Source organism: Haliotis rubra, unplaced genomic scaffold (assembly GCF_003918875.1).
Source record: "Haliotis rubra isolate DU_JTF1 unplaced genomic scaffold, ASM391887v1 Scf161, whole genome shotgun sequence".
Classification (NCBI taxonomy): domain Eukaryota; kingdom Metazoa; phylum Mollusca; class Gastropoda; order Lepetellida; family Haliotidae; genus Haliotis; species Haliotis rubra.
The window spans coordinates 890,439-1,016,583 of NW_025765570.1; the positions used below are offsets into that span (position 1 = coordinate 890,439).

General features: G+C 42.6%; 2 protein-coding genes across 2 annotated transcripts; one reads left to right on the forward strand and one right to left on the reverse strand.

The window, feature by feature from the left end:
* Window positions 1-3,380: 3,380 nt before the first annotated feature.
* On the reverse strand, window positions 3,381-101,191 carry LOC124271547 (myosin-11-like). Its single transcript, XM_046706689.1, is given in 36 exon segments — window positions 3,381-7,239; window positions 9,532-9,691; window positions 25,231-25,657; window positions 32,778-32,913; window positions 33,852-33,892; window positions 37,169-37,242; window positions 37,634-37,726; window positions 38,180-38,280; window positions 38,282-38,323; window positions 40,903-40,944; window positions 41,817-41,931; window positions 44,068-44,248; window positions 45,753-45,877; window positions 46,121-46,176; window positions 46,335-46,469; window positions 46,778-46,841; window positions 47,602-47,687; window positions 47,919-48,015; window positions 49,921-50,000; window positions 50,649-50,810; window positions 51,188-51,253; window positions 55,608-55,652; window positions 56,043-56,114; window positions 56,912-57,079; window positions 57,374-57,499; window positions 58,960-59,127; window positions 62,049-62,174; window positions 62,510-62,635; window positions 75,134-75,278; window positions 78,871-78,953; window positions 80,314-80,328; window positions 80,436-80,519; window positions 81,904-82,156; window positions 82,929-83,065; window positions 100,190-100,253; window positions 101,148-101,191. Coding segments are annotated over 33 exon segments (3,774 nt in total). The 5' UTR covers window positions 83,036-83,065; window positions 100,190-100,253; window positions 101,148-101,191; the 3' UTR covers window positions 3,381-7,239; window positions 9,532-9,558.
* A 14,968-nt stretch (window positions 101,192-116,159) lies between these two features.
* Window positions 116,160-118,656, forward strand: LOC124271527. The gene is made up of 3 exons (XM_046706671.1): window positions 116,160-116,266; window positions 117,710-117,953; window positions 118,531-118,656. Exons 2-3 carry the CDS (start codon window positions 117,744-117,746, stop codon window positions 118,642-118,644), a joined length of 324 nt encoding a protein of 107 aa, XP_046562627.1. The 5' UTR covers window positions 116,160-116,266; window positions 117,710-117,743; the 3' UTR covers window positions 118,645-118,656.
* The last annotated feature ends 7,489 nt before the right edge of the window (window positions 118,657-126,145 follow it).

Consider the following 126,145-nt stretch of genomic DNA (forward strand, 5'->3'; position numbering starts at 1 on the left):
TATTTCAACCATATCGTGACGAGAATTTGATTCTTAAGAGTCGGGCTCTGACTTAACACATAAGGAATAAAAACCTGTCATCGATGGACAGTAGAATAACCCGATTATCACAGTTATAAGTTACAACTTGTTGACAGCATTTAAAAGAATAGATAATAAACAACACATCGTAAAAATGGGCTGTAGATTGACAGCAACTGAAGGTAGATCACCATGCTAGTGACCTTCAAGTTGTGTGTAATGTGATCGGAGATCCAGTCTCCTATTGGGTACAAGTGTTTTTAGGGATGTTCAGTAACCTTATTGTACAAGCACATGGCACTTGACATCAGGCCTATAAGTACAACACAGCATCACTGTTACTTGCCACATATATGATTAGTTTAAAATGGTATTGTTTTGTTTCAATAAACTAAAGCTAGGAGTTGTCAGTTATATTCTAATGTTTGAGTAAAATTTATGAAATAGTACAAATAAATAATTAGTAAACCTTTATGTATAAATTAATTATTTATGGTATAACATGTATCATTAGTGCATGCACTTTTAGTGTATGCCTTTGCAATTGTATAAAAGTGGCAAATGTTGTTTGCAGATGCCAACAGGGTAGCTATTAAACCGCCATTCCATAAATGGGTAAGGTTTATCATTTTTCAAGTGCTTGAGTGTGAATGTTTTGACTGTGGTGTGTGTATTTGTATAGTATAAATATATTTTAATGAATGTAACCTGTAAAAATTATCTGAGACCTATTTATTATATACTGAACCGCAAAAGAAACGCCACGCCGATAGAGGTTTCTTAAAGCAAACACTTTAATTCTCTCTAATTACCAATCAAAACGGAGGATTAATTTCAAACTTGACAGTTATGGTTAACACATTTTCGGGAATCACATTAAGAGTTCACACAAACAAAATCACCAAGAATGGTACCATAAGAATACCTCGAAGTCAGTATCGTGTGTGGCATCCATGGGCATCGATGACGGCGTTGCATCGCCTGTACATGAATGAATGATCGAGTCCAGCCGCAGTTGTCGGCCTTGGTTGGACGTCATTCAGTCTTCTTTAAATCTCGTCCCAAAGGTGTTCTATTGGACTTAAATCCGGACATGATTAACACTGCGTTACGTAAACAGATTCCCGAATGCAGCAGATCTTCATACAGAACACTTCAGTGTTAACAATGTAAGGATTTCCAGGAACACCGTTCGTCGGCGTTTAAGGGCAGTCAGACTCCGCTGTAGGCGACCTGCAGTTCGTCCAGCACTAACGCCACGTCACAGGCAGTCGCGTTTGAGATGGAGTAGACATCATGGCCACTGGAATCAACGTCAATGGTCTCGTGTGCTCTTCACAGATGCAAGCAGATTCAGTTTATCCTTCCATGATGGTCGGCAGAGGATTTGTCGTCGCAACGGAGAGCGAATCACAGATGCAACTGTGGCCACGCATAACCGATTTGGCGGGGGATCGGTCATGGTTTGGGCAGAGATAACACCTACTGGACGTACTCCACTGCACGTGATCGACGGTAATCGTACCAGACAGCGTGGGGTGAGATTCTGGCTCCTACAGCAGTACCATTCCTGCAAGCTATGCATGTTTTTTATGGTCGACCCTCTTTACTGAAGGACGCCAACGCCAGGCCTCATAGGGCCAAGACTGTCACGGAATTCCTTAGGCAGCAGGGTGTTGAGCGGATGGAGTGGCCAGAATGCTCGCCAGACTTCAACCCAATTGAGCATACCTGGGATGAACTCGGTCGACGTGTGTACACACGTCACCTCGCACTAGTGAATCTTCCAGGACTTCGCAGAGTTCTAGTAGAGGAATAGAATGCGATTCCCCAAGCTTTATCAAGTTGATAAGGAGCATGAGAACAAGGTGCACCTGTCTTGGACGCGCGAAGAGGGTACACACGGCACTGAATGACCGAGTGTTTCATGTTTGTCATTTTCATTTTGGGGGACTGGTCTATACAACTAGATGTTTGCTTGTGCTGTTTGAACTTTCTGTCTGTATACCACGATGTGTCACGTTTGTCAACACATTAAACATTATGATGACGCTCTTAGTTCTATTATTTCTGAGAAACTTTTCTTTACATGTGCTATATATGATTTGACCCTTCATTAATGACGCCTTGTATATAACATTCACCTGGTATGGATTATTTTGCAGTCCATTTACAATTTGTTAAATGTTGCAGGGGGATTTTGTGTACTCATCTGACAACCCGAGAAATTACTTGTTTAAACTAAAGTATAAACTATACATGTTTACATACACACGATTACATAAACACACAAAACGTGATCAAAGCTTGTTACTAGTTCTTAATATTGGTGATGGGAGGAATTCGATTATACATAACTACGTCAGAGATACGATAGTATCATGTTGGCACTTTTGTTGGCATGTACATCTTTCAAACTTGGTTGTTCATACCAAGAAGACGGAAGTGCCTGCACATGGGGATAAACACTAAAACTAGCCGTGTGCCATGTAGTGTTATTTCACGTTCCCAAAAGCTCTTCATACTGGCGCTTTATACAGACTGCAGAGCGTTAGTATTGTGAGAAACCTTGGAACCGGAACGATTCAGGCTTTCAATCATAAATAAGTCATATACAAGACCTGAATATGCTCATACATTTTATGCTTATTCATTCAATCATTTCTTCTTTCATTCATATTTGATGTTAATGGCCGTGGACAGAGTGGTGGGTCAAGCGATTTAATGGGAACTCCACCAGGTTGCAAGTCAGTGACCGTCAAGAAGTTAATAGCTATTTGAATGCTGCTTTTCTCGAGCCCATTATATTGCTGCTACAATCTTGATGTACTGTGAAAATGGGCAGGTCATATGGATAACTTTGTGTCTGTTTTGTTTGACTGCCACTTCAAACAAAATGGTTAGTATTACACGTATCACAACATCTATCCTATGGTGGCAAAACTATTGTTTAAAATGTCGGGTAAGGGACCGTTCATAATTTATGGCTTTTTTTTCTTTTTCTTTTGGTGTTGTGTGTGTGTGTGTGTTTTGTTGTCACCCATATTGTTCTGGGGAGCTAGGGGGGTCAGCAATTTTGTACGCATGTACTAGGAGAGGGGGTAGCAATTTTGCACATAAAAATATGTTTCAATTTATGCTTAGAAATTATGGGATGGGGGGTCATTGATTTTGTACATGACATGCAAGGGAGGTCACTTATTTTGTACATACATTTTAGGGGGTCATTCACATTGTACATGCTTCTCCATAAAATCCATCATCACCCCCCTAGCCATAATTATGAACGGTCCCTAAGTACTGTTTCCCAGTGCTGCCATATTTTACCAATACCATGAAAGAAAGGACAGAAACCTTGCTACATGTGTATCATTTTATTTGGAAATAGAATTATCCAGATTATCTTAACAATAAGCATATGTCAGACACAACTCTCTATACATATATATCACATCATACGTCACTGGTAAACATGAACTTGACTGAACCCGTTGTTACATGTAGGCACTTATTACCAAGATCACAAGTCTAATGGTGCGTTCCTTAAATGTCACATTCGTGACGTCAGGTTGCACCCTTGTCGATTTACAAATCATCCTTCTTCTTGTTGCTGTCAGCAACATATTACTACCATTTTCAAACTAAATTTCTCTGAAATTTACTTCAGAAAAAATTTGACTGGTTAAAAAGAGAACATAGTTGAACAGTCCAGCCATTAAATGTCCGTATTCTGACTACAGGATTAAGGGTGCAAGATCAGATTTCAAGGTTTTGGGGTGAGTGCTTGTTGCAAGATCAGATTTCAAGGTTTTGGGGAGAGTGCTTGTTGCAAGATCAGATTTCAAGGTTTTGGGGATAGTGCTTGTTGCAAAATCAGATTTCAAGGTATTGGGGCGAGTGCTTGTTGCAAGATCAGATTTCAAGATTTCAAGGTATTGGGGCGAGTGCTTGTTGCAAGATCAGATTTCAAGATTTTGGGGATAGTGCTTGTTCAGCATCACATTCAGTGATGTGCTAGCCTGTACAAAGGCCAGTGTAGACCTGACAAACCAGAGGCTGATATCATGAGCAACATGCCACATTGTTGTGGTGCGTTGACAAGCAATCAACGAAGCAACCTAGCCTCACCAACCAATCTGTGGATCTGCAAAGCAGTTGGTCAACGGGTCTTTACGAAGCCAAAAGGGGCTTCGATTTACACCTCTGAATAGTATTTCAGTTATCCCAGTGAGTGGCAGCTTCATGTGGAGGCACAACCTGAGGAGATGCAGGTGTCGTCACAGATTTTCAGTGATCCATTCATATAATCCTCACAGCTGTTTTCCCTTTACATCGAATTTGTTTGTGAGGATATTCAAGACTGGGTATTATTTTATGCTGACGTTCTATCTATTGACATGGGAGAACCCCATATCCACCATCACCCCTTTACCATCGTCGGATGAATCAAAACAGTGGGACCAGTTTAACCTGAACATACTTTGCATAAATTACTTTTGTTTATCAAGTGTGAAGATTTCGACTTTCAGATATGTAAATGAGCACAGGACAAAAGAAACAATTGCAAATCTGACCCCGCACCTTAGCATCTGAAGCATAGGTAATATATATTAGGGTGTATACAGAGATATATCATGTCACTACTATCTAATCATAAGACTACACTTGTCTTGACGTCATATATATATGATGTTCACCAACTGGTTAGAGCTAGAAGACATACACTACACTTTCACCATCATAGATACTTAAACTTGTAGAAATATATTCGTAAGAAATTGCAGCAGTGCTATTCCTCAAGTCTAGTACGATATGAGAATATTTACTTTAGTGATTTAAAAATGCCAATACCAACAATTAAGATATCTGAAAACAAAATAAAATTCATTCATCTCTATATTCAAACAAAAAATATTATAAATAAATAATTCTTGACAACAGAAACAAATTCACATAATGTTTCATAATACTGAAGTTTAGCACTTATATAGTGTATGCTGTCAGACACATTCCTGCTGCTGCTGCTGCTGTTGCTGCTGCTGCTTGCTACACCTGGTGCAAAGAGCTGACAGGTCAAACATACCTTGACCTGACAGTTAAGCATACACTGGCCAAACTTGACCTGTGAACCAACTCTACACCGACCTCCCATTCACCAGTATGGGCACAACATGTGGACCACCTTGGTGAGGATGTGTATACTGCAAGGGGATCATATGGTGAATCCTGTCAATGCTCATCCAACTTTCCTCATTCTCATAAAATAATACAAATTTCTTGTCTTGAATAAAAGAATAAGATTACATTCAATTATGGACTTTTATCCGTGATCCTGTGTGAACTGGTAGTACTGTTGGTTCATGATTAGTAGCTTTTCCTTCACAGGTGGTGGCAAAATATTGTGGTTCAAATCTGTTTCTTATTCAGAAACAGGTGTGCAAGTGTAACATCCAAATATATTCATGTGAACAGGTCCTAATGTCAAAATGACTTTTGGACAATACAAATTACAGCAAACTGCAATGGTGATATTAATTTTCGAGAGAGAAACTCAACACACAGTTCTCTAAATTGATGCTATGTTTGGTAGGGTCCAGTTGCAGGACACAAGAAACGGGCCACCGCCTGTTAGGAGAACAGGAACCCAATCCCTGCTATGAGCTACCACAATATATTTCAAGAATATTTTGTATAAAGGGTGACCTTTTGATTCTCTCTTTGTTTATGACTTACCATCCCAACAAAATTTCCTAACATGATGGAAAAACAATGTTCATCACACAAGATGACAATGTGATGTGTATCATGATACACAGTGAAGATATGACGTACATATCACAAGTCAAATGAAGGAATGTGATGGACACCCAGATTCTAGTTTGAGGATACGATACTGTGTTATAATACTTCAGGTCCATGTTGACACATTACATGTATACACATTTAGGCCACTGGATCAAGTGTTTCATTGAACCTAAGGAGCAGCAGGATTGTGTGTAGTCGAGTGGTTCTAAGAGAAGGATCCGGGTTTGGTCTGGTTACAATATCACTTCATGCATTTCATCTTCAAAAAGTTATAAAAAGTTGGCACGACAACCTTGCTTGACACTGGTATGCAAGCAACAGCTAGGGGGAATAACTCATGTTCTGCAGTTCATCCCCTCGGTAACTCTGTTGTCAAATAAATACATCTGTTTGTTTGCTGAAGTTTAACTTCCACTCCTCTTGCATGCAGTGGAAAACAACAAACCTCTCCAACATTTCATATCTCATGACTGAAGTGAAACATGAGAAGTGACAAAGACTGATGGTACCCCTGACATCATTGCTGCTGAAGAGGTGCGTTTCCCTGCTCTATGACAATGCATGAAGAATTGCCCTGGGACCACCCAGACAACTGTAGATGAGTACATGGAGGTATGAGCGGAAACTACAATAAATATATGCACATACACTGACAATAAATATCCTCTAAAAGATCTATATGACTTCAGATATCACAGATACGCTCCAAACCTGATACAAGAAGACAGACATGTCCCTCTAAAACAAGAACAACCTGGCTATTCAAACACTATGCACAGTAAGAATACTGCTGTGACTTGATGTAGGCAGGAAGAATAAAATGCATCATTTGCTGGCAGTTCACAAGTTTGTTACATGGGCAAGATAAGTACTGCTGAATCCAGTCCAATTTGCATCAGAACGTCTTACATAGAGCTTCATTACAAATTATGTTATTGTTGTATAGAACTCAATAGTGATAAAAGGAATGTATGTCCATTATCATCAAACAGATGTGTCTCTTGTCGAACCATCCCTGACATCAGATCTACATTTCTTAATATTCTGAGACACAGAATCGTGTGACCTTCCTCCCCATGCTGTGTGAGGTTACTGTCTGTGTAACAGCAATCACTTCCTGCAATACTTAATACCAGAGCTCAAGCTCAAGGTCATCACGGTTGCTCCACTTGTGTTGAATATGACTACCATGGATGTGTCTTCATCTGGCGTGATGAAGTCTTACTACTGATGGCAACTTTATTCACCACACACCCTACACTACTTCCTGTTGGATAAGTAGTGCTGACGAGTGATTGTCTCTGTTCTGTTGGTGTTGTGAGGCATCTCATTGGCTGATTGCTGCACTTCCCCTGTGTTTGACTGGTTCATCATCTCACTTGCCACGTTTACATTTCAAGTACTTTGAGGTACCTGCACAACAAAGAAGACAAAAGTTAAAAAGTCAAGTAGACCCTTGTAGTTTGAAGAAACTGCCAAGGCTGTTACAAGTGACATGGAGCTTAATACCTAGGTCTGCAGTTATCACCCATCACCCATACAGAGTACCACAATACAGCAAGCTTCTCCAGCCCTGCAGTATGACCACAATTCTTTGTCTTTAAAATTGTCATTGTAAGACAATACCATGAAAAATCACCACTTATTCCAGGTAAACATTATCCAAAACTCCAATCTAGTGTTTAATAAGATTCTCATGTGAAGGAACAATAGTTGATGTTTGATCAAATATGTGGAACACCTTCATTCAGGTAAATTAAACACCTACATTGCAAAGGCATATTGCCAACATTGAGAGGGGAGTTTACCAACATTTAGAAAGGTAAAGTACCTCACTTGAGAAAGGCACATTGCCTACATAGAGAGGGAAGAGTACCAACATTTAGAAAGGTAAAACATATCTTACTTGAAAAAGGCATAAAGTCAACATTCAGAAGATAAAAGGCAACATTGAAAAAGACATAATGCCAATATTAGGAAAAAACATACTTTGAGACAGAAAAACACCTATATTTGAAGTAGGCAAGGCATGCCTACTTAAAAAAATATCTACATGGAAAAAGGCTTAATGCTTATTTACAGAGGTAAAATACCTACACTGAGAAAGGCTTGCCTACTTTGAAGGTGGAAAATACCTTCAATGAGAAAGGCCTACTTTGAGATGGTATAATGCCTACATTGAGAAAGGGTAAATGCCTACACTGACAGTTCTCTCCAGCCTATACATTAAGGTAAACGTCCTACACAAGGAAACAAACACATTTCAATGAAATGCCAAACCATCACAGAAACAAACCAAGCACATTCATGTTGAAATGTCATAAAACATTTGCAAATTCAGAACAAAATGTATGCAAAAACATGAAAACTAAAATTATAGTCTATACAACAATGAAAGCATTATGACTTAAGACAATACAAGGATGCGGGCACGCTTGTTCACGCTTTGGCATGGCAGTAGTCATTGTCTTCATGTTTATACTTCTATCCCTCAAACTAAACCTCAGATCTTGAAGTAAGAGCATCAGCCAACATCTATTCCTGACATGTGTGTTCCCCAGCTTTGTCACCTTCACCCTCGGTATCAGATTCTATGTATTCTGGCTTTTGTGAAAGGGGATACAACAGTAAGCTGTTTTCACAAATATGAACATGAAAACTGCACATTGTGAAGGGTTATACAGCATTTGGCACATGTTCAGTACAGTTAAGACATAATGCCACTGAACATTTAAGAATTTCTGCAGAAAGCAACTACAAACATCTGAGGCTACATTTTTTTCCAGATCTCAATGTCATGCAAATAATATAAACAAATCGGTCATGATGACATATTTTTTGAATATCCTAATTTCACCTACTACTATAAATCATTTAAAATATATACAGTGTAGATCTGAGATAAGTGAACAATGCCGGTTGTCTGTCAGAGCCGTGTATGCAGTATGCATCTGTCAGTATCAGGGAGCACCTGCAACTAAACACAGATGACGCACAGCAGGGAAACACTCGGCCAGTCGCTGTCATACATATAACAGTAACAAATTAACATGTGAAAAGAATACAGTGTGAAACAAAACTACTTTCAGTCATTCTGTGAACTACAAGGGTACACTTGCACTGATAGAAAAAGTATACCAATGACATGCATGACATGAGTGCCTCTTGGACAAGACTAACACAAGTACTCAAATACATGACATGGAACATACTCCAGGACAAAATGAAGACATTATTGACATAAGGAGTTTATTGACTAGACATGACACGCAGAGGCACATCGTGGTGACAGACGGACATCACAGGGCAGAATCACATCAGCAAGTTGACACCTAGGACAAAGAGAGACAGTCTGTCTGCCATCAGACTTTATACAAACATCATGCCCAGAAACATACATGGGTCTCATTGCCAGACATGGAAGTGGTAGGCATCGCAACACAATGACTTGGTCATCAGCAATATGTGTACTGGAAACATTTTCTTACATGGCCCAGGAATGGTACAGAAGGTCTCATAGGGTACTCTTTTCATAAAGCATCAGTTCACATATCTCTCAAATTCTTTGATGGCAGAACGATGGTCAAGTTATAATGCAGCGATTAATGTATTTGCTGGTGTGTCTGTGACAACCCCACCACTTCCATGTCGGCGATGCCCCCACGCCACAGCTACATCTACACCGCTACTTATCTACCCAGTCACCTGCTCTGGCTAGCACCTCTAGCTCCTCTAACTACTGCAAAGCAAAGACTTGTCACTCGACTTGCCGCGGCCGCGTGGACGCAACAGCTGAGCTATCACCTTACTTGTTAGTTTCGGTGGGTTCACTGATAGAATAGGTTTTGGATGGGTGTTACCACGCCTGGAAGGCAAGCACATGCAAATGGCAGGTTAAGACTTGGCTACACACAGAGGGTTGTCACTTCCATTTGCACATAGCCAATGTCAAGACTTCTCAATTTGAAAATGAAAGCAAATGCTTTTTTGGAAACATTCCATATGAAATAAATGCAATATCTTTCGATATTATACATGTGTTTCATTTAACAACTGTATCTGACGTGAATGACCATATGTCGGTCAGTGAGATGCCCGGAAAACTGTATTTCCAGATTTTGTGTCAAAGCAGTTAAATACATGAGCCATGGTGAAAGTGGAAGTGACTTGTGTACTGACCATCACCACCCTTTCCTGGACTGTTTCCTCCATTAAGAGACATGGCCTTGTTGACTTAATGTTACTGCTTAGCATGATTGTTCTTGAAACCTGCTTTTATTTTAGCCCAATCCCATATTCCTTTCATTTTTGTGTTGGAGTATTGCAAAATGAGTTACTAAATTCAAATTTTTAACTTGGAAGTTGAAGTTTAATGTATCCCAATGTGTCTCCCTGACTGAACATAGAGTAAAGACAGTTTAGTTCAGTCAACTTAACGTTATTCGACCGGGGAGACACCATTAAGTGCAGGGTCTTACCAGAGTCTTCCTGTAATTTTTTACTCTAGGATCAAGCCAATAGTAGAGGCCAGTCTGTTATTAGAGGAATACAGTACTCTATACACAGGCATGGAGGGAGAGGATCTTTATAACATGGAGGAAACATATGGACATGATATGCTTGAAAATGGCCTGCAACTGAAGTTAATGATCTCAGTTTTATACAACATGATAAATGACTGAAACATAGCTAATACTGTAACATGAGAATACATGGAATTCTTCAACTCTTCTGAATGATGTATGGCTGAAAGATGAGTGAGGAATGACTGAAACAAGAATGAGAAATGACTGCTAATCTGAAGTACAAATCCAATGACGATTTCTGACCAGAAAAGTGGGTCACAAACATTCATATCAGCTCCAGTGTAGCAGAAGAATCAGATACATTTGTATGTGATAGTATGTGATAGAATTTTACCAGAGCGTCTTTTGATATCAAATATATCACAACGAGTTGATAAAGGCTTGCAGAGGATATTTTACTTTTATCAACGAGTGTTGATATACTGTAATCGTATATATTTTCACAGGGTGAAATTTTTGCAGTAAGTTCACAAAAGACCTGTTAGCACAGTTGTCTTTTTCGCACGCATTTCAAACACCCGAGTGATGGTCTCCACCACAAAGTTTTCACAACCCATAGACATGCAATGTTGTTATCTAAAAGAATAAACAAATTGCATGTTGTTCCTACTTGAGTATTTGTCATGACTTGACCATGAATATTTCGCTTGGTATGATTATTGACGCACAATCTTTTTGCTCTAAAAGCACGAAAATTAATCCAACGCGAAAATAACTACAATTACAGTATTTGATATCAGAAGACACGAGGGTGAGATTCTATTTATCATCAAAAATCACTCTTCATTAGTTTTCAATGAAAAATGTACATCAATGAACACAGTACTGCCATTAGACTTGCAGTGCAGCGATGTCATGTGACGTCATTGTGACGTCAAGTTCATGACGTCATAGCATTGTCAGGGCATTGTGCAAAATCTACTATCAAAATGATATCTCCTTGGAGATATCGTCTGATCTCACACAAGCAATATCTCCTGTGGAACACAGTTTTGGATGATAAAGTATGCCTCAGCCCTGTGAAGGTATACAAATGCCTACAATGTCATCAGACTACAGACTAACGTCTAGTCTCTGAAATAAACCTGTTTTACAGAGACAACTAATCACAATATCACAAATTGCAGTACACAAGCAGGGATTGAATCAGCATATATCTGACACGACAACTTTCTCACAAGACCTGTTCCCTGAGATGTGACCATTCTGTTCAGATACCCTTCTCTTGACATCCTCATAATACCCTTCTGGGAGTCGCTCCACCCATAATTCCCATCACTGAGACATCTACCTCCTGATATCCCTACCCCCTTTACCCTTCTACAGGAATATAATTCTCCCAAATATCCAAGACTCCCCTCTCCCATGCTACTGAGTGTTGAAGATCATTGGGTTGGTTTAACACGGTTCATCAAATGAATTCTGTGATACACTTGTATTTGTTAAACACTATTTATGTAATTACTGTGATGTTACTGAATTTGACAACAAAGACTTTTCCGACCTGTACCTTCACAAATACAGGTGGACTTTTAATGCAATCTAATTCAGCAATGTTCCTCTTTGCTTTCATCTCTTTATGTGAAATCATCAAACAAAAGGGCAAATCTCCAAGAAAACGGACGTATTTTCTAACTATATTGCTTTGTAAAACAGTTCATCAGAAACCCTTTCTATTACAGCAAGCATATTTCAAAAGAGAAGAAGGTGAGGTTTGCCATTCACTATTTGTAAGAGTATCTGACAAATATGTAAATATAGTAATTTATTAATTACAAACTCTGTATTCAAAATTAGAAAGAGGCATCAGTGTATACCAATTAATGATGTCTGAATACTACACAGAAGAACATGCAACCGGACGTCCTTCAGGTGTATCCCAGATCAAGGGTGATACACTGGTATCTGGCTTGCATATTGGTAGGTCGTTGATTGAAATCAAGATCCAGGTACTAAACGCATTCCCAACAGGTCCTGCTTTTATTACAAATATCAATATCAGACAAGCAACACAGTAAATTATCAGCCCCTTCATCCTCAAGTCAAAGCACAAGTCTTCAGTCCTGCAATTTCAGCTCATATATATTCAAAATATGTTACTTAAATGTTAAACTGCAGACCATTCAATAGAAGCAAATAAACCATCACAGCAAAATATCTGCATTCAGGGCAAGCCCTGATGAGTTATCTGCTCAGCATGACCTTCACCCTGTACAAGCCAACTGCAGACCTGAAGCAGGACCACCTCCAACCACCACATCACCCTGCACCAGAATCTACATTACAAGATGCAACAGTGACTTGATGTTTTGTTTCTTCATTGTTAACTAGCAATATGATGGCCATCTGTTATCAATCAAGTCTGGGCCAGACTATCCAGTTGATGATATCATATGAATTGTTCCACACAAGTGTGGTGCGATGACATACCATCTACAACATCACCAGATACATTATGTTTAGGTTACTGGGGTATAATATACAACAACCACATAATTCATCAGATGCATTAACCATATTTGTGTGATGCTCCCTTGGAACAATTTGGGTACTGACTTGTGACTTTATATACACTAAGGGCCAGCCCATAGCTCTAGTGTACATCCCAAAACCGGGGCCTTGACACTGCCACAGTTGGGTAGTAACTATGGTGCAGTATTTGTCAACCTGGTTCTATATGCAACAGAACCCGAATTTAGATTTTTTTTGTCTTCACCATCTAAAACTAACCAATTCAAAAGAATAAAGCTCTCTTTTTTTTGTGAATCATTCTGTTTACATATGTGTAGTTTGTGTTGGCAAGTCTATGACAATCAGGACAGTTTTTATGGATATACAACTTCCTTATTCTGTATAGGCAACATTTCAACATAAATTCTAATGTCGTTGTCAAGCAAGTGATACCTTGCTTGACAATGACATTAGAATCTATGTCGAAACGTCGCCTTTACAGAATAAAGAAGTTGTATATCCACAAAAATGTCCTCATTCTTCATCTCCTCAACTTCTAGAATGCCAATCAAAGAAGAAATCTTTGACAGGTTACCTGGATTACTTATCTCACAGTTTTCATAGTTTAGAGATTGGCAGATGGATTGAAACCAAGTCAGTGATGCTAATTTACTGAAGAATACGGCTGATAGCATGACAAAAGGCACACACGCCATCCAACTGTGAAGCACCACTAATATACAAGGCAACAATACATCCAGCGTCACCATTGCTTTGATATACATTTACACCATTTACACAATATATATCTACATGTATCTTTTTCAACAAATACTTCTTAATGTAGAGCAAGTCAGTATGTTTGAATACACAAAAATGGATACTTGTTTTAAATGTAACTGGTGTTTAAAATTCATATTTATATGTTACTTAATACTGAAGCTATGACCATTAAAAACAGATTTAAAAATAAATTAATGTCATTTTTACTTCATAAATACTTCAAATACACACAATTAAAACAACATTACATTCATAATTCTCAAACAGACACCACAATGAAACAACATTTCTAACAAAACAAAAACACATTGTCAATTGTAAAATTCAATATTCAAACTTCAACTCAGTAACAAATGCACAAGTTAAGGGAAGACACCCATGCTAGAAACGTCACCAACAGATGAAATTCATAACCAATGTTAATAGACAACATGAACAATTGTTAACAAGAAACGGGGTTAAAGTCTCACCAAGGCACCACGCACACCTTAATTCTTGGATGTTTCAATCACCACGGCAACGACCCGACCTCTGCAAACCTTTACAAAAACACATAGATGAGTAACAATAGACAACTGAGAACAAACTGTGTGAATCCAGCGTGACAGTGAGTGGAAGGAACAGGATCTCTATACTGACTGTGGAAATCTTCACAGGTAGTTCACAATTACTTTACCCGGCACTGATGAATCTACTTGGACCCAAGGCTGTTACATGACAGGTACGTTCTGCAAGCTTACAGAACTTCAGTTATATCAGAGCATATCAACTTTTTGTTGGAGCCTGCAAGGACAGAGGTCTGAAACGTTTTACATTCATTGAATTTCATCAGCAAGATGGGGTGCTGACAAGCCAAGAATCACAATCAGGGCCAACTTTGAATAGTTACTGGTTCTCCAAATATATATAATAATACTTTTTTCAGTTATGATTTAATTTTTCAAGAACATGGAAAGAATATGGCTGCAATGACAGCCATGTCTGAATCTTAATCAGAATATAACAGATATCACATGCTGGAAAAATAGTAATTTTATTGAGAAGTACCTCTCAGTATATAAATTTGATATTAACAAATGTGAAGATTTCCACAAGACTATCAATCTACACCAGATCCAGGAGCAGGTGCTTGTTCTGAAGACTACAGAGCCCACTTCACAAAACAGTGTTGGCTCTACAACTGTTGTAGCTATTATACTATTTCTTACACTTACAACACTAAGACCACTTGTGGAACCAGGCCCATGTCTACACGTGGGGCTGATAATTTCATTCAGGGGCAGTAGCAGGTGCTTGTTGTGAGGACATTCCATCAGATATTTATGCTTCATAGGGCAAACACACATCTATATAATCCTTCAAGGGCAGTAGCAGGTGCTTGTGATTAACACACCCATTGTTGCTTGGAAAATCTTCCACAACTCTGCCAGAAGTAATCTGAGATAGATTTCAATCCTGAATGTCCATTCCATTCTGAGAGTCCTATAGAATGGTTGCTGCAGTGGGTACAAGCACCTGCAGAGGAGTCTACAACACACCACTATCATCTAGTCATCACATCTCAGAAGCAGTAGCTCTAGTTACTAATGAAAGCTATTCCCACTATATGACACTGAATAAAGATTGAGGATTCAGCATCATTTGTCTTTCCTTATCACTCCATTCCTTCTCTGCTATAATGGGAACAATTTGAAACATGCAAATGTTTTTGTTTCTTTTCTCTCCATACTCCTAAGTACCATGTTGCCTCTGACAAACATTTTCAAATCTGGGACTGGTATATTGATACTTTCAAGAAACATCAGTACTGTTGGACACATAGATATTCCAGAACGGGCATCCTGGCATTATTATGCAAGAAGGAATGGAGAGAAGCATTAAGGTCTATACTGCTGCAGTTGCCAAGGCTACAGGTCTACGTACCTATCAACACACAATGCTACAGACTGGGCTTGGGGAAGCCACTACAATGTTGCAACTAGGTATTGGCCTCATGCCTCTGGTGGATGTTATTCCATATTCAAGATGTAAGAGTAATTAATGAATTTACTTTGTCTTTCAACAACTCATCTTCATGATGGACAGATAAAACATATATTTGTGAGTAGATGGTTCCGTCTCTTCTAATCCCAGGGTTCATTTCTGAGAAAATGTGGGATTCTTGATCTGATTTGAACACATCAACACATCCAATCTATTGCCTGTGACATCATAAACAAAGGATGATGTCACCTTCAACTATCTGCAACAATGCACTGATTTGATGCCACATTGCCATGGGCTGCTTGGCAAAATATGACAATTGGTGTCTACTAACAAATCGATGTGAGCCAAGCTTATGCCATCTTCAGTGAGATTTTTCCAATAACCCTGTCTCTGGTTTGTTATCAAGGACATAAGTGGTAACATGTGCCATGAATTAACTGCAAAATGTCATTCATGTGAGCTAAATGATATCTTGTGAAGATGTTTATCAGTACTGCAAGTTCATCTCATAACTTGGGACGGGAGGGTAGCCCAATGGTTAAAGCATTCACTCGTGGGTTTGATTCCCCACATGGGTACAATGTGTGAAGCCCATTTCTGGTGTCCCCTGCCATGATGTTGCTGGAATATAGCTAAAAGCAGCGTAAAACCTAACTCACTCACTCACAACTCAGAGTTGGGTTTATACAATGTGGAACAGAAGAAAAATGTAAACCATCCAAGAAACAATGTAACGGTACCAGTAGAATGAATGGGCTGGACACACTGTAGCCATGTGATGATGATTGCTGGGCCTGCATGCAACCTCTGCATGATGGCTATAGACAGGTGAGAGACATGTTTAACACTTGGTAACAAGCAAAGGCACACAGTCAGAATCTTTGACCGAATCCATGATCAGCAGATCCTGGCATAGTGATGGGACAATTGTACACATCGCTTCGCCTCAGACCACTTTCCCTCCAGTACATGAGGAGTGGATCCTAGCACAGGGAGGAGATAGTTGTACACATGAGGAGCGGCAGCACAGGGAGGAGACCTCAGACCACTTTCCACTTTCCCTCCAGTACATGAGGAGTGGCTCCTAGCACAGGGAGGAGACAGTTGTACACAGAGCCTCAGACCACTTTCCCTCCAGTACATGAGGAGCGGATCCTAGCACAGGGAGGAGACAGTTGTACACAGAGCTTCGCCTCAGACCACTTTCCCTCCAGTACATGAGGAGCGGATCCTAGCACAGGGAAGAGACAGTTGTACACAGCGCTTAGCCTTAGACCACCTTCCCTCCAGTACATGAGGAGCGGATCCTAGCACAGGGAGGAGACAGTTGTACACAGCGCTTCGCCTCAGACCACTTTCCCTCCAGTACATGAGGAGCGGATCCTAGCACAGGGAAGAGACAGTTGTACACAGAGCTTCGCCTCTTACCTCCTTCCCTCCAGTACATGAGGAGTGGATCCTAGCACAGGAAGAGACAGTTGTACACAGCGCTTCCGCCTCAGACCACTTTCCCTCCAGTACATGAGGAGTTGCTCCTAGCACAGGAAGGAGACAGTTCTACACAGAGCTTCGCCACTTACCTCCTTCCTCCAGTACATGAGAGCTGATCCTAGCACTGAGACAGTTGTACACAGCTTCGCCTCAGACCACTTTCCCTCCAGTACATGAGGAGTGGATCCTAGCACAGGGAGAAGACAGTTGTACATAGCGCTCCGCCTCAGACCACTTTCCCTCCAGTACATGAGGAGCGGATCCTAGCACAGGGAGGAGACAGTTGTACACAGCGCTCCGCCTCAGACCACTTTCCCTCCAGTACATGAGGAGTTGATCCTAGCACAGGGAGGAGACAGTTGTACACAGAGCTTCGCCTCAGACCACTTTCCCTCCAGTACATGAGGAGTTGATCCTAGCACAGGGAGGAGACAGTTGTACACAGCGCTCCGCCTCAGACCACTTTCCCTCCAGTACAGAGACCACTTTCCCTCCAGTACGGATCCTAGCACAGGAGGAGACAGTTGTACACAGAGCTTCGCCTCAGACCACTTTCCCTCCAGTACATGAGGAGTGGCTCCTAGCACAGGAGGAGACAGTTGTACACAGAGCTTCGCCTCAGACCACTTTCCTCCAGTACAGTCCTAGCACAAGGAGGAGACAGTTGTACATAGCTCACCAGACCATCCCTCCAGCACAGGAGTGGCTCCTAGCACAGGGGGAGAAGACAGTTGTACATAGCGCTCCCACTCAGACCACTTTCCCTCCAGTACATGAGGAGCAGATCCTAGCACAGGGAGGAGACAGTTGTACACAGAGCTTCGCCTCAGACCACTTTCCCTCCAGTACATGAGGAGTGGCTCCTAGCACAGGGAGAAGACAGTTGTACATAGCGCTCCGCCTCAGACCACTTTCCCTCCAGTACATGAGGAGTGGATCCTAGCACAGGGAGGAGACAGTTGTACACAGAGCTTCGCCTCAGACCACTTTCCCTCCAGTACATGATCAGCATAACACAAAGAGACAACCCTGCATCCCTGAACTGACTAAATATTTGAATGATAATACCATGGTCAAAGCTGGACTGATCTAACCTCAAGAAACAGACAATAAATGTCAAGCTGGTCCAGGAACATGCCACAGCATGTGTCGTCCAACAACCAACACAGGTATAATTATAATGGTGGTTAATCCTGGAATGTATTGAAAGTATTGACCAAGCTTAAAACTGTAATACTGGATGCAACCAAACACCAAACAATAAATCCCAATACATATCAACCCAATTCTAGAAAACCAAATTAACAAAGGCCACCCATTCAAGGTGATGACCATCCAAGATTCCCACAAAGACTGACAGAATATTGCAATGTCAATTGTTTGACAACTAGAAGAAACATGAGGTGTATATCTGCATACTCAACTTCACTTTGACAAATGACTGCAACTCTTGATAAGAGAAAAGTCTTAATGAACTGACAGTGTTATGAACTCTTTATAAAATATATTACCTTTATTGCAAGAAAAGGAAGAGGTTTAAGAGTACTATAATTATTTATCATGTCAAACAACAAAAAGGGAATAAAGTGATATCTGTTTCATTGTATGGGTACTTTATGGATAACCTGATCAGTGATACAGAGCAGATATACACCATCTAGGATATAAGCAAATCTATGCCATTATAGAATTATTTTTGAAATAACAGAAAAATAAATCTCTGAAATCTTAATCCGAAGAGATATCTGATGTGATTGCGTGATGCTCTGCAATAATTCAATGTTGTAATTAACTTGCAATTAAAACAAACAACGATAGCATGTTATCACGCAAACACAACAAATATTTCCCTCTATTAATGCTGATGAATATATGGATAATGAAGTGAAGCTAGTTGGGATTAGACCAGCTTAAATATAGCAACATGCAAAGATTATGAAACATGGGTTTCTATCTCCCCATGTCTTTATACAGATTGTAATAATCTCTGATACATTCTTCTGTTATTTGAGCTTGGAATTACACAGAATTTCTGCAAAAATCCCCTCATGATATGAAGAAAACTATTGCAGCTGAAAATTTTGCTAGTCTCACACTTTAAAACAATAGATGAACTTCATTTCCAAAAGATAAAGTTTGGACGGAAACCTCTATATACAGGAATGTGTTACACCAAGCATGCAAACTTAGTAATAGAGACCCAGATGATGCATGGATGAGACATGGAAAGTCTTTGCTGATATAACACAGGGAATGTAAAACCAAGGTTCATTATCACAGAGAATCTGGAACCAATGAAAAACAGATCCCCAGCAGTTAAGGAGTTTAAACACCATATCCTATGTCCATGTACATGAAATAACAATAGTGGACTGTACTCTTTGGATACCTTCAAAACAACCTTTCCCTGTACAAGGCTACTTATTCTTTGTTGGTTTTCCAGTAGAATGGGTTTCATTATCTTGTCAAAAATTGCCCTGAAGAAGAATATGATGATTCAACAAACCATTTTTGTTTCATTTTGCAATGACAAGGGGAGATAACCAGGGGTGAATAATATGGAGATAGGAAAAGACAGCTTGTCAGTACATGTCAGAGGTTGATCTTATCTTACCTCGACGTTCTTGCAGAAATTTTTCCTGGAGGTCACAATGTACGCCAAGCACATACAAAACATGTGACCGATAACAACTGTGAAATAACATGTACAAAGAAATATGTTACTCTATCTGCAGTTGTGCAAAAGATGGATTAATATGAATGATTGAAAAGGTGCAACATATACTCCATTTGTTTCTATCCAACATAATATTACCCTCAACCCTGCCACCTCAAGCCTACACTAAATCATATCCATAACCTACTCATAAAAAATATGTTGGAATTATATTTAAAAAGTGGAAAAGTGTTGGTGGAGTTTGATACAATATTTACTCAAGGAGAGAAACAAATGCAGAAAAAAGTTGAGTGTTGCAAACCCAGGAATATTTTAGAAAACTAAAACAAATTGTGCCTGGAGCAGACAATCCGAAGATTGATATTATTAGCAATAATACATGCAAATGAAGCACAAGGAGCCAGTTGACCAATCCTGACCAGAGGATAAATCAGTCGACCAGCACAGGCTGCTTGGGACCAAATCTAACCAAGAACCGTCACAGACTTACCACTGCAGGCTAAAAGTGATTAATCTTATCCCTCATGTCAAATGACCACCCTATCAGGACCCTCATCAACTACCACACCCACAAAAAACAATGCAAAGTAATGGGGAGAAGCTCCATGCAAAATGATGGTAAGTAGGTTTATGCAAACAGATGTCCTGGTATGTGAGCTGTCATTGAAGGGGAGTTATTAACACACGGTCTTCATCCCAGGTCAGAAAGGAATGTACACTGAAAGATGCAACACAGGTGGTACTGTGTGATTGAGGGTGGGGCTATCTACCTAAGGTGAAATTCAGTATGGCAGAAGACAGCTCCATGCAACACAGGTGGTACTGTGTGATTGAGGGTTGGGCTATCTACCTAGGTGAGATTCAGTATGGCAGAAGACAGCTCCATGCAACACAGGTGGTACTGTGTGATTGAGGGTTGGGCTATCTACCCAGGTGAGATTCTGTATGGCAGAAGACAGCTCCATGCAACACAGGTGGTACTGTGTGATTGAGGGTTGGGCTATCTACCTAGGTGAGATTCTGTATGGCAGAAGACAGCTCCATGCAACACAGGTGGTACTGTGTGATTGAGGGTTGGGGCTATCTACCTAGGTGAGATTCAGTATGGCAGAAGACAGCTCCATGCAACACAGGTGGTACTGTGTGATTGAGGGTTGGGCTATCTACCTAGGTGAGATTCAGTATGGCAGAAGACAGCTCCATGCAACACAGGTGGTACTGTGTGATTGAGGGTTGGGCTATCTACCTAGGTGAGATTCAGTATGGCAGAAGACAGCTCCATGCAACACAGGTGGTACTGTGTGGATTGAGGGTTGGGCTATCTACCTAGGTGAGATTCTGTATGGCAGAAGACAGCTCCATGCAACACAGGTGGTACTGTGTGATTGAGGGTTGGGCTATCTACCTAGGTGAGATTCAGTATGGCAGAAGACAGCTCCATGCAACACAGGTGGTACTGTGTGATTGAGGGTTGGGCTATCTACCTAGGTGAGATTCAGTATGGCAGAAGACAGCTCCATGCAACACAGGTGGTACTGTGTGATTGAGGGTTGGGCTATCTACCTAGGTGAGATTCAGTATGGCAGAAGACAGCTCCATGCAACACAGGTGGTACTGTGTGATTGAGGGTTGGGCTATCTACCAAGGTGAGATTCAGTATAGCAGAAGACAGCTCCATGCAACACAGGTGGTACTGTGTGATTGAGGGTTGGGCTATCTACCAAGGTGAGATTCAGTATGGCAGAAGACAGCTCCATGCAAACACAGGTGGTACTGTGTGATTGAGGGTGGGGGCTATCTACCAAGGTGAGATTCAGTATGGCAGAAGACAGCTCCATGCAACACAGGTGGTACTGTGTGATTGAGGGTGGGGGCTATCTACCTAGGTGAGATTCAGTATGGCAGAAGACAGTTCCATGCAACACAGGTGGTACTGTGTGATTGAGGGTTGGGCCATCTACCTAGGTGAGATTCAGTATGGCAGAAGACAGCTCCATGCAACACAGGTGGTACTGTGTGATTGAGGGAGTGGGGCCATCTACCTGGGTGGTGAGATTCAGCATGGCAGAAGACAGCTCCATGCAACACAGGTGGTACTGTGTGATTGAGGGTGGGGCTATCTACCTAGGTGAGATTCAGTATGGCAGAAGACAGCTCCATGCAACACAGGTGGTACTGTGTGATTGAGGGTTGGGCTATCTACCCAGGTGAGATTCAGTATGGCAGAAGACAGCTCCATGCAACACAGGTGGTACTGTGTGATTGAGGGTGGGGCTATCTACCAAGGTGAGATTCAGTATAGCAGAAGACAACTCCATGCAACACAGGTGGTACTGTGTGATTGAGGGTTGGGCTATCTACCAAGGTGAGATTCTGTATGGCAGAAGACAGCTCCATGCAACACAGGTGGTACTGTGTGATTGAGGGTTGGGCTATCTACCTAGGTGAGATTCAGTATGGCAGAAGACAGCTCCATGCAACACAGGTGGTACTGTGTGATTGAGGGTTGGGCCATCTACCTAGGTGAGATTCAGTATGGCAGAAGACAGCTCCATGCAACACAGGTGATTGGGGGTGGGCTATCTACCTAGGTGAGATTCAGTATGGCAGAAGACAGCTCCATGCAACACAGGTGGTACTGTGTGATTGAGGGTGGGGCTATCTACCTAGGTGAGATTCAGTATGGCAGAAGACAGCTCCATGCAACACAGGTGGTACTGTGTGATTGAGGGTGGGGCTATCTACCTAGGTGAGATTCTGTATGGCAGAAGACAGCTCCATGCAACACAGGTGGTACTGTGTGATTGAGGGTGGGGCTATCTACCAAGGTGAGATTCAGTATGGCAGAAGACAGCTCCATGCAACACAGGTGGTACTGTGTGATTGAGGGTTGGGCTATCTACCAAGGTGAGATTCAGTATGGCAGAAGACAACTCCATGCAACACAGGTGGTACTGTGTGATTGAGGGTTGGGCTATCTACCTAGGTGAGATTCAGTATGGCAGAAGACAGCTCCATGCAACACAGGTGGTACTGTGTGTTGGGTTGACGGGTGGGGCTATCTACCTAGGTGAGATTCAGTATGGCAGAAGACAGCTCCATGCAACACAGGTGGTACTGTGTGATTGAGGGTTGGGCTATCTACCTAGGTGAGATTCAGTATAACAGAAGACAGCTCCATGCAACACAGGTGGTACTGTGTGATTGAGGGTTGGGCTATCTACCTAGGTGAGATTCAGTATGGCAGAAGACAGCTCCATGCAACACAGGTGGTACTGTGTGATTGAGGGTGGGGCTATCTACCAAGGTGAGATTCAGTATGGCAGAAGACAGCTCCATGCAACACAGGTGGTACTGTGTGATTGAGGGTGGGGCTATCTACCAGGTAAGGTGAGATTCAGTATAACAGAAGACAGCTCCATGCAACACAGGTGGTACTGTGTGATTGAGGGTTGGGCTATCTACCAAGGTGAGATTCAGTATGGCAGAAGACAGCTCCATGCAACACAGGTGGTACTGTGTGATTGAGGGTGGGGCTATCTACCAAGGTGAGATTCAGTATAACAGAAGACAGCTCCATGCAACACAACAGAACGCAGTATGAAGGAGGAGCATGCAAGGGATGAGGCCTCGTAAGTTGACTCAGAAATAGAAAAGTCCACCATGCAAATTATATGTAAGTTAATAGCAGATGAAGAGAACCACGATGAACAGCTGTTAATTGAAACACTCTTCCAAGAGTGAGTTCTTAGTGATAGATGTGAACACTATCTATTTTGAAAAGGAACTGGGCTCAGCCCAAACTTAGTGTAAAGTTTCATTCAAGTCCTTGAAAACCCATTTATTGTATGCTGTAATTCTAATTATAATATACCAGTCAATGCTTGCTTTTGTTTAGTGTTTAAAGCTGCACAAAGCAATTTCCTGCCATACTAAAGCTGTCTGCAAACAATCAAGTCTGGACCAGACAATCCAGTGATGACATCAGTGAGGGACAAGCACCTACACGTTTGGATACAATGAAATGCATCAACCAAGTCATAAAGCCTGACTACCCGATCCTGTTAATTGACTCTTATGGCACACATGGGTTGCTGAAGATCAGTTTTTACCTGGATTTTCATGGGTCACCAGTTAATGATATTCCACTATAAACACAATGTCAAAGTTTGCCACACAGCTACAGTTACAAGACCTTTACTGTGTATGGGCACCAACCTGTGAAGGCCCACTTCAGACATAGATGCATCATTGTATTTGTCACAGCCAATACCTAGAGGCAGATAGGACATGTTCCTATATGTTGTGTCTATAGACTTGTGTCTATATGTCCTGAAGATGTCCCCAGCATATGTATTAGTCTACAGTTCCCGACACTGCCGTGTCCACTGTTTCTACTCACACCCTACAGCTATACACACACAGAAGAGGAGCTTTAGTACAGAGCTACAGGAGGAAGTACAGTGTTCAGAGTTGGTGCAACACAAAAAGCTTACAGAGAACAGTGTGCTGTGATTATTATCTGGCTGTGTGCACAGGCTGAAGGTTCTGGGACTAGCATAGGGTTGAGTATTATAGGGTTTCGATTATCCTTGGACCATGTACACAGGAAGGGATTCAACTGATCTTGGCCCATATAAATAAGATGTTTCTATCATCAATGGGCCGTAAAAACAAGAACCGTTTTTGTGACAATTATAGATACAGAGAAGGGTCTATTTCACTCTCGTAGGGGTCATGTACACAGGTAGTATATCTATGCCTACTGTAGGCTGTTGTATACAGAGAAGGGTCTATTTTACTCTCGTAGGGGTCATGTATACAGGAAGTGAATCTGTGGCTATTGGGGTGTTGTATACAGAGAAGGGTCTATTTCACTCTCGTAAGGGTCATGTATTCAGGAAGTGTATCTGTGCCTATTGTGGGGTGTTGTATAAAGGAAGGTGTATAGCAAAGACCTGGGCCCCACTGCACAAAGCTATCTCAGCACTAAGATGATCACAAATCCCATACATTAACATAGGCTTACGATGGTTGTAGCGACAAGACTGGTTTGTGCAATGGGCCCCACAACAAGGTTAGTGAACACATAACACTGGACACAGAACTAGATCAACACATTGGATAAATTCAACATGGATATACTGGAATCATTTACCAATCAAAGGAACAGGTTTATGAATGTTTAAATGAATAATTACAATATATCACCAACCAATGACTACCCATATATGACCCATTCCATGGTGGGCTGAATACATCTGTGCAAGAAACAAAATCAAACATGACCAGGCTAAAGCCTGTCAACAATCAGTTACCAGCAATAGCCTTTAACTTTTGCTGTGTCAGAATGCCTTACTAGGTGTTCCTTGTCAGGAAGTGTGTCAAGACTTTCCTGTAAACATTTTGTCATCAGCTGCAGATACTCACTTCTGTATAAGAGCATTAATATCCTTCTGTTCCTGGGTGTCCTGCAGACCACTCTGTCCCTCCCCTGCCTCGGCTCCACTAACAGCTCCTGGCTCCGCTCCACCCTGTTGTCGCAAGGCTCCAGCCTCCATCTCCTGCCTCACCTTGGGTTTGGGGAGCGTTGGAGGAGGAGGCCCCTTGGATCCCAACCGTCCTGCCCCCGGTTTGGTGAATCCAGGCTGGTCTGCTGATGAAGGTGTTTTATTGTCGGGGACTTTGGGGGCGGTGAGTGTGACTCCCTTTCCCCTGAACCCTAAGCGTCCAGTTGTGAAAGAAAATGGTTTTACTTTTTTCTCAGGCTCCTCGGTTGTGGCATCACTGTGACTTCTGTACTTAGAAATCAAGCTCTGCAGTCGGCCGGAACCATCAGTTGCAGATTTCTCAGGCTCTGTAACAGTACAAGAGATTTATTGAAGGAAACCTTAATACTATCCGGAATATATCTAAATATCATATTTTTGTTTAAAACTGAATCACAAATGGTAAAAATGGTCTATCTTTGAATTCAAAAGCATTGTTAGCAGTATGACATAATTCCATTTCAAGTTATAAGTGCCGTAATATTCCTAATGATTTTGATTTTTTAAGATACCCTTTGAAACTTTCATTCAAGTTAAAATATCACAATTGCATATCATTAAGTTATATGAATATAAATTTAATATGACATACAGTATTTCATAAGATTAGCATTCTTATCAGTATTCCATAAGATTAGCATAAGTTATATAAGAATATCCAAGAATATAAATTTAATATGACATACAGTATTTCATAAGATTAGCATTCTTATCCAGAATATTGTGAAGACATTTGCAATCATTTAAAAAAAACAATATTCTATAGATTTCAAGGTGTACACGAATACCAAAATTATGAGCATAGAAAAGCCTCCAGCCAAAATCTGACAATAAAACCAAAGCAAGAAACCCAACATAGAAAGTTCCCCAACCCTCACTGACATAATGCATGGTGGTGTGCTCATTAGAATCATTGGAATTGTCAAAGAAACTGTGCATGTTAACATCAACTGTCATGCAAAAGTGCTAGTTCTTGATACACAATAGATAACTGTCCATCTGTCCATCTGTCGTGCTGACATGGAACTCTGCAACTGCTGCTTCATACAACAACCTGACACAGCAGTAGGACCATGGGCTGTCTCCACATAGCGCTGGCCCTTCACATTCCAGTGCTCCGTTCCACAAAACATTCTTAACACAACAGTGGTAAGCTCATGTCAAGGTGCAGGACTAAGGACCTCCTTTACGCTAAGACAACACAGAGCCACAAAATGATATCACCACTAACAATATTGTAAGCTTATGTCCAAATACAGGAATATGTAATTTTTCAAGTAAAATTTATATTTTATACTTATCCTGACTCATGATCTTTTGCTTATCTCCCTTTCCTTTATGAATGGTAGTGGAACACTTGAATCCCTTGAAGCTCCCAAAGCGGACGTAAAAATACACTCACCCGTGAGTTACCTCCCTTTTCCCGTGTAAACAGTCATGTGACCAGCCTTACTTGTCACTCTCCTGATTTTTCTGCCCAAGCACTTGGATCTGCTGTGCAATCCGAAGTGTTTCCAGCGGGGAGGGCTTGACCTCATGAGTCAGGATAAGTATAAAATATCAATTTTACTTGAAAAATTACATATTATTTCTTATCCTGACTCATGATCTTTTGCTTATAGAATCCTGTGGATTGGTGGTGGGTAAGGCCACTTCCTGGATTCATCAGCTGTCCTTTAGATACGTCCTGTATCCCCATGGGAACTGCGTAGCGGCATTTCCGAGATCCTATTCTTCCAACTTCCGTTATAACTCGTAGGGACCACTTCTTGTCTTACTTCAATCTCAGACAAGTTGAATCATCTTGATTCATGTGGCTTCAGATAAACTAGTATCTTCTTATTACTAGATATCTTATAACAACCCATAGATTATGATAAGATCTTTATCATAAATGAGTTGCAACCCCTTCACGTACAGGTAAGATCTTTACCCGTACAGGATCTTTAATCACTCATGCTAGTCTGTCCTAGACTGTGTGCATGGACTTTCAAACTAATACTTTTCCTTAGTAAAAGTTATCAACAAGTCAACATGATAAAGGGTGAGATTTTCCAACTCAGCACCTTTGAGGAACCGTTAGTTGCTGTGCTACAACGAGAGGCCCAAATTGGTGAATGCCTGAGACGTCTTCAGTGGCTATGTCTCGGAGGTAGTGGTTGGCAAACACCGTATCCGACTTCCAAAAGCAGCCCTCCATAATTGCTGATATAGAGCAATTTCCGTGCAGAGCCAATGTTGACGCCAGTGCTCTGACTTCGTGTGGGTTGGAAGCTCTAGGAGGTTCTAGTCCTGCTGCTTTATAGGCTCTCAATATGACGGCTCTCATCCAGAACGATATCATCGTTCTTGAGACTTCTACTGATGTCTCTGTGGATAATGGGATGAACAGGTGCTTGAATTTTCGTCTCCTTGTCTTAGTCTTTGAAGATATATCTTCAGGGGCTCTGACCGGACACAAGGATAGGGTCCACTATATCCTCTGGTCCAAGGATTGTAGATAAGCTGGTGCGTGGAACTGTCTTTTCTGGCTGACCAGGTAGTAGGTTCTTGGCAATGAAGTCCCATGTAAGTCCTAGATGATCTGCAGCATGTTGCCCCATGTCGAATCTGGTTCGACCAAAGTCCAGCGTATGTATCTCTGATATTCGAGCTGCCGTGGCTAGCTTAAGCAGGAACAGAGTCTTCTGTGTCAGCAGCTCGAAGGTAGTCTGATCTAGAGGTTAGAGGGCATCACTTGTAAGATGACGAAGAATTACATTCAGATCCCAGGCCGGAGCTCTGAACTTCTTTTGCTGGTCCTCCAGTTTAAAAGATCTCAGCAGAGCAAGTAATTCTGCTACTTTTGTCAACTTGATGCCTGTTTTCATGGTAATCACTGTACTGATGGCAGCGAGGTATGGTATGTCGAACCTTTCAGATGTCTGGTCTGTCTAAGATGACACAGGTATTCCGCCACTTGAGGATGAGTAGCTTTCATAGCAATGAAGCCTTTCCGCCTTGCATAAGTCTCAAACTTCAGCCACTTGTCATCATACAGGTTATGAGTAGATCTGCATAACGATAGCATTACTGCCTTGGCTGCCCTGGCGGAGTATCCTCTTTTCCTCAAACATGTTTTGATAGGGTCAACACGTAGCTGGAACAGTGTTGGGTTCCTGTGGACCTGCATGGTGTCTGGATGTATGAGTAGGTTCGGCCAATCTGGTAACTTGATTGTTGGACTTCAAGATCTTCTATTATGTCTAGGAACCATACTCGCTGGCCAGTATGGCGCTACTCAAGGTCAGTTGTAGCACCTGTGTCTGTTTGATCTTCAACAGTACTTTCGGTAGTAATATCAGTGGTGGAAACGCATAAGCGTTTAGTCCTTCCCATGATATGTTCAGTGCATCTGTTGCCCAGGCTTGAGGATCTGGAACTGGTGAGACAAACGTCTGTAGTTGTTTGTTGAACCTCATGGCAAACAGGTCTGTGCATGGGGATCCTATTTCCCTTATGATGAGCTGAAATGCTTCTGGATGGAGCATCCATTCCGTGAGGTGACGGGTGCAGTGGTCGGGAGAGCGCCTGCAAGCACGTTCTTTGCTCCGGGTATGTGACACGCTTTATCCAGGTGTTTGCCTCCTCCGTGATGTCAAACAACTGGAATGTGAGCTGTAGTAGGTTTGGTGATCTTGTAGATCCTTGCCGATTTATGGAGAATGCCACTGTAGAGTTGTCCGTGTGGACCATCAGCATTCTGTTGATCAGTGAGCTCGACCATAGTTGTAAGGCGTTGATCACAGCTTTCATCTCCAGCAGATTGATGTGAAGATGCTACTCTGTTTTGGACCACTTCCTTGATGCAACTTGATTGTTGAGATGTGCACCCCAACCTTGTATCGATGCATCTACATAGAGATGTGTGTCGAAGGCCGGTTCTTGTAAATAGGTCCCTCCGCAAGAGACGCTCGACCTGTGGGTCCACTAAAGTAGGTACCTCTTGAGATTGTCTGGCAGCAAGATAGGGTCGACGCTGTCCAGATGTTTTGTCAGGAACTGTTGCAGCGGCCTTAGTTGTAACCTTCCTGTGCGAGTCAAGTCCTGCAATCGAGGTTAGTAGACCAAGTAGACATTGCCATGTTCAGTAGTGTTAACGGAGAGATGACTGCTTGTGGAATCATGGCTTGTATCTTGATCCAATGATCTTTGGCGACAACAATTTTATTCTGTGTTGTGATAATTCTTATTCCCAGCAATTGAAGATCTTTTTGATTCTAACTCCAACTTCATCAGGTTCACTAGCCATCCTAGTTTGCGTGAGCAACTTAATTGTGAAGTTCAGCTGCTGTCTGAGTTGATTGGCACTTTGAAGAACCTGTATGCCGGGCCGGGTCAGATAACCGCACTGCGCGAGACCTCGATGCTGCAGATAGGTGCAGATAGGTGCCGATAGGCTTGGTTATTCGTATGAATAATCATAAAGCCGACAACATTCCAAACAGTAGGACGTTCCATTGGAAATGCTAACCCCTGATTGCAGTGACGATACATCATTCTTCCCCTTATATGGGGGACTGACTGAGGCGATCTGGCGCTTTTGATCAGCATACATCGGCAGAAATGGCATTGCCTATTTAAAGCAAGGCTGGCTCCATCTGTGTTGTAGCATATCGCGTTGGGAACAGGTACTCATACCGACTTTTATCATCAGCGACAACTTCCAAAATAAACATTGTTTATCCTGCTGTCAAGGCTAGACATCTATTAGATTCCCATGATGATAACAGGCCGTAGTTGTATACTGTTTCCAAAGCTGCCTGTGAAGTATTCCCCGCACCACGGGTTTGTTTACAAGTTAGTAAACTTGCTGGTACCTGCTCTGTCAGTGGGAGGCGTTGTCTGACCAATCAGCTTCAAGCATGACGTCACTGGTGTTGTAGCAAGTTGGCCTACATAAAATCTGATGCAATTAGTTGGTTGAGTAAAAGCGTGTAATTCTAATGGCCATATAATCCCTCTTGAATAAGGGTTGCTCCAAGTGTAAAATCTTGTTCAGTTGAGTGACGAAAGTGTTAATAATATCATCTGTACGTCTGTTCAAGGATTCTTGAAGGCGTTATTAACCCTTAAGCCCTTTACAAGGTCACCTTGAGGTTCTCCAGTACTTGAGATATCAGCTTCATAGGTGATATCATATTGGAGTTGAAGTCATCAGCGCATATGCAGTCCGAAATGCCTCTGTTGGGTTGGTGAGTGAGTGAACGACAATATCAATGCAGGCCATCTGCTACCCGGTGATAAGACCCTCAGCATCTGCGTGTAGATGAAGGGATTCCTTTCATCAAGTAGGTTGTCGTCGAAACTGAACCTACTACAGGTGTAAGGTTCTGAGATCCCTGGTTGTTCTGCGTAACTGTATCCCTTCTCGAACCTCCATCATCCCTTCACGAACCTCTGTCTGAAGATTCCTCCCTTCGCGAAAGTCTATCTTGAGAGTCCTCTCATTGAGCGAACCTCTATCTGTGGATTCATCTCTTCGCGAACCTCTGTGACGTGAGCCTTAACCTTGAGTGACTTCGAACATCTGTGAGAGATATGAGATCTTGATCTAGAGCCGCTAGATGTTGGAGATGGATCCTTCGATGTTCTCGAACGCTGGTGAGGGTTCCTAGATGTAGAACAGTGAGTAGGCGTCAAACATGTCTTCTATCCTCCTCCAAGATGACAGAGTCGTGGAAGCCAGACTGTGGAGACCTTCGTAAAGGTGTAATGGGTTCGCCAACGTAGTCTTGAGACGTAGTTCTATGTGGAGTAGGACTTTTGCGCGAGGTCCGTGAGGGTTTGGCGGACAATGTCAGTAGATGAGAGGCTTCGAGTCAACTGGGCGCGTTGTAGCCTTCGCTTCTTCCTAACCTACGCTTCATCATGGCCATCATCTGGTCAGGGTGAATTGTCTCATAAATTCACCAGGATCAAAGTTATGACACAAATACAAATAATGTTTTCAAATCTTTTACATATAACACAATGTAGTTATAGCCAAATCCATACACAACGTAATTTTGAAGAATAGGACCTAAATAAAAAGGATGTAATGCCGTATACGGGACTCCAGTGCTCGCCCAACCATCCACCTGGGCGAAAAGGGAGAGAGTGACAAGTAAGGCTGGTCACATGACTGTTTACGCAGGAAAAGGAGGTAACTCGTGGGTGAGTGTATTTTTACGTCCGCTTTGGGAACTTCAAGGGATTCAAGTGTTCCACTACCATTCGAAAGGGAAAGGGAGATAAGCAAAAGATCATGAGTCAGGATAAGAAAAAATTACAACAGTCCTAGTAATTACTTCCTCAGTGCCTACAAAAACAGCATTACAACTACTGGAATCAAATTCACATCATGGGAATTAAAAGTCTCATGATGAAAGTGCGCATATGTGTCAGGCCAGTAGAAAGTATACCTGTCAAAACAGGAGACAAAGGTTTCACCTGAGTTAGTGAGTGAGTGAGTTGAGTATTACGACGCATTTAGCAATATTACAGCTTTATGGCGGCGGTCTGAAAATAATCGAGTCTGGACTAGACAATCCAGTGATCAACAGCATGAGCATCGATCTGCGCAATTGGGAACCGATGACATGTGTCAACCAAGTCGGCGAGCCTGACCACCCGATCCCATTAGTCGCCTCTTACGACAAGCATACTCGCCTTTTGTGGCAAGCATGGGTTGCTAAAGACCTATTCTTCCCCGGATCTTCACGGGTCAAACATTCACCTGAACAGATACTAATTAGGTGAATGTCTGTAATGACAGATGTAAGTTTAAAGATTAGCACAGATGTAGACAGACATCTACAGAAAGATAGCCATATTGATATATGAAGACAGATGCATGACAGTTAACACACATATGAGGCTCTTGAGAGGCATATAGAAGTTGGTATTAAGTATGAGACAAAATATTATGGATGTCAACTTCTTCTTTATTGTATACACAACGTTTCTGGGGTTTTCCTTGCCAGGTGAAATGACGAAGGGGCAAGAAATAGCCCAGAAACGTTGTGCATACAATAAAGATGTCTTATAACATACAGATATTGATAGGTGTTTAGCTATTCATGTTCAAGACTAGCATTATGAAAATTAAGTGGGGAGAATGACTGGCCTTAACAGCAACAGAACATCATTAAGAAAGAAAGTGAAAATTAAGATAAATTACTTATATTATTACAATACACTGTGAAAGAAATTTGTGATAATACTATGAGAATTCTTCTCAAATGAATGATGTGTTTATTTTCTACAGAAAGCAGATCCAAACAATGGTGACCTACTCGGTGATACTTACACACACAGGTGAGAGAACAGAACAGTGCTCCCCTCCCTCTAACACACACTAGCCAACACGGCAGCCTGCAACCGGACACAACCAACAACATTACTTACTGAAAAAGAACTGGGCACCATACAATCCTGACGCAGGGTTGAGTTTACCTTGCTCACTAGGGGGCGCTGGTTTGGCCTCCAAAAACTTCTTACTGAGCAGAGGATCTGTTTGAATCACTCTTGGAACCGAACTTTCCTGAAAAATAGATTGAAGTTCATAAGAGCTAAACATTTGGTCAGTCCACAAGCTGTACAATCTCTACTACGTGGTCTTGTATAAGTTCCTCCATCCCCCGGTAACTGATCTGACAGCTGACTGTTGTAGTGGTGACACATTCTGCTGTTAGCAAGCTGATGAATTGAGGCCATTTATTACTCATAGACATCAGATGAACCTGACAAAGCATGAACATTGTGAGACGTCAAACACTGGCACTGAGGCACAGCAGTCGCACACTCTGACACATTGCACATTGGTCAGCGAGAAACAGTACCGTTTGTGCAACATAATCTCAGTAGTCATCAGAGTGAGGGCTCTTAGGCTTCCTTTCTCACTGAAACCAAACCATTTCTTGACTTACTGGTCATAAATGGCAGCTGTATGTATTCACTGGTCATGGAAGAGTGAGTGAGTTTAGTTTTATGCCGCTTTTAGCAATATTCCAGCAATATCACAGTGGTGGAATCGAACCCGGGTCTTCGGCATGACGAGCAACCATTTTAACCACTAGGCTACCCCATCGCCCCTGGTCATGGAAGAAGACAGACCCATAAGTTACCAATGATTGTCACACCATCTTTTAGTTTTAGAAAATTCTGGGTTTTGTTACCTGGCATATTTTGTTTAAAAAACTGGGTGCTTGTATCTATCACATCTCGCAGCACATCTCACCTACTTACCAATGAAGGTCCGGGTTAGAATGAACTTTCAGTAACCCATGCTTGTCGTAACTAACAGGATCAGGTGGTCAGGCTTGCTGGCTTGGTTGACACGTCATTGGTTCCCAATTGCGCATGCTGTTGATCACTGGATTGTCTGGTCCAGACTCGATTATTTACAGACCGCCGCCATATAGGTGGAATATTGCCGAGTGTGGCGAAAACTAAACTCACTCACTCACTCACTCACTCCACCTTCTTCTTCAGGGCATCCTGCAGCTCCTCCTTCAGGGATCCTGTAGCCAGAAACAAGTCAACATAGCAGTGATTATACTGAGGATAATGGTAGAAACTATAACATCATCTGTTTAACCCTGTATTCAGCAATATTCCAGCTAAAAGACTGGACTTATATGTTATAATGCGGCCTGGATCAGATAAACCTCTGATTGACAATAGGAGATATGAAGTAAATTATTCTACTGAGAAAAATACTACATTTTACTACAAGCTGTAAGGGACTAATCCTAACATAGAATCCTGAAGCAGCTTTGTGCAACAAAGGTACAGCGGAAATAAACTTGCCACTGGGTTTTAAACCAGTCTCACATATATAAATATACATTCCTAAACATTCTTTGTTTCCTTCTTTTATATGACTGACTGAGTTTGGTTTTCAACGCTTTTAGCAATATTCCAGCAATATCAATGGGCGGAGGACACCAGAAATGGGCTTCACATATTGTATGTCTCCCCATGTGGGGATTCTAGAACCTGTATGTCTCCTTCGCTGTGTTACGACAGAGCCAACGCTTTAACCACTAGGCTACCCCACCGCACCATATGTTATTAACAAAGTAATACCCCCACATCGCCTCTTTTATATGATGTTATAGACCACAGTCAGAATGTAAATCAGTGGTTAAATCAACAACGTGTTATACCCTCGTGAGCTGCATGCCGAACACGATCTCCCCATGACACACGCGATGCTGTGTTACTATGTCCAGACTGGCACACACACAAACAGTATATAAAGGGGTATGTTCCTTATATTCTTGGTCTGCAGACCTGTCCATCTTATTTCAACCCTGGGAAATAGTAGTCCTTGTTTCACAAAGCTCAGTAGGCCTAAGAACTCAGTAGTTTTCAGTAGCATTTGTACTTCCTATACTGTAACAAAGGAAGTACAAAATGCTAGGAGAAAAGTTATGGAGATCTTAGGCCTACAAGAGCTTTGTGAAACGGGGCCCTGGATATGCCGTCAACAGTGCTCAGTGCTAACAAACACACTCAGCTAACAAAAGTTATGGAAGCATATTAGTATCACAGTCTAGAAAAATATGTTGCTGACATCTTGTGCTTTAGTGATTTGAACCAAAAATGATGACATGAAAAGAATTATGCATTCCAACATTTAGTGGAAAAGAACTTTACTGAGCCAAAAATGATTTTTGAGAGAATTTTAAAGCTTGTTCAAAAAACAAACATTAATATTTTCCAAATACTGCATAAAACAATAATTATATGTGTGTAAGAGGTCTTGAACCATCTTAAAATGTGATTTCAGATCTCTCACCACAGAACATTTAGAAAAGAATATTTTCTATTTTCATTTAAAAAATCAAACATTGCAACCTTTGTTTTGCAGCCATATTGAAAGTCATGTTTTATGCCCATAATACATTTAAATGCATTTACAAACTTTTACACACATATTTGAACCGAATCTATAAAGTCATTTCCTGAGAAGAAGTCTACAATGTAAACTGTTAATTGACTATCCTGACACAGCAGTGACAGTCTCACATGGCCTTTCAGACCAGGAGAGCTACAATTGTGCAGGATCAAAAAGTTATAAACCAAGCAAATTAATACCACAAATCTAAAAGTATCATGTATAATTTGCACAGCAAACACTGATGTTATTCCTTACAGTAAACAAACACATTGTATATGCACACTTCAAATGTTAGTAACTGTCTCAACAACCATGCTCAACCTTTTCTTGGCAGAATTATCTCCCTTCGTCCACCTGACCTTTTCTATATGAAGGGATCAAAATGACCAGTGACTGGGGTTATATACTGAGGCAGCCTGTTATCAAGTCTTAGGGATCTATATTCTGACCTTGTATCAAGCAGACATGTGGGAAATAGATTCAAGCAGCACTTAATGGACCTGAGGATAATTGTGATCTGTTTCACTGGCATTTTATAAGTGGATGAGTGACAATAAGCCAAGATAATTTTACGAATCACAACTTCCTTTTTCTATGATGATGTAACATTTCAACTCAAAAAGATCTAAGCCAGTGTTTACAAAAAGCCAGCTCACTCTGATGAATACATGTATCTTGAATCCAACCATCCCTAGAGAAACAAAACTGGCATAGTCTCCACCCTCACCAGTCATCTCTCCTCTACCATTCCTACCACAGAAATTGGGCACCTCCATCATGAAGTCATCCCATTCAAGCACTACCCATCAAAGCAAGTAGACAAAATCATCAACACCACTCTCCACCAAGCATGTAAACCAGCTGCCACCAAACCTGAACAGCAATTATCTGAATCTCTACCTAGGTAAGACCTCCAACCACATCATGTTGCTTCAGTTAATCTCTATAAGATGTATATATGTCAGACAACAGTTAAAAGGATGAATGTTGCATCATAACAGAAGGAAGGGGTTGTCATCTATACAAAAGTCTTACCTTTAAAAGACTAAAAGTTTAACACAGTAGTTAGATCAAAGTCCATTCTATTGTAACTCTAGGCATAAAGCAGCATCTGCATCCATCTTCTCAACTATTCCTGACTCTCTCTCAAACCCTTCACAACCATTCCTGACTCTCTCAAACCCTTCACAACCATTCCTGATTCTCACAAAACTATCCAACCATTCCTGACTCTCTAAAACCCTACACAACCATTCCTGACTCTCTAAAACCTTACACAACCATTCCTGACTCTCCCAAACCCTTCACAACCATTCCTGACTCTCTCTAAACCCTTCACAATCATTCCTGACTCTCTAAAACCCTACACAACCATTCCTGACTCTCCCAAACCCTTCACAACCATTCCTGATTCTCCCAAACCCTTCTCACAACCATTCCTGATTATCCCAAACCCTTCACAACCATTCCTGACTCACTCAAAACCCTTCACAACCATTCCTGATTATCCCAAACCCTTCACAACCATTCCTGACTCCACTCAAACCCTTCACAACCATTCCTGATTCTCCCAAACTCTTTCACAACCATTCCTGACTCACTCAAACCCTTCTCACAACCATTCCTGATTATCCCAAACCCTTCACAATCATTCCTGATTCTCCAAAACCGTTCTCAACCATTTCTGACTCTCTCAAAACTTTCTTAACCATCTTATATCCTCCAACCCATCTTGACTCTCTCCAAACCATGCCAACCTTTCCTGGTCACCCCAACCCAACCTGACCCGTCCTGATGCTCTTCACTCTACCCCTGACCCTCCCCAACCCAACCTGATTCTATAACACCCAGCCTAAGCTGTTAGTACTATGGTGAGGCAAAGCAACTGTACTTGGTGCAGAGTTAGATGCAGGCTTTGGCAGTTTACTTCCACGAGTCAGCCGGACAGTGTTACCTGAGTCCAATCTGAGAACAAACAAACCTCATCAGTCACATGTAATATCTTTGTTTTACATTCATCTAAGTAATCCAATTCATGCTTAAAAATAAAAAGTACTTTTCCGAAAAAAGGATAAAGATGGAAATAGGAACTAGGAAATACATATATTATTATCTACTTTATCTGCAAACAATCGTGTCGCCAGAATTTGCTGATTTAACGACAAACACACAAAGACTGACCAACATTAAGCCTCAAATGAAATTTTAATATTTTATATCTGGCAATGTGTTTATTATTAATGATTCTCCATTAAAAAAACTGTGATTAAATAGAAGTACACTAAATGTCATTCCAAGACCAGAAATACTAAATAGTCATAATTCAGAGGAAGTGTGCTATCAAGGTAACACCTACTCATCATTCTGGCTGCCCCTGTTCCGTTTCAGACTTTCAATCTGCTTCTCCAAGTCCTCCACTAGTTTGCGAAGGTCACCAATTCCATGATCCCTGAAACATAAAACAGAGAGGGAACTTAATGTACAGAATGCTGGGACAGAGAAGAGAAGGTTAGATATAGATCCCCAAAACAGAGATGCTATAGATCCCCGAAACAAAGAGGGAACTTAAGGTACAGATTCCTGAAAGGTCATGTTGGAGCAGTTATCCAATGGATCCCTAAAACAGAGTGACAGATATTGTATATCTATGGTCTGATGTTCCCAGCCACTCATTATTTCATAAGCTTACATTTCAGAAATTGCCATTTTCATTATTCAATCCAAATTTTCAATAATCTTTCAGATCAGAATTTACTTGCTCCCTGTGACAAGATTTTCTATTCATGTAGATCACGAGCAAGTTGTCCCAGATCTGTGTCCATCAACCACTTGCACCAGGAGATAGCAATGCTACAGTCATGTGCAAGATGTCCTTGATCTGTGTCCAGTGGCCACTACCTACTTGAGATCTAGTTCCTCCTTTGTCTTCCTGAGCTCATTCTCCAGAGATGAGATCTCCCGGTCCTTCCTCTCAATCTCCTCCATCAGCTTGTGGAGCTCCCCCCCTCATCTGGTGCAGCTCTTCCCCAACATCTTCCAGCGACTCCTGCAGCAACGACAAGAACAACTGTAACAACACACCAACTCCCACAACAATCAGCAACTGCTAGAATAGAACACAATAACCACTGACCCCTCAAGACACTGCTGCAGTCAGAGGACCTCATTTCAGACACTCAAAACTGGGATGTAAATGACCATACATAAGCATGTGCACATGCATATTGATAAGAAAGAAAAGGAAAAGAAAATATTACAAGCAGACGGATAAAAATAAACTGAGCGAATTAAAACAAATCTGTGATAGTTACATTTGATATGCTTGACTCCTTATGACAAAACTGAAAGGCACAGTATACCCTTCCTTACACAGCCGACATCATTATCCCTTCATCATTGTGCAAGTCCCTACAATAAATATCATCTACTATCCCTTTCGCTTATTACCCCTACCTGATCAACATACCTCACCCCCCCTCTACTGCCTATTACCCTACCCCTGATCAACATACCTCACCCTCCACTCATCACCCTACCCTGATCAACATACCTCACCCTCTACTCATCACCCTACCCTGATCAACATACCTCACCCTCCACTCATCACCCTACCCTGATCAACATACCTCACCCTCTACTCATCACCCTACCCTGATCAACATACCTCACCCTCCACTCATCACCCTACCCTGATCAACATACCTTACCCTACACTCTACCTCATTACACCTACCCTCCCCCTGATCAACATACCCTACTCCACTCACCCCTACTCACTCATGGCCCCACCCTGATCAAAATACCTCACCCTCCACTCACCCTCCACTCATCACCCTACCCTGATCAACATACCTCACACCTCCACTCATCACCCCTAACCTGATCAACATACCTCACCCTACTCATCACCCTCACCTGATCAACATCATCACCCCCTACCTCATCCCCTCACCCATTTCTACCCCTGATCAACATACCTCACTCCTCCACTCATCACCCTCACCCTCCACTCATCACCCTCATCACCTCATCATCATACCCTCCTCCACCTCCACACCCTACCCTGATCAACATACCTCATCCTCCACTTCCCAAACACCCTACCCTGATCAACATACCTCACCCTCCACTCATCACCCTACCCTTGATCAAACATAACCTGATCACCATACCTGATCAACATACCTCACCCTCCACTCATCACTGACTTCAACACCCTCATCCTACACACCTCACCCTCCACTCATCACCCTACCCCTGATCAACATATAATCACCCCTCCACTCATCACCATACCATGCCTCACCCTCACCCTCCACCCCAAACTGATCCACCCTACTGATCAGCATATCTCTCCACTCATCTCCTACCCTGATCAACATACCTCACCCTCCACCCTAAACTGATCCCCCTACTCTTTCCCTCCACCGCAAACTGATCCCCTACCTTCCCCTCCACATCACCCAAACTGATCCCCCTGATCAACACTCCTACCTCCACTCATCCCCTAAACTGATAGCTCAGCCTCCTACCTTCTCCCTCCACCCCAAACTGATCCCCACTACCTTCTCCTCCACCCCAAACTACTCCCACTCCCCCTACCTTCTCCTCCACCCCAAACTGATACCCCTACCTTCTTCTCCTCCACCCCAAACTGATACCCCTACCTTCCCTCCACCCAAACTGATCCCCTATACCTTCTCTCTACCCCAAACTGATCCCTATACCTTCTATTCCATCCCATACTGATCCCCCTACCTTCTACTCCACCCCAAACAGATCCCCCTACCTTCTACTCCACCCCAAACTGATCCCCTACCTTCTACTCCACCCCATACTGATCCCCCCCTACTTTCCCTCCACCCCAAACTGATCCCCTACCTTCCCCTCCACCCCAAACTGACCCCTACCTTCTACTCCACCCCAAACTGATCCCCCTACCTTTCTACTCCACCCCAAACTGATCCCTCTACCTTCTACTCCACCCCATACTGATCCCCCTACCTTCTACTCCACCCCAAACTGATCCCCTACCTTTCCCCTCCACCCCAAACTGATCCCCCTACCTTCTACTCCACCCCAAACTGATACCCCTACCTTCTACTCCACCCCAAACTGATCCCCCTACCTTCTACTCCACCCCAAACTGATCCCCCTACCTTCTACTCCACCCCAAACTGACCCCCTACCTTCTCCTCCACCCCAAACTGATAATTCCTACCTTCTCCTTCACCCCAAACTGATCCCCTACCTTCTACTCCACCCCAAACTGATCCCCCTACCTTCTCCTCCACCCCAAACTGATCCCCCTACCTTCTACTCCACCCCAAACTGATCCACCCTACCTTCTACTCCACCCCAAACTGATCCCCCTACCTTCTACTCCACCCCAAACTGATCCCCCTACCTTCTACTCCACCCCAAACTGATCCCCCTACCTTCTACTCCACCCCAAACTGATCCACCCTACCTTCCCCTCTACTCATTACTCCAACCTGATACACCTACCTTCCCATCCTTACCACATTTCCCTTGAAGTAATTAAAACCAACCAAAATATAAGCATCCTTTCTTATCACAGCAAAATTATAAAACATAGATGAACAAAAAAGGCAAAGTGCAAACCCGTATCTGTGAAGGTTTCTTGGTCCTCTCCTCCTCCAGCTCCTAATGAGATAAAACAGAAACTACTCTGTCACTACGTACAAGCACGTCAGTCAGGAGTAGTGGCAAGTCAGGAGGGTCACAGTGGACAACAGAAGCTACCATTTCACTACATACAAGCAGGTCATGAGGGACAGAGAGGCCCACGTTCACAAAGTGATCACGCCACTACAAAGGCCGGAAGACCAGAACGCAGACAGTTGTAGCACGAGGTTCAGTTTGTGAACCTGGACCCCGTTTCACAAATCTATCATAGCGTTACGACTGTCGTACCTCCTATACTGTAACAGACTCACGACAGTCGTAGCGCTATGATAGCTTTGTGAAACGGATCCCAGGGCTCTGGTATGGCACAAAGACATGTCGGCACTGTGAGAAGCAGAGAACAGGGAAGGTAATACAGAGGATGACTGGTGACATCGATGTGATGGAAGAGGAGGGATCAGGTGGAGGACTGATCAAGCAGGTGACTACATACTGACAAGCAGCAGACAGGTAGAAGGTGAGTCCTCAAGCTGTAACTGATTATTTTTTATGTCCACTGCAAGCACTGCAGACTGCTCCATCATTCTGGCAGACCAATATATTCTCTCAACAATTATGGACTATAATATATGCAAAACTAACTTTCTCATTAAAAGTTAGACTACAGGACTTCTACACATATACCCTGGACTTCACTGATTACTTTTCATCAGAAGTGTCTAAGCCATGGATAATTTGACTAACTGCAAGCTTACAGGATGTTAGACTACAGGCCTTCTACCCTGGACTTCAGGATGTGTGACTACACTCAACAATCATGACAACATATTCTATAACATGCTGATTCTTGGACACTGACTTGAGCCCAATGGTACATGATATACACATACATCTTTCAAGCTTTTCACAGCCTGATCCTGCTTCTGCTTGGCAGCCTCTGACTTGGACAGTTTATCCTTGAGAGACTTCACCTCGCCTTCCAGCTTCTGAACTCCCAAGTCAGATCTGTGGAACAAGGAGTACATCTGGATGTTCAAACAGGAATAACCAGTGATAAATGGCCAGCTTGTTGATGATCTAAAACTCCCAAACCTTTCATTGAGGAACATGTAACAAATATGTAGTAGGATCTCTGTCCCTGCTCACCAAGGAGAAAGTCCATCCATACTGTCAATAAAAACATCATCTCAACATTATCATGTTGTAACACAAAATATGACACTCACCTAATACTTGGACCTGTCTCTCTGCCTCTGTGAAAGGGCCTCTGTTACAGTATATTTCCCTTACCCCTCCATGGGCCTGTTACAGTATATTTCCCTTGCCCCTTGTGGGTCGGCTTTTTACAGTACATTATCCTTACCCCGTGGGCCTCTTTTACAGAACATTATCCTTACCCTGTGGGTCTCTGTTACAGTACACATTATCCTTACAATGTGGGCCTCTTTTACAGCACATTTTCCTTACAATGTGGGTCTGTTACAGTACATTTTCCTTACAATGTGGGTCTGTTACAGTACATTATCCTTACCCTGTGGGCCTCTTTTACAGAACATTATTCTTACCCCATGGGCCTCTGTTACAGAACATTATCCTTACCCCGTGGGCCTCTTTTTACAGAACATTATCCTTACCCTGTAGGTCTCTGTTACAGTACATTATCCTTACAATGTACCCGAGGGCCTCTTACAGCACATTTTCCTTACAATGTGGGCCTCTTACAGCACATTTTCCTTACAATGTGGGTCTGTTACAGTACATTATCCTTACCCTGTGGGCCTCTTTTACAGAACATTATTCTTACCCCATGGGCCTCTGTTACAGAACATTATCCTTACAATGTGGGCCTCTTACAGCACATTTTCCTTACAATGTGGGTCTGTTACAGTACATTATCCTTACCCTGTGGGCCTCTGTTACAGAACATTATTCTTACCCCGTGGGCCTCTGATACAGAACATTATCCTTACCCTGTAGGTCTCTGTTACAGTACATGATCCTTACCCTGTGGGCCTCTGTTACAGTACATTATAGCTAAAATGGATAGAATTATCATTCAAACGCCTGCACGTTATCGGAAAGGAGAAGGCCACTGTAACTTGATAATGCCCCCAAATTGCTTGACGACGGGCCATTATCAAGCCTGTTGTTAGGTGACGCCATAAGTAGCTCAAATCTTATTGCTCAATCACCTATGACTCGCTTTGAATTTCGGGTTCATTTCTGACGATATTTCGACTCACATTCGGGTCACATGTACCTGTGCCATTATGCACTTTCTTACCGGGTGCCAACCTTAACAATTTTACCATAAATTACAACATGCAGTAATGAAAATATCGACAGGAACTCAAACGTTGTTGAGCAATGAAAAATATGTTGGCTGGTAGTATGGGCAAAGGTCATAGTCGAATGACGCCACGCCAATAGTGACGCCATCTGTTTTGTTCTATGACATTTCCATATTTGTAAAAGTGGGTCAGTGACCTCCGTCGCTTGTTGTTAGCAGTAAATGCTTCAAAACCGATACCGTTGCTTTCTTTTTATTTATTTTTAAATTCTTCCATTTTAGTTATAATAAGGGAAAGTTACTTATTAGGGCATTATCATTTGCAGAAGCTCCTCTGTCTTTTCAACTGCCCTCCTTTGTTGGGCAGTTAAAGAAAGACCTAAGGTTTCTGCAAATGATAATGCCCTGAACAATAGCTGCTACCCTTTATATGATCCTTACCCTGTAGGCCTCTATTACAGTACATTATTCTTACCCTGTGGGCCTCTGTTACAGTATATTATTCCTACCCCGTGGGCCTCTGTTACAGTATATTATTCTTACCCTGTGGGCCTCTGTTACAGTATATTATTCTTACCCCGTGGGTCTCTGTTACAGTACATGATCCTTACCCTGTAGGCCTCTGTTACAGAACATTTTCCTTACCCTGTGGGTCTCTGTTACAATACATGATTCTTACCCTGTGGGCCTCTGTTGCCGTACATGATTCTTACCCTGAGGGCTGGTTACAGTATGTGATTCCTTACCCTGGATTGGGTCTCTGTTACAGTATATGATCCTTAAACTGTGGGCCTCTGTTACAGTACATGATCCTTACCCTGTGGGCCTCTGTTACAGTACATGATCCTTACCCTGTGGGCTTCTCTGTGATCTTGGCCTTGAGTCTGGAGATGGTCTCCTGTAGCTGTGTGACTGTGTCCTCCAGCCGCTTCTTGCTGCCCTCAACCAGCACCAGCTGACCATTCAGGAGTTGTACCTGTTTCTGGAGGGCGCCTCTCTCCCCTGGGCGGAGCTTTACCATGTCCTGCTTGTCTGGGCAGATAAGAAGAAAGACAAGAATCATGATCAACAGTCTGGAACAACTGGTCCACAATGTCCTGTTCTGTGTCGAAGATAAGAGACACAATACAATACACAGTACAATAATGAGTTAGTCAAAGGTGAGGTGAGTTGAAATTGGGTTTATCGTCGTGTTTGAGAATATTTCGAAGGCCATATGAGCATGCGTGTGCATGTGACTGCCCAGACTGAAGCTGGTTTTATAGTGCTAGCCCACTGAGATACCATGCCGCAGTGAAGCACCCCACTCAGACACATTATACTGACTCCAAAGCCGACCAGTCCTTGTTCTACCCATTAATGCCGAAGCCAGGCAGGGACCAACAAGTACCATATTTTAACGTGTTTTGGTATGACGCGGTCGGGGATCAACTCATGACCTTCCGGCTCTCCGTCCTGTGGACGCTCTAACCACTACACCACGGAGGCGGTTAAGTTAGTCAAAGAATAAATGAGCCACATCTGATGCTCTTGCCAATACGCATTGAGTTGAACTGAATTTCATTTATATTATGCTTAATGAGGAAGGAATGTACAAAATGGTGCAGGTTGTATACATTTACTATTTCGCGAAAGCCAGCATCTGGGTCTCACAGAATTTTAACTGACACTGCGAAGCGATGCCCCTCTTCACTGCAGTAGTGCCATGCACAAATGAACACACCTGACTCACTGGTGTCATAACTTGACACTTCCTATGAAGACAAGCCCACAGTGACACTTCTACCAAGATAGAGTAGTGGAACATACATGACTCAATGCTGTCTTCTATCAAGACATGTACAAGCCCACAGTGACTCTTCTACCAAGATAGAGGAGTGGAACATACATGACTCAATGCTGTCTTCTATCAAGACATGTACAAGCCTACAGTGACTCTTCTACCAAGATAGAGGAGTGGAACATACATGACTCAATGCTGTCTTCTATCAAGACATGTACAAGTCCACAGTGACTCTTCTACCAAGATATATAGAGTAGTGGAACATTCACGCCTCAATGGTGTCTTCTCCTATCAAGACATGTACAAGCCTACAGTGACTCTTCTACCAAGATAGAGGAGTGGAACATACATGACTCAATGCTGTCTTCTATCAAGACATGTACAAGCCCACAGTGACACTTCTACCAAGATAGAGGAGTGGAACATACATGACTCAATGCTGTCTTCTCCTATCAAGACATGTACAAGCCCACAGTGACACTTCTACCAAGATAGAGGAGTGGAACATTCATGTCTCAATGGTGTCTTCTCCTATCAAGACATGTACAAGCCCACAGTGACTCTTCTACCAAGATAGAGTAGTGTCTTCTATCAAAACATACCTACAGTGACTAAGGCACATCTGACTAACATGTACAAGCCCACAGTGACTCTTCTACCAAGACAGAGTAGTGTCTTCTATCAAACATACCTACAGTGACTAAGGCACATCTGACTAACTGAGGACACAACTGCTTATCAAGACCAGCCTACCTTTCTCCAGCGTCTCCTCGTGGCCGTAGTTAATGATCATCCGCTGATGTCGAGACTCCAGACTCTCATAATCCTTTCTCAGGTTGGAGTAATCTTCACTGATCTTTCTGTTTTCTCTCTGTAGTCTGCAAATAGCAGAGTTTGACCATGAACTAAAATAATAGATAATACTGACAACATTCCTTCCCAAGGATACATCCACCCAATTCACACCTACAAGTCACTATGACTGCCAAGTTAGCTCTGGGAACTGAATATGGAAAAAATAGAATGACATAACTTTAATAGTGAGTGAGTTTAACTTAACACCGCTTTGAACAATACAACATAGAGATTACATAAATATCAACTGTCAGTTTCCTACCTACCTTTCCTCACTGGTACTTGACTGCCCACCAATTGCCTGTTTTAATTTTGCATTTTCCTGAGAAGACACGAAAAAAAGAATTACGCATCAACATATATCTTTCATGCTCTGAATATTTTCTGAAAATTATTTTTCATAATAGAATTAATAAATTCTTAAAAATGAAATTGTACATTATTTTCCCATATACTTGAAAAAGGCTATGGCTCCTTTACCTGCTCCACAACCTCCAGTTTGTCCGACATGACATCGTTGATCTCGCGCAGCTGTTTATTGGCAGCCCTCAGTTCCTCAGTCTTGTGTTCTAAATCACCCAGGCCAGGCTTCTTGTAGATCAGCTCACTGTTGGCCTGTACACACAACATCCTAGGTCATATCATGGTAAGGGTCTCATGTGAGTCTAGTCTTAGGTCATCAAACAGTAATGGTGATTTATGTGTCCTCAGTCAGTCCACAATAATGGTATGGCAACATATAATCTAATACGTTCTGTGATTAGGAGTGAGTGAGTGAGTTGGGTTTTACGCCGCTTTTAGCAATATTCCAGCAATATCATGGCAGAGGACTTCAGAATCTGTGATTAAATTTTTCTGATTTAATAGTCATTGGTGCTCATTTATTCTAAGATATTTTATACAAGAAACACAAGACAACCTACCAGAACATCCTCCTTCTGCTTGATGAGGTTGTCCCGAACCTTCTCCAGCTCCATGATGCGGGCTCTACAAACATTAACAGTCAATGAACATTGCAACAGTCACTGAACATTGCAACAGTCACTGAACATTGCAACAATCACTGAACATTGTAATAGTCACTGAACATTGCAACAGTCACTGAACATTGTAACAGTCACTGAACATTGCAACAGTCACTGAACATTGCAACAATCACTGAACATTGTAACAATCACTGAACATTGTAACAGTCACTGAACATTGCAACAGTCACTGAACATTGTAACAATCACTGAACATTGTAACAATCACTGAACATTGCAACAATCACTGAACATTGCCACAATCACTGAACACTGCAACAGTGACTGAACATTGTAACAATTCACTGAACATTGCAACAGTCACTGAACATTGTAATAGTCACTGAGCACATCATCACAGAATGCAGTAACATCACTGAACATATCCACAGTCAAGGAACACAGTCACTTTTAACGACCACATAACAAAGATACAATACTGCACTTGTCAGTAATATATCAGGGCAGGTAGTAATACTGATGCCTGGACAGGCAAGCCAGTTGTTGATAGCAGGATCCACACTGTCAGGGTTTAAACATTCATCAGGTCATACACTGCTATCCCCCATCCCATTATACTAGGTGCCTCTTAGGAACAGAATTGGGTCTTGGTGACTATAGAAATAGTATGCATGGAAACAAATGTGCTGCTTCCCTTGAAACAAGACACAGTAGTTGTCATCCCCACAGTCACTAAGTCTGTACTAATGACTCAAGACTACCTAAGAAGCTCATTCTCTGAACGGAACTGCTCCACCTTGCCACTGAGATGGTCCACGTCATGCAACTTGTTCAGGCTGCTCTCAGTCTGTGGGATAAAGAAACAGTCAGTGATTCTTTCATAGCAACACAAGACAAACAATGCAACTCAGGATATATAATGAATTATTAAAGACCTGACTTAAACAGCCTTCGGACCACTTCAGATAGGTAATGTCTAACGGAACAGGAGAATATCTGAGAACCTATGTTAAAATATTCCTGAGACGATGTTAGTGAGAACTAACTCACACTCGCATACTGACTGTAATATACTCACACTCTTTGTGAGGACTTCCTTCTGGGTTTCCAGGAGTTTGATCATCTGCTCATTCTCAGCCCTCTCCTGGTGCATACGTCTGTTGTCAGATCGTAGTCTTACAAGACAAAAACATCAAATCAGTATGAAACACTAACCATTATTCACTTTTTCCTGTACCTTTCTATCAGTATCACCTGTACCCACCTGTCACTATCACCTGTACCCACCTGTAACTATCACCTGTACCCACCTATCACTATCACCTGTACCCACCTGTCAGTATCACCTGCACGCACCTGTCACCTATCCCACCTGTACCCACCTGTCACACGTTATCACCTGTATCACCTGTACCCACCTGTCACTATCACCTGTACCCACCTGTCAGTATCACCTGTACCCATCTGTCAGTATCACCTGTACCCACCTGTCACTTATCACCTCTGTACCCACCTGTCAGTATCACCTGTACCCACCTGTCACTATCACCTGTACCCACCTGTCAGTATCACCTGTACACACCTGTCAGTATCACCTGTACCCACCTGTCAGTATCACCTGTACCCACCTGTCAGTATCACCTGTACCCACCTGTCACTATCACCTGTACCCACCTGTCCAATACTATCACCTGTACCCACCTGTCAGTATCACCTGTACCCACCTGTCACTATCACCTGTACCCACCTGTCAGTATCACCTGTACCCACCTGTCAGTATCACCTGTACCCACCTGTCAGTATCACCTGTACCCACCTGTCACTATCACCTGTACCCACCTGTCACTATCACCTGTACCCACCTGTCAGTATCACCTGTACCCACCTGTCACTATCACCTGTACCCACCTGTCACTATCACCTGTACCCACCTGTCAGTATCACTCTGTACACATCTGTCACTATCACCTGTACCCACCTGTCACTATCACCTGTACACACCGTCAGTATCACCTGTACCCACCTGTCACTATCACCTGTACCCACCTGTCACTATCACCTGTACCCACCTGTCACTATCACCTGTACCCATCTGTCACTATCACCTGTACCCACCTGTCACTATCACCTGTACCCACCTGTCACTATCACCTGTACCCACCTGTCACTATCACCTGTACCCACCTGTCACTATCACCTGTACACATCCTACCTGTACACATCCTGTCAGTAACACCTGTACCCACCAGTCAGTATCACCTGTACCCACCTGTCAGTATCACCTGTACCCACCTGTCACTATCACCTGTCACTATCACCTGTACCCACCTGTCACTATCATCACCTGTAACCTGTGTATCCACTGTACCCACATGTCAGTATTACCTGTACACATCTGTCACTATCACATGTACACATCTGTCACTATCACCTGTACCCACCTGTCACTATCACCTGTACCCACCTGTCACTATCACCTGTAACCACCTGTCAGTATTACCTGTACTCCATCTGTCAGTATCACCTGTAACCACCTGTCACCTGTATCACCTGTACCCACCTGTCAGTATCACATGTACCCACCACATCTGTCAGTATCACCTGTACCCACCTGTCAGTATCACCTGTACCCACCTGTCACTATCACCTGTACACACCTGTCACCTATCACCTGTATCACCCCACCCGTCACTCATCACCTGTCACTATCACCTGTACCCACCTGTCACTATCACCTGTACCCACCTGTCACTATCACCTGTACCCACCTGTCACTATCACCTGTACCCACCTGTCACTATCACCTGTACCCACCTGTCACTATCACCTGTACCCACCTGTCAGTATCAGTATCCTGTCACCTGTACCCACCTGTCACTATCACCTGTACCCACCTGTCACTATCACCTGTACCCACCTGTCACTATCACCTGTACCCACCCATCACTATCACCTGTACCCACCTGTCACTATCACCTGTACCCACCTGTCACATCTATCTGTCACTATCACCTGTACTATCACCTGTACCCACCCATCACTATCACCTGTACCCACCTGTCACTATCACCTGTACCCACCTGTCACTGTCATCTCTCTGGTCTTCCAATGTTTCGTACTGTTCTCTGATTATCTTGAGTTCTTCCTGTAATCTTCTCACCTTCAAGAAACAAAATAACATCAAAGCTTTCCTTGACCTTTGCACGACATAGCATCAACATTGAAGAAGTTGTAAAGATACATGCAACCAGAGTTTCTTATTTGTAGAGAGGTAAGAATGCCACAGAAACTGACATTTATATAATCATGTTTTCAAAAAAAAACTGAACGCTGACCTTAACCTTTGACTGACCTTGACCGAACCCTTTTCAAATCTTAGACCCATCCTAGAGTACTAATATACCATGTATATTGTTAACTGCTGCACCAACTGCAGTAGAAATGTGATCTCAATCTTTTTGGCAAGTTTCGTTCTATCTCCATGACCTTGACACGTGACCTTGCAACAAAATTTAAGCAACTGGAAAAAACTTTGTTATCAGGTACAACTGATGCTGATGTCCTGAAAATATAACAGCTGTGAAAAAAATTCATCCCCTCTGCGCAGGTTTTGAAGCAGTGACCTACCACATATCATGTTAATCCTCATTAGAATATTCAAATAATGTGTCATGCAGTAACTCCTGTCTCTAACTTACACCCCACAAGGGTACAATGTGTGAAGCCCATTTCTGGTGTTCCCCAGCCGTGATGTTGCTGGAATATTGCTAAAAGCGGCATAAAACCAAACTCAGTCAGTCTAACTTACAATGGACTCAGTATCATGACACTTGTCTGTCAGACTCTGCAGCTCCGACTCTTTCCTTGCCACAGCAGTTGTAAGTCGCTCGCACGTCAGCTTCCACGTCACCATCTCTTCCTGCTGGATGGTGGACGTCCTCCGGATCTCCTCATTTGCTCGCTGTAGTTTCTGTTACGACATGGGGTCATGTTTGTCAATCGCCAGCATGTTTCACATAGTACACATTTTGAAACAACACTTTATCTTTGAGCACAGTTTTTTTTCATAGAAGAAGGATAAAAGGCAACAACAGTAACATATGATCCACTCTTTTAGAATGGTAGGCTATAAACATCTGAGTTTCTAAACTACATTTTTGTCAATACTATCAGAACATGAGAGCTCCCAGGACACCGTGGTTGATGAAACCGTGGGAAACATGGAGACAAGCAGGGACAATCAGGTCAGGTCATCATGGCTGTGAGTACTTGTGTCCACACAAAGTGAAACACAGAAACTAACAACAAAAGTATACGTCAGGACACCTCAGTGTTACTGTGACCCACCATTTCCAGCTCCCTGTTGTAGTTGTCTGTCTGGGCCTTCTCGTTCCGCAGCTGCTTCAGATCACTCTGTACACAACACACACAGCACTGAGCACATGGTGGAACATGGTGGAACATGGGGAGCTATACACAACTATACAATATTACTACAGTGTGTGCAGGGATGAGTTTAAAAAGCCAACATAGATCTCAGCAGGAATTCCTAGTGTTTGAAATACTAGTGCTGGTATTGGCATACAACCTGCGATAGGATACATCACGATACTGAAATTTTAGTCACGACAATATATCGCCAAAGTATTGTGTATTTAAGCTGCGATACGATACGAATCCTGATACAAGGGTGGCGATACGATATGTATCACGATACTAAAATCTTTAATTCTAATACCTACTATAAAACAGCTTAAGATAATAACAAAACTTTTTTAAAGCATTTCGTCAAATTCCGCCAGCGTTTTTCAATGGTCATTCGGAAATGAGATAATTAAGACACAGACTTTGTGAATGTTAATAAAATGCGAGCGCTATGTCTGACACAGTTCCTGACGCAAGAATTTCCGAGAAACGTATGAAGGGAAAATAAGTATGCATATATTTTAATCATCAAACACAAGTAAGTCTTTCTTGACAGATATCGTGATTCGGCAATATTCGGTAAAACATTGATGTATCATGGCCCATTTGAAGCATCATATCGGTATATACGACAATGTAAAACCGTGTATCAATTCACTATATCGGCTGCATATGGATCGATGCGTATTGATGAATCGTCACTCCACTAGGAAATACAGAATGGAATGCAAGGGAATTTTTCCATTAAGCATAATGTACATCAAAAAGTTAGCAGTTCCCTATATTCAACTACTAGCCAAAGCTGTAAGAAACAAAGGCCCCTGAAATTCTGACATCAAAAACCCATACCTTTACTCATACTTTTATTGTATGATATACAAAATGGAAACCTTAATGTTTCTCAGATTTACATTTCAATACCACTGGGTAGGTTGATGAAATAGATAATTTTGAAATATATTAAACAAAATTAAGCATGTATATTGGATCTATTGGGTGTAACTTAAAACAGTGCACAAGTTAAAGTTCTCATATTAGGGAAGTATTTTTCTATTAAATTAGTGAATAGATTTTCCTTCCCTAAAATGATTATAAGTGGGAAATGAATATAAAAATAGACTGGGAATGAAGAAATATGAAGACTTCTCATAAGTTTTATTCCACCTTGTAAAATATTTTAAATGGATGAACTGCATACAAAAACTGAAAGAAAACAGATGTTCATTAATCTTTAAGAGACCAACTAAGTATGGGCTAAACTCAAACATAAGTATTTTACACTATGCTGGTGCAGTTACAGGTCTGTGAAGACTACTAAACAAATACTACTGTAAATTCACAAATAGATTACCTAAAATATTTACTATCACATCATCTACATAGTCTGTACACGATGTTACACATTATTCTAATAGTATCATAAATGACACATTACCACAACTGACACACTCATCAGCCCTCACCCATTGCCTAACCTCACTCTGATACTCATATCTCTGCATCTACCCTGAGGACAACCTTGTTAATCTCATTGGCCACTTGAATTTTCAAAATTAAGTCATTCAGCACTAAACAACTCACCATTGATAATAAATATTCTTCCCAATGGATGAACAATGACAGAAGTGTGTGGTGTAAATATGTTTGGCCTCCAGTATCACTGTCTAATTCCCAGTATGTGTTCTGTTTGCTGTTTGATGGGGTGGATATCTCAAGTGCTAATTATGTTAATAGGTATCACAAACTATACACATACATTTGAACATATACTCTCAAAGGAAGTTAAAGAACAGATGGTTCTTGCATATTACTATAGTGAATCATGGCAGTGAATATGACTTGTAATGTAATGCGGAGAGTCCTTCAATGGGTGACCGTGTTTGACTCCTGAGAGTTTTAGGACTTGAGTCCTGCCCCACAACGAAGCACATGTGACACATGTGCTCTCACCTTAGGCAAGTGAGTTTGTTCAAAATTGCCTCTGTTCACCCTGCAGACAAATGGGTACCCGGTGGGATAAGTCATGTGACTATAACCTTCTAGTGCCTAACAGGCAGCTTGGGTTCTCAGGGGTAATAATGATCAGGTTGTAACAAATTTTTAGCGCTTTGAGCATGCACTAGTGCATGGAGTCTAGCACTCCACAAATACACTGCATTATTATTGATGACAGATCAACGGATTAACTACAGTCATATGACAGAATCAGATGCTCTTTAACTTGTTTGAGTTGTAAACATATTCATTTGTTAATAAAGCTCAGCAGAATGTATAAATCTTCCTATATGTCCATCATACGTCTACATGAAATACAAGATGCAGTAAGCTGGCGTCAACAGGCTGACAGTGGCAGCACAGCCTAGTAGTGTTATCTGACCGTCACAAGCACACCGAGACACAAACAGTAAACAACATGGGCTGTGATGAGCTGCTGAATGAAACTGAATGACAAGAAATAAATGACACAGAAATCTGTCTCCTATCTGCCTGAAGCTACAGCTGGGTACACTAAATCAAACTGCTAGACTAGACAATTAAAACATTCAAACTAGCTAATGAAATGTTAAACACAAACAGACACACACAGAGTGTAGAGGTCCCCATTCTCAAGGACTGATCTCATTCTGACAATGTCTCCTGACTTACCACCACCTGGAGCTCCTCTTACAATACCAGTACCATGTTAGCTGTGACAGACTCATTCATGGAGGAAAAGGTGTATCATCAATACACGTCCCTTACAGGTGTACAGAGTTGAGGTGTTCACACAGGAAGTGTTCACAGAGGAAGTGTTCACACAAGAGTTCAGGTGTACCAAGGTGTTCGGGTGTGCATCAGGGTGCATGGATGAAGTAAAACCTTTGTTTGCTCCTTGATTTGTGTGGGCAATATGAATGCCCCTCAAACCCTGACATGCCTGTAAAGGCCCTGTCACACCTAGACGATTTATCCAGAGTATGCTGACGTATGGAAAATTTGATGAATAAACTGGTGTACATCGAAAAAGTTACGGGTAAGTTTTGTATAAGTTAAACACACACTGAAGCATGCTGGTATATGTCGTAGTACGGTGCGGTCGCTGGAAAATTTTGTGCATGCACACAATTTTCAATGTCCTGCATACAAGGGCAATAAGCTGAAGGTAAGTTATGCCATCATTTAACACTTGACTTGTTCACACATGTTACACGCGACTCATAAGTCGAAATAATGTCTATCGTACACAACATTTATTTCTAACCTATGGTTTGAATGTATGTGTAACTTTTATCAACTTATCTCGTATACTGACGTATGTAGACGTATTTGACATTTTCCGGACACCACAGAACCTACTAAATGTGTTTCTAACGTACAGCTACCGTATAATGGCATACTGGCAGTTCTTTTGCATGATTGTGATGTTGATACGGTGATGTTGATACTGTGACAGTGATGCTGACACTGCAATGTCCAGTGCGGTTATGATTTGAATCGTCGAGCAGAAACCTTTTCATAGGCCACGACACGTGATCGTCGGCAATACGCTTCCGCCTACTGTGCATAACTATCGTTGGGCATAAGTTGTGAACAACAGCAACACGCTAAGCATTCGTTGATATAAGTTTTTGTAAGTTATTGAACGTTCTCTATAATTTACTAATATGTTATGTATAACTTGGTGTACCCAGTGGCTGCACAAGTTGTATGATCCCCGGCGAGTGGGAATTGAAAATACGATGTGCCATTGAGATTGACAGCCAATGATAGGGGGAAGAAACAAAGGACTTTGAGCACGCATGTAGATGGGATGAACTATAGTGCTATATAAATACCCATATAATAACAATAATATATGTCCAACTCGTTATGAATACGCTATGTGTATGCCAAACATTGAAAAAAAAACATCGATAGTTCAGTGTATACAGCATTTTCCAGAGATTTTGATACGTCAACATACGCTGGCTAAATCATCAAGGTGACAGGGCTATAACCAGACAAAACTACAACCAGTGTGGACTCGCTGGCCATGTTACAGTTTCCCAGTGATCTATAGGGGACCTCTACACAGTGATATCTACCTGGGCATCTTATTACTCCTGTCTACAACATTCTAAGACGATAACCAAAAATTCAAGTTGGCACTACTGCATTGTTGTTAAGTTTACTTGAATTCTCTCTCAGGAATATTGACATTATCTACTTACGAAAATATACCAAGAAGCATCACATACCAATTTTGAAGCCGTAGTTTGTGCATTAGATAGAGGTAAGAGAAAGTAATTAGTTAGATGCAGTCTACGGAGTGCAAATCAAGCCATTGCAAGAGCCCACATATCAACGCTGTGGCTATACAAACCTCAAACCTACTCAGACCATCTAAAACTTTGGCTGAGTGCATCAGCTGAATAAAAGAACCACACCCAATGTTAGCATTCAGTCGACAAAAATACATACACACCCAAACACATGTTACACAATAGAGCACATGACAGTCACAAATACATCATCGAAATATTGGAACAATTATGTTCATGAGATAGTGTAGCACTGAAGACCAGCTATAGAAGGATTCCACTGGATTGACGATATTAGATTCCCTAACTTTTGTTCTAACATTGGTATTCCAAAGGGCAAAATTCACTTAAAGCCTGTTCATAAATGTTGTACAGCAAGATAAAATGATTCCAAGAGACAAGCTCGAGGTAGATGGACCTGCTCTAAATGGTTCACAGGTAGGCAGAACCTTGTGTCAAGAGTATCGAGGGCCACAATCTGACCAGGATCATCTCACCTTCATCCGGGACATGCTATCTTCCAGGTCCTCACGGCCCTTCCGGTCTTCCCGAGTCCGTCCATCAAGCAGCTAGTAACATGGAATGAATCTCTACTAAGACTGGACATTACACAAGGACCAATCAAAGCCTACAATGGGGTACACAATGCTGACAACTGATCAAGGAGATGTATAGTGGACACTTGATCCTGGCTAAAGTGCTCTGTCCATGATATTCAATGAGATCTGTGACTGACTTAGGAAACCCAGGTATGTTATAGATCCCTTTCACCACAAGCATGACATATCTGAACCAAGACCCTGGTAGGCTGACAGGGATTTTTGACAGACATTACTCAAGCAATTACACAAAGGTTATTTCCTCCACAAAGTGTTAGTCAGGCTGACTTAATGTCTCAGTATTATTGTTTCCTGTTTAACAGTTGCACCTTTAATCCCAGTTTTACTCTCCATCACCATCCATACTCTGACAAAGTGATTCTGACAGCCTCAAGGCCCCGACCTTTTCAGTTTCCTGACCTTGATCATGTTAATGACCTCCAGCCCCTTTGACTAAGCAGGGCTCGATTTCATAGATGTTCACCTACTTGCACCGTGCAACCTAAGATGCACCAGCCAAATTCCAGTTGCACTGCCTTTATTGGAATATGTAATGAAAGAAATATGCTATTGAATTATTTAGATGTTTTATTCAGAAGTTTACCCACTCAAAAATTGACTTCCACCTGGTGCAATTTAGACTAATAACTAGGTTGCACTTTGGGTTGCACCAGTGCAAGTAACAAAGCACTAAATCAAGCCCTGCTAAGGTCTTGTCCACAACCTCCAACTGCCTGACCTTGTCATGTCGGTGACCTCCACCCTACCTGAGTCAGCCTGTCCACCTCGCCCTGCAGCCGCCTCTTCTCCTGTTCTGCCAGCTCCTGGTGCTGTTGTTGCATCTTCTTCCCATTCTCCAGCAGCGAGATCTGCTCCAGCGCACGCTCATAGAAGGCCTTGACTGATGCCAGCTCCATCGACAGTTCCTGGCTCACCTAGAATAGCGGACAAGGACATAGATTAGGGTCCACTGGGGATGGTTCAGTGCTCATCTGGCAGTAAGGTCCATGTACCAATCTTGGTGCCAGAACTGTAAAAGTTAATAAGAATGGGAGTCCTGACTGACTTTCAGGAAAGGCACACTGCACACCAGATGCCATGTGACATTCCCAGCTGGACAAGAGATCAGACAACTGACCCTCAATTTCTACAAAGTAAAATCTGTAAAATAAACAACTGGGGTGATGCATCTTGACTAAATGTCCCTGCTTAATGTCCCCTGAACTCACCCTCTTCACCCCCTGGAGTTCCTCCCCAAGCTTCTTGGTGTCGTCTTGCTTCTTGCAGGACGACATCTTTGATTTGTTCAGGTCACTCTGTAAGTCTGTGATCTGCTCCTCCAGCGACAACTTCACCTACAACATGGTAGTGGTTGTAGAGTAATGGAAAAAACCTCTGTTATCCTTAAAAACAATGCCATAAGGCTCTGAATCTTACTCATTCTGAACATATCTATAAAATTATAAAATGACAAAAATATTAAGATCTTAAGGACGATACAAAACAATGTGTTGCCAGACAGATATCTTATAGATGTAAGTACAAGCTAATTCCACCCAGTGGCGGATCCCCTTTTGAAAATGACTAAAGAACACATTAGTTAATATTTAATGGCAGAGCCAAGTTGGGGGTTCAGGGGTTAGAATTCCTTGCCCCAGCACCCCCACCACCCCCTTTGAAAATTTCTGATCCACCTATGCCACCAGTACCTGACTTCATGCTACCATTATCTCACACTGTTTTGAATATTACATTTTACAAACACACACTGAAACCATCATAATTGTCGGAGAAGAAAAGCAGCGTGTGTTTTTTAATTTGGTTGCCATGGCTCACCAAAACTGCCTGGTACTTAAGTGAGAAATTCAAATAATTCTAGTTTTACCACAGCTTGGCCACATATTGTATTTCATTTTCACAAATATGTTGGATTTAGAGTCCTCCAAGCCCGGTATGTTAATTGTGTAATGTGGTCTGCCAGACAGCCAGTCTTATATCAACAAGCCTATGTACCTTCTTTTGTGTATAGTAGATTTTAACAGGTCGGTCTCATCATTACTATGTACTGCCTGATTTTTTATCACATTTCACTTTTTTTTTAATCTGAGTTTTTATCTCAAGATTTTCATCATAGTGCAATAAGGTTATCCGTTTAGTTATTTCATCAACATCAATTTTTATGTATATTGCTCAAAGAAGGACTAATATATTGCCTCATCTATCACAGGAAAGGTGGCAGGAAAGAATGACACAACAAAAGAAACCAGGGCCTCAAAACTAATTACTACAACATGGGGCAGGAGAGGGGACAGACAAATATGAAAGTCCTATGACCAATTTCACCACTCCACTCCCCGCCCCGACTCTGTAACAAACAATCAGTCTCTAAATAATGTTAAATGTATAGCTGGTACCTCTCACATAGGTACAGATGAATCTCAGAGACTTAACACAGCTGCTCAAATATGTATTCATGGCTGAATCTCAGATGTTATACCACTGATTTTATACTTCATAGTCTGAGAGACTTAATACTGACATCTCGCAGACCTCATGATATCTTATAGATGTAAGTACAAGCTAATTCCACCCAGTGGCGGATCCAGCGGTGGATCCCCTTTTGAAAATGACTAAAGACAACATTGAAGTTAATGTTTGGCAATGGCAGAGCCAAGTTGGGGTTCAGGGGGTTAGAATTCTTCCCCCCCCCCCCTTGAAAATTTCTGGATCCACCTATGCCACCAGTACCTGACTTCATGCTACCGTTATCTCACACTGAACCTGACCACACAGCTGCTGACACTGGCAGGATTACCTTAATCAGCTGTTCCTTATCCAGCACCAGTTGCTGCACTTTGTGATTGAGGTCCAGTTTTTCTTGAAACAGCCGATCTTTGTCCGCCGACACTGTAGCCAGCCGAGCTTTCAGGTCTGCCACTGTGTCTTGATAGTTCTCGATCTGTTTGGAAGCGTTGTGTTTGTCCTGTTTACAGGCAACAATCACAGTTAAACAACTTATTTGTATGTGGCAGCTGTCCTGACAGCACACTGCTAACGTCTCCAACACACATCGATGTCAGATAGGTGTATCAGCCATCACGTTGTACTTCCACCACTCCTGACACATGTAGCAAGTTTCCATCCATATCCAAGAAAATGCTGGATATGTTTTATGGCATTCATTCCCATTCACAATTATTGAGAGCTAATTGATTATTCACATACCTGATGGCATCATCAGAGACTTTATCAAAAATTTAAACCACCTGTGTCAGGGTGAATAAGGTAAAACATTAATTTGTCCAAAAAAGGATATATTTTATATACTACCCATCAAAAGTTTAGATTCACTGAAAGTACTCACTATATGTTATGTATTTATATGTGGTTACACTGAAGATGAATTTCTCCACTAACTTTGGGGAACCAACTGCAAACCTGATGCAGATGAACTGCACAAGGATCATGCATCAAATTGCTGCAAATCATCTGCAAATATCATGCATGTGAACATCTGTGTTTTGGTATAAAGTTTTGTTAAGAATTCACCAATGTTACAAATTTGTTTTACAATACATCAGTTCACGTGTAAACAATACCCTTAAACTTTATATAATATTTTGCAAAATCTAGTTTAGATCAGTTGACTGAAGTAAGTGGCTACATTTACACTAGTGAGTCTAAACTTTTGATGGGAAGTATAGTCTGTGATAATTTAACAGAGCATTAAATACAATGATGTAACATGGAGTATAGGAGACTTTTCCATTCTATTAGTACTATTCTGCAAACTTAGCATGTTAGTAAGAACATGAAATATTTCTGTAGTTTGAATTCCCTCTAGACTTGTGATCAATTGGTGAATACCAACATATATCAATGACTCAATATCCATTTCACAACATAACTTAAAGATCATTTATTAATTGCATGTTACGCTGAAACGAAACCCCAAACAAAATAGAAATTATGGTATATTACAGACAAAACAGATGATGAATTTGGTGAATGAAACCAAAGATATTTTTATACTTTCCAGAGAAATTTGAGATAAATTGTGGCAATTGCTATGCAAGTCACAATTAATCAACAGCAAGTCTGCTGGGGCAACTGAGCATGTCAACAGAGTATTTGTCTGGAGTCAAGGTTCTATGGACACAGGACAGAGCAAGTTGTTTGGCTGGCCCTTCACTATCAGTGGCATTTTGTTTTCATTTGTCACACCAAAGCAGGGACAATAACAGAAAATTTTACTTCAAATCCTTTACTACAGCTGTGTTTATAAGGAAGATCTTTCTTCCGAGGCATCCAGTTCCAAAGATTTCTATTTCTGCTTCAAGACCCAAAATACATAGTAGCATAACTGACAAATAACCACACCACAACACATTAAAGATTACTCAGCAAATGGCATTAAACATGTCTTTTTAAAGATTTAATTGAAAAGAGAACATTTCCCCACAGAAAAGGCATCATGAGCAGACTGTCATCCTCACCAGGGAGGAGTTCTTTGGGTATGTTTGCCACACTGTCAAACTGACAACAAGATGTTCTTACAGGTGCTGTACAGACTGTCAACCTGACCAGGGAGATGTTCTTCCAGGTGCTAGACAGACTCTCACACTTACCTGGGAGACATTCTTCCAGGTGCTAGACAGACTCTCACACTTACCTGGGAGACATTCTTCCAGGTGCTAGACAGACTCTCACACTTACCTGGGAGATTCTTCCAGGTGCTAGACACACTCTCACACTTACCTGGGAGATGTTCTTCCAGGTACTAGACAGTGTCTCACACTTACCTGGGAGACATTCTTCCAGGTGCTTTACAGACTGTCAAACTGACCAGGGAGATGTTCTTCCAGGTGCTAGACAGACTCTCACACTTACCTGGGAGACATTCTTCCAGGTGCTAGACACACTCTCACACTTACCTGGGAGACATTCTTCCAGGTGCTAGACAGACTCTCACACTTACCTGGGAGACATTTTTCCAGGTGCTAGACAGACTCTCACACTTACCTGAGAGATGTTCTTCCAGGTGCTAGACAGACTCTCACACTTACCTGGGAGACATTCTTCCAGGTGCTAGACACACACTCACACTTACCTGGGAGACATTCTTCCAGGTGCTAGACAGACTCTCACACTTACCTGGGAGACATTCTTCCAGGTGCTAGACAGACTCTCACACTTACCTGGGAGACATTCTTCCAGGTGCTAGACAGACTCTCACACTTACCTGGGAGACATTCTTCCAGGTGCTAGACAGACTCTCACACTTACCTGGGAGACATTCTTCCAGGTGCTAGACACACTCTCACACTTACCTGGGAGACATTCTACCAGGTGCTAGACAGACTCTCACACTTACCTGGGAGACATTCTTCCAGGTGCTAGACAGACTCTCACACTTTCCTGGGAGATGTTCTTCCAGGTGCTAGACACACACCTCACACTTACCTGGGAGACATTCTTCCAGGTGCTAGACAGACTCTCACCCTTACCTGGGAGACATTCTTCCAGGTGCTAGACAGAACTCTCACACTTACCTGGGAGACATTCTTCCAGGTGCTAGACACACTCTCACACTTACCTGGGAGACATTCTTCCAGGTGCTAGACAGACTCTCACACTTACCTGGGAGACATTCTTCCAGGTGCTAGACAGACTCTCACACTTACCTGGGAGACATTCTACCAGGTGCTAGACAGACTCTCACACTTACCTGGGAGACATTCTTCCAGGTGCTAGACACACACTCACACTTACCTGGGAGACATTCTACCAGGTGCTAGACACACACTCACACTTACCTGGGAGACATTCTACCAGGTGCTAGACAGACACTCACACTTACCTGGGAGACATTCTACCAGGTGCTAGACACACACTCACACTTACCTGGGAGACATTCTTCCAGGTGCTAGACAGACTCTCATTCTCATCACGGACCGCCTGCAGCAACGTTCTCAACTCCACCATCTGCCCTGCCATCTCATGGATCTTCTTACATAGCACAGTATTCTCCTGAAAGTGAATAGAATTTACAGATCATAAAGTCATTCATGAACAAGACAGTGAATTCTACACATCCTGTCTACTGCATTATCAAAAAGCTGTATGCTTCCAGATTCCAACACCAAAGTAACCATCCCATCAAAACAACTGACAGAGCTGTGTATAATACTGTCCCACCTTCTACCATTGTCCTACCTGTGTTACTCTTTCCAACTTGTGTAACACTGTTCCACCTGCCTAACAGTGTCTGACCTGTAACAACACAGTCTGTCCCATATATGTAAAATTATCATACTGTGTTCTCACCTGTGTAACACTGTCCTATATATGTAAAATTATCCCACCTGTGTAACACTGTCCAAGCTGTTCCTCACATTGTTCCTCTCCTGTGACATCATATGAAGATTAGCCTTTGTCATCTCCACCATTTCTTTCATTGAACCAACTTCATTTTGTAGAATGTCACGTTCCTGCAATAAAGAGAAAAGTGTTATCAAACATACCTTCATCTGTCTCTTCACACCTGTGAAAATACATGATAAAGTGATTCATTAAATAACATGCTTATTGCTTGTCTCCCCTTTCCTTCCGAATGCTGTGGAACACTTGAATCCCCTTTTGAAGCTCCCTTATAAAAAGCGGACGTAAAATCACTTACCAGGAGTCACCTCCCTTGCCCGGTTTTGGCGGGAACGGCGCCATCCGTCTGCCATGCTCTTCACTCTCTCCGTATTATAACCGACACACTGGTTTACTGTGAAATCCAGAGTGCCTTGTGGGGAGGTTGGGAGGTATTTACCTCATGAGTCAGGATAAGTATAAAATATCAATTTTAGTCAGAAAATTACATATTTTTCCTTATCCTGACTCATGCTTACTGCTTGTAGAATCCGACGGTATAGGTGGTGGGTCAAGCCACCTTTGGATTCCTTAGTGATGAATTACATCCTATATACCCCCATGGGAACTTTAAATGGCACTGCTGCTGTTGATCCATATGTCGAAATAATTCGGTAATTTATATCAAAATCTTCTGTAACCGTACATGTGGATTTAAATAACTCCAACTCTTGATGGTCATATCAAGTGGAGTAGTGACCTTAACCATGTACAAGTAATTCCTTACTAGTACAGAGTCCAATATTCATGCTAGTCTGTTCTAGACGTGTACATGGACTATAAGCTCTATTCCTTGGAGTATGAGCTTTGCATGACATGCGTAAAGGGCTGAGATACATCTCAGCTTTGAGGGACCGTCAGCTGTTGAGCTACAACCAGAGGTCCAAACTGGTGGATACCAGAGACGTCCTCGGTAGCAAAGTCTCTGAGGTAGTGGTTAGCAAATACTGTCTCCGATTTCCAAAAACACCTTTCCATGATCGTGGATATTGAGCAGTTTCCATGTAGAGCGCCAGTGTAGATGCCAGTGCTCTAACTTCGTATGGATTGAGGCTCGAGGAGGCTCAAGTCCTGCTGCCTTGTAGGCTCGAGTATGATTGCTCTCATCCAAACTGATATCGTAGTACGTGAGATCTCTGTGGGTGTCTCCGGCGATATATGGGGATGAAAAGGCGTTTGAATTTTCGTCTCCTGGTTTTAGACTTCTGTAGATATATTTTCAGCCTGACTGGACATAGGGATAAATCTTGTATATCCTGTGGACCAAGGATTGTAGATAATGCTGGGATGGAATTGTCTGTCCCGGTTGACCTGGCAGTTGATTCTTAGCTATGAAATCCCACCTCAATCCTAGATGAACCGTGTTGTGACATGTGTCAAAACGTATCCGTTCAAAGTCCAGCGCATGTATTTCTGACATGCGTGCCGCTGTAGCCAAGGCGATCAGAAATAGCATATTCTGTGTAAGAAATTTGTAAGAAGTTCTTTCTAGTGGTTCGTACACATCACTGGTGAGATAATAATAATAATAATAATAATAAATGTGCATTTATAATGCGCGCAATCCAGACAGATATGCCTGCTCAAGGCGCTACAATGGGAATGTATAAAGATAAAAGTCAGTGAGTGTTGAGTGGAGTTAAATGTCACTATGATACTTGGAGAACATATGGGTCTTTAGTCCTGATTGAGATGTCGTAACACCACGTTGAGATCCAAAGCCGTCGCTTTAAATTTCATTTGTTTGTCTTCCAGTTTAAAAGAGCGTAGCAAGGCCAGTAACTCTGGCACCTTGGTCAGTTTCACGCCTGTCCTCATAGTGATAACTGAGCTGAGAGCCGATAGGTATGTAGAAAATGTCGCACCTTTTAATTTCCTCATTTGTCTGAGATGACAAAGATATTCCGCCATTTGAGAATGTGTTGCTTTCACCGCAGTGAAACCTTTCCTCGATGCATATTTCTCAAAGCTTTGCCACTTGTCGTCATACAAGTTACGAGTAGATCTGCGTAAAGCTAGTGTAACTGCTTTCGCTGCTCTGGCGGAGTATCCTCTTTTTCGACAAGCAATTCGTGATACGTTCCATACGTGTAGGTGGAACAATCTGATATACTTGTGAACTTGCTTGGTGTGAGGATGAATTAGTAGGTTCGGCCAAACTGGAAGTTGTATTGTTGGTTTTCCGATTTCTTGTAAAAGAACGGGAAGCCACGTTCTTGCTGGCCAGTAAGGCGCGACCAAAATCAGTTCTAGATTGTTTGTCTGCCTGATTTTCTGTAATACCTGTGGTATTATATGCAGACCTTTAGCCTGTAATAACGATCAGATGCGGCTGATGAGGATGGCATTAAGATGGTATGTCTACCAAATGAAAGACTACACAACGCAGAAGTGTGGATGACAATGAGCGCGGTGTGGATGGCGCCGACGGGAACGGATATATAGCTTAGCTTTTTGAGGCCCTCCGCTGTGTAAAAGCAGACAGGCAAAGCATAGGCAAGTTTGCACTTCCTCCCGCGGAGACAGCAGGCAGGTAAGGCATTGCAAACTTTGTACTTCCTCCCGCTGGAGACAGCAGGCAGGAAAAGCAGGCTGATAAGGCATTGCAAACCTTGTATATCCTCCCCGCGGAGACAGCAGGCAGGAAAAGCAGGCTGATAAGGCATTGAAACTTTTGTACTTCCTCCCGCGGAGACAGCAGGCAGGAAGGTTTGGGCTGCCACTGTGAAAGCAGAAGCCAAGTATCCCCTTTAAAGCCGATTAATGTTTAGTCCCACGGCACCATGCCCAACCGCACCTGTTTATTACAAGGAAGCAAGACAAAAGGTTATGTTACATGTTATGCATACTGATAACTGTACAGTAAAGACTAAATATAAGTCATGCATTTAACTACCTCTGCCCTGCAGCACCCCACTCCCCAGATCATGTGCTGCAGCAGGGAAGGGTGGGGGGAAATTATTAGTGATGAAGCAAGATGGTGAACCTGTCAGGACAGCATGCAGAATAGAAAGGAAACGGACGCGGACGTATGCCTGCGGATGTGACATCACCCGAAGTGACGTAGCTACTATTATGGAATGCGGAAATAATACACTGCCACGCATCGTTGCTACACTGGATACTTATCATAAGCTAAGTGTATGAATACTATGCAAAGAATTGTATATTCTACCCATCCCCATTTTATCAAAATATGCCGCCTTAGTACCTAAAGGTTAAAACAGATATTTCTAACTACACTGCCGACTGTGTGTTAGCTGCATGCCTAAACGAAGATGATTAGAAATGACATAATTCAACAGAAGTTAAACGCTACATATCCAAGTATATTTCACTTGCCAGAGAAGTGTTAGAGCTGTGCGAATGTAAATGCTGCCTATAAACCCATTTAGCAACTAATGCTAAATGTCATTATATGCAGACCTTTAGCCTGTAATAAACGATCAGATGCGGCTGATGAGGATGGCATTAAGATGGTATGTCTACCAAATGAAAGACTACACAACGCAGAAGTGTGGATGACAATGAGAGCGGTGTGGATGGCCGACGGGACCGGATATATAGCTTAGCTTTTGGCGGCCCCGCCGCTGTAAAAGCAGACAGGCAAAGCATAGGCAAGTTTGCACTTCCTCCCGCTGGAGACAGCAGGCAGGTAAGGCATTGCAAACTTTGTACTTCCTCCCGCGGAGACAGCAGGCAGGAAAAGCAGGCTGATAAGGCATTGCAAACCTTGTATATCCTCCCGCGGAGACAGCAGGCAGGAAAAGCAGGCTGATAAGGCATTGAAACTTTTGTACTTCCTCCCGCTGGAGACAGCAGGCAGGAAGGTTTGGGCTGCCACTGTGAAAGCAGAAGCCAAGTATCCCCTTTTAAAGCCGATTAAGTGTTTAGTCCCGCCGGCACCATGCCAACAGGCCCCGCGACGCTGCCCACTGCCGGACAGCTTAGCCGGGCTGCCATCCACAACGAAGTTAAAGAGTTAAAGGTGGGAGTAGGGGAGAGGACAGAAAAGGTCTTAATGTTTCAATGCTGCCAGGATGGCCTGATGTTGCCGCCCATACCTGGCTTGGTTAGGTGAACCCCGGCCCAGATAATGGGCGGGTCAGGGTTGAATGATACAACCCGCCGCCCAGCTGCCCCTCACGATGTTGCTGATTCTCCGGTTTAATTTTTCTTCAGCTCGAGGGCGCTGGAGATCAATAGCTCCACGCCACTCGAAAGCCGAGGCAGCATCTGCGCCAGATGATGGTGGCAGCTGGGCAGCGCGAGGCTTAATATACAATAACTCTTGGAGCATGTCATCGTAGAGGACTTTGGAAGGACCTCACACAGGTCGTTGGAACCCAAGCGGATCACAATAAACTACCTGCATGGGCCCCTTGCCCTTATTAGCCCGGCCCACCCTGCTGCGTGAAGTTCCGACCACCTGAGGCCCCCTGGCCTAACCAGATGACCCCCCCAGCGAGGCCCAGGCTGCTTCGGTGCGGCCCGAGGTGTTGTTGCAGCCTCGCCATGTAGCTTGAGCCAATCACCCACGATGGTCCTGCAACCCATAATTCTTAAATTAGATTTGTGTGCTTAGCCGAGGGATACGGATATACGCCTGGTAGGCATTCGATCTCCAGCGGCCAAATTCCTGAATCTGAACTGCCGGAATTCCTTGCAACGCTGCTGTGGTTGCTGCCCCTATCCGAAATGAATGAGAAGAGTAAAGATTAATATTGATGGGTTGTTTTGCTGCCGCTAGCGCCTTCCTGAGCAATCCGCCTGAAACTGAAATCTTGTTAAAGGAGCAGAATTAGTGTGAATAAAGAAATATCCGCCTGTACGCGGGGTCGCGACTGCCAAAAATCGCGGTCAAAGCTTTGACGGGCACAGTATGGACCGAGGGACTGCTTGAATGGCGCGGTGTGCCGCTGCCTTGTTGATCTGTTTGGAGGCCCGTGAGGACCACCTCAACGTAGGGATTGGTCGCTAGCTTAAAGATAGGTCATTCAGCAACAACGCCGCTGTGATGAGTCGCTGATTGAACGGCAACTACCTCACTTACCCTGAAAACCCAAAAATGTTAGCAGGTACGCCGCTGAAAACATAGAAGCTTCATATGAAGACCTACATACAGTGGGGAGGAGTTGCACAATGCGAAGTTAGCAGATCTAGTGTAATCGGCTGACGGTATCTGGCTGCCTCGATCTCCTGGCCATCCCTGCAATGGCTTTCTGCACTAGGAAGTGGTTAGACATGCACTGCAAGGAATTGAGCTTGTGTATGGAGGATAATGCTAAAATGTAAGAACGGGCCGTGCTGGGAGACCTACCTGATAGTGAGAGATAAGCTATAAAATGAAGCATATGATCTAAAGGTACAGGCCATATGTCAGGCAGGAGTACACCACCAAATAGCCGTAGTGACTGTACTGCACCGACTCATAAGTCCTCCAAGTGTTTGCTGCCATCGAAGTTTGCTACTAGACTGTTTGCTTCCGCTGTTAGATGAGCCAGATGTCCGCTGGGATTCCTGAGGCCTGATGATCCGCCTGTGGGGCTGCTGCTCGAAACCGTGACCACTGAAATCTCGAAGAGCCGCCTGCTATTATGTTGGCCTGAGTTGGTATATACTGTGCTTTGAAGTGTATGTTGTTTTGCAAGCATATGAGGACCATTCGTCTGAGCAGTTTCATTACCCTTTGCCCTTTGGCAGTGTGCCTGTTGATAATACTCACCACGCCTGGTTGTCACAGAACATTAGTACCCTTTTGTTGGCCAGACTGCTGCCCCATATGCTAATGCCACGACTATAGGAAAGAGCTCTAAGCATGTAATGTCTTTCACCCATCCTTGTTGTATCCATAGATCTGGCCACCTGGCATTGGCCCAATGACCTTGGAAATATGCACCCCAACCCTGGAGCCAGCCTGCGTCTGTATAAAGTTGAGTATTGGGGTTGTAACCCAACCCTGTTCCAAGAATAAGGTTGTGCCATTGTGCCTGGCAAGAAACTGAAGCCACAGGTTTAGGTCTTCACGCATACCCGCTGATACCCGTGATCCTGTGGTGTGGCTTATGCGTGCCTTTTTGTGCGCGCCAATGAGACGCCGCAAGAATGGACGCACTCCATGGGAATTGCCTTGCATACAAAGTTTAGCTTTCCCACTATTGACTGCAGCGTATGCAGTGTAACTTTCTTGGATGGTGACTCTACCAGCTGCGACAGCTGATGGACCAGGTGTGCTATCTTGTCCTCCGGTATCCTGATTTCGCTTGAGCCGTGTCTATGGTGAGGCCCAGAAATGTAAGACAAGTTGTAGGTTGTACGGTCTTCTGGTGAGCGATAGGCACGCCCAGATTATCAGCCAGTTGCAAAGAGGTGTTAAGCATGTTGAGCATTTGCTTAGGTCCACTGCCGCCAGGATAAAATCATCAAGGTAATGAGCCATGTCCTGGCAATGCAGTAGTGGCCTAAATAGCCCATTCAATGAAAGTGCTGAATGACTCAAATAGGGCACAAGAAATGGAACAGCCAAAGGGAAGACATTTATCAATGTAAAATTGTTCCTGAAACTTAATGCCGAAAGTAGCTGAAAATCAGATGGTACCACAGGCAGGAGGCTTAAAGGCTGATTTGACGCCAAATTTGGACATGTACGCACACCCCGCCCAAGCTTTGAATCATGGCTACAGCCTGGTCGAAACTGGTGTACTGCACTGTACATGCTTCCTGTGGTATAAAATCATTGATTGATGAGCCTTGAGGATGCGATAAATGATGGATGAGGCGGAAGGCAGCCTCACCATGAACTGATGAATCAACTTTCTTAGGCACCGCCGATCGGGAAACTATAAGAGAGTGCACTGGTCTGTACGTTTAAAATGGGCCTGCCATGCGACCCAACAGAATTTTTGCAGCTTTTTGTTCCACTATTAGTGGCTGTTCCCTGGCAGATTTAAGGTTGATAGTCCCGAATGACCCGTGGCCCTTCATAGTTTAAGCTGAAACCCTTACTGAAACCCTCCTGCAGTAACTGAGCTGCTGCTGGATTGCTCAATTTATATTGCCGCAACCATTGTTCCAAGCAAGCGCATGTTAATTGAGTTGGGGCCGCGGTGAAATAGCTCTGCCTGGCAGGGTAGGTTGACACTTAAGAGATTGCCGCGGTGGTAACTGTGTTCTTTTGCCACGAAAACAAGACATGGCGCCATGCCCACCTATGTTACATGCCGAAGCACCTGTGTGCATAACGGCACATCTGACCTCTCGCAAGTGCCGCGATTGAAGTTTCTACATACCCCGGCGCTGCTGAGTGTAGGTGGAGGATCTGGCTGGGTAGGCAATGCCTGCTGCTTGTGGCTGGGGAGCATTAACTGCAGCCACAGTTGTCCGTCGATGGCACCCCATGACCGGAGATGGGTCCTCTCCATTTTGCCTAAACTGACATCGTGATTGAGACCAGCAGTCACCACCAAATCGGAGGCGGCACCGCGGATCGTCTCCATGTACGAAAGCAATTGTTGTATCTTGTTTACATCCGCCTGACGCTCTATTGCCACACTGATAAAGGTCAAGAAAGCAGATGCCCAAGCCCCAATGTTTAACTGACGGACAGACTGCTGCTTGGGTTTAAAAACTACCTGTCCTGAAATGTCAAGCTCCATTGTGAAGTTGGAACTCTCCTGTGCTGCCTGGTTCTCTGGTGGCAATAGGGACCTCATGTCTACAAATTCCCCACGATGGATCTTTTCCCTCACTGCTTGCTTTACATGGAAACTTATAGTCTCCGCCCTGAAGTTCAGCTGTTGATTTGACAGTGTCTCTGCATTAATCAGTGACTCCGATTAGAGAAGGGTTGCCCCTGTATACAGAAGTTTGGCATAGCGGGTGGACCTGCGGTGGCTGTAACTCTATATCAGGCCTATCACAGCTTGAAATCAACAACTCGCGAAATATTAATATGCCCAAAGTGAGACCTACCTTGATTGGTGGATGACGGAGCCATCGGGGTGATGAAGCTTGGCTCCAGCGGGGGTGTCACATAGGTTGTCGGGGGAACCTCACGTGGTGTGGACACAGAGGGTGGTGCGGGTTGGTTGGCCTGAGGGGCAGCGCTCCCAGGGACAACACCAGAAGCTGCCCCTTTGCCTGGCCTGGCAACCTTAGGGTGCCCCTGACCACAGCGTGGTTAATGGCTGCCTTACGCTTTGGTGGCATGATGAACTCGAAAGAAAGTTGTACAATTATTAAAACAATCAAGAATGCAGATGAAAAGGACGGAAAGCGATAGCGGATGCTTAATTAAGTATTAAGTTAATACAGAATTTTGTGAGATACCGAAATAGAATCAAAAAATTATTAGTGATGAAGCAAGATGGTGAACCTGTCAGGACAGCATGCAGAATAGAAAGGAAACGATCGTGACGTATGCCTGCGGATGTGACATCACTCCGAAGTGACGTAGCTACTATTATGGAATGCGGAAATAATACTGCCCGCTATGCGTTGCTACACTGGATACTTATCATAAGCTAAGTGTATGAATACTATGCAAAAGAATTGTATATTCTACCCATCCCCATTTTATCAAAATATGCCTTAGTACCTAAAGGTTAAAACAGATATTTCTCGAACTACACTGCCGACTGTGTGTTAGCTGCATGCCGAAACGAAGATGATTAGAAATGACATAATTCAAGGTGAAGTTAAACGTTACATATCCAAGTATATTTCACTTGCCAGAGAAGTGTTAGAGCTGTGCGAATGTAAATGCTGCCTATAAACCCATTTAGCAACTAATGCTAAATGTCATTAACGCTGGCGGAGGGAACGCGTACGCATTTAGCCCTTCCCATGGGATGCTTAGAGCGTCTGTCGCCCATGCTTGCGGATCGGGAATTGGAGAGATGAATGTTGCCAGTTGATTGTTGAATCTCGTGGCGAATAGGTCTACGAGTGGAGATCCTATCGTCTGTATGATGCATCTGAACGCTTGTGGATGTAACATCCATTCTGTTGGGGATGGTTGATGTGGTCGAGATAGCGAAATAGTTGAAAGCAGAGGTCTAAAAGATTGCAAGATCTTGTTGATCCTTGTTTGTTTATGTAGAACACCACTGTTGAGTTGTCCGTATGGATCATCAATTTTGCGTTCCTTAGTATGTTGGACCAATGTAGTAGGGCATTTACTACTGCTTTCATCTCGAGCATGTTGATATGCAGATTCATTTCTTGTTTCGACCATTTCCCGGCAACCACTTCGTTGTCGAGGTGTCCTCCCCAACCGTGCAGTGATGCGTCTGTGTAGAGGTGGACGTTGCACTCCGGCTCTATTAAGTAGTTTCCGCCGCAAACATTCGACTTCTGAGTCCACCATAGTAGATATGGTTTTAGCCTGTCTGGTATTTCGAAGGGATCCAGACTGTGTAAGTGGGCATTCACAAATCTCTGTAGTGGACGCAGTTGTAGTCTCCCTCTGCGTGTCATGTCTTGAGATGACATGAGGAGACCTAATAGGCTCTGCCATTCTCGTAGTGGTAACGGAGAGAGTAGAACTTGGGAGATCATTTGTTGAATCTTGATCCAACGATCCTCTGGAGCGAATCACGATACTTCATTGTTTATAAGCGTATTCCTAGGAATTGCAAGTCCCGAGTAGGCTGTAGTTCCGACTTGAGGAGATTTACTAGCCATCCTAGTTGAGTGAGAAGTCTGATGGTGAAGTTCAGTTGCAGTCTGAGTTGACTGGGATCTTGCTGAGCTTGAATCCCGTCGTCTTGGTAGAACGCACTGCGTAGACCTCGCCGATGTCGATATATATTGATGGGCTTTGTCACTCGAGTAAACAACCAGGGGGCCGGCGATATTCCAAATGGCAGGACCTTCCATTGGAAATGACGTCCGTTGAACAGGAATCGTAGATATTTCCTTGATTCCTGATGGATCGGGATGTGTAAGTATGCTGTAAATCTATGCTGGCGAGATAGTCTAGCGGACGTATGAGCTGTCGTAGCTGTGGAAGATGTATCATCTTGAACTTTGCGGGTGGTAGGAGGTAATCTTTTGTTGAATTTCCTCATGTTGTAAATGAGTCGGAACTTTTCTTTGAATTTTCTTTGGTACCAGAAAAATTGGGGGAGTAGAAACCTGGTGTGACGCAGTGTTTTATCTCTTCTATTGCCTCTTTCTCTAGTAGAGATGTGATGGCTTCTAGTAGATTTCCCTTTTGGTCTGCAGCGTAGTTGTGAACCATAGGGTTGATTGTTACTGGTGGTACTGCTTGTAGCTGTATCCTGTAACCTGTGCGTAGAATCTGAGATACGAAGTCGTCTTGAAGAATTCCCCAATTCTTCCAGTGGAGTTGCAGACGTCCACCCACTTGTGAGGGTTGTACTGGAACGGCTGGGGGTGGAAGACTCCGAACCTGTATTTCATCGTCTGGAACTTCTGGCGCCTCAAAAGGGCCGACCTCTTCCGTTGTTACCTCTTGGAGCTGCGGATGGGCGACGAAAAAAATCCTTATTTCCTTTAGCGTTGCCTGATTTCTTATCCCTTGCACTCTGGATGCCTGCAAACTTCGATTTGCCGGAATAACTTTGAGAGGTCTGACGTATTACACTGGCCAGTGTATCGATAGACTTGATCATCATTACTTCTCGGGAATCTTTAGCGACTTCCTTGGCGACTTCATCAATTTCTCCTGCAAAAATGGATGGTGCTGACCAAGGGGCTCTGTAGAGTGTCTTGGTAAACTTCTCGCTCCAAGTACATGAAGATAACAGTCCTTGCCTTCTTGATAAAGTTAAGCCTGCAGAAATGGATGATAGATGTTCAGACATGAACTGATGATCCTTTTTCTGTGTAAGTAGAGCTGAGTAAATCATTCTATCTTCCTCTGAAGTTGAATTCTTAAACTTCGAGATGAGAGCCTCGTTGACAGCTCTTGACCTGGCTAGGCCGAAGAAGGTTCGTCTGGTTACTGTGTCTAACTGTGCCAGCTTTTTATCTTCTATCTTGTAAGCTTTAGTCTGAGTGTCGTTGATGATCTTATAATTCTCATCTATCTCTGGGGCCTTCATGAAGGGTTCCATGTGGTGTAGAGAGAACTTCTAAGCGTTGAACAACGGAATGCTCTGAGTCTTGTATTTAGTTGCCTTCTTGAAGGCTGTGCTGAGGTTGTCTGGAACGTCTCTGACTGGGTCGATAGGCGGCATCGTGAGTGAGTCTATATCATCATTCACCATCAAGTACGATATAGCTTCGTTGGTCTCCTTAGAGGGTGATGCGAGTTCCAAACCGTTGGCCATCCATGACTTGATTTCCGAGTTGGAAAATATAATTCCGCCGTCATCCTCCTGCTCTGAGGATGGATGTCTTCTATTGTCGTCTGAACGAGGAGATCTGTAAGGTGATCTGTAAGACGATCTGTGTGGTGACCTGCGTTGCGATCTGTAAGGCGACCTGCGTGGTGACCTTCGTGGCGAACCATACGTTCGTGAATGTGTTCGTGACATCCTACGTGGGGACCTGCGTGGAGATGGAGACGACCGTGCATGCCTTCGAGCGAACCTGCGTGTTGGTGAACGGCTTTGTCGAGGGTTGGAGTCTTGTGACGAATCTCTATGCCTTCGTACGGATGTTGATTCTTTTCTCCTTGGTAAGGAACCGTTGCGTGCAGGTTCGTGACGAACGTCCATATCTGACGTTGATGAAGATCTGCGTGGGTTTGGCGAACGTCTGGTCCTTCTGTCAAACGTAGTTGGTGTGGAGTCCACGTTGGTATGGCTGCCAGGTATTCGTGCGAACGCTGTAGTCAAGCTGGAATCTTCCTGTATGCTCTGCAGGACGTTGGTTCCCAACGGACGTGGTGTGCTGCTCAGATGACCTTCACTCGTCTGCATTGTCTGTTGTACTGACGACGCATCTGAGATGGATGAGGCTTCTTCCGAAGGCCGTAGAAATTAATTCTGTACAATATTGTAGGTAAACGTTAGCTAAAGCCTAAAACAGCTAATTTCGAAGAAAAGCCTAAATAATAAAAGGATATAAAGCCGTATAGGGGACCAGGTGCTCTCACAACCGCACACTCGGGCGAATCAGGAGAGAGTGAAGAGCATGGCAGACGGGTGGCGCTGTTCCCGCCAAAACCGGGTAAGTGATTTTACGTCCACTTTTTTTAAGGGAGCTTCAAAAGGGGATTCAAGTGTTAAGCATGAGTCAGGATAAGGAAAAATAATCAAAACTATGTGCTGTTCATTCTGTTATTTCAAATATTTGTGACCTCCAAGCTGCAATTAAGTTACCTTCTACAATACCACAACTTAAGGAGAACATCAGATGTCCCTATTCTCTATCCCATCTAACAATTCTTGCTGAGAGGAACAAAACATACCCTACATTCCTAGAAAATGTTCAACTAAATAGTTAATCAATTCATTATGGGCAACAAATAATAAGCCAGGAAGAATATTTTATGCCTTCATTTTTCCACCATGTGTATTGCACTACCACAAGTGGATGTAGCTGGCCAATGGGTTGTTGGTTTAACTCCTGACAGATGTCATGGGGCAGTGTTCTACCTTCTGCAGCTTGGTGTTCTCCTCCTCCAGGAGAGACAGGCATGATGTGGTCTGGTCCAGCAGACTGGTGCGGGTATTGTTCTCAACTTCAGAAGACTGGTGCTGGCTATGGAGAGACTTCAGCTGGAAGTCCAGGGATGTGATTCTGCAAAGGTGAGGTGAGGTGAGGTGAAATTGGGCTTTACGTCGTGCTTGAGAATATTTCGCTCATATGACGACATCAATGAGTGTGTATGTGTATGTGCGGCTGCTTGTACTAGCCCAGACTTAAGCTGGTTTTATAGTGCTAGCCCACTGAGATACCATGCCGCAGTGAAGCATGAATACCCCACTCAGACACATTATACTGACTCCGAGCCGACCAGTCCTTGTTGTACCCATTAATGCCGAGCGCCAGGCAGGGACCAACAAGTACCATATTTTAACGTCTTTTGGTATGACGCGGTCGGGGATCGAACCCGCGACCTTCCGCTCTCCGGGCAGATATCTAACCACTACACCACGGAGGCGGTCGATTCTGCAAAGGTAGGTCAATAGTTAGGACTATTTAACTTTCCTACTAAAGGTAGGACATTTTGACTTTCACATGAAAGCTATCTGCACTTGTGTCTGAATATCTAACAACATAAAACCTTCTGCATATAGTTACATCATACATGTGTCAATGGTGTTCATCAAACGATAGTACATACACAGCATTTGAATATTCAGTCCAGCAAGACCTTCTCAGTCCCTCATTCAAGTCCCTCCCAGACTCTCTGATCCCCTTCCACTCACAACAAGGCCTCCCATGCCCCACCCCTCCATTCCTTCCATGTCTCTCCAAAGTCCTTACATTTCTTCCAAGTCTCTCCCATACCCCTCCAGTCCTTCCAAGTCTCTCCCATGTCCCTCCAATCCTTCAAAGTCTCTCCAATATCCCCCTAGTCCTTCAAAGTCTCTCCAATACTCCTCTAGTCCTTCTAAGTCTCTCCAATGCCCCTCCAATCCTTCCAAGTCTCTCCGTTGCCCCTCCAATCCTTCCAAGTCTCTCCCATGCTCTCCGATCCTTCCAAGTCTCTCCGATGCCCCTCCAGTCCTTCCAAGTCTCTCCCATAGCCCTCTAGTCCTTCCAAGTCTCTCCAATACCCCTCCATTCTTTCCAAGTCTCTCCCATGCCCCTCCAGTCCTTCCAAGTCTCTCTCATGCCCCTCCTATCCTTCCAAGTCTCTCCCATGCTGTCCGATCCGTCCAAGTCTCTCCGATACCCATCTTGTCATTCCAAGTCTCTCCACAGCCCTCTAGTCCTTCCAAGTCTCTCCAATACCCCTCCAGTCCTTCCAAGTCTCTCCCATGCCCTCCAATCCTTCCAAGTCTTTCCCACACCCCTCCATTCCTTCCAAGTCTCTCCCATAGCCCTCCAATCCTTCCAAGTCTCTCCCATGCTCTCTAGTCCTTCCAAGTCTCTCCCATACCCTCCTTTCCTTCCAAATCTCTCCCATGCCCTCCAATCCTTCCAAGTCTCTCCCATACCCCTCCAGTCCTTCCAAATCTCTCCCATACCCTCCTTTCCTTCCAATTCTCTCCCATACCCTTCAATCCTTCCAAGTCTCTCCCATACCCTCCTTTCCTTCCAAATCTCTCCCATACCCTCCTTTCCTTCCAAGTCTCTCCCATGCCCTCCAATCCTTCCAAGTCTCTCCCATACCCCTCCAGTCCTTCCAAATCTCTCCCATACCCTCCAGTCCTTCCAAGTCTCCCCATGCCCTTCAATACTTCCAAGTCTCTCCCATACCTCTCCTCCTTTCCTTCCAAGTCTCTCCCATACCCATCCAGTCCTTCCAAATCTCTCCCACACCCTCCAGTCCTTCCAAGTCTCTCCCCATACCCTCCAGTCCTTCCAAATCTCTTCCATACCCTCCTTTTCCTTCCAAGTCTCTCCCATGCCCTCCAATCCTTCCAAGTCTCTCCCATACCCCTCCAGTCCTTCCTTTTCAAATCTCTCCCATTCTCCTCCCCTCCAGTCCTTCCAAGTCTCTCCCATGTCCTCCAATACTTCCCAAGTCTCTCCCATACCCCTCCAGTCCTTCCAAATCCTCTCCCATACCCCTCCAGTCCTTCCAAATCTCTCCCATACCCCTCCTTTCCTTCCAAGTCTCTCCCATAGTCCCTCCAATCCTTCCAAGTCTCTCCCATACCCTCCAATCCTTCCAAGTCTCTCCCATACCCCTCCAGTCCTTCCAAGTCTCTCCCATACCTCCTCCAGTCCTTCCAAGTCTCTCCCATACCCCTCCATTCCTTCCAAATCTCTCCCATACCCTCCTTTCCTTCCAAGTCTCTCCCATACCCTCCTTTCCTTCCAAGTCTCCCATGCCCTCAGTCCTTCCCTCTAGTCCTTCCAAGTCTCTCCCATGCCCCTCCAGTCCTTCCAAGTCTCCCCCATGCCCTTCCAATACTTTCAAGTCTCTCCCATACTCCCTCCAGTCCTTCCAAATCTCTCCCATACTCCTCCTTTCCTTCCCAAGTCTCTCCATACCCTCCAATCCTTCCCAAATCTCTCCCATACCCTCCTTTTCTTCCCAAGGTCTCTCCCATGCCCCTCCAATCCTTCCAAGTCTCCCCATGCCCTCCAATCCTTCCAAGTCTCCCCATGCCCTTCAATCCCTTCCAAGTCTCTCCCATCCTCCCTCCCAATCCTTCAAAGTCTCCTCCCATACCACTCCATTCCTAGACAAGTCCTCCCAAGTCTCCCTCCCATCCCCCTCCTTTGCTTCCTAGTTCTTCCAAATCTCTCCCATGCCCCTCCAATCCTTCCAAGTCTCTCCATACCCTCCAATTCCTTCCAGTCTCTCCCATACCCCTCCTTTCCTTCCAAGTCTCTCCCATACCCTCCAATCCTTCCAAGTCTCTCCCATGCCCTCCAATCCTTCCAAGTCTCTCCCATGCCCTCCAGTCCTTCCAAGTCTCTCCCATACCCTCCAGTCCTTCCAAGTCTCTCCCATACCCTCCAAGTCCTTCCAAGTCTCTCCCATACCCTCCTTTCCTTCCAAGTCTCTCCCATACCCCTCCAATCCTTCCAAGTCTCTCCCATGCCCTCCAATCCTTCCAAGTCTCTCCCATACCCCTCCAATTCCTTCTCAGTCTCTCCCACACCCCTCCATTCCTTCCAAGTCTCTCCCATGTCCCTCCAGTCCTTCCAAGTCTCTCCCATGCCCTCCAGTCCTTCCAAGTCTCTCCCATACCCTCCTTTCCTTCCAAGTCTCTCCCATACCCCTCAATCCTTCCAAGTCTCTCCCATACCCCTCTAGTCTTTAAAAGGCTCTACCATGCCCTCCAATACCTTCCAAGTCTCTCCCATACCCTCCTTTCCTTTCCTCCCATACCCCTCCAATCCTTCCCAATCCATCCTGGGCCCTTAAATCCTTCCAAATCTCTCTAATACCGTCCCTTGTTTCCCAGTCTCTCCATCTCACTCCATGTCCAACCCAACCTCACCCTCAGCACATCCGTCCTTCCTAGTCTCTCCACATCACTCTGTGTCCTACCTAGAACATCCCACTCACTCACCCTAACCCTTGGCTTCTCACCAACTCCCCCTCCACCACCACCACCACATGAACCACACATATTCATTTGTAGCTCCCTCAAATTCACTTTAAGCCACTCCTTCACAGTCCTCCCAAGGACCTTCACCTAAGTTGTGACCTGTACACCCTGTGACCTGTACACCCATTGACCTTGTACACCATGTGCCCCACCTGTCTTGCATCTCCTGGCGTAGTCGGATGTTCTCCATTTGCAGAGCCTCCTTCTCTTCCTCTGCCTTCTCCAGACTCATGATCTTCTTTCCGGTACTCCTTGAACATTAAACACCAGTGTCACCAGCTTCACACATTGTGCCCATGTTGGGAATCGAACCCGGGTCTTCCACATGACAAGCAAATGCCTTAACCACTAGGCTACCCCTCCGGCCCACTGGTGGCAGACTAGCTGGAGATAACATCAAGTCTAAAAACAATAGATAATAACTTCAAATGCTTAAGGTGGCTGTTGCTGGCCACTGGTGCTGCAACAACACAATTTTTTGGCACTTGAAGTAGTACTACACTATAGGGAAGGAAACTATTTAGAACTAGACTGTTACAATGTGGCTGCAATGTACTGTGCTGGTGTATACATCCACAATGAACATGTAACAACATAAATACCATGTCATCAAATCCCAGATTAAATAAGCAATTTAATTATCCAATCACACTGGCCAAAATAAGTGTTGCATATCTAGACTTATGTACTTATTCCTTTTCATTAATTATATTCAAAATTTCATTCAATGTTTTTATACTAAATGCACTAAAAACATGTGTGAAGTTATCGGCAGTGTACGAACCACGCAAATTACAGCAGCTTCAATCAGATTATCACAACTGACTGACTGACTGAGTTTAGTTTTTTAGACTCGCGTTTAGCAATATTCCAGCAATATATCCAGGCTTCGGGGACACCAGAAATGGGCTTCACACATTGTGCCGTTGTGGGGAACCGGGTCTGCCATCGACTTCGTTGAGGCGAGCCAACGCTTTAACCACTAGGCTACCTTGCCGCCCCTGAACGTTAGATGACAAAGAAGTATACATTCATCATAAATGCCATACTTAGACTTGTTGATGCCATACTTTGAAACGTTGAAAGTTATATTTGTTGCTGTTTGAACGTAATGTCAACATAGGTTTTTACAATCACAGGATCCTCGATGGTGACTTGTCAAATAGCTCCATACATAAAACATCCAACCATAACATTTTGCTGTACCAAACTGGTCTGCATATTATTATTCTGATTATATTCAATACATTATAGAAAATATAAAAATAGAGCAATATTGGAATATATTATTCCATATGTTATTAACTGACTGACTGACTGAGTTTGGTTTTATGCCGCTTTTAGCAATATTCCAGCAACATCCACGGCGGGAACACCAGAAATGGGCTTCACACATTGTACCCATGTGGGGATTCGAACCCTGGTCTTCGGTGTGACGAGCCAACGCTTTGACCACTAGGCTACCCCACCACCCCATATGTTATTAACAAAGTAATAGTTGAAGACATAATTCTTCCAATCACTGCATCAAATTTGTTTGAATTTATTCATTGGGTATGTTTTAACTGAATCACCAGTAGGTTAAAAGTGTGCACAGCCGACTGATACTCCTGGTTTAGTACACATGATGATCGTAATCTCTGCATCAAACAACGCCCAGCAGGACAGGAGATGCTACTGTGTAATATAACTATGTAGTGCTAGGACAAATACTTACTCTCTCCTTAAACTTCAGGTCCTCTACAATCACAGCATTGTCCTTGGCTGATGTTTCTATCTTGGACAGCCTGCTGTTCTGTAGCTGCAAGGACATACAACATGGAACTGTGTCTGATGTATGAATGAGGTGGCTGGGTGAGAACAAGGACAACATTCAGACAGCTGTCAGTCATACACACCATACAGTCATGTCAATCTTCGGGACATGACCTTTAACAACTGAATAACATACATAAAGGTATATGTCCATCCATACACTCATGTGTACGTGCAGGTACTTGCTGCAAAAACAGGAATAGTTTGACACACTGCTACTGAAAGCAGGATTAGCAAAACAACCCCATAGATGTACTCACTGCAACAATAGCCACTAGCAATCCATCAACACACAGGTATTCACTGGGACACTAGCAGTACATCAGGTACTCACTGGGACACTAGCAATCCATAGGTATTCAATGACCATCCACACACAGGTACTCACTGGGACACTAGCAATCCATCCACACACAGGTATTCACTGGGACACTAGCAATCCATCAACACACAGGTACTCACTGGGACACTAGCAATCCATCCACACACAGGTATTCACTGGGACACTAGCAATCCATCCACACACAGGTACTCACTGGGACACTAGCAATCCATCAACACACAGGTACTCACTGGGACACTAGCAATCCATCCACACACAGGTATTCACTGGGACACTAGCAATCCATCCACACACAGGTATTCACTGGGACACTAGCAATCCATCCACACACAGGGCTACTAGCAACATGGTATTCACTGGGACACTAGCAATCCATCCACACACAGGTACTCACTGTGACACTAGCAATCCATCCACACACAGGTATTCACTGTGACACTAGCAATCCATCCACACACTGGTACTCACTGGAACACTAGCAATCCATCAACACACAGGTACTCACTGGGACACTAGCAATCCATCCACACACAGGTACTCACTGGAACACTAGCAATCCATCCACACACAGGTATTCACTGGGACACTAGCAATCCATCAACACACAGGTACTCGCTGGAACACTAGCAATCCATCCACACACAGGTATTCACTGGGACACTAGCAATCCATCCACACACAGGTATTCACTGGGACACTAGCAATCCATCCACACACAGGTACTCACTGTGACACTAGCAATCCATCCACACACAGGTATTCACTGTGACAACATCAATCCATCCACACACTGGTACTGACTGTGACACTAGCAATCCATCCACCCACAGGTATTCACTGTGACACTAGCAATCCATCCACACACAGGTACTCACTGTGACACTAGCAATCCATCCACCCACCCACAGGTATTCACTGGGACACTAGCAATCCATCCACACACAGGTACTCACTGTGACAACATCAATCCATCCACACACAGGTACTGACTTCGATACTAGCAATCCGTCTGCACACAAGTACTCACTGAAAGTGTCTCCTGAGCTTCCTTCAGTTTGTGCATCAGGACAGACCTCCGTGTCTCACTGTCTTCTAGGTTGTCATGGAGACTGCGGACAGAGTATTCTGTGGGCATGGTCAGTGACACTACACTTCCAGTTGGGGAGGTATCTCGGCTACCGGTATTCAGCCTTGACATTGACCTTGACCTTGTAAGTCTAGTTGGAGCCATTGAAAAATCATCTGTGGTGAAGACTCGGGATTTTGTCCGGAATGTAGAGCTGAGAAAGTAAAGGATGTGAAATTATGTGAAATCTATTTCATTATGTGTTGTTGGCAAAGATTCCTGAAAAGGTTGAAGATTCCTGAAAGTGCCTACTGGTTGACAGGTGACGTGTCTACTGACATCGCTCCATACAAGGTGACAAGTGCCTACTGACATCGCCAATACAAGAGGTGACAAGTGCCTACTGACATCGCCCCATACAGGAAGTGTCAAGTGCCTACTTACCCCATACAGGTGACAAATGCATACTGACATCAGCCCCATACAGGAGGTGACAAGTGCCTAATGACATTGCCCCATACAAGAGGTGACAAGTGCCTACTGACATCACCCATACAGGTGACAAGTGCCTACTGACATCACCCCCATACATGTGACAAGTGCCTACTGACATCACCCCATACAGGTGACAAGTGCCTACTGACATCACCCCCCATACAGGTGACAAGTGCCTACTGACATCGCCCCCATACAGGAAGTGACAAGTGCCTACTGACATCAACCCATACAGGTGACAAGTGCCTACTGACATCAGCCCATACAGGAGATGACAAGTGCCTACTGACATCACCTCATACAGGTGACAAGTGCCTACTGACAACATCTCACACAGGTGACAAGTGCCTACTGACATCGCCCCATACAGGTGACAAGTGCCTACTGACATCACCTCATACAGGAGGTGACAAGTGCCTACTGACATCACCTCATACAGGTGACAAGTGCCTACTGACAACATCTCTCACAGTTGACAAGTGCCTACTGACCTGATACCGCTGTCCGAGTCGGGGTACATTGTTGTCAGGTCGTGGACGGCCCGCAAGGGAGAGCGGCTGGGGCTGCCCCTGTACCCCAGGGTGTCATAGCAGGACATGGTTCCTAGTTCCCTTGTCTCACCATCAACCTGCAATACAGTGATCAATACCCAGTGATCAATACAGAGTCATCAATACACAGTGATCAATACATAGTGATCACTGTTTCACCATCAACCTGCAATACAGTGTTCAATACCCAGTGATCACCGTCTCATCAATCAATCTCCAATACAGTGATCAATACACATAGTGATCACTGTCTCATCATCAACCTGCAATACAGTGATCAATACCCAGTGATCAATACAGAGTCATCAATGCACAGTGATCAATGCCCAGTGATAGTCTCACCATCAATCGGTGTCCTCACCATCAACCTCAATATAGTATTCAATGCCCAGTATTCAATATGCAAAGTGATCATCGTCTCACCATCAATCAATATAGCAATCAACAGTGATCAATGCATCAAGTGATCAATGCTGTTTCTCACCATCAACAATGCAGTACGGTGATCAATGCCAGTGATCAATGCCATCAACCTCACCATCAATACCAATACAGTGATCAATACCCAGTGATCAATATAGCAATCATACCAGTGATCATCTCACCATCAATCAATGCAATATCAACCATCAACCCAGTGATCAATCAATACCCAGTGATCAATACCCAGTGATCATTGATCTTACCATCAACCCTGCAATACAGTAGTGATCAATACCCAGTGATCATCGTCTCACCATCAACCTCAATATAGCAATCAATACCCAGTGATCATACCCGTCTCACCATCAACCTCCAATATAGCAATCAATAGCCAGTGATCATCGTCTCACCATCAACCTCCAATATAGCAATCAATACCCAGTGATCAGTGATCCCAGTGATCATCGTCTCACCATCAACCTCCAATATAGCAATCAATACCCAGTGATCATCATCATCACCATCAACCTCCAATATAGCAATCAATACCCAGTGATCAATACCCAGTGATCATCGTCTCACCATCAACCTCCAATATAGCAATCAATACCCAGTGATCAATACCCAGTGATCATCATCTCACCATCAACCTCCAATATAGCAATCAATACCCAGTGATCAATACCCAGTGATCACCGTCTCAATATATCTCAACCATCATCAACCTAGCAATCAATACCCAGTGATCAATACCCAGTGATCATCGTCTCACCATCAACCTCCAATATAGCAATCAGTGATCAATACCCAGTGATCATCATCTCACCATCAACCTCCAAAATAGCAATCAATACCCAGTGATCAATACCCAGTGATCACCGTCTTACCATCAACCTCCAATATAGCAATCAATACCCAGTGATCATTGTCTCACCATCAACCCGCAATACAGTGATCAATACCCAGTGATCATCGTCTCACCATCAACCTCCAATAAAGCAATCAATACCCAGTGATCATCGTCTCACCATCAACCTCCAATATAGCAATCAATACCCAGTGATCAATACCCAGTGATCTCACCATCAACCTTCAATATAGCAATCAATACCCAGTGATCATCTCACCATCAACCTCCAATATAGCAATCAATACCCAGTGATCATCATCTCACAATCAACCTCCAATATAGCAATCAATACCCAGTGATCATTGTCTCACCATCAACCCGCAATATAGTGATCAATACCCAGTGATCATCGTCTTACCATCAACCTGCAATACAATGATCAATACCCAGTGATCAATAGTGTTCACCGTCTCACCATCAACCTGCAATACAATGATCAATACATAGTGATCATCGTCTCACCATCAGCTTGCAATATAGCAATCAATACCCAGTGGTCAATACACAATCATCAATACAGAATGACCAGAACACACTGATCAATACATAGTGATCACAATACTGTGATCAGTAGACCTAATGAGATTGAAGAATAAACTGTGCACCAGGAAAGCAACTTTACTAAGAGTAAACAACTAACAATTTGTCTGTGTAGGAACGGACAACATACATGACATCTTGGACAAAAGTCAGTAACTGTACAGGTGAAGTACATGACATACTGTAACATTCAACACTCAGTGTTTGTGGGCAATGTGAGTCATGGTAATATGTACACTTGGAAAACCGGCTTCTGCTAGAAACAGGTTCAGAGTGAGACATAAACAACGACACACCATAAAATGACCACAAGACCTAGCAAAAATCATGGGTAAGATATCATATTCAAGGCCTGACCCCTCTTGGAACACACTGTCCATATCCAGGTGGCTGCATGGTGTTTCTGGTGTGTTACAAGTATACCTATTTCATGAAAACGATGAAAACAGGAATATACTCAACACTTCTTATCACTGAAAACTGTAACATATGAGCATGACTTGCTTTAATGTTAATGAGAGAGAGGGGGAGAAACAGAAAAAAACAGAAAAAGAAAGAAAGATGTTCCTCCAAAGAAGAGAGAAAGAAAGATAGAAAGATATAGAGACAAAAGAGAAAAAGAAAGAGGGAGACAGAAAAAGGAAAGATAGATAAAAAAAAAGAGGTAGAGAAAAGAAACAGGTGTTCCTTCAAAAGGGAGCAGGAAAGAGGGGTGAGTGAGTTTAGTTTTATGCTGGACTCAGCAATATTCCAGGTATTTGGCAGTGGTCTGTAAATAATTGACTCTGGACCAGACAATCCAGTGATCATTGGCATGAGCATCAACTACGCAATTGGGATACGATTATAACGTGTCAGCCAAGTCAGCGAGCCTGACCACCCTGAGAGAGAGAGAGAGAGAGAGAGAGAGAGAGAGAGAGAGAGAGAGACAGAGAGGGACACTGAGAGAGACAGTCAGAGACAGAGAGATTTCCACCAATATGAATGTACCAGTGCTTTATGTCCCACATTCTCTCCATGCAAGGATACACAGTTTAACCACTCAATCCAATCAGTCACCTCTTACAACAAGCATGGCAATGGTTATTGGAGACCAGTTCTAATCCAGACACGTAAGTGTTACAGCTGAAATCCATGCATCTTGTGTTTTATAATCACAAATGTCCATCCTGTGCAGGTTAGCAATGTACTGACACTTCATATTCACCTTAAAAGATGTTATGACATGTAGCCTTATGTAAGACACTGTGCGGACCTGAATGTAACCATGGTAACACAATGAAAACAATGCCACACACAATGCCCCAAACGAACTGGTGACCATGCAGCTGTCAGTGAGCAATGGTGGTTTCAACCAACTTATGGAAATTCATAAAGTGACTTTTATTGTCCAATATGACTCCCAGAGTGCTGGAATAAATGCTCTCAACAAGGTTGTATAAATCACGTATGGCCTGTCCAAATACTACTGGTGAGACAACTGAAGGCAGGACCTCCTTGCCCTTCCCTCCAAGACTCCAGCATATGGTGTATATATCACAAACCTGTCACTCTGGCTGAAGATCACACATATCCTGGACATATTAACACTCAGGTCTCCTCATGGGAGGGTCACACGGTCAGTCAGCAGCTTGTTGTAATATATCCATTAGCAATGGGTTCTATGTTAAAATGCTGGATCATTGTAGTCAGTCTCCTGATCATGAGCACTGCAATCTTTTGGAGTGAGTGAGTTTAGTTTTATGCCGCACTCAGTAATATTCCAGCTATGTGGCGGCAGTCTGTAAATAAATGAGTCTGAACCAGACAATCCAGTGATCAACAGCATGAGCATCCATCTGCGCAACTGGGAACCGATGATATGTGTCAACCAAGCCAGCGAGCCTGACTGCCCCATCCTAATAGTCGCCTCTTACGACAAGCATGGGTTACTGAAGGTTCATTCTAACCCGGACCTTCATGGGTCAATCTTTTGGACATTACATGAGTTATATATGATAACTTGACACTCTAGCTTAGGTAGAAACCATCCTGCAGTAAACTCTGTTCGAAGAAATAATTACCTTTTACTGATCAAACATCAACAAACTGGTTCAGGTTTGCACATTTATCCCAAGTGCCATGGAACCAGTTTCAACCCGATGTTAATGCAACGTATAAACTCCTTCAAACCCATGAGGGACGTATTCTGGAGATCCCTGGTAGAGATGAACACCGAGGTGTAGTAGGCGACCGACCGTTGGGAATCAGTTCCTGAGGAGTCCTGGCTGGACAATACGTGCCTTTCCTGTGACTTCAACAGTAACAATAGCCCAGTGTACAGCACAGTTATCTCCTATCTCACAGTAATTGTTCCTGACAGTGTCAGGCCGGTGTAGATGGTCCCTAGATAGGCCCTTAACTAGCTGCTGCTGCCTGGGGTGCACTCAGCTCAGAAATACAGCTTGAATAAGCTATTTTTCATTCAATGTTTATGGATATTAGAAACCATAAACATGCTGAGAATGTATACTTATAATTGAGGTGAGAGGTTTAATAGTGTCTCCACACCACACACATGTAGCATGAGTGAATTCATCAGGTGGTAATATTGCCAGATGTAATAGCAGGGTACATCTTGGAATAACAAGCCACAAACCAATGGCACAAAAAGGAGGTAACCTCTGGTTGTATGTATGGTGATTCCCAACACAGCCGGTCCCCACAAGTCTCATGTACACTATCATACATGACACAATCGTGCAATTCCTGGACGACCAAATGGAGATTCATGTGCCTATCAACAGTTTCCATATTGGCATTTGAAAACTACTTCAAACAAGAACGATAACTCTTAAAGTAAAATTAACACAGGCATTACAGCAACATGTGCTAACTCTTATCGTGAAAGTATTGAACCTCTCTGATATAATATATTCTTTGTACAAATGTATATTTGTCAAGTCTTCACCTTATTCATTCTTAGCTATTGATCTTTTATTTCCACATTATTCCCTTTGAAATAAGACGTCAAAAATGGATGAACAAAGGTGGTTTTCAGTTTTAAGCAGTTTCAACAATGCATTTCTGAGAGATATTCAGTCGAGAGTAGCAATTTTGACACTGTCTTCTCAATGCTCATTATTTCATATCTGAATTTGTCCAAGAGTAGGCATTACAGCCTGTCTCAGCTGATTGTGTATGATCAAACTCAACCACATGGTTCATTGTTTATAATATCAATTACCGGTTGGTATGGTCAAGTTTCAATAAATGATCAAGTTATATGATCCTCCAACACATCATTATGAAAATATCCCCATACACAATTACTGGTTTAGCCCTTTACGTCATAATGACCGAGGTGTGCAGCCATGGACATGATGTCCACATGGTGCTTGGAAACCTGGGACCGCAAAGCAGAAGGAATAAGAATATTTGTTTGAGAAAGGTGGGCAGTGGTGACATAACTAGGGAATTTTATAGCTGAAAATACATTCTGGCAACCTTCAGCATTATGACCATAGGCATGAATCCAGGTTGGACTAAGAAACAACAAACTATGCATTCTGGTGTCTTTGTAATTACAAGGGTACCTTACAATCATTCAAACCCAAGACAGCTCATTCTGACAAGTAAGGAACACAAGGCTGCATCCCCCACTATCAGGCCACTCAGCCTGACAGTTAAACAGTGAATCAGAGACGATGTTTTTCCAACTGATGACTATAGGCTGTGGAGACATGGGAAACTGACCACATATAAAGTTAGTGTTGGGAATTGGTCAAAATCTTACAATTGATGATTGGTTCATTACAACCAATCAATCATTGAAAATAATTAGTTAGCGTCATTTATCAAATTCTCCTGGTTATGTTTGTTAATGCACAAAAAAATATCGAAAAAACGTAGTTCTTTTGGGGTTTTTTTGCAAATTGCACAAAATACATTACAAATTTCACATCTTTAAAGGATGACAAGTATGTTAGGAACATAAATTTCCTGGCATCTTTAAGATAAAATCAATCATGACAAGGAACGAGCTTGTAGTGCTTATGAAATGTAACAGACAAAACCAACTTTGTGAAAATGTTGTTAATGCAAACAAGTGTTCCAAAATTGTTTGTGTTCCATTATGAGTAAACATGATTGATTGCTTGGTCGTTTAGTCATTTCAACCAATCTTCGATTATTTCAATTAATCGGACCACCACTATATAAAGCCAAGTCTTTATTCTCTAAGTCAGTCAGCTATTATGAATATAAACACTAAGATTTAGTATGCAATATTTCAGTAATATGTGATAATCATATTTGTGTGTCCCCGGGTTGCAAGTATACACCTGCATAAAGTCCCGGCCTGCTGTCAGTCTGTATTAATCCCTGCCACCCACTGAGCTGTTTACCTGGTGTATATGTAGGTATCCAGGGAAGCCCTATATCAACTACTGCCTCAAGTATTACCCCTGGAATGTAGTAACTACAATATACAATTATGTGTGTCAAAACACGATAAACAAGCTTCAGCTTAAGGCATGCAGAATTCCTGTCAATAACAGGTAATACATAAATCAGGTATTATCACTGGAGCCTGTGGTAGTGTTTCCAAATTACCTAAAAACATGATGACATTTTCTGCTTCACTGACCGGTCAGTGTGTAAAAGATTTGTAATGTTAAATTCATCTCTTAGAAAATAAGAAGACTACAAAAAGGTACCTTCATTAGTAGAAGGTTAGAAAAATATTGATAAAATTTCCATGACTTATAATTGAAAAACAAACCACACAAATAAACATATTACTTTCCAAAACGAAAAACATATATACTATTAAAAAAAAAGTCAAAGATAATTCGATTCTTCCATATTACTGTATTCAGTTTGTCACAGCATGCTTTAATGTTGGGATCCACAATGTATCCTGACATTGATAGAGTAGGAAGCTGATGAGGTACCTGGGTATGAGCTGACAAGATACCTGAGTATGAGCTGACAAGGTACCTGGGTATGAGCTGACAAGGTACCTGAGTATGAGCTGACAAGGTACCTGGGTATCAGCTGACAAGGTACCTGGGTATCAGCTGACGAGGTACCTGGGTATGAGCCTACAAGGTACCTGGGTATGAGCTGACAAGGTACCTGGGTATGAGCTGACAAGGTACCTGGGTATGAGCTGACAAGGTACCTGGGTATGAGCTGACAAGGTACCTGGGTATCAGCCAACAACGTACCTGGATATGAGCCGACATGAGCCGACAAGGTACCTGGGTATGAGCTGACAAGGTACCTGGGTATGAGCTGACAAGGTGCCTGGGTATCAGCCAACAAGGTACCTGGGTATGAGCTGACATGAGCCGACAAGGTACCTGGGTATGAGCCGACATGAGCCGACAAGGTACCTGGGTATGAGCCTACAAGGTACCTGGGTATGAGCTGACAAGGTACCTGGGTATGAGCTGACAAGGTACCTGGGTATGAGCTGACAAGGTACCTGGGTATCAGCCAACAAGGTACCTGGATATGAGCCGACATGAGCCGACATGAGCTGACAAGGTACCTGGGTATGAGCCGACATGAGCCGACAAGGTACCTGGGTATGAGCTGACAAGGTACCTGGGTATGAGCTGACAAGGTGCCTGGGTATCAGCCAACAAGGTACCTGGGTATGAGCTGACATGAGCCGACAAGGTACCTGGGTATGAGCCGACATGAGCCGACAAGGTACCTGGGTATGAGCTGACAAGGTACCTGGGTATGAGCCGACAAGGTACCTGGGTATGAGCTGACAAGGTACCTGGGTATGAGCCGACAAGGTGCCTGGGTATGAGTTGACAGGTTATGTATGGACTTGAGGCACATTATCAGACATAAGCTAAGGATCAGGTAATCAGTAACTATATCTTTCTATATATATTACTCATTGTCAGATGAACATGTTTCAGACAGAAAACAAAACCAAGAGTAGGAAATATCAACACTGGATGACATGAAGTTATTTATCTGGAACCTAATAAAAATATGGATGATTTCATATTGAATTTTCAACTTCATCTATCAATCATTACTTAGAATCATTAAAACGTACATGTTCAAATAAATGAATGTTTCCACCTTAAGGGGTTGTGCAAGGCTGTAATGAACTGGTGCCATGGGTTTGACAACAGTGACATGTCAACCTGCTTCTCACAGTATCTGCATTCAACCAGAACTGTCAGCTTGCGATCAGCCACTGTCCACTCAGAGTACAAGCAAAAACTCATCTTAATTCACCCAAATGCTTCTCAAAGCCATCACATTTTCAGATGTATAAACAAATAACCTGTTCATAAGGGCTCCACACCTAAAAGGCAAGAGCCCTATTGTAATCATTCAGATCATTGTTATTTACTAGTCAGCAATATTTTGTTCCACCTGTAACTCACAAGTTCTTATTCATTTAACTATATTTCATCTGTTAAACAAATCAAATTCAGTAAAAAAAATAACAAAAGACATATTTTTAATAGTCTCCAGAAAATCTGGAATAAATTAACTTTTCCCTTTTTCTCATACTCATGTAAATGCATTCATTGTTAAAATATAATAGAACTTAACTTTTTAAAGATCTAAAAGCATGCGCACTATGCCAATATCTAGAAATATTGAAGAAGTACAACTCCCGTACACTACCAAGAAGAACTGGATTTAATCGTTGACCAAGTGTGAATTGAACAGACAAGCCAGGTGTCATGAACCACAAAGAAGTGTCTTTATATAAACTAACTGATCGTAACGACAACACAGGTTACAAAAGAGACCTATGTCACTGAGGATCAGCCCAGCCCAGCCCACCTGACTTACCTGTTGCAATCAAACATCTCTTATCCCAGCCTCTACACACAGAAGTACTGATAGCTCTGATATCGACCATTGCTTCTAATCCCTCATAAAATATCTCTGTCATAAGTCAACACAATTAGTTCAGCTGGTATAGACTCCCCTGTTGTACTGCAACACAAGCGTGTTGATGCCAATCAACCCCTCGATACAACAAGTACATTGTTAATTCAGGCAGCCCACATATATATAATGAGGCAATACACCAACCTCAAAATAATGAACAAAAAAAATAGAAAGAAAAGAATATTTCCTTACTTCAAAATCATATTAAACAAAGAGAACACTAAGTGTATTTAATTTAAAATAAGGCTATTTTGCACTTTGTTCTCTAATTTGAATTTGATTTGACAGTAAAAATCAGAATTTTAAACCAACCCTGACAATGATTTGCACTGTTTTTGTATCCATGGCATCAGATCCTGGCATACGATCATGAAAATCCATAGAAGAACATTGAAACACTGGACAGCTATTTTAAACCTGCCAAGTAAATGCAATACCTAATGACCATCTTTATTTATCACAAAAATATAATATGCAGCAGCATGATTGATTTGGAGATGATCTGTAAATGTTGTTATCAGTGGGCTCACCTGGGCCAGCAAGCCATACACAGGACCTCCCAACTAAAATGTTCGGAAGAGGTAATCTCTGATAACACTGTGTATTCCAACCCAAACGGATGTCCTCACATGGGAAATATTTCTTACTAATCAAATGCAGATTGTGGTTTATCACTTGGAACGAAGATAAACATGTGTTCACTGAAGTCAAGATATAATTGTGTCACACAGCTGTAAGAGGAGTTATTATTGTTATAGATAGACCAGAATGTTTGGAGGTTGGACTTGGAAGTGTAATGTTTCAAACATATAGGTACAAATTGATTCATTCAGTGAAGTATCTGACAGTTAAGAAAAACCTTATCATTAGTATGGTGATTTTATGTAGAAATGAATTGATACACTTAATTTAAGCTGAGTAGCCATAAAAAGTAAGTTAGACTGTTTTGTTGATGAAGAAGAGCACGGTGTTGATGGTGCCAATAGGATAAGATGCCATTGTTTAGATATTTACAGCCCTACACTGTAGAAAGGCAGACAGGCAACGGGATGGGTGGGCTGCTCTGTAAGGGCTGCGCTGTAAAACAGCAGCCAAGCACCCAGTGTAGGAGCAGTGTTGCTAGTGAGTTAAGTTCCGTCAGCACCCTGCTCACCACACCTAGTTTATTCGGTGAATCAGATCAAATGAACAAGCAAAGTGTAACAAGACTGTAAAATATAAAGACTGATAAAACCCATTTGGTGAATTAATGCTAAATGTAAATAAATTGATTTCACTGACTTCACAGTATGGTCAGTTTTCGTGCAACCATATGATACACGAGTTGTGTATTTCTGTATAGATACTGTGTTTATACAACAGAAGAGGTATATGTATGGTGTGTGACATCAACCTCTTCTATTGTATAAACACAATACCCACCATGTATATATTTCTCCTTGTACAAATGTTGAGCATCATTTGCTTGATAACGGTGTTAGGATCTACACCGAAACGTCGCAACTACTGCAACAAAGAAGTTGTCTATCAATAAAAAGTGTTCCACTTCAGCTAGCTTTCCCTTGGAAACTACAGTCAAGTTTTATTGTCCACTGATTTTAATATAACATGTTATGATACATATTGTATCGTGTCCTTCCGGTATGTATTGCTATACATATCGTATCATCACCCTGCTGTATCATTTCACCCCTAAGTACTTCAGTTACACCACAGAGTGTCAGCATGATTTGGGAAGAAACTTGGCCAAATGAAGCAAGTTCTCGACATTTGTCACTTTGGTAAAACCCGACATTGCAGACATGGTGAGGAGAGGCCATAGAAGGCAATAAACATGTTTTCTGTCTAGTTTGAGAAAATGAAGTATGGCATTTTCTTTGGAATTGCATACAGCTGCATTTTGGTTTAAAATACATTAAAACAGCGACAAGGCACTGTTCCAAATTGCGATATTTGCAAATTGGTGAGTGTAACTCTCATACTTTAACATAAACTTACAACAGTCACAGCACCAAGTTAGCTTTGTGGAACACTGGACACAGGACCAGAATCAGAGCATACTGGAGGTGAAACCAGAGGCTTCACATCCCAGCTACATTACAAGGGGGTTGATTCAAAGAAGGAACATGTATGCCTGTTGAGTGGCAAGTACAAAGGTGACCAACACCTGTTAGTGTTCATACTTCCAGTTTACACTGCTTGCCACGGATAGATCTAAACAACTAGGTAATAACATACACTTTCACCTGTAATAACAGCCAAAGCACACTTGCCGATGCCAGAGCTAATTAACATAGACCAAAATTTGGCCTGATATGAAATGAAACCCAAATTCACCATTTCTATGTCTCGCTAAAAACAACTTTGGTTTAATGTTCCCTATATCTAAAGAAATAACATCATAAAAAGACGATTTGAAAATTTACCTATTTTTATGACAGCCATAAAACAACTTTACTGGTACTCAGAGCCGAAATAAAATCCTTGATAACAGTGCCACTTAGTGCTGTGACGAAAATTCTTGTAAACCTACAGTGTTTCCAGATAATATCAATATGACTATTCACTATGTAAATATCAGAGCAAAACTTCTTGCAGACCTACAGTGTTTCCAGCTAATGTCAATATGACTGTTCACTATGTAAGTATCAGTGCCCCATTGAGGACCGGTCTTCAGATTAATGTGAGGCATTGCTTACCTGTCACGTCCAGCAATTGACGAGCGTACATAATACCACAACCCCTATGCCCGGCTGAGCTAGACACCCATACACAGTGGCATGTACTTGAAGCTCTATATCAACATCAGATCAAACCGAACAACACTTCTTGTGCTTGAAACATTCACAGCCCACACGACTACTGACCCATTACACAGCCATTCACAGTCACTATGAAATTATCAGTGTTATGTGGCTCCAATCACCCCCACCTGAGACCTGCTACACAAACTCGGTTATGCCTTGGCTTGGCAGTCACAAGCACTGACTCCACGGTGGTCAATAGCCGTGCAATTCACGCCCAAACATGCTCGTCGCTTTCACTCACTACAACAGTACTTATCATTTTCATTGATTACAGGATGCGTGTTCATGGTGAGTGAACAAGATGCTGGGAATCAGCAATTAAAGTATTAATGAGATCGTTAATCTTTGACAGTGCAGTGGGGTAGTGGTTAAGGCATTCGCTTGTCAGGCTGAAGACCCAGGTTTAATTCCCCATGATGGGTATAAGGTGTGAATCCCATTTCTGGTGTCCCTACCGTGATATTGCTGGAATATTGCTGATGAAGACATAGAGCAGATCAGCTGTAGACTGGGGCATCAGCTACTAACTGAGAGGCTTTACTGTTAACTACAGATTTGGCTTTACTGGGAACAGATTAACTCTTTACTGGGAATAGACTAACTCGCTGATCATAATACTGGGAACAGATTAACTGAGGTTTTTGCTGGGAACAGATTAACTTGTTTAACAAACTGGGAACAGATGAACACAGACTAACTGATTGTTTACTGGGAACAGATTAACTCTTTACTGGGAACAGACTAACTCTTTACTGGGAACAGACTAACTCCTTACTGGGAACAGATTAACTCTTTACTGGGAACAGATAAACTCTTTACTGGGAACAGATAAACTCTTTACTGGGTACAGATTAACTCTTTACTGGGAACAGATTAACTCCTTACTGGGAACAGATAAACTCTTTACTGGAAACAGACTAACTCTTTACTGGGAACAGACTAACTCTTTACTGGGAACAGATTAACTCTTTACTGGGAACAGATTAACTCCTTACTGGGAACAGATAAGCTCTTTACTGGAAACAGATTAACTCTTTACTTGGAACAGATTAACTCTTTACTGGGAACAGATAAACTCTTTATTGGGAACAGATTAACTCTTTACTGGGAACAGATTAACTCCTTACTGGGAACAGATAAACTCTTTACTGGAAACAGATTAACTCTTTACTGGGAACAGATAAACTCTTTACTGGAAACAGACTAACTCTTTACTGGGAACAGATTAACTCCTTACTGGGAACAGACTAACTCTTTACTGGGAACAGACTAACTCTTTACTGGGAACAGACTAACTCTTTACTGGGAACAGACTAACTCTTTACTGGGAACAGATAAACTCTTTACTGGGAACAGATAAACACTTTACTGGGAACAGACTAACTCTTTACTGTGAACAGATAAACTCTTAACTGGGAACAGACTAACTCCTTACTGGGAACAACAGATTAACTCTTTACTGGGAACAGATTAACTCTTTACTGGGAACATGTAATTACTGGGAACAGATTAACTCTTTACTGGGAACAGATTAACTCTTTACTGGGAACAGATTAACTATTAACTCCTTACTGGGAACAGACTAACTCTTTACTGGGAACAGACTAACTCTTAAATGGGAACAGATTAAGTATCGACAGTGAAAAAGACTCCAAAACACACAAGTTGTTTGAGGGGAACAGAGAAGCTGTGGACTGGAAACAGACTGCTGACTACAACCAAATCAGCTGACTGCCTGGCTTGAAATTAGAAAAGACATCAGGTGTGCCTAAAGGCCACTGGACCTGTTTTTCAGGTGTGCCATTTTCAGTTTCTTGCACCTTGTCTTTTCTACCAATTAATTGTAGAAAAGGGCAGCTAACTAATTAGATAAAAAAGTTGATGACATAAATGTCATTCTGTGTGGCATACAATGATCATCATGTCATATATTCACAATTAACAATGTTAATTAACAAATTAAAATGAAACAATGTAATGATGATAAACTTTGTTATCATGGACAAGTACATGTTCAGCCTTCAATGGCACAGTTTGAAAATGATTAGAATCTGACTGCAGTTTACTTGGTTTTGTCAAAAATGCATTTTAAACTTATAATGCATTTAAATGAGCACTGGATCATAAATGTGTTTCAGGTTTCAAGGAAAAAATAAAATTTTCTATCTTTATGAACTGGCTGACCATATATACTCTTTGCAAAACATGATATTTTTTACCCTTCTCCACTTCAGAACTAGACTGATCCATTAAGCCAGTTCCAACAAGAACTATTTAACAGTTTAGGAGGTCTGCTCCGGAATGGACAGCAGACACACTGACAGAAAGGTGGATGCATATGTATATCTTATATACACCCATATTTCCACCGTGCAGTGGAAACAACCTTAATAAAAGTTTCCGTCCTTTTCACCAAAGACTTTCCACCCATAAAGATCCAGGTAAAATTGGACTTCAATGACTAAAGGGATCGTTTGGTCAGGGCTGCTGACATGATTCACACATGTAATTGTATCCCATTAGTGTAGATCAATGCTCATGATGTCAATCACTGGATTGTATGGCCCAGGCAACAAACAAAAACACCCCTGGCCCAGCTGTTGTTGTAGGCAGTCACAGGCAGTAAATGCAAAGTATGCATCTTGCCTTGCCTAGCCATATCTTGGAGCTGGAACCAATCTTGTAATTTTGTAGTGGAGTTGTACAGACAGTATCAATCAGTTGACAAAGCTTAAGTATTAGAAACATATAATTTACAAATTTTAAACTTATCCCATCCCAAACATGGATGTTTTTCGCAGATTCAACCAGAGATGACAATTTTGAGATGACACTGAGTTATTGACAAGGAGGCCGAACAAGCAATCTGATCCATAAAATACTTTACAGATGCTAGGCTTCATTACAACAAACTTGTGATGGGTCAGCTTCTGGAAACCCTTTCATGGTACTGTCACAAACCTCCCTGGGACTGGGCGATCCTGAGTTTTGTGATTTCTTGCTTTATCATTGCTGAAAGGATAGGGCTTGAAGAATTTCTGAACACATTCAGAAGGATATGGTAGTTCTAAAAATGATGATGCAAGGCCTTGAGGTAGATCTTGAGAGCCCTAACTGGTCATCAAAGCCAAGGATGAATAAAAGAAGATAAATAGAAACCTGTCTGGTTGGCTTGCTAGCTGATTCTAGATGATGAAGTCCCAACTAAGTCCCATAAAGACCTTTCTTTTAAAACACACCCTGTTGAAATCTAAGGCAGGGATCTCAGAGATGTGTGCCACTGTAGCAAGAGCTCCAAGCTGGAGGTCAAAACTTGGCCAACTGGTCACCCTGCTTGAAGGATCGAATAAGAGACTACAGTTCTGCTACTGTAGAAATCATTCCTGTGACAATAGCCATGATGGAGTTGATAGGTGCTAGACAAACAGAATATTTTCAGCAACTCTCATGGAATAATGTTTGGCTATGAGTGAGTGAATTTAGTTTTACGCCGCACTCAGCAATATTCCACCTATATGGTGGCAGTCCGTAAATAATCGAGTCTGGGCCAGACAATCCAGTGATCAACAGTATGAGCATCGATCTACACAATTGGGAACCGATGACATGTGTCAACCAAGTCAGCAAGCCTGACCACCCGATCCCGTTAGTCGCCTCTTACGACAAGCATGGGTTACTGAAGATCAATATTCTAACCCGAATCTTCACGGGTTTGTTTGGCTATGAGAGCAGTATGCGAAATAGCCACTGGCCTGCTAGCCATTGGCTATTAAAAATCCAGGTGGGCCAGTAAATCTCCATTGTCACTGGCCCGACTGGCTAGTGAATTTTCATGGCGTGATTTTGTAAATATGTCACTCTCTCTGACTTGTTAAGTGACAATACACTTTAAATCATGCAAAATTATGACCTGATAAATTTTTTTTATCATATTAGCAGCTTAATGATGAAACCCTTGCCAAGAGTACAATATCTTATTCTCATCAATTTTTGTAATCTTTTGATTACTCTACATTCAAATTTCAGGCAAGTGAATTATTTTTGTAAAACTGTAGACATGCAACGCCATGGTTTGCATAACACCTTTGGCTCCATAACAAAAATGTAGAATATATTCTCTGATGCCTTGCCATTGGACTGACTGACTGAGTTTGGTTTTATGCCGCTTTTAGCAATATTCCAGCAACATCACGGCAGGGGACACCAGATATGGGCTTCACACAGTGTACCCATGTGGAGATTCGAACCCGGGTCTTCGGCGTGACGAGCCAATGTTTTAACCACTAGGCTACCCAACCGCCCCCCTTGCCATTGGAACACCCAAATGACTACTACATCAGTGAAGTTTCATCAGAACACAGCTGAAGCGGAACTAGTTTTGACACTTGATGTAGTTCCATTGTAGAGTAGATACCTCGTATACAATTGACATCTCTCAGTGAAGCAGTCTGTTCCACACCACATCTATCAAATACATCACATATCATGATGGTGAGAACAACAGACAAAATGTCCATTTTCAGATATGGGTACAGTCTGTTCTACCATCACAGATCTAGAGGTTGTTTCCCCAACTGACTTTGGTCTATATATGTGATGTTGTGTATCAGGTGTAGTGCCAGTAGTGTTGGGAATTGGTTAAAATCCCATAATTGATGATTGGTTCATTACAACCAATCAATCATCGAAAATATTTGGTTAGCGTCATTTATCAAATTTTCCTGGTTATGTTTGCTAATGCACAAAAAATAAAAACAAAACATGTAGTTCTTTCGGTTTTTGCACAAAGTGCATGTGCAAATTTCACATCTTTAAAGGATGACAAGTATGTTAGGGACATAACTTTCCTGGAATCTTTAAAGGTCACATGCAACCAAAAAATCAAACATAATTAAAACACAATTATCACTTATTCATGACATATAATATACATTGCTGGTTATGAAAAAACATATAAACAAAATTATAAGCGTACAATCGCAATTCAAAAGTGCAATATCGTGTACTTGGGTTTACTTCCCAAGAAACGAAGCAGCCGGGATACCGAACCCAGTCAGAGAAGGTGGGTGTGCACTTAAATGTAACGGGTGGTTCATTTGCAGATGCCCTCACAGCTCATTGTGTGTGTGTATATATATAGAGATGTTGGGTTTTGTAAATACATGTCCATTTTTTTGTGTATAACATTTTGCAATCAACAGACATCACAACATGTCATGTGTACAAGTATCACACCTGCCTGTCTGTGTAATTACATAATGTGACAGTCTTTTTTCATCGCGTTATTTTTCAACTTTATAAGTTGAATTTGCATTTTTGATGATTTGTTTCGGTAAGTCCATACCGAAAGGTATCAGAATCTGCAAAGTTGTGTATTACGTTGCATGTGACCTTTAAGATAAAATCAATCATGACTTGGAAAGAGCTTGTAACAGACAAAACCAATCTTGTGAAAAATATTATTAATGCAAACAAATGTTCCAAAAATGTTTGTGTTCGATTATGAGAAAATATGATCGATTGCTTGGTCATTTTGTCATTGCGACCAATCTTTGATTATTTCAATTAATCGCACCACCACTGAGTGCCAGAAGACCTACCTTGTTCGGCCTCCACGTCCAGGTGGTATATCCAACAGGTCCGTACAGTCCTTGTCATATGCTCCTGAAATAGTGAGTGAGTTAGTGTGTTTCTGTGTGCACACACCTGTTCAGGGTAGAAGGGAGTCATACAGTGTGAGTGAGTGAGTGAGTGCACTCATGTGTGGACGTACTGTACTGCATGTGAAGGGTTGGGTAGTTGTACTATATGTGTGTGTGTGTGTGTGTGAGAGAGAGAGAGAGAGTGCTGAGACTGAGAGAGAGAGAGAGAGAGAGAGAGAGAGAGAGAGAGAGAGAGAGAGAGAGAGAGAGAGAGAGAGAGAGAGAGAGAGAGAGAGAGAGAGAAACCAGGCATATGCAGGTAGATAGGACCCAGCTGAAAAAGTATGGGCAAGGTAGAGGGGGTCTGATGAAAATGTAATTGCTGACTTTGCTGAAATAGTTAATTGTTTATGAGCTTAACTATACCATGTAAAGTTGCAAGAAAGCGTGAGTACAAACCGATATATCTAAGTGATGTTTCTCTGGACGAGTGTATAAAATTATAATATTTTGTCGAATGACACACCATGGTTCAACTTTTTTTAACTTCTTATCTTGACACTAACTCCGGCAGTATCAATAATTACACCTGCATCCTACTGGCACTTTATCGACACTGGAGTAGGTGTAAACAATATGTCACACTAAGGCATTAGTAGCCGTTCAAACATTGTAACAACTGTGGAGAAAATCCAAAAGTAAACAGTGGCGCATGCTACCTGACTCATCAACTTGGCTTACTGGAGTTATTGTGCATGCACTGTTATGACAGACGACCTAACTGTACAGCACTGGGTCGTGTATACCCAACATGCACGTGTGTGTATGAAACCCATGTAGGTCTGTCTGACCTGCACACACAAATGGTACTCACACAACAACACTCGCTCTCTTTGACATGTTAATGACAACGCACCTGTCACATGCCGGCCGCCATCTTCTCCCTAGCTACCAGTGGCGTCCCCTCTCTGTGACGTCACAAAGCAACACGTTCGATCTTGAGCGGGGTAGATTTTCCCGCGCTTGTGTTGCGACGCGACTTAATTAGCGGCGGGTACCGGAGATCAATAGATCAGTAGTTGGCTTCAAGTGAGTGGTTTGAGCTGTGTGTTTACTCGTTCACCTAGTGCCAAAGCAAAGATCAACTTACTTGTGCGACCTTTCATGACGGTAACGATAATCTTCATAAACAAAGGATTCCTTTTTATATCTTTTGCTTATCCGAGGCATCTATTTCATAATGGAAATATTCCAGCGTAACAACTTACAATACAAGTCTGTTGTGATTGGTGGGTTTTTAAACGTTGAACATATTACAGGTGTTGGAAGACACGGAAAGGTGTAGCCATTAGCACACCAACCTGTTCAGCTCACTTAGATAACTGTGGTCGTCACGTACGTGGGACGAATGAGTTATCCATCTTTCAAGTGTACATTTCTCTTGGGCGGCATTTTACTAGTATACTGTAGCGCCCACAATATATCTTCTATACTTGTGTAAAGCGGCGAGACCCCCACATTTCTCTTCTACAAATGAAGTGCCATCTGAACACAATGTATACTAATTCATGCCTATGTAAGGCAATATATTCTTAATTTACTTTTTTTCGCAACAATGTTTTTACCAAACTCTTAAATCATCCCAAAATACATAAAGTCCGCTGTCTGAACTTGTTTCCCTCTGAATTAATCAGAAAGAGATAGCTGTATCTGTGTTCTTCGTTCTTCATAGTTGATAATATCATATTTATAGTGTCCTAAGTGTCAGATTGTACAAGCTGTTTGTGAAGCAATGCTGACCGCTTTCAGTTTCAATTTGTTTACATCCTGAACTGGTACCTGCAGATCAAGGTGAGCTTCATGTTGCGCTGTGGCTCTATATAATGTGTTATGATGGGCTAGCACTATTCAGCTTCATTGCCGATATTGATGTTTTATCTAATTTAGATTGACAGTTCCCATCAATAACTCAATACACGTGCCCCCTTTAAAATTGTAAGGCGAGACTCAAACTGTTTGTCTGTCTGTCTGTTTCAGCCTATACATGTTTTAGTTCTGAAATAATTAATAATGTTTACGATACGAATGCACACGAAAGCGAAAAAGAAGACCTGTATAAAGATGTAGTTTTGTTGACTGAATTAACTTTAAGAACCCGACGTAGGACTATGATATGAATGAAGTTTGTCATTAAACGCAAAACACTTTTGGTCTGTGTTAGTCAGCAGAAGACACTTGGATCAAGAAGCCTTACGTAAACATGTTGAGCACGCAAGCATTGGCTCGAAGTACGGAGATTCTTGCTTGATGACCTCATTAGTATATTTAGGTGATTGTGATACCCGGTTTCGCGAATTCATTAGTGTCATGTATTTGATATGATAATACGACAGAGTAATACATTGCCAGGTGATACAGCAGTGTAATACATGGTCTGGTGATGCAACAGTGTAATACATTGCCAGGTGATACAACAGAGTAATACATGGCCTGGTGATACAACAGTGTAATACATGGTCTGGTTATACAACAGTGTAATACATTGCCAGATGATACAACAGTGTAATACATGGTCTGGTGATACATACATGGCCTGGTGATACAACAGTGTAATACATGATCTGTAATACATGGTCTGGTGATACAACAGAGTAATACATGGTCTGGTGATACAACAGTGTAATACATGGCCTGGTGATACGACCGAGTAATACATTGCCAGGTGATACAGCAGTGTAATACATGATCTGGTGATACAACAGAGTAATACATTGATCTGGTGATACAACAGTGTAATACATGATCTGGTGATACAACAGTGTAATACATTGCCTGGTGATACAGTGTAATACATTGCCTGGTGATACAACAGTGTAATACATGGTCTGGTGATACAACAGAGTAATACATGGTCTGGTGATACAACAGAGTAATACATGACCTGGTGATACAACAGAGTAATACATTGCCTGGTGATACGACAGAGTAATACATGGCCTGGTGAGGCGACTGTGTAATACATTGCCTGGTGATACAACAGTGTAATACATTGATCTGGTGATACAACAGTGTAATACATGCCTGGTGATACAACAGAGTAATATATTGATACCGTGATACAACATACATTGACAGAGTAATACATGATCTGGGTAATACAATACAAAGTGTAATGTTTGATCTGGTGATACAACAGTGTAATAAATTGCCTGGTGATACAACAGTGTAATACATGATCTGGTGATACAACAGAGTAATACATGATCTGGTAATACAACAGAGTAATACAACAGAGTAATACATGATATGGTAATACAATAGAGTAATGTATGATCTTTTGATTCAACAGATTATCAAATTGCCTGGCGATACAACAGAGTAATACATGGTCTGGCGATACAGCAGAGTAATACATGGTCTGGCGATACAGCAGAGTAATACATGGTCTGGTAATACAGCAGAGTCATACATGGCCCGGCTTATACGACAGGGTAATACATGGTGGAGAAATCGCCATGGTGTGGGGAGCCATGACCTACACGGGTAGAGGAAAATCTAGTGGTTGTTCAAGGCAATCTTACAGCAAATCGCTACATCGACCAAATCCTGCGACCTCAAATCCTTTCACTTTTTAACCGCCAAAGGGAGCTGTTTCAACACGAAAACTCCACACCCCACACAACTTGTGTAACGGGTGCCTATGACGCCAATGCACACGTCAATGTTCTTCCCTAGCCTTCCAGATCGCCTGATCTGAACCCGATCGAGCATCTATGGGACGAACTTGATCGCGTACGTAAACCTCACCATCGTCCTCAAACACTTGCAGAACTTGCCAACGCCTTACAGGAGGAATGGCGAAGAATTCCCCAAGCAAACATCCGACACCTTGTGCAATCCCTTCCAAGGCGGTGTCGAGCAGTGACGGCTCCAAGGGGAGGTGTCACCAGGTACTGACCTGAACGCCTGAATCAATACTGACAATGAGAACAATGCATAAAAAGTTTATGTTCATCCGTGTTGAATTTCCTTCATCTATACGTTTAATACATTTCCTTATTTTCGGCCTATGCGTTACTTTTTTGAAGAGTGTATAAATTCATGTGGATGACATTGAACGCCCCCTTGTGTCCACAAAAATGAGTGAACTGAATTAATGCTGACAATGGCAACAATGCATATGTTGGTCCGTGTGTCGAATTTCCTTCACCTATGCTCAAGCTTAATAGAGTGAGTGAGTTTAGTTTTACGCCACACTCCAGCAATATTCCACCTATATGTTGGCGGTCTGGAAATAATCGAGTCAATCCAGTGATTAACAGCATGAGCATCGATCTGCGCAACTGTGAACCGATGACATGTGTCAAACAAGTCAGCGAGCCTGACCACCTGATCCCGTTAGTCGCCTCTTATGACAAGCATGGGTTACTGAAGGTTCATTCTAACCCGGACCTTCACGGGTTCAAGCTTAATGGCCTTACAGTACAACCAGAAATTATTGAGAATTTAAAGATTGTAATTTATTTTTTTTTCACTCATTACTCACGTTTTAAATGTGAATATTAGCAGAACATAACTCCAGATTGAACCAGATTTTGTCAAGTCACCATGGGCAGCAATGCAGGCTTCAATGCGGCGGGGCATACTACTGATCAAAGAAGTTAGAAAGTAAGTCCATGCTGTCCCAAAATCGGACGACCTCTTCTTTCATTTCAGCAATATTTGTCAGATTTTTCTTATTGACACTTTCCTTCATAAGTCCCCAAACATTTTCTATTGGATTTAGGCCAGGGCTATAGCTTGGCCAATCTAATAATGTCATATTTTGGGTCCGAAACCAGGCCCGTGAATGCTTTGAACGAATGTTTCGGGTCATTGTCCTGCTGGAAAATCCAAACATTTCCATAGAACACGTGAGAAGATGGAAATAATGTCCCTCGAGAATATCTGTGTACCGCTCACTGTTCATATTCCTTTCAAATACACAGAGGGGCGTTGCCCCTAACACAGACATGCCACCCCACACGTTAAATTTCGGACTGTACTTTGGGCGCTGATACAAAGGTATTTCAGTTTGTTTGGTCCAAAATTTCAGTGTATTAGGAAACAGCCACAAAGAACTTTCATCTGAGAAAATCACATTGTCCCAGTTAAAATTTCTATGCTGTAAGCACCAGTTCAACCTTCGCTCCTTTTGTTCAGGTTTCATGATCGGTGATGGAATTCCTCGACTTTTCTGCCAACCCATTGCATGCAGCTTTTTTTAATTGTCTCAATCATATCCAGACTGAAGTTTTCTAAACTCCTTCGTTTGTTTTTAGAAACAAGAATACCAAGCCGCCTCCTGTCATCGACAGTCAATTTTCTGGGCCTACCTGCGCCTCCCTGGTGCTCAATGCCATATCCATTTGCAATATTTTTCAAAACACGATAAACAGTGCACAAAGGGATGCCTGTTCTACTTGAAATCGCTTTAGCTGATCTGATGTCCTTGTTATAATACTCTAAAATCAACTTCCTCTTCTCAAAATCATCCATACTGAGGATCACTGAAAATGTCGTCTGCTAGCAAGTAAGCAAAGGGGATAACTCTTCACAAACGAATTAAAAAAGGATTTACGGAGTTGTCCCTCTTGAATGAAACCAAGCACTTGATAGCTGGTCAAGGTTGTTTATAGTAGATATCCAATTGAACATATTCCTAAAATTCTCAATAATTTTTGGTCACACTATATGTCCCCTTCAATTTTGTTATTGGAGGGGGGGGTGAATGACAACAATTATTGACATGATTATATATATACACTTAAATACGCTTAATACATTTCCTTATTTTTTGCCTATGCGTTTCTTTCTTTTTTTTCTTCTTTTTTTTGGGTTTATATTGCCTGGTGATACAGCAGAGTAATTCATGACCTGGTGATACAGCAAGTAATACAAGACTCTGTGTTTGTTACTGGTCACACAGTCTGAAGACAATATCCACACGTGTCACAACACTGAGTCTTGTCACCACGACTGCGATTCCAACACATCACGTGGGATCCTTTCACGACATGTAATTGCATATTTCCGTGAACTATTTCAACACAATTTGTAACCGGTATGCGGGTTGTATTACCGACATGGCCCCAAGGCATCAGCATACGCATGACCTGTCTCCCGCGCTTAAAGCGGCGCTTCCACACCGACTCACCAACTGTAGATATTTTACAGACGCTTCAAACAAAAACCGTCAACTAAGCAAAACGCTTCTCTGGTGTTTTCTAAACATTACACTTGAAATACATGTTCTGTTTTGGACATGATAATAGGGTCGGTTTTAAAATGTCTTGAAAAGTACACCCTCTGTTGTCCTTTCTAAATAAACATCTTGTGTTTGCATCTGATGTGAGTTCGAAACCACTCATGATGAACAGATTTGTATACTGACGTACAACTTCACCGTCAGTAACAACAGGAAATCGCTTCCCATTTAAATTTCTTAACACGATTACCATCTCTTCGATTTTTTCGACATTTAGAATAAATGATTATCTGTAAATCTGCAGCGTAAGATTGCCATTAGTGCACAAAATAAAAAGAACGGGAGAGATGACACCACCTTGAGGAGTCCCGATAGTAGTCTGAACAAGAGATGAGCGACAGCCGTCAATACCCACAAAATGTGTTACAATGAAAGTTGTGATCCATTTACAGTATTTAAGGTAACACTTATGAAATTTAGCTTCTTCATAAATAAGCCAGGTTGTGTGGTATTGAAACCGGCTAAACACATCGACAAACAGTATTCTTACACACGACTTACAAGTGTCTAGATGGCTGTACATTATTTACAGGAGAGTCAGAGTGTTCGCGACACTTCTGTTGGGTCCAGGGGCGGTTGGGTAGCCTAGTGGTTAAAGCGTTCGCTCGTCACGCCGAAGACCCGGGTTCGATTCCCTACATGGGTACAATGTGTGAAGCCCATTTCTGGTGTCCCCCACCGTGATATTGCTGGAATATTGCTAAAAGCGGCGTAAAACTAAACTCACTCACTCACTGTTGGGTCCATGTGTAGATCACAAAGAGTCAAGTACGTGATGGCTTCTACGAATAGCACCTTAGCACCTTACTAATGTGCCATGACTGTAAAGTCACATTTCGATAGTCACTGTTCACAGTTTGGTTTGGTTTTGGTGGAGACAGAGACAATGTTCGACATCCGTTATATTTCAGAAACGTGAGGAAACTCTGAAGAAGCTTGAAACAGATTGTAATGCTTGGTTTAAACTCTCTGTGTTTTCAAATATACTTCCCATCAAAAGTTTAGACTCACTGAAAACACTCACTATATGTTATATATATATATATATGGTTACATCGAAGATTGATTTCTCCACTAACTTAGGGGAACCAACTGCAACCCTTATGCAGATGAATTGCACGAGGAACATGCATCAAATTGCTGAAAAGCATGTGCAAATATCATGCATGTGAACAGCTACATTTTGGTGTAAAGTTTTGTTGAGAATTTGCCAATTTTCACTGAGTTGTATCATTTCTTGAACTCGTGACAATAATCTTTTCAACTGTGCGAATTTGTTTTACAATACATAAGTTCATGTGTAAACAGTACCTTTAAACAGTATGGAATATTTTGCAAAATTTGGTCCAGAATAGTTTCTTTGAAGGGCATTTAGAGGTGATACACAGAAAGGCAAGGATGTTATGGATGTCAACTTCTTTATTGTGAAGGGTCATGACGTTTCGAAGTATATTCTTACTCCTTCATCAGGTGAATGAAACAGTTAGGAACAGACAGGTTTATATGTACATGTTAAAACAACAACAGTTTGGAGATAACAAGGGAGACGTGTAGTTAATTGGTAGATAGATCATTTCTATGCAGACGACTCCCAGTTGATCGACGGTATTCCTTATGGTGTCGAACATTCATCTCTTGCAAAAATGGCAACTTGCACAACTGATGTCAAAACATGGATGACAGCCAACATGCTGAAGTTGAATGAGAGCAAAACGGAAGCCATGTTCATTGGACCAAGACAGAGACTCCAGAAACTAGATGCGACTGACATCCCAATATGTGACATCACAGTCCCACCTTCCAGATCCGTGAAGAATTTGGGGGTATATCTTCAATCAGATCTTTCGATGGACAGACAAGTCTCAGAGCTCTGTAGAGTCTGCAACTACCATCTGCGGAACATAGGCAGTATACGTCATCTCCTCACCCAAGACACTGCAGCAACTCTAGCGAGAGCCTTCATCCTGTCCCGGCTGGATTATTGCAACAGTCTCCCTTGCTGAATCTACACAGTCAAACATCAACCGCCTCCAGAGAATCCAAAATAAAACTGCTCGTATAGTTACCAGGTCACTCCAGTCCGCTGACATAAACAACATCTTAAGATCGCTGCACTGGTTGCCCATCCGTCCTCGTGTTGTTTTTAAACTCCTGTGCCTAGCCTACCAGTGTGTTCACGGAACTGCTCCTGAGTATCTGTGTGAACTCCTGACACAGTACCAGCCAGCTAGATGTCTCCGGTCCAGTTCACAGCAACTTCTTGACATTCCCAGATTTCAGCTGAAAACATTCGGAGGCAGATCTTTCAGTGTGACAACAGCTGTCAAATGCAATCAGCTCCCTGACTCTTTAAAAAACTTTGCCTCTCTTCCATCATTCAAAGCCCTCCTGAAGACCTATCTGTTCAACAACTATCTCTGACTCTGGACTTTCTTTGCTAAAGTGCTTTGAGCGTGCATTGATGTGTGGAAAACGCATTGGTGATTAAAGTAATAAAAGCGATCCTGGTACAGTCAATGGAACTATTATTATTATTATTATTATTATTATTATTATGTTTTACAGATTAAAATTGTATGCAGCAGAGAGGGTTCGGGTGATCCTGGCACAGTCAGGCTGGTAAGGCTCATCATCAGCTCAGGGCCCTTGCCCCCCTCTACACGCAGCCCAGACAGCGAATTGGACTTCTCCCAGGAAACGCTGCCTAGTCGAACCCACCAAGAACTTTCCGGAGAATATGAAGGCTCCCCAACACTGCAGCCTTCTGCATTACCCAGAGTGTCAGAAGGGCTGTGCTCCCGGTGGAGAACCTGGGCACTCTCCTGATCTGCGCCAAGAGATCAGGAGGTACCAAACCAAGGGCACCGAGAACAATGGGGAGCCTGACGACAGTGTACTTGGGATGCAAGCGAGACATTTCAAAGGCGAGGTCCGCATATTTATCATGCTTTTCCTTAATCTTGCCAATCACATTGGTGTCAAAAGGGACAGAAAATTCAATGATATAAATAAATTCATTGGCTTTATCAAAAAGGACAAGATCAGGTTTGTTAGCTGGAATTCTTCTGAGGCTGTATATGGGCCTATTCCACAGAAGTTTGAAAGCATCATTTTCCATGACGCCCTGGACATGTTCAGGGTCGTACCATGGATGGACCTCGGAGTCAAAGCCACAGGCATGTCGGAGACGGTAGTAAAAGCAACGAGCCATGCCATCATGTCGTTTAAGATATGCTGTTTGTGCCAAGGAAGGGCATCCACTGACAAGGTGTTGGACAGTCTCTGTGAATTCATTGCAAAGTCGACATTTCATATTGATATTTTCTTTAAGAATCACATTTAGGCGATTGCGAGTGGGAAGTGACTGGTCCTGAGCAGCAAAAAGGAAGCCCTCAGTTTCACATTTAAGACCAGCCGACTTCATCCAGGCGAAGGAGTCGGTGGATTGCTATTCCGTTCAACACACTGCATGTACACACGATGCAATGGCTTCTCAGAAAGCTTCTCCACAAAAGACCGACTCTGGGCAGACTTGGTGAAGGACTTCACCTGGTTTACTCCCATCGCTGTACCGTCCAGCAGTACATTGCCATCAACAAAATCAACCTGAAATCTCAGATTCTGTCCAACAACCTTGGCAAGCTTAAAATAGCTGTGGAATTCCTTGCTTTCATCATGAGTCTTTGGTATGCTTTTTCCTGAATCTTGCCAATCACATTGGTGTCAAAAGGGACTGAAAATTCAATGATATAAATAAATTCATTGGCTTTATCAGAAAGGACAAGATCAGGGTTTGTTGGCTGGAATTCTTCTGAGGCTGTATATGGGCCTATTCCACAGAAGTTTGAAAGCATATCATTTTCCATGACGCCCTGACATGTTCAGGGTCGTACCATGGATGGACCTCGGAGTCAAAGCCACAGGCATGTCGGAGACGGTAGTAAAAGCAACGAGCCATGCCATCATGTCGTTTAAGATATGATGTTTGTTCCAAGGAAGGCCATCCACTGACAAGGTGTTGGACAGTCTCCTGTGAATTCATTGCAAAGTCGACATTCTGACATATTGATATCTTCTTTAAGAATCACATTTAGGCGATTGCGAGTGGAAGTGACTGGTCCTGAGCAGCAAAAAGGAAGCCCCTCAGTTTCACATTTAAGACCAGCCGACTTCACCTTCCAGGCGCTTTTGCTCTCATTAAATTATATCATTGGAAGAGCAGTACGATGACACGAGGTTTGTCAAACACCCTGTGAATATTTTGTATTGTGTATTCAAACATGTGATAGGGCGGAAGTTTTGGGATCAGTCAAGTCTCCTTTCTTGGGAGAAGTATTGTGCGACCTTTGCAGAACCATGGAGGAACATCACCTGTGTCCACGAGAGTATTGAAACAGTGTAGTAATGGTGTTTGGACACAGGGGACTTTTTGATGACACTTTTCAGGCAATCTGGTGAGATGTAACAGACAAACGACCTAGTTACTTTCTCATGCATTGCATGGTCATAGTCACTGACCCATGGTGCCTCCAGGTTACAGTCGCCGGGTACAGACCACAACTGTTTCCAGAACCTTTCATTGGCATCCATTGAGGCCGTTTATCATGCTCACCATCACCGTTTGTTTTACGTTGCCTGTAGAAGTGTTTTTCATTATTTCTAAAAAGTTTCTTCTTCTTCTTATTATTATTATTATGGACAAGTGGAAGCCAGGGATGTTAATCCAGGCATGATAAGGTATCCATGATGTCTTATCCCTTGTTAAATTGCCCCCTTTGTTACCTTGTCATGCCTGGATTAGCAATCCCTGGCTTCCACTTGTCCATCTACCAATTAACTACTGGGCAGTATAGAAGTGATGTATCATCATCATATTTATTTCCTCCTTGGATTGAGATCAGATGTAGTAAACTAGCATGAATGTTGATTTGGAGTGACTTGACTGTCAGTTGCTGGTCATACTTTGTATAGTGATGATGCCCTGGTATGCGGACATTGCAGACATGAGGAAAACAGCGGAGAGTTTGTAGAAAGTGGAGGAGCACCTCTGCATCAGTGCACACACTCTGTGGACGGCCCATGAGCAACTGTAGTAATGTCTCGTCGTCACAGTTGTGGAGATGTACATGTAGCTTCAGGGGTAGATAATCCAGCGTGTTGTTCCAGAATTGGTCGTAGATGGCATATAGTGCTGGGCATCCGCTAGAAACATGATGGAGCAGGTCCGTGTACAAGAGCTTGCACAGGGCACAGATCGTTTCACTGGACTGAGGCACTGCAATCCACATCTGAGCTAGAAAGTGGAAGGCCTTGACGTGCTGTCTGTTTCCGGCTAGGGTCCATGCATGGGAGGCATGGTGAAGGCTTCATGTGGAGAGACTTGAATCGTTGGAAGTCATCGTCGAAGGTTATACGCTGTTTCCACTCAGTTGTATACTTGTGGGTTACTCGTTCTGTGATGAGATTTTTCCACGATTGCTTGCTTGGTATTGGTAGACCTTTGAATGAAAGCAATGAGGTAGTGTCCGGAGATTGTAGAGTTGGAGAAGGGAGACAATTGCGGGACAGAATCCGTGTGTACAGTGTCTGAGTCGGCTTTCTGGAGTCTTTGGACAGGGAGTCTTTGACAGGAAGCCATCCGATCATGCTGAGGCACATGTCTGTTCGGGTACGTGTTGGGAAACTTTGAATGTGCTTTGCCATGTAGCGCCATGTCGTTTCTAACAAAAGTTCATCTTGTTGACATCTGCTTGTCCAAAGTTCACATCCATAAAGAAGGGTTGGTAGAACAATTTTGTTTACTGTTGACGCTGCAATCAGAGGATTGAGTCCATATGGTCTGATACCAATTCCAGGGAGAGGACTGTGAGGTCATCTGCTAATGTCGGGTTCCCAAGGTTCAAATTCCCAACACGTATGCCATGTCCTGAAGCCTGTAGTTGATTCAGCAGATCGTCGATGAATACCAGGTACATAAAGGTTGAGAGTATCCCTCCCTGTCTCACTCCTTGCTTGATGGAAAAGTGTTCTGACTGACAGCCGTTAACTGCAACAAGACAGAGTAAGGTCAGAGTAGCAGTTCACAAATAGCCTCCATGTCTGACCAGTGATTCCGAGGTTAGCTAATTTGACAAAGAGTCCACTATGCCATACAGTGTCAAATGCCTGCTTGTTATCAATAAAGGCTCCGTACACTTTACTCCCTAATTCTACATTATGGTGAATGGATTCTGATAAGTTAAATGGAGGCTGTTGTGTCATCCAAGTCCTGGTTGATAGCCTTGTTGTTGTGAATTCCGAAGTAAAGGTACCAGTGTTGTAAGCCATTTGGTAAGTTTGTTGTTCAAGAGTTTTCAAATTGTTTATAAAGAACTGGCAATAAAGTAATGGGCCTGTAGTTGTTTGCTAAATGTTTTGGCTTGTTGTTTCCTTTGTGAATTGGTATGATGACGCCTATCTTGCAGTTTTGAGGAACATACGCAGATTGTATCATGGCGTTGAATAGGCGTGTGAGATGAAAAAAATAAGCGGAGGTCCACCATATATAATGTTTTCATTTTGTATGCAGTCCTTTCCAGCAGCTTTGTTCCGTTTAAGTGTTTCTACCATACATCGAGTTTCGTCACAGGTTACGGGTGAGGAAAATTGCCGCCGGATGTGATCACGATTTGGTGGGCAGGATAACTCATTTAGTTTGCATTCTGTTCCTTGCAGGAAGTTCTGGTTAAAGTCTGGATTTGTCTGAGGAGTATGAACTGAATGATAGAAATTGGCAAAGGAGATGCACACATCCATTGGATCCCAGACATCGTGTTTATCAACAGTCAGATGTGCACACAATAATTACCGTTCCTTCCTTTCCTAGTTTTCAACATTTTCCAAAAAGCTTGGATTCACACTCTGCAAACTGTTCAAAGTCTTTGGGGTTTTGTTCAGTGAGATCTTGGATGGCAGTTCTTTGAGCCCGTCTGAAATCTCTTAAGACGTTTGTAGTTAGCATAAGATTCACGATTAATGCCACGAGGGCGTCCCTGGTTGATCCATAGCTTCCGGGCATGTCGTTGTAGAGAGTGGATATGTTTTAAGGTGTTTAGACCAGTATGGTTTTGTATGCGGGTTGTACTTAGATACGGGTAACGTGGATGAAGCCGCATGAGATATGGCGTGAGTAATGTTGTCATAGTAGGCATCAATGGCATATGTGGTGGAGATATCTGGTTCACCAAGTGCTTTAGCGCACAAGACAGAGCATCAGAGTAAGATTCAAGAGCGGTATTCATCACAACGTTTCCAAGCAATACTTGCAGTTCTCGCTTCTTTGAAGGATGGTATTTCATGTAGCATAATGTGAAGCAACGATTGGGAGGTGATCCGAAACAGTTTAAATCATCTTCTTCTTGAATATAGGCGTGATCGATATGAGATGTATTCTCACTGGAGATGAGGATGTAGTCAATCTGTGACATGGCAGGACTGAACTGATGCTTGCGTAACTGTTGACTTTGTGTCAGCTACAAACTCTGACAGGAGAGTTCCGTTAGGATGAGCTGATGAAGGGAGTTTAGTTCCGCATTAAAATCTCCCAAGAATACAACCACACGTCGCTGCTGTAGTAATCGTGAACATCCTGTAGTTCTCCGAGGACTGTTTGATATTCAGTAGTTCCATAACTCGCAGTTGGCATATACACTGAGAACATAAAAAGCGGGGGGCATGTCCTTAAGCACAAGCTGGATGCCAGTTATACGTTCGCTTTGTGTGATCAAAGAGAGGTACGTATGGAGACAGAGTTGTCTTGCACATGATGGCAACGCCTCGTTTCCCATATCGTAGGTTTGTTCCCGTCAGAGACTGCGTTTTAGCAAAGGATACGTAGTCAAGATGAATGGAGTTGATGAATTCTCATGAATGGAGTAAAATTTGTGTTCAGTTATAAAGGCGATGTCAGTTTGGTTTATTGTCAGGATTTCACCAAGCGAGAGTGCTGACGACATGATACCCCCTGACATTCCACGTTAAAATATTAGAGAGAACCGATTTGAGAGTTTGAGTGTTCTCCGAATTGAGTCATTATAGTTCATAATGCCTGATTCAATACAACAACACAATATTGCTAGGTAGAGGAAAACTGAGAGCATGATTAGAAGCTTGTGTTGACATCTTCGTGAGATTAACACGACTAATACCAATCGTTCTCGTCATCATATTTGGGTGCCTGATTGCTCTGCTTGTCCTGCCATTGTCCTGACACTCAGCCATCTCCTGCAGTAGATTCCGTGGGCCAATCAACCTGTTCCTCTATCACGGCTGATTGATGCTTGGGCACAGTTAACTTCGCTGATTGTGTTTGCCTTGTATAAGCTTCAAACCCGTAACTGTAATGTTGTTCAGCTTAAGGAAGTTCACAATAGCTGGTCTAGTCGAAATAGCCGAGATGCCTCCGATGTAGTATCTCTCTTCTGGCAGTATAGAAGTTATGTATGGTTCTGGAGTAACAGTATACTGAAACTGTCTATATGTGCGTAGCTTATTACCGTTAGGATTACCCTGGTCATTCAACAATTCCCGTTTAATCATCAGACAAAAGTAAGTCTTTTTTCTTGACAGATATCGCGATTCGGCAATGTACAAAGTTAAACATCGATGTATCGTGGCCCATTTGAAGTATCGTATCGGGATATACGGCAATGTAAAACTTTGTATCGATTCACTGTATCGGCGGCGAATGGATCGATGCATCGATGCGTATCGATGACTCGTCACACCACTAGTAAACAACAAACAATACATGCCGGAATGGAAACCCAAACACTGACTATATGTCGGAATTATTTACTGCTAAATAACAAAGCCGTTGACATTTAAATAAGCAAGTTAACAAGTGGTTTTGAATCACTTTAATCAAACTGTACAACTAGAAAACTGCAAGAGGATTCCCTTTTAACAACTGCAGTCCACTATCATGGCGTTTTGCCCCGCCCCTATCCTCGCGTAGCGTGACTCTTGACAGCGTTCAAATATCTAATGTCAAAGTAACGGTAAATGACTCAACCTTACTATTTCCCGTGCACCAAGCTGAGGATTACAGACTTTCAGCAACTTCTCTGTACACAGGCAGCGTGGCAACCTCTTGTCAGTATACTGGCGTGGGGCACGTGGCTCTCACCTCCGCTAATCTGTTTGTAATCAATCTGAGAGTGAGGTGCTTACTTCAGGCAGCGATTAGCTACTGCTAGTAAATAATTCGCTAATAATACACCGTCGGCTCTTATGACCACGCTGCGCAAGGATCGATCGTTGCTGGGTTGCGAGGGACGCGATCGCATCTACAGGGCTACCTCATCGCAGCTACCGTACAAATTGCCGGAGTCGACCACATCCCCGTTGTCAAATTCACCGGTAACGGAAGGAATTCAACGAAGAAATATAACCATTTAAATATTGCTTGTTGTATCGTAGTCAGATTTGCCCATTAAGTCATGATCTGGGGTAATAACAGAGATTTCATCTGTAACATTTATATGTATGTGTACGGTAATTGATATCGTGGTGAGACTGTAAGGTTTTTGACTTTTTGATCTGGGAGTGAGATTGGCATGTTGATTGGATGACGGGCTTGTGTTTGGGGGTTGTCCCTGAAACGACAAAGGGAGTTGAGACGTTGTACTTCTACGTAGCAAGAGACGGCGATGTCGTGACCACCGACTGTACACCTCTTCGCTAAACTGGTGAGTTTAGATGATTACGTTAATTTAAAAAGCTGGATCTTTGATAAAATTGCCATCCGTCAGGTTTGTGAAATGTCCATTGTTTATTGACATGTGTGTTGACATTTTGTGTTAAGTCGTGTTCCGAATATTCGCACACGTTTGATTCGAGTAACTGTAATGCTCATGAGTAGATACACTCCGTACTAGGATTCCCCATATGTGTACATATGTGTTAATGTTGCTGAAAGTGGAGAAAAGACATTCCCACTCACTCTGACTTATACTGATGTGTTCTGACGTAAACTACTTTATGAATGAGTTACGTCAGTCACGTTAGGACAGTTTTTCATCAAAATACAGTGGGCGTAGCGTCGGTCCGCGATGCTATAAGTACTGTCATGTGAGACTCGGACTATATCTTGTGTTGTTCTCCGTGTCTCGCATAATCTTGTTCAGACTACAGAGACAATAGATGGTTTTATTTACATAAACTTTCGGAGAAATCTAGATCCGAAAATAATGACGAATATATGACAAAATTGGTTCAGACAAAGTAATGGATTCAAGGTCAACTTTGTCAGGTCACGAGACGGGATGAGTGTACATTAAATGTTCTGTGTATATATGTACTGAACAGAGCTGTCACAAAGACAGATTGCAAGTAGTTCTTACACTGTGTGGTATAGCACTCGAGTTGAATACATATGTGATATCTTTCATGTGTGTAAGTAGTAAGTATACTGAACACATTCACACTGAACGTATGTGATTAACCATCAACAATATTAGTTTCTTGTTTAGCGCCAACCTTAGCAATATGTGAGCTGTATGACTGGGCCAAATACTCTGTTATTTATGTGAAGTCCCGAAGTTAACGTTCTGTACATTAAGCTGCCTCCTGCGACCAGCATAGAGTGGATGTGTGTTCCTACCTGTGATACCAACGGGCGTTTTAAAGTACTTTTAGGGTAGAAAACAGATTAACGGCATATATGTGTGTGGAAGAATGTTTTCAGTGTTGTGTTTACGTACTGTTCTCGAGGACCCGTGAAGATCCGGATTAGAATTAATCTTCAGTAACCAATGCTTGTCGTAAGAGGCTCGCTGACTTGTTTGACGCATGTCATCGTATCTCAATTGCGTAGATCGATGCTCATGCTGTTGATAACTGGATTGTCTGGTCCAGACACGACTATTTACAGACGGCTGACATATAGCTGGAATGTTGCTGAGTAGGGCGTAAAACTAAACTCACCCACTCACTGTTCTCTAGAATATTCTGTGTCGTATTTCATTTAATTGGATGACCCTTCATCTCATTTCCATGAAGAAGAATGGTGTGTGACTAAACTCATCCTATGTTATGCGTGTGATGAAACAAATGTTACAAATCAAACAGATGAATTAAGTATTTCTTAATCTAACCGAACGCGTTAAACAAATGTGTTATTAATATTACAGTTGAGGGGAGACAACTCTTACACACCTATGCAAGATGAGTTCTCTGCGCTCCTCGGTTCGACCCAAGAGCTCCAAACAGAAATGGGGCACTATCCTTAAGCCAGAATTTGGTCTTGGCTACCAGAAGCTGACAAAGTACGAGATAGCTCAGACTGTAAACCGCCTGAACACCGTGCCAAGTTCCGACGACAGAGCCTATGAACGCTTCAATAAAAAGATGTCTCAAGCAGAGGTTGAAGAAATGGTAAGTGTGGGTATGGGGCGTTATAAAGGAATATTGTTCAGACGGCAAATATTTTTCTTACTTATTCTTCTACTGTGTCCTGTTGAATTAATATTCTACTGCATTAACTTCCTTTGGACACCTCGAGTCCCCAGCATGAAAACAAGTTTCTGTTTGGATTAAGTCCCCCGTCGTGCCCAGCTCTGTGTGTACCTGGCTTTAACCAGCTGGATGCAGTGTGATTTTACAGACTCACATTTTCCTAAGATCTATACGTACGTTGTGAGAGAATCTACCTCCGACTGTAACTATACACAGAGACGTAGAATATCAACTTTCGTTTCTGACCATGCAAATTAAATGCGAATAGTATACCGATTGGGCAAAAAGTGACAGGAACGTTGGTAGTTTCACATAAACACTTGCTTTACGTACTACTTTGTCACATCCGCTGTAGAATACATTACATCTATGGATCATGGACTCATCAAACGTCGAATCTTTAAATCTGTAAAACTTTGTCTTATCTTCACCAGTGGTGGGTGGCTCACTCACTCACTCACTCACTCACTCACTCACTCACTGTTTGTCTCCGCAGATCAAGCGAGTGTCCAAGACGGACAAGACCCCCGACTCAGACCGCCGCCTACAGAAGTCCATCTACATAGGGATGGGGGTTGTGTCGTCCTATGCTTGGCAGGGGTACAACTAGCCAGCAGTACTCACCCGGGCTCACTGGGAGCAGCTTTAAGTTCAATGCTTATAGTGCAGTTTTGTCCACTTTTGACTGTTTCGTGATTCAATATATGGCTGTTGCAGTTCAACATTAGACTATATTTAGACAGCATTAGACAATAGACGGGTGAAATCCAGTCATGTTTGTATGCGTGCTCTCTACCTAGGCAGGTATGTGTTTTACAGGTGACAAGAATGCGTTAATGCAATGACACAACCTATGTAGGTGGGTGTCATACAGGTGAACAGAATGCATATACTCTACTAACATGTAGGTGTGTGTCAGATGTACCATCACTTTCTACTTCGGCAGGACAGATGAACATTCCTGTAATATGTCGGTATACTGTATAAGTGTAACGGTAAATCATCAAGTTCGAGCATTTCATATGTGATCATTTGAAATAAATATGCAAATTCCTTTATTAACTGTCACCATTGTAATGTACCTTCTATGCATGCCACGTTATTGCCATTACCATGCCGTATATTGTCAGTGATTCCCATAGTAACTTCCCACACACACAACGTAGCGTGTGACTGGTGCTCAATAGGTTTACACGACGGTCGTCTCCAGGTGCAAAATATATAGAGGTTTATTATGAAGTGAAAAACGCTTGATATTTCATGTTTGTAAATCGATTTCAAGAAATAAAGAAAGTTGAAAAGCACTCTGTGTGATGTGGTATGTCAGATGTTATTCTCTTGTATACCTGATGATAACGGGTATAGATTAGCCTCTACAGTATACAACACTACATGTGTGTGACCAACGGCGTGATGTGGTATATCAGATGTTATTCCATTGTTTACCTGATGATAACGGGTATAGATTAGCCTCTACAGTATACAACACTACATGTGTGTGACCAACAGTGTGATGTGGCATGTCACGTGTTATTCCCTAGTTTACCTGATGATAACGGGTATAGATCAGCCTCTACAGTATACAACACTACATGTGTGTGACCAACAGTGTGATGTGGTATGTCACGTGTTATTCCCTAGTTTACCTGATGATAACGGGTATAGATCAGCCTCTACAGTATACAACACTACATGTGTGTAACCAACAGTGTGATGTGGTATGTCACGTGTTATTCCCTAGTTTACCTGATGATAACGGGTATAGATCAGCCTCTACGGTATACAACACTACATGTGTGTGACCAACAGTGTGATGTGGAATGTATTCCCTAGTTTACCTGACGTGTCATTCCCTACAGTTTACCTGGATGATAACGGGTATAGATCAGCCTCTACAGTATACAACACTACATGTGTGTAACCAACAGTGTGATGTGGTATGTCACGTGTTATTCCCTAGTTTACCTGATGATAACGGGTATAGATCAGCCTCTACAGTATACAACACTACATGTGTGTGACCAACAGTGTGATGTGGTATGTCACGTGTTATTCCCTAGTTTACCTGATGATAACGGGTATAGATCAGCCTCTACAGTATACAACACTACATGTGTGTGACCAACAGTGTGATGTGATATGTCAGATGTTATTCCCTTGTCTGACCAACAGTGTGATGTGGTATGTCAGATGTTATTCCCTTGTCTGACCAACAGTGTGATGTGATATGTCAGATGTTATTCCCTTGTCTGACCAACAGTGTGATGTGATATGTCAGATGTTATTCCCTTGTGTGACCAACAGTGTGATGTGGTATGCCAGGTGTTATTCCCTTGTTTACCTGACATGCTATATAGCTGTGATGATGCTGGCTGAAGGCTGACATGCTATATAGCTGTGATGCTGCTGGCTGAAGGCTGACATGCTGTATAGCTGTGATGCTGCTGGCTGAAGGCTGACATGCTGTATAGCTGTGATACTGCTGGCTGAAGGCTGACATGCTATATAGCTGTGATGTTGCTGGCTGAAGGCTGACATGCTGTATAGCTGTGATGTTGCTGGATGAAGGCTGACATGCTGTATAGCTGTGATACTGCTACCTGAAGGCTGACATGCTATAAAGCTGTGATACTGCTGGCTGAAGGCTGACATGCTATATAGCTGTGATACTGCTACCTGAAGGCTGACATGATATATAGCTGTGATACTGCTGGCTGAAGGCTGACATGCTATATAGCTGTGATACTGCTGGCTGAAGGCTGACATGCTATATAGCTGTGATACTGCTACCTGAAGGCTGACATGCTATATAGCTGTGATACTGCTGGCTGAAGGCTGACATGCTATATAGCTGTGATACTGCTGGCTGAAGGCTGACATGCTATATAGCTGTGATACTGCTGGCTGAAGGCTGACATGCTGTATAGCTGTGATACTGCTGGCTGAAGGCTGACATGCTGTATAGCTGTGATGCTGCTGGCTGAAGGCTGACATGCTATATAGCTGTGATACTGCTACCTGAAGGCTGACATGATATATAGCTGTGATACTGCTGGCTGAAGGCTGACATGCTATATAGCTGTGATACTGCTGGCTGAAGGCTGACATGCTGTATATCTGTGATATTACTGTATAAAATAAGTACTAATAATTAGAAAGTTTTCTGTACTGTTGTTTACCATACAAATGTAATCTTCATTTTATGGAGGAAATAAAGAATATCTATCTATCCTGAAGGCTGACATGCTATACATCTGTGATACTGCTACCTGAAGGCTGACATGATATATAGCTGTGATACTGCTACCTGAAGGCTGACATGCTATTTTGCTGTGATACTGCTGGCTGAAGGCTGACATGCTGTATAGCTGTGATACTGCTGGCTGAAGGCTGACATGCTATATAGCTGTGATACTGCTGGCTGAAGGCTGACATGCTGTATAGCTGTGATACTGCTACCTGAAGGCTGACATGCTATACATCTGTGGTACTGCTACCTGAAGGCTGACATGATATATAGCTGTGATACTGCTGGCTGAAGGCTGACATGTTATATAGCTGTGATACTGCTGGCTGAAGGCTGACATGCTATATAGCTGTGATACTGCTGGCTGAAGGCTGACATGCTATATAGCTGTGATACTGCTGGCTGAAGGCTGACATGCTGTATAGCTGTGATACTGCTGGCTGAAGGCTGACATGCTGTATAGCTGTGATGCTGCTGGCTGAAGGCTGACATGCTATATAGCTGTGATACTGCTGGCTGAAGGCTGACATGCTGTATAGCTGTGATACTGCTACCTGAAGGCTGACATGCTATATAGCTGTGATACTGCTGGCTGAAGGCTGACATGCTATATAGCTGTGATACTGCTGGCTGAAGGCTGACATGATATATAGCTGTGATACTGCTGGCTGAAGGCTGACATGCTGTATAGCTGTGATACTGCTGGCTGAAGGCTGACATGCTATATAGCTGTGATACTGCTACCTGAAGGCTGACATGCTATATAGCTGTGATACTGCTGGCTGAAGGCTGACATGCTGTATAGCTGTGATACTGCTACCTGAAGGCTGACATGCTATATAGCTGTGATACTGCTGGCTGAAGGCTGACAGATGCTGCATAGCTGTGATGCTGCTACCTGAAGGCTGACATGCTATATAGCTGTGATACTGCTGGCTGAAGGCTGACATGCTATATAGCTGTGATACTGCTACCTGAAGGCTGACATGATATATAGCTGTGATACTGCTGGCTGAAGGCTGACATGCTATATAGCTGTGATACTGCTGGCTGAAGGCTGACATGCTATATAGCTGTGATGTTGCTGGCTGAAGGCTGACATGCTATATAGCTGTGATGTTGCTGGCTGAAGGCTGACATGCTATATAGCTGTGATACTGCTGGCTGAAGGCTGACATGCTATATAGCTGTGATGTTGCTGGCTGAAGGCTGACATGCTATATAGCTGTGATACTGCTGGCTGAAGGCTGACATGCTGTATAGCTGTGATACTGCTGGCTGAAGGCTGACATGCTGTATAGCTGTGATACTGCTACCTGAAGGCTGACATGCTATATAGCTGTGATACTGCTGGCTGAAGGCTGACATGCTGTATAGCTGTGATACTGCTGGCTGAAGGCTGACATGCTGTATAGCTGTGATACTGCTACCTGAAGGCTGACATGCTATATAGCTGTGATACTGCTGGCTGAAGGCTGACATGCTGTATAGCTGATGATACCTGCAGGCTGAAGGCCCACAATGATATATAGCTGTGATACTGCATGCTGTATAGCTGAAGGCTGACATGCTATATAGCTGTGATACTGCTGGCTGAAGGCTGACATGCTGTATAGCTGTGATACTGCTGGCTGAAGGCAGACTTGCTGCATAGCTGTGATACTGCAGGCTGAAGGCTGACATCCTATATAGCTGTGATACTGCTGGCTGAAGGCTGACATGCTGTATAGCTGTGATACTGCTGGCTGAAGGCTGACATGCTGTATAGCTGTGATACTGCTGGCTTAAGGCTGACGGGCTATATACCTGTGATACTGTTGGCTGAAAGCTGACGGGCTATAAAGTTGTGATGCTGTTGTATAACTGACACGTGATATCTCTCTGGTCTAGAATTATATGCCGCCATTATTCTTGAGTAGTACAAGTGGAGGCCCACGCGGGCATGTTTGTCTCTATATAAGGGAAACAATATTGAACTCGGCGTAAAACCATGCATCGCTTCACCCTATATAACATTCATATATACGTAGTATAGCAGCATCAGTTCGTCATTATATTCTGTTAACCTCTAACACTACCGCACAAGAGAAATATTTACAGATTTACACAATGTATGTTTTCACTCCCCAATCTCACGGTATTAACGTTAAAATGACTGTGTACAATATTCAAATAATGTTGTTTGATTGTTGAGACTCAACACTGCGCGAGTTTATTTTCACAATAAATAGTAAACCCCTTCCTTTGTGACTGACGGGGTGTTAGATACAGCTAAAAACTGCCCTCCATAATTCCTAAATGCAGACAAAAAGATCCCGAGCGAGATATGCGTGTTGCCAGTCCGTCAGTGGGTGCAAACTGCCCTCTAAACACACGCTCCATGTGCTAGCAATTGAAATTGTGTTTTTTAAACAATTTTGGAAATTCGAGCTCACAAGCCCGGCTTTCAATTTATGACGTGCTCCCCAGACGATGTTTTTGTGTGTTTTGTTGCGGTGCAGCCGAGATGATGAATATGGGAATTATTGGGAGGTCTAAGGCGGCAGGTACGGACGTGATTTCAGCAAGAACCAATTAACCAAATATCAGTTTATGGTTAATAGCTTCCTCCTCGGCCATAACACATATGCTCACGATCTTCTGGGGGAGGTAAATATTGGTGTATACTGTATATATGTAGAATACACGGTATGTGTGTGGAATAGACAGTGCATGTATGGAATCAGGAGAGATAACCATATATGGATGAACAAGTTTTTTGTAACAGTGAGAGCGACGTTGTAGGTTCCAACACCGTTATCACGCAATAGACAGTAGATGTGTACAATACACAGTAGATACAATACAAGGCACAGTAGATGGTTGGGTGTTATATTGATAGAGTGAGTGAGTATAGTTCTAGGCCGCTTTTATAACGTTTCAGCAATAACATTGGGGGGGGGGGGGGAACCCAGAAATGGCCTTCACACATTGTACCCATGTGGGGAATCGAACCCGGGTCTTCGGCGTGAAGAGAGAACGCTTTAACCACAAGGCTACCCCACCGCCCCGTCAGGCAGGGGCGTAGCTACCATGATAAAGAAAAGCCCGGGCTTACACGTGGTTGTTGCTAAAAAGGTTGGGCAAGCCCTCAATACTATCTGAATATAATGCTTTGCAACCTATCGGGCTTACATGAAATTGGCTTGCTACGCGCCTGCCCGTTAAATTGATAGAGTTATAAAGACAGGTGTATGTCACATTATGTGTCAGATATTATCTAGAATATTATCTAACATCAATCAATCAATCGTTTATTCCGCATGTGTGGCCTCCGGCCCATATACAGATGATACAGCAGGTTGGCATTTGCATCTTACAAACTTTAGTATCTCAGACGTAGTGCACAGTGAAAATAAAGTTGTAGCTTAATAATAACGTTTGTATCATTAGATGCCATTAGGTTGATGAAACTAGTTTTTATATTATAGGATGTACAGACAAACAGTAGGTGTTTACAGCTTAAGCTTTCATACGCTGGACATATCATAACAAAATGAAATTCATCTTCAATCATGGCTAACTTACACACTTTAATCTAACATGATATATCTAAAATGAAGAGAGCTGTAAAGGATAGACAACAGTTATATACAGTGAGTGAGTGAGTTTAGTTTTACGCCAAACTCAATATTCTAGCTATATAGACAACAGTTATATACAGTGAGTGAGTGAGTTTAGTTTTACGCCACACTCAATATTCCAGCTATATAGACAACAGTTATATACAGTGAGTGAGTGAGTTTAGTTTTACGCCACTCAATATTCCAGCTATATAGACAACAGTATATACAGTGAGTGAGTGAGTTTATATAGACAACATATTTATATACAGCTATATAGACAACAGTTATATACAGTGAGTGAGTGAGTTTAGTTTTACGCCACACTCAATATTCCACTATATAGACAACAATGAGTTTAGTTTTCCAGCTATATATAGACAACAGTGATATACAGTGAGTGAGTGAGTTTAGTTTTACGCCACACTCAATAACAGTGTATATACAGTGAGTGAGTGAGTTTAGTTTTACGCCAAACTCAATATTCCAGCTATATAGACAACAGTTATATACAGTGAGTGAGTGAGTTTAGTTTTACGCCAAACTCAATATTCCAGCTATATAGACAACAGTGATATACAGTGAGTGAGTGAGTTTAGTTTTACGCCAAACTCAATATTCCAGCTATATAGACAACAGTGATATACAGTAATGTCTATAATATCGCGGTCAAGGATAACACTGCTTTATGTAAAAATGATGAAATGACAGCTTGGTCTTCCGTGACAACGACCACCGGGTGTCCTCACAGTAACATAAACGTTGGTTTGTGGGGCTATATCCTAAATTTGTGACACCCACTAGGAACTTCTATTCTCACTTGACCCTAACTTAGATGGTATAATACGAGTTTCATTGTTCCTTTGAATTGGATGGTGTTTTCAGTGTCAGGATGTACAAAGCCTGTACAATTGAGCAGGGCAACTCTCTATCCGTCCTGTGTGATTACAGAAACTCTATACTAGCTATATTAAATGTATACCCTTCCTATCTTAGGGAAACAATATTCTGCAATCAGCATGTTTTGTTTAAGCTGGTCGGATTTCGGCCACGAAGAGACTTGAAATAATGATTTGCACAAAGTGCATTATGTTGCACATGGTGTAGGTTAAACCGGTTATTTGCTTCGTGTGCTGTGCTTAACGTGCATTTTACTACACGTGGTGTTATAGGGCTAACGGGTTATTTACTTATATCGTGTGCTAGGTTTGACTTTCTGTGCTCTACATGGCGTAGAGTTAACGGGTTATTTACTTAATATC

Bases quoted from the DNA above. Each gene is read 5' to 3' on its own strand.
- LOC124271527 (XM_046706671.1), top strand. From the start codon at position 117,744: ATGAGTTCTCTGCGCTCCTCGGTTCGACCCAAGAGCTCCAAACAGAAA. The intron at 117,954-118,530 runs GTAAGTGTGGGT...TTGTCTCCGCAG, and splicing joins AAGCAGAGGTTGAAGAAATG to ATCAAGCGAGTGTCCAAGAC.